This window comes from Hevea brasiliensis, chromosome 16 (assembly GCF_030052815.1).
Source record: "Hevea brasiliensis isolate MT/VB/25A 57/8 chromosome 16, ASM3005281v1, whole genome shotgun sequence".
In the NCBI taxonomy this organism is placed as follows: Eukaryota; Viridiplantae; Streptophyta; class Magnoliopsida; order Malpighiales; family Euphorbiaceae; genus Hevea; species Hevea brasiliensis.
The window spans coordinates 65103216-65243388 of record NC_079508.1 but is presented as its reverse complement, the minus strand read 5'-3'; the positions used below and the strand labels follow the sequence as shown (position 1 = coordinate 65243388).

At 34.7% G+C, this 140173-nt stretch overlaps 17 protein-coding genes, 1 long non-coding RNA gene and 1 pseudogene across 26 annotated transcripts in view; 11 read left to right on the top strand and 8 right to left on the bottom strand.

Moving 5' to 3' along the window:
• LOC110640277 (transcription factor MYB106) overlaps nucleotides 1-2050 on the top strand; it is a 2485-nt gene extending 435 nt beyond the window's left edge. Inside the window, exons 2-3 of the mRNA XM_021791516.2 lie at nucleotides 1-76; nucleotides 693-2050. The exon at nucleotides 1-76 is cut by the window's left edge and continues 54 nt beyond it. Coding sequence (XP_021647208.2) covers nucleotides 1-76; nucleotides 693-1644 — 1028 coding nt within the window. The 3' untranslated portion in view covers nucleotides 1645-2050. The remainder of the gene's footprint in view (nucleotides 77-692) is intronic.
• An 11902-nt stretch (nucleotides 2051-13952) lies between these two features.
• Nucleotides 13953-19041, top strand: LOC110640276 (cystathionine gamma-synthase 1, chloroplastic). Its single transcript, XM_021791515.2, has 11 exons — nucleotides 13953-14569; nucleotides 14844-14947; nucleotides 15096-15169; nucleotides 15260-15428; nucleotides 15982-16041; nucleotides 16130-16333; nucleotides 16470-16556; nucleotides 16985-17092; nucleotides 17882-17977; nucleotides 18073-18191; nucleotides 18674-19041. Exons 1-11 carry the CDS (start codon nucleotides 14080-14082, stop codon nucleotides 18795-18797), a joined length of 1635 nt encoding a protein of 544 aa, XP_021647207.2. The 5' UTR covers nucleotides 13953-14079; the 3' UTR covers nucleotides 18798-19041.
• Nucleotides 19042-21298: 2257 nt separating this feature from the next.
• LOC131174580 (uncharacterized) lies at nucleotides 21299-22055 on the top strand. Its single transcript, XR_009144947.1, has 2 exons — nucleotides 21299-21342; nucleotides 21914-22055. It is a non-coding gene; the product is annotated as an uncharacterized LOC131174580 (long non-coding RNA).
• An 8522-nt stretch (nucleotides 22056-30577) lies between these two features.
• LOC110640275 (SPX domain-containing protein 4) lies at nucleotides 30578-33871 on the top strand. The gene is made up of 3 exons (XM_021791514.2): nucleotides 30578-31009; nucleotides 32745-32910; nucleotides 33189-33871. Exons 1-3 carry the CDS (start codon nucleotides 30677-30679, stop codon nucleotides 33677-33679), a joined length of 990 nt encoding a protein of 329 aa, XP_021647206.2. The 5' UTR covers nucleotides 30578-30676; the 3' UTR covers nucleotides 33680-33871.
• A 1324-nt stretch (nucleotides 33872-35195) lies between these two features.
• LOC110640274 (phosphate transporter PHO1 homolog 9) lies at nucleotides 35196-39325 on the bottom strand. Its single transcript, XM_021791513.2, has 13 exons — nucleotides 38391-39325; nucleotides 37961-38297; nucleotides 37837-37885; nucleotides 37686-37757; nucleotides 37476-37605; nucleotides 37177-37297; nucleotides 36836-37094; nucleotides 36646-36750; nucleotides 36517-36561; nucleotides 36224-36373; nucleotides 35857-36135; nucleotides 35638-35777; nucleotides 35196-35349 (listed from the first exon to the last, which is right to left on the bottom strand). Exons 1-13 carry the CDS (start codon nucleotides 38977-38979, stop codon nucleotides 35250-35252), a joined length of 2376 nt encoding a protein of 791 aa, XP_021647205.2. The 5' UTR covers nucleotides 38980-39325; the 3' UTR covers nucleotides 35196-35249.
• Nucleotides 39326-40997: 1672 nt separating this feature from the next.
• Nucleotides 40998-43490, top strand: LOC110640270 (transmembrane emp24 domain-containing protein p24delta9). Its single transcript, XM_021791508.2, has 4 exons — nucleotides 40998-41444; nucleotides 41676-41885; nucleotides 42649-42725; nucleotides 43169-43490. Exons 1-4 carry the CDS (start codon nucleotides 41241-41243, stop codon nucleotides 43311-43313), a joined length of 636 nt encoding a protein of 211 aa, XP_021647200.2. The 5' UTR covers nucleotides 40998-41240; the 3' UTR covers nucleotides 43314-43490.
• A 150-nt stretch (nucleotides 43491-43640) lies between these two features.
• LOC110640269 (pentatricopeptide repeat-containing protein At5g66520-like) lies at nucleotides 43641-45624 on the top strand. Its single transcript, XM_021791507.2, has one exon. The coding sequence runs from the start codon at nucleotides 43641-43643 to the stop codon at nucleotides 45138-45140; it is 1500 nt and encodes a 499-aa protein (XP_021647199.2). The 3' UTR covers nucleotides 45141-45624.
• A 374-nt stretch (nucleotides 45625-45998) lies between these two features.
• LOC110640288 (uncharacterized protein At5g39570) lies at nucleotides 45999-48996 on the bottom strand. The gene is made up of 2 exons (XM_021791538.2): nucleotides 47545-48996; nucleotides 45999-46379 (listed from the first exon to the last, which is right to left on the bottom strand). The coding sequence occupies exons 1-2, from the start codon at nucleotides 48640-48642 to the stop codon at nucleotides 46296-46298; spliced, it is 1182 nt and encodes a 393-aa protein (XP_021647230.2). The 5' UTR covers nucleotides 48643-48996; the 3' UTR covers nucleotides 45999-46295.
• Nucleotides 48997-49563: 567 nt separating this feature from the next.
• LOC110640286 (pectinesterase 31) lies at nucleotides 49564-53210 on the top strand. The gene is made up of 6 exons (XM_021791537.2): nucleotides 49564-50048; nucleotides 50148-50252; nucleotides 50637-50714; nucleotides 50967-51154; nucleotides 52186-52359; nucleotides 52805-53210. Exons 1-6 carry the CDS (start codon nucleotides 49806-49808, stop codon nucleotides 52965-52967), a joined length of 951 nt encoding a protein of 316 aa, XP_021647229.1. The 5' UTR covers nucleotides 49564-49805; the 3' UTR covers nucleotides 52968-53210.
• A 906-nt stretch (nucleotides 53211-54116) lies between these two features.
• On the top strand, nucleotides 54117-58931 carry LOC110640285 (uncharacterized). 2 transcript variants are annotated; one of them, XM_021791536.2, is made up of 5 exons: nucleotides 54117-54483; nucleotides 54584-54670; nucleotides 58024-58173; nucleotides 58255-58366; nucleotides 58537-58931. In XM_021791536.2, exons 1-5 carry the CDS (start codon nucleotides 54271-54273, stop codon nucleotides 58569-58571), a joined length of 597 nt encoding a protein of 198 aa, XP_021647228.2. In that variant the 5' UTR covers nucleotides 54117-54270; the 3' UTR covers nucleotides 58572-58931. The 2 variants fall into 2 exon arrangements, with proteins under 2 accessions (XP_021647228.2, XP_021647227.2); XM_021791535.2 differs by having other exon boundaries at nucleotides 54121-54483; nucleotides 58255-58452.
• Nucleotides 58932-59392: 461 nt separating this feature from the next.
• LOC110640284 (pentatricopeptide repeat-containing protein At5g15340, mitochondrial) lies at nucleotides 59393-61692 on the bottom strand. Its single transcript, XM_021791534.2, has one exon. It carries the CDS (start codon nucleotides 61384-61386, stop codon nucleotides 59482-59484), a length of 1905 nt encoding a protein of 634 aa, XP_021647226.2. The 5' UTR covers nucleotides 61387-61692; the 3' UTR covers nucleotides 59393-59481.
• A 376-nt stretch (nucleotides 61693-62068) lies between these two features.
• Nucleotides 62069-65386, bottom strand: LOC110640283 (vesicle transport v-SNARE 13). Of its 2 annotated transcripts, XM_021791531.2 has the most exons (6): nucleotides 65212-65386; nucleotides 64998-65120; nucleotides 63983-64041; nucleotides 63702-63890; nucleotides 62865-63035; nucleotides 62069-62445 (listed from the first exon to the last, which is right to left on the bottom strand). In XM_021791531.2, exons 2-6 carry the CDS (start codon nucleotides 65089-65091, stop codon nucleotides 62296-62298), a joined length of 663 nt encoding a protein of 220 aa, XP_021647223.2. In that variant the 5' UTR covers nucleotides 65092-65120; nucleotides 65212-65386; the 3' UTR covers nucleotides 62069-62295. The 2 variants fall into 2 exon arrangements, with proteins under 2 accessions (XP_021647223.2, XP_021647224.2); XM_021791532.2 differs by lacking the exons at nucleotides 63983-64041; nucleotides 65212-65386 and having other exon boundaries at nucleotides 64998-65125.
• Nucleotides 65387-66279: 893 nt separating this feature from the next.
• Nucleotides 66280-71917, bottom strand: LOC110640282 (ARF guanine-nucleotide exchange factor GNOM-like; annotated as a pseudogene).
• A 2706-nt stretch (nucleotides 71918-74623) lies between these two features.
• LOC110666173 (CSC1-like protein HYP1) lies at nucleotides 74624-85334 on the top strand. 2 transcript variants are annotated; one of them, XM_021826577.2, is made up of 10 exons: nucleotides 74624-75337; nucleotides 75416-75571; nucleotides 77851-77914; nucleotides 78019-78228; nucleotides 78789-78977; nucleotides 79671-79969; nucleotides 83644-83920; nucleotides 84024-84299; nucleotides 84436-84669; nucleotides 84993-85334. In XM_021826577.2, the coding sequence occupies exons 1-10, from the start codon at nucleotides 75054-75056 to the stop codon at nucleotides 85149-85151; spliced, it is 2148 nt and encodes a 715-aa protein (XP_021682269.2). In that variant the 5' UTR covers nucleotides 74624-75053; the 3' UTR covers nucleotides 85152-85334. The 2 variants fall into 2 exon arrangements, with proteins under 2 accessions (XP_021682269.2, XP_057993573.1); XM_058137590.1 differs by having other exon boundaries at nucleotides 75111-75297.
• Nucleotides 85335-87457: 2123 nt separating this feature from the next.
• On the top strand, nucleotides 87458-89418 carry LOC110666174 (ethylene-responsive transcription factor ERN1). Its single transcript, XM_021826580.2, has one exon. It carries the CDS (start codon nucleotides 87733-87735, stop codon nucleotides 88942-88944), a length of 1212 nt encoding a protein of 403 aa, XP_021682272.2. The 5' UTR covers nucleotides 87458-87732; the 3' UTR covers nucleotides 88945-89418.
• Nucleotides 89419-91877: 2459 nt separating this feature from the next.
• Nucleotides 91878-97796, bottom strand: LOC110666175 (SNF1-related protein kinase catalytic subunit alpha KIN10). 2 transcript variants are annotated; one of them, XM_021826581.2, is made up of 11 exons: nucleotides 97553-97796; nucleotides 96438-96632; nucleotides 95829-96013; nucleotides 95552-95734; nucleotides 95275-95406; nucleotides 94416-94601; nucleotides 93984-94073; nucleotides 93798-93881; nucleotides 93210-93350; nucleotides 92603-92845; nucleotides 91878-92295 (listed from the first exon to the last, which is right to left on the bottom strand). In XM_021826581.2, exons 2-11 carry the CDS (start codon nucleotides 96625-96627, stop codon nucleotides 92182-92184), a joined length of 1548 nt encoding a protein of 515 aa, XP_021682273.1. In that variant the 5' UTR covers nucleotides 96628-96632; nucleotides 97553-97796; the 3' UTR covers nucleotides 91878-92181. The 2 variants fall into 2 exon arrangements, with proteins under 2 accessions (XP_021682273.1, XP_021682274.1); XM_021826582.2 differs by having other exon boundaries at nucleotides 96438-96652; nucleotides 97553-97775.
• Nucleotides 97797-107600: 9804 nt separating this feature from the next.
• Nucleotides 107601-112533, top strand: LOC110666176 (uncharacterized). 2 transcript variants are annotated; one of them, XM_021826584.2, is made up of 10 exons: nucleotides 107601-107904; nucleotides 109152-109457; nucleotides 109790-109873; nucleotides 110059-110487; nucleotides 110756-110891; nucleotides 111010-111172; nucleotides 111353-111481; nucleotides 111576-111770; nucleotides 111888-112010; nucleotides 112113-112533. In XM_021826584.2, exons 2-10 carry the CDS (start codon nucleotides 109175-109177, stop codon nucleotides 112224-112226), a joined length of 1656 nt encoding a protein of 551 aa, XP_021682276.2. In that variant the 5' UTR covers nucleotides 107601-107904; nucleotides 109152-109174; the 3' UTR covers nucleotides 112227-112533. The 2 variants fall into 2 exon arrangements, with proteins under 2 accessions (XP_021682276.2, XP_021682277.2); XM_021826585.2 differs by lacking the exon at nucleotides 107601-107904 and adding an exon at nucleotides 108260-108516.
• A 1870-nt stretch (nucleotides 112534-114403) lies between these two features.
• On the bottom strand, nucleotides 114404-119318 carry LOC110666177 (cyclin-dependent kinase C-2 C). 4 transcript variants are annotated; one of them, XM_021826588.2, is made up of 9 exons: nucleotides 118471-119310; nucleotides 117675-117959; nucleotides 117243-117560; nucleotides 116776-117003; nucleotides 116484-116581; nucleotides 115761-115869; nucleotides 115205-115681; nucleotides 114949-115081; nucleotides 114404-114785 (listed from the first exon to the last, which is right to left on the bottom strand). In XM_021826588.2, the coding sequence occupies exons 1-9, from the start codon at nucleotides 118918-118920 to the stop codon at nucleotides 114778-114780; spliced, it is 2106 nt and encodes a 701-aa protein (XP_021682280.2). In that variant the 5' UTR covers nucleotides 118921-119310; the 3' UTR covers nucleotides 114404-114777. The 4 variants fall into 4 exon arrangements, with proteins under 4 accessions (XP_021682280.2, XP_021682278.2, XP_057993933.1 ...); XM_021826586.2 differs by having other exon boundaries at nucleotides 115199-115681; nucleotides 118471-119309; XM_058137950.1 differs by having other exon boundaries at nucleotides 117243-117959; nucleotides 118471-119318.
• A 10466-nt stretch (nucleotides 119319-129784) lies between these two features.
• LOC110666178 (probable WRKY transcription factor 4) lies at nucleotides 129785-135087 on the bottom strand. The gene is made up of 4 exons (XM_021826589.2): nucleotides 134382-135087; nucleotides 132594-133312; nucleotides 132351-132509; nucleotides 129785-130530 (listed from the first exon to the last, which is right to left on the bottom strand). The coding sequence occupies exons 1-4, from the start codon at nucleotides 134802-134804 to the stop codon at nucleotides 130251-130253; spliced, it is 1581 nt and encodes a 526-aa protein (XP_021682281.2). The 5' UTR covers nucleotides 134805-135087; the 3' UTR covers nucleotides 129785-130250.
• Nucleotides 135088-140173: the final 5086 nt, after the last annotated feature.

The window sequence follows — 140173 nt, the reverse complement described above, 5'->3', positions numbered from 1 at the left end:
CTGATATTAAGAGAGGAAAGTTCAGTTTGCAAGAAGAACAAACCATTATTCAACTCCATGCCCTCTTAGGCAACAGGTTATATTTATATTCCTTCTTTTAGCTCTTTTTCTTCAAAAATCCTGAATTAATTCTAGCATTCAGAGATTTTGAAACAAGATTGGATTTCTGCTTTTACCTCAAGAAGATGCATTACTAGTTGGTCATGTCTCTACTTTTACTGGTTTCAAGACAAAAATAAAGTTCGTTCACTACAGGAACAAACTCCTGTTACTGTAATCTGTTTTTGATGTAATGGGCATCTCTTAATTAATTAAACTCATCTACTAACTAACCCATCACCTACATACTACATTTTGAACTATAGTTTCAGCTGTTGAGCACATATTTACGGGTTTCTGACATATCCAATCCGATTTCATTTATTGCGTATCTTTAAATGCTTAGTATATATTTGGAAATTTTCTTCAATACGACACAGAAAATGAGGGGCTTTTGTTTTCCTTTATCTTCCTATTGTCCATCCAGCAGCTGATATATTGGGATAGGTTTTATTTTTCCCTTTTTTTTTTTATTTCTGTCTTTTCAGAAGCATAGGAAAAATGCTAGGTTGGGATCGATGGTTGATCATTTCTAGGGTATTTATCATCTTAAAGATCTGTCTCCATTATGTCTTTTGTTGGCTTGTCCTCAGGTGGTCGGCTATAGCTACTCACTTGCCCAAAAGAACAGATAATGAGATCAAGAACTACTGGAACACGCATCTTAAGAAAAGGTTAGCCAAAATGGGGATTGATCCGGTGACTCACAAGCCAAAAAATGATACCTTGCTTTCCAGTGACGGTCAATCCAAGAATGCAGCAAATCTTAGCCACATGGCTCAGTGGGAGAGTGCCCGGCTCGAAGCTGAGGCTAGGTTGGTTAGAGAATCCAAGCTGCGTTCACATTCCTTTCAGGAGCAGCTCAGCCCTGCAGGGTATGTTTCTGGCTCAGGCTCAGGCTCAGTTTCAGCTTCTGCTTCTACTTTGGCCCAGCAGCAACGGTCTGTTGATGTACTAAAAGCTTGGAATGGTGGGTGGTCTAAGTCTAGTGAAGGTAATATTGGCAATGGTCTTAACACTACTGGAATTGGAGGTGATCACCTTGAGTCTCCAACATCTACCCTTACTTTCTCAGAAAATGCACCACCACCGATCATGAACTCATCAGGAATTGGAGGAGATAACTCTATTCCTATGATTGAGTTGGTTGAAACTTCAGGTTCATCAGAGACAGGAATTATCAAAGGTGAACATGATTGGAAAACCCTTGGAAATTCAAGTCATCATCATCATCATCATATGCCTGAGAATTCAGTTTCTTTTACGTCTAGTCTTCACCATCCTGACATGACAATTTCCATGGAAGGACCGTGGTCTCCAGAGTCTCTGAGGTTAAATAGCAGTCATATTCATGCAGGAAATGTCGTGGAAGAAGGTTTCACTAATCTCCTGCTTAGTGATTCTGGTGACAGGTTGTCGGACAGTGGTAAGGAGTCGGATAACAGTGGTGGCAGCGGCAGCGATTATTATGAAGATAACAAGAATTACTGGAACAGCATTCTTAATTTGGTGAATTCTTCTCCCACAGATTCGCCAATGTTCTAAGAACTGGAAGACGTTATGCACAAGAAGCTACGAGTGGTATATATAGCATTTCTCAACCCAAGTGTAGTGATTTTTTTTTTAACTACTTCCCATTGTTTTCTCATTGTCATTCAAAAGTGAAAGTGATTATACCATAGGAAAATGTTTTCCAAAAGGGTATTGATTGCTTCCACTGTGTGTGTTCTGCGGATATATATATGTTCAAGTGTGAATTCATAAATTAGATTGATGCGGAAGCAACAAATGCCGTTTTGGCTCTCTCCCTCTGCCGTTTATTTCTTCTCTCTTTCATGTGAAGTGTTAATAGCTACTCTGCTGGTTCCCCTGATCATCAGCTGTGTTCAAGTGGAATAGAGTTAAACTTGTTTGTCAAACTTAATGGCAATTAACATGTTTCTTATTGGTCCTTCTTGTCTTTTTATTTTTTTTTTTCTCCTCCATATCTATTGCTCTTATGCTCTTATGTTTAGTGGTTAATTTAAGTCATGCCACGTAATGCAGAAATAAGAAATGCAAATTTTGACAATCTCATTATTTTTGAACAATTTTAATATAATAAAAACACAATTAAAAGAAATTTACTTCACTCATATTGCAGAAGCAAGAAATTTAAATCCTGATATATAGTCATCTACTTCCTTTAACAATTTCTTTAAGTAAAAAAAAAAAAAAATTTGAAAGAAATTGATTTCAAGGTCTTTCCCGTTAATAATTCTCTCTGTCTGCATATGAGACAATATGTACACTATAGGGCTTGTATGTATTTATGAGCTTTATTGTGGTTGGTTTCATGTCACATTCCTGCTTTTGCCTAAGAGTAAATTATATATATATTTAATACTTGGTAGAGATGAAAACTTGGAGAAGGAAACTAAAGTAGCCAATTGGCTATCGCCACGGAGAGCTTTTTTTGTCCTACGTCTTTTACCAACTCCGCGTGATTTTCCAACTCAAGATGATATTTCTAATGGTTGGATCTATGTGTATATAAATCCCTTACTTTTCCCATAAGCCAACAATGTCGTTCCCGTATATGAATGATATATGATTGAAAGACATTGGAAAATTGTTAATGGGTCTCGAACTCCATTGTTTAATTAAAAATGATGAAGCTAGGATGGTTATAGATGTGGTGATAGCGATATAGAAACATTTGTTGGAAGATTAAGATGTGATTTGAATGCTCATAATGATGATCTGCGGTGCCTATCTATGATATATACATTCAATTTTTGTCAAATAAGTTTGCTGACATGACCTGAAGATTTTGATCTACACCCAGGTGTGCTAGATCGTCTCCAAGATCATTTTCTGTTGATTAATTGTCCTTGTCCAAAATCTACTTCATTTTCTTTAGCACTATACATGCATGCACGGCATATATATATATATATCAAGTGCTGATCTGATCTTGCAGTTTGGTCTTCTTATTGATCAACATATATACGTGTGCAATTGCTCCTATATATCACCTGAAATTGATGTTGCAGTCATTGTTACTCTACCACACACGCATATATATAAAAATTACGAGAGTTTTAATCTTGGCCACTCCCATGTAAATTAAATTTGAATTATGAAAAGAAAATTTTGAATTATATGCAATGAATTGGCACCTCAAATTCTTAAATTTGATATAAGAAAAATAGTATATTTTGTGACCCATCAGAAAGGTAGCTTTTATTTTTGGCTCCAGCAGAAGCACATATGATTGGAATCAGGATATGAGTATAAACCAAACCTTGCTACTGCTTCCCTACCATGCATGGCAGAATATTGATCTTGCCCTAGACAATATTAATTAATTTTCAAAGGTATCCACGCGGAACATGTAATTATTTCATTCATTTAGCATTCTTTTATATACACTTGGATTCTTGTTTTAATACTTAAATATAAAATTTATAAATTCTCATAATAAATGAGGTTATAAATCGTGGAAAATTAGTAATAGATAGTCTTGTCTTTAATTAGGTTTATGAAAGCAGACACTAATTTGCTCATCTAGAGAAAAGCAAAGAAGATACTGTAAGCTGGGTCACCGTCACCTTCTTGAATTGTCGTTTTGCTTTAAATTTTCAATAGTCATGAAAAGCCCTTTTTGATGGTGACGTTTCTTCTTCAATAATTTTGGATCTATAAAAAGAAACCCATAAATATTAAATTTTCATTCATGTCAAAGATAAAAACTTTACAGCAACTGTTATTTTTCCATTAGTTGAGAAGATGATTGATGATGAGGGAGGCCAGGCCCCAGGCTTTGTTGAAAATTGGAATGGATATGATAGAAATATTATTTTTATTACCATTTTTAAAATAGTTTTGTTTGAAATAATCCTTGTTCACAAGTACAACAACATCTATTTAGGTGTCTAGTGCACCTCACATGGGTCTTAAATTAATTAACTGCACCCCAACTGTAATTATTAAATGAGCTCCTTATTCTATTTTAATAATGTGCTGACTCCTATGTATGTATCATTAAAACCTTATGTATGTATGTATGATGAGTCTTTAGTTTTTACTGCAACTACTATTGCATCCATGCATTATTTACTCAATTGGTGCTTTTTTTTTTTTCCTCTCTTTTTCTCGTAATTCAGTCTTCTGACAAAACCCATTATCATAATAATAAGTAATCCGCTCATTAATGCCTTTTTTTTCTAATTTTAAAAATAATTTAAAAAATATTTACTTTTTTATACGATAATTAAAAAAATAATTAAAACATTAAAATTATAATAAAATTTTTTATAATTTGATCAAGTGAAATGTGAAAATGTGATAGGATGAGTTATTAAAAATTATAAAAATAATTATTATGCTAATATATATAAGGATAATGTACCTATTCTTATTAAAATTGATAAATAATTTTAAATATAATAATTTTTAAAAAGTGAAAAGAGATAATAATATATAATATATATTATGATTATGAAACTAGCATTTTATGTTTTTTCATTACATTATTAATTTTATGATTTTAATTCAATTAATTTAATCACTAAATTTATTCATAAATATACTTGTTAAATATTAAAATTATAAATTTAACAATAACTTCATCATATATATATATATATATATATATATATATATATATATATATATATATATATATATATATAATCTAGTGTGTTGGGTTAGGTGAGACTTGAAAGGCATATATATATATATGCTCTGTCTTCAACCCAGCGCCTCCCCTCCTCCTCGTCGTGAACCCAGCATCACTACCCTGTCACTATCATTCCAGATAGCGACGTGTATGGACGGGCGGGGCGGCTATAAGGTCTGATCTTCGTTTACAGGGGAAAGCCTCTATCCTGCAGTTGGATTTGGGCTTTTAAGTTTTCTTACACATTATTTGCTTTTGCAATCATTGGGCTATTGGGTAGTCCAGATAGTAGGTTTGAGCTACAGAGCGGAATTAAAATTGGTTTAATTTAAAATTAAAATCAGATTGAAGCTGAATTTATTAAAATTAAATTTGAATAAAATCAGAATTAGACTGACAATTTCTGGTCAAAATTAATTTTTCCATTTCAAAAAAATACAAACATCCACAGTTAAATTTATCAAAATTAAAAATAATCAAATTCAAAATTAAGAAAATTTTATAATTACCAAATAAAAAATAAAAATTTTATAAGAATTTAATTCATATATTTTTTCAATTTTTATATTTGAAATTTCAATATATGAAATAATTTAATTTTAAAAAATTCATTTTAAAAAAGAAAATTAAATTCATAATTGTGTGATTATTGAACTGAATTCTTTTATTGTAAATGATTTTTCCAAATGAAGCTAATCCTATTTTAATGTTCTTGAATATTAAATCAAAATCAGTTGGCCCAGCCCGTGGCCACCCCTAATCTCGCCTTGTGCATGCATTGCCTAAACCAGATTGTAACCTGGAGCCTGAAGAAAACACAACCTGCATCATGAGATAATCTGCAATCTGCAGATTCTTCCCCCCCTTATCCCGACTGCTCATTCATAATTTTACTGGACAGAGTGCATGTGGATAAATAAACCATGTAAGTTGAATATGAAACATACTTCTAAATTCAATATTATCAAAGCAACTAACCAAGCATTGCAATCAGCTTCAGCCCATGAACTAGTTCCACTTGGAAGCAAATATTCAGTTGCCATCAGCTGTTAAAAGATTGTGATTTATGTCTACGAATTGAGTTGCTTGGCTAATCCCCCACAAATAAACGAATTTGAACTGATTTTAGGAACAAACTATATAGGATTCTTGATATGCATTAGTAATCTAAAACAAGAACTCAACAGTCAAGAATAAGGGGGGAGAATGATGGGAGACAAATGCGCTCTGTACCATTTTCCATAGTAAGATAACATATGCTTGACACATATTATGAGCACATTTTCTATGATTCAATAAATAAACCGATCAACTACTGTACTGTATCCAGTGCTCCTGATAGAACAATTGGTGGTTCTGAAAAACAGCACCCAGAAATGATAAAGCTGTTGAATCAGTTTCAACAATGTCAGGGCATTACTGGCAGCAAAAAAATGGAAATATTTTTAAGCTGCAAAGCGGATCCCTTTCATTTTTGCACTTTTAAGATTAGGCCGCCGATGATTGAATAGCCATGGAGCCTCAGTACTAGTGCAGTAACAGAAGATCTGTGATAAAAAAAAAAAAAAAAAAAAAAAAAATCCAGCGTAAAAGTTCCAAGAATAATCAAGGAAAAGAGTGAAACCAATTTCAACATTCAACCCTGAATGTCGCCGCCATTAACATCAGCTATGGAGCATTGCCATGACTGGAAAATGGAGGAGAAAGAGAGAGACCCATTTCATATGAGTACGCGTCATGCGGCATAGATGTGACTATGTAAGCAAGTGACCTTAGGGCATTACACTGTTTGTTCCATGTATACCGGATCATTTGTATAAAATGATTTTTCCGCGCAAGGTTTGACGGTCATAGCGAGGTCATAGAAATCGCACGGTTAGAAATGAATCTCTTTTCTTGAGAATAAGACGCAAAATCATGATAGAGAGAATCCATGCCGCGGATTCAAAATTTTAATTCATCAACAACCACAATTGACTTTAAAATCACAGATTTTGGTTGGTTGCTCCCAATCTACGGTAAAATTTTTAATATTTTTTTTATTAAGTTGTACTCTTATAAATAAAATCAAGTAAGATCAATTGGACACTACTGATCCAATCATTTATTATTAAAATTACATGTAAATTAAATTAATAAAATATTTTAATTAACTTTATTAATTGATGATAATCTGAAAAAAAAATGTTATTATTGATCTTAATCTTAAAAATATTTATAAATCATTTATTTTAATGACAATCTTTCAAAACCATAATATCTTTTAGTCAACTTTGTTAGGCTTAATATGATTGGACCGACAGCCTCTTAGTATAGGTTGCATTTAATGTAAATTGAATTTTATAGTAAAATGTGATCAATAACAATTAGGTGAAATGTTAAATGTGGGGTCAAGTTAAGGAAAAATACATGGGAAAGCCCCCAAGTCACTCGTAAAATCAATGGGTGCGGTGACCATAGTTTTGCACTCTCAGCAGGCAATCTAATCATTTGAATTTGTGGAATTATAAAAGCAGCCTAGCCGCCCATGTTTCCGTGAATTTCATTGATTCTATTTTCCAGCAACGTATGTTAATCAGAATATACATGTTTTCTGCATTTAAATTGATAAGTTCAATTTTTTCAATTCATGCTTGGTTAAAATTTTAATTTCTGTTTATTGGAAACTTTTATAGGATCTATTCTTATCTATCAACGCAACAAGTTTTGCAGGAGGAAATAAGTTCCAACCAGGGAAAAAAAAAAAAAAAATTGGTAATGATAAGAATTTATATTTTTTTATCAAAAAATTAATTCTAATCTGCATAATTGTAGAAGTGGCAATTTGTGTTATGTTATATCACAAATTCTCAATTCAAATGTGATTTATTTATTAAATAAGTCATATGATATGACTCATGTAATTCATTTAATAAATAAGTCACTTAAATAGCTCACACGACATTACCTATATAACTTATTTAATGACTTATTTATCAAACAAAATCATATAAATAAGATATATACCTATATAATCTATTTTCATATAATCTGTTTATTTAAAAATTTTGAAAAAGTTATAAGAAAGAGGAAAGAACTCAAAACTTGATTTATATAATGCTCATATAATTATTAACTAACTGTATTATACTTTAACTTTGTATATATATATATATTTTATATGTATATGTATGAATTATATCTATTAAATTATTATATAAATTAAATTAAAATTGTATTAAAATAAATAAATAATAATGTCAATAAATTATTTTATTAGTAGAATCACTATCTAATTTTATTTCGTTAACCTCTCATATATATATATATAATTTAAATGAATCAAAATAAAACATGTTAATTTATTAATTTGATTAAGTAAATAGATTATTACATGTCATATCAAATTAAGTGGGTCAATTTGATTGTCTATAGAATACTATGCTTAAAATATAAAATATTAAAATTAAATATATTAACGATTGCTTGTAAAATTAAATTAAATTAAATATATAATTTTGTGCAACATCATCAACAACTTTCTTTTGAACAATTCAACCAGTCAAATTGAAATGATGCATGCCATTTATTATAATTGTGTCGTTATAGCAACCTTAAACAAAACCATCATATGATATGCGATAGAGAGAATGCAGCCAATAAAATAGAGATGGCGACAAGGTATTGCTAGGGTGCGTGTAGCCACAATAATGCAGTGGAGAAATTATTGTCCAGATTTGTTTTCTTGTTAATTAAAAATATAATATGTAAAATAATCATATATAATGTATATTTTTTTATTAAAAAAGTATTATATTAAAAAAATATTTTTTAAAAATATCAAAAATATGATTTTTTTTTTTTCATAATTAGGACTACATTGGTTATGAATAGCGTGTGTAGTTAGTTTATATGAGTTAATATTCCCTGATAAAATTATCATAGTTTTATTAATGGTGTATTCTATCTCTAAATCGTTTATATGTGTGCATGCCTTTGGGTAAAAAAAGCCAAAGAGCTTGAGAGAGTGAGGCCGGTGTACGCGTGGACTTAACTCCTCACACATGAGTCGCGTGTACGTGATATACTATATGAAATGTTGGTATTTTGAGATCTTACATCGGTTGTGTATAATGTGTATAGGCATTTTATATGAATTAATATGACTTAATAAAATTGTTATAATTTTATCAAATAGTGTGTCTTATTTTTAAATTATATGTGTGTGTCTATCTTTACTAAAAAAAAATGAGGGGTAAGAATCGGTTCATTCTTTTTTCACTATTCTCTCACTCTTTTTTGAATCTTTTTGGTACTCTCTCAAATATTCCATCTATGCTATAATATCACCATCTAACTTTAGCGTCACAAGATTATTATTAAGGATAACTTTAATTAGGGGTGGCAATTCGGGTTGACGGATCGTATTCGTGTCGCATTCGTGTTGTATTAACACGCAACACGAATACGATTAAGGTCGACACGAACACAATACGATTAATAAATTGTGTCAAAAATTTAAACACGAATACGACCCTTCTATTATACGAGTTACATGACATGACACCATTAATATTAAACTGTATCAGGTGTATTCAACACAACACGACCCATTTAACACGAAATAACCTATTTAACACAGTTTGATACGACTTAACTCATTTAACACGCTACATAAGTGGGTTAATGGGTCATCGTGAGTCACGGGTTAACACGTGACATGAATATTAAATTGTGTCATAAACGTATCAAATCGGGTCAGCGGGTTAACTCGTGACACGACACGATTATAATCGTGTCATAAATGGGTCGATAGGAATTCAACATGAACACAAATAAGCTTAATTTAAACTCTATATTTTCGTATCGTATTTGCGAGTCGTGTCCAAAATTGTCACTCTTAACTTTAATAAACCTCTGACATTTTTTCCTTATTTACTGGTCTCTATAATTAAGACGACAAAAATAAAACTCATATTAGTAGATAATATTTCAAACTTTGTTAATTTAATTGATAAATAAAATATATATTATTTTTATATTTATATTATGAATTTATAATTAATTAAATTGAAAATTTTAAAGTGTAGCCTTGTGTACACATTGGGATAACCACATCACGCACCGATTATAATATTGTATTCAATGCTCAATATAGTTGGCTAACACTCCTCGGCTTTTGGGTTGCAAATTTTACTCGATTTCATATGGGAATCGTGTTTATTGTTGTAATATGACAATTTTTACTCATTAAAATTGAAATCTATATTTTCCTTCATCAGTTAAAATTTTTATTACACTAAGAAAATATAAAATAAAGAAAATAAATTATTTATATTTTTTCTTAATAATTTAAATTTGTATTGCTCAAGTAATAGTGTCCTACCTTTTTCCTGAAGAACCAGCGCCAGGGGACACTTTCTTTTTTGCAAATTGGGAATGATGGGGGCTTAGGCTTTTAGCCTTAGCTTGATCCGAGGGGCCTGAGGGTGGAGATACTGTTTTCATACGAACAAGTGCTGTGTGGGGGTCCTCGTTATTGGTAAAGTAAAACAAATATTTTATTAGTTTAATGGTTTCAGTGCTGTGGACAGCTGACCACCCGCCACAATCTTGGCTTTATTCAGGTGGCTGGAATCCTAGATGCTATGCAACATGACTGAAGCTTCACAGATATTTTCTTTTGTGTTTTTATTGACCTTTTCCTTTTTTAATTGTTATTATTACTTTTTTTTTTTCTCCTTAATTAGGAATCCTTAATTAAGCATGAAGATCATTTTTATATTATTTTTTTGCTGTCTGATTCTCTAAGCTATCAATAATAAAAATAGATTGTAAAATAATAAATTGAGTAAATTTTACTGTTGTACATATTAACCCTCATATTTATTTTAACATATTTTATAAAATAATTTCTAAATTTAATTATTTATTTAAAAAATAAAGGTATTTTAGAAAAGTTAATTTCCATCCGAACTGAAAAAAATTTTATATTCATGAATGATAAATCATATGTGTTGTCCCAAAATAGTGCAGTAGGGAGGTGAATTGGACTTTAACAAATTTTCGACCCTTGCTTGTAGCTTAATAAAAAATTGTGGCTTTATTCAACTAGGTGCTTCTTAATATATAATGACAGTGATATGTATTTCAATAAAGTGTCCCTAAGTTGCAAGTTAAGCTTTAATTAATATTTATAGCCACCAGAACATGCATCACAAGACTTTCAATTAATTTCTCATCATACTCATAAATCCTCAAATATACCAATTCAATATATTCAATCAACATTCAAGGTCATGTATAAAAATTAAATTACACAAAAGTAAAGAGGTTAAAGTTAAAGAGATCAAACACAATGATTTTTATAGTGGTTCGGCTTAACTAGCCTACATCAACTCTCTCAAATAACCCTCTTTGAATATTCTCTCCACAATTTACCATTTTAAAGGCAATAGACCAAAAGCCCTTTACATTTTTTCAACACCAATCTTTTATCAAGGCAGCTTGAACCTTTAACAAGTGTTATCTCAAGCACTTACTCTCTCTCAAGCTTCAATAGGTGCTTGTACAACCTCTCTTAAATGCAACTTAATGTTTTAACACTCACTCTTATTCAATACAAATCATACTATAAAGAATAGATGAGTTGATTTGCCAATGGTAGCTCAAAGTCTTTAAAGCTCTTGAATGAAATCAATAAATGAAAAATCAAAGTTGGAGATCAAATGTAGGCTTTCATCAAGTATAAAATGAAATAAAGAAGGTGTATTTATAGTCCCAAATCATTTTAGACCATTTGAAACCTTTTTTGAACGTTATACACACTGCTCAAGACAAAATGACCGTTATTTTGTCTTTTTGTGCGAAGTTGAGCAGCTCTGATCATTTAGTAAACTAATAAAATTTTGATAACAGCAGTAAACTAGTTAGTAAACTAATGTTTTAGCAGACATATTAACAAACTAATTTTTTTAGCAAAGCAGTTAGCAAACTAAGTCAACATCTGCATGTCTCAACTTGTAATATTAAAAACAAAGATTTATACCTTAAGAAGAAAAAAAAGTTCCAATAGCAATATCCAAGGTCATGAAGATAAAGTTTCATGAAGAAAAGTAATCAGAAAATAAAATTTCATTTTTGAGCTCCATTCGACTAAACTCTCATTTATTTTTTTCACATAAGACCTAAGACTCAGTTTCTAACTCTATAATTTTCATACCTTTACCTTGAGTCTTGGCTTTCATAATCTTGTTCTTTTCTCATTTTGAATTTGTCTTGAGATGCCTTTGAGTATTCTTCCTCCTTAGATGCAATTTCAAAAATTCTTCATGAATAAGAGAAGAATCTACACATCATTTTAAAGTTGGGTTAGATAGTTTCTGTTTGAGTTTTTTTATCATCAAAATCAATGCTCATTTTGAGCTACACGGGGTCAACAATATGCCACCTTATTGAAAAGAAAAATGTTTGATTTCCCACTTTAATTTTTTTTTAAATGACAGATATTTTATTAATTAATATATATATATATGAAATTAATCTCTTATATAAAAGTCTTATTAAATTTGATAGTATTAATAAATTATATATGTGCTTTACTATTTGACCCCAATTGTTATTTTACGAGTCTTATTGAAAGAGTAAAAAAATAAAAAAATAGAGGTTGCCACCGGCACTTAGTAGCCACTCGAAAAGGAGATCAAAAGGATGAAGAGGGTGATGGGAGGAGAAAGGCAAGGAAAACTAAGGAAGGGATTGCTTGATTTCTAAAGAAAAGGCAAACCCTCTCTCTCTCTCTCTCTCTCTCTCTCTCCTCACTTCAAATTATTTGATGTGTCATTTAAGTCATTCTATATCAAAGATTCAATAAAAAAAAATTTTAAACTAATTACGTTATGCATTAGATATTTTTAATTATATTATTAATTAATAATATTTAAAGTTTAAATATAAATAATGAATAAAAAGATTTTCAAACGGCTGCACCAACGCATGTGCAGTGCTGCCATAGAATGAAAGTACAAATGATAGGTAGGTGGAAATAGAGGTACAACTACTGCCAAACATGCAATTCAGTGCAACAAGTGACTGATATTGTTATTAAATCTCAATTACAGATTATAAAAATAAACATTTATATATATATATATATATATATATATTATATACATTTGTTGATGGCACTATTAAACCAATATAGTAAATACATTAATCATTAGTAGGGGTGTGCAAACGGTCGGTTCGGTTTTGAACCGAATCGAATCGAAAAAATCGAAAATCAAAAATCAAAAATTTTAAAAATCGAATCGAACCGATTGATAAGAGAAAACGAACCGAATTGAACCGATAAATTTTGGTTCGGTTCGGTTTTAAACCGAACAAACCGAAATTTATAAAATTTCATATTTTTAACATTAAATCTAAATAATAAAAACATAAAAACAAAAAAAATTGGAAATCAAAACTCAAAAATCTTTAGGTTCGGTTCGGTTTTCTTTGATTTTGGTTCGGTTCGATTCGGTTCGATTCGATTTTTTTGATTTCATATATATATATTAATAATTTCGGTTCGGTTCGATTTTTTTGATTTTTTTTATGAAAATAACCGAATCGAACCGATTGAACCGAAATTATCAAAATTATAAACCGAACCGAACCGATTAAATTTTAAAATCGAACCGATTGAACCGAATTAATCGGTTCGGTTCGGTTTTTCGGTTAAAACCGAAAACTGCACACCCCTAATCACTAGATATTATGAATTATCTTCGCTGTAAAAGAAATAGAAAATGTATATAAAATAAACTAATGTGAAGCCAAGTCGACACAATACATACAAGGAGACAATCAAAGGGATTACGATGCGACGATGGTCAAACTCACAGGCTTCGATGCGCTTAGTGTTCCCCTAAATGATAGATTGTGCGTAAGACCAGAGTCTGGTTGGGCTTGGAAATAGTATTTTATTTTTTAAATATATTTTAATATATATATATATAATAAAATATATTAAATATAAATTAACCTTATCTTAAACATTTTAAAAAGTAGATAATGCTCCTCCTTTTTTTACACAATAAATTATATAGTGTAAAATAATATTTTATGTTATGAATAATTTGAATAAGAAAATTAAAATTTTTTATTTGAGAAGACAATGAGTATACTTTTTTTTTTTTAAGACAATAAGTTTTCCAATAACCAAAAAAGGACAAAACCAACGCGCTTAATATACCACATCAATCCTCCAAGAGCCAAACCAATCGCAAGAGAACACTCCTCCTACTCGCATTTCATTGCGGAGAGTTTCTCTAGTTGAGCGTCGCGTCTCACAAATGGCCGTGTCTTCGTGTCCGTGTCCCAAGTCCTTCGCCGCCGCCTTATCTCATTCCTTCGAGTGCCGTTCCGATCCGTCCGGCACGGGCCATCCGAGTCACGGCCGGTTTTCCCGCCGAGTCAATTCAGTTCGTCATGGAACTGCTTCATTTTTCGGCGGCGGAATGTCATCTCTGATATTGAAGTTCCCTCCCAACTTTGTGCGGCAGCTCAGCACCAAGGGCCGCCGGAATTGCAGCAACATCGGCGTCGCACAAGTCGTGGCGGCTTCGTGGTCCAACAATTCCTCCGCAGGTATTCCCTCGGCGGCGGCTAACGCAGCCGCCGCCGCAATCCCTGCTGCCGAGCCGGTCGAGCTGATTACCGGCGATGAGGTAGCGGTGGTTGATGGGCTTAAGGAGAATGAACATGTACAGTTGGACGATTTGACTAACGATTTGAAATACTCATCGTTTTTGAGCTCCGATGGGAGCCTCGCAATTCATGCTGGTAAATATTCAAATCTCATTTTCTTTCCCTATTTTTTTACGAAATATTTTTATTATTCAGTGCCTAATTAATGTTTGGTATATTACTAGATTCGTCTTATTGACTCCATAGTTTTTGTTTGTTGCCTTGATGAATTATTCTTCTTTTCTTTTTCCAGGCATGGTAGTTAGGGTTCTTTAGTGCCTTTTCTATTTGTGATTTAGGTAATAAGAACCTGATTCACAGTTAGATGTGATTAATGATTGAGTGGTATTTTGTGGTTGTCTTGATGCAGGCGAAAGATTAGGTCGCGGTATTGTTACCGATGCAATTACGACCCCAGTGGTTAATACTTCTGCATATTTCTTCAAGAAAACTGCTGAGCTTATTGATTTCAAGGTTTACATTAATTCTGTGGCAGCGTTTGCTGCACAACTTTGACATTCCTTTGCTACCTAAATTGTAACAATCATTTATCTTTGGGTTTACGGGGTTAGTTGTTGTTACTGTTGCTTTCATTTATATACATCTGTGATCCTTGTTGCAGGAGAAACGTCGAGCTAGTTTTGAATATGGTCGCTATGGAAATCCAACCACAGTGGTCGCAGAAGAGAAGATAAGGTTTGCTACATCTCCTGTGTGAACATTATCTTTTGCGCTAGTGTGATTCAACAATTAAAAAATAGCATGCTTCTTTTCTCTTTAAAACAGTGCGCTTGAGGGGGCTGAATCAACTTTGATTATGGCATCTGGGATGTGTGCTAGTACAGTCATGCTGATGGCCTTGGTTCCAGCTGGTGGGCATCTTGTGACGACCACAGACTGCTATAGAAAGACAAGGATATTCATTGAGACTATTCTTCCTAAAATGGGAATCACGGTATTGGTTCCACTCCTTTTATTCTTTTACTCGCTATTGCTTGTGTGCTCTGATTGCAGAAATGTTCTTTGTATTTTTATTTGCCTAAGGTTGAAAAGATTTTGTTTGTTGCCTTTCTTTTTTATAAGTTGTGGTGTGAATCTTGAATGTTTTGATGTAACAACTCTAGTATTTTTAATGATTTATAGACTGGTTTTGACTCATTAAGGATGAAGAGATTCTTCAAGTAGCTTATGCTTTCCTTTTCTTTTATTTTTTTGAGAAATAAGTGTATTTGTTTTTCTTATTTTCTTCCAAATAGAGTAATGATGGGTAGAAAATAAAAAGACGGAATATGCACAATGTTGAAATTTTGTTTAATGATTCTTCTAATAAATATCAAGTAAATTTCTTGGAAAAAAAAAAAGAGGGTGAATTTTTTGCCTTATTTCTTTGAAAATCTGGAATTTAAATTTACACCTCTTAGCAGAGCACCTTTCTTCTCTCAATATGTGGCATTATGGATTTATTTTTAAATTTCTGTTTATGATTTTGATCATTATTGATTATGCAGGCCACCGTGATTGACCCTGCAGATGTGGAAGCTCTTGAATCTGCACTTGAAAAGAACAATGTCAGTAGTAAAGAAAGTAGTTTTGTATGCTTTTGAAAGTTCTCTGACTATTATTTAATGACACATCATACATTATAATTCCATGCAGGTTTCACTTTTCTTTACAGAGTCACCCACCAATCCATTATTCAGATGTGTTGACATTGAGTTGGTTTCAGAGCTCTGCCATAGAAAAGGGGCATTAGTTTGCATAGATGGTACCTTTGCAACCCCTCTTAATCAGAAGGCCCTTGCTCTTGGTGCTGATCTTATTCTGCACTCTGCAACAAAGTTCATTGGTGGCCATAATGATGTAAGCTTGAGCTTGTTGATTCGTTTTTTTGGTTTTGGTTGAAAGCTTGCTTGGTTTCTCAGTTAATTAGAAGATACCAACATTTGGCTGCCATTTTGTCGCAACGTAAAGCTTTAAATACAAATACCTATTCCAGGTGCTTGCAGGATGCATAAGTGGTTCCACAAAGTTAGTTTCAGAAGTTCGTAATTTGCATCATATTTTTGGTGGTACTCTTAACCCGGTGAGTTGTCTTGATTAATTCGGCTTCTGGGCTGTACGCATTCTCCAAATTCTCTGTATCCTCGCCTTTTCAATTAGTATGTCATCAAGTTTGGAGAAATTTAAATTTATATATTGTTTTTTGGAGTTTGGACATTCAATCTTGGCTATACAATGATGTCTGTGTTGGTGTTTCCAACAAGATTTTTGCGTGATACTTTACATAAAAGTTTGAGTTTTGTACTCAACTCAACTAAACCTTTATTTCAAAAATTTATTGGAGTCGGCTATATGGATTTTCTTTCTCCACTCTAAACGATTTTGGGTTAAATCCTTGGAAATGTGTAATGCTTTTAGGTCATGTTGTACTACTCTCCTTCAAGTCTGTAGTTTTGTACTCTCACTGAAAAATACTGTGTAGTTATTCTTTCTTTTTCCCCTCAATAACAGAATGCTGCTTACCTGATCATCCGAGGCATGAAGACATTACATCTTCGTGTACAGCAACAGAATTTAACAGCATTGAGGATGGCCAAAGTTTTAGAGGCACATCCTAAGGTGTGTAATATTCTGTAAATTTTCATTTGATGAAGAATTTATTCCAGCAATATGATTATGCCTAATTGTGGCATGTGAAGCTACTCAACTTGGCATTTGTTGTTTCCAATGAGTATGAGGATTATCAATGTTAAAACTGTTAAAAATGATAGCAATGAAGTGCATATTTTCCTTAATTTTCTGCTTTTCTTAAGTAATGATCAATTTTTTAGATTATACGAGCTTGATTGCACCTTCAGAGATTGTGTAATTATACATTTGAGCATAGTGAATCATACATGTGAGTTTAAAACGGTGAAAAAGTTGTGAGAGCAGACTTAAAGATTCTTACTACAAATTCTGTCGCCTTTGTCGTGACATTGAACATTAGTACTTCTATGATGGTATTGTAATTGGTAATTTTTTAGTATTAAGAAGAACCATTAGCAACTCATAGTCACTTTATGAACAGAGCCATAGTTACCTTAATCTAAAATTTTCACCCTCAAGATTTAGAACAATGAATCTCTCTCTTTTGCGTTAAGTTTACCTTTGAATCATAAGACTTGCTCTATCAAGTTGCTAATATAAATTTTGAAGAATATTGTTCATCTTTGTATTAATGCAGACTGCTTGCTTTCTGCAACAGTGTGCTAGATTACCATTCTCATATTCCACGATTATTTGCAGCGTGGAATTTGAAAATATGCAGACCACTACTTCGTTTTGGATAAATCATATATTTGTTTTCTTTTTGTGAAATTAAGCTATTCTATCTATAAAATGAGAATTTTGTAATGATATTGGCAGGTGAAGTGTGTTTATTATCTAGGCTTGCCTAGTCATCCCGAACATCACATTGCCAAACGGCAAATGACCGGCTTTGGTGGTGTGGTTAGTTTTGAGGTGAGCATTTTCGACTTCACTGTGCTGATGGCTGATATTGCATCTTTACTTGTTTCACATAAGATTTATAAGTTCATATCTGTTTAATGGAGCAGATTGATGGAGACTTGATGACCACCATAAAATTTGTGGATGCTTTGAAAATCCCATATATTGCCCCATCTTTTGGTGGCTGTGAAAGCATTGTGGATCAGCCAGCAATAATGTCCTACTGGTATGTTATAGTTTTATCCCTACTGTTTGAATACTTCAATATTGTCTTCGATTATGATTTTACCCACTCTGGGCTTAGTGAATCTGTGTTAGATGCAACTTGGACTCCTCTTTATTAGGGTCTATTAGTTACAAAAATGAGGCATAGGTGGTTCAGATAAAAGAGTAGAGGGTAAAGTTAAAGGAGCAAATTTGTGTTCAAATTAGCTATTGTATGCATCATGTTGTTATTAATTCAAATTGTTGCATGTTGAGATAAAAGAAGTAACATAAGAGATAAAAAAATGGACTGTTGAAGAAATGTGAGGTTAGCTAAGTTATTATTTTGTGTGCATGCGGGAATTGTGACATGCATGTTCTGATGAGCTTTTGAAGGATTTGTGCCAGAAAGGGCATTGTAAGCTAGATGCAATTGTTTTGCGTTTACTTTTATAGGTACTATTTTCTTGTTAATTATTTTTAGTCTTCTGAATTGTGGTACAGGGATCTTACCCAATCAGAGAGGGAAAAGTATGGGATCAAAGATAACTTGGTTCGGTTTAGCTTTGGAGTTGAAGACTTTGATGATTTGAAGGCTGATATACTTCAAGCCCTGGAGAAAATATAGGGTGGTGCATCAGGACAACTTGGTGAGGTTCAGCTTCAAAATCGGCGCTTTGGAGATCTGTAGGATGAATAGTCTATGCTTGGAGAATATATGAAGCGCATCATCTATCTTCTTTTTGTTTTTTTGGTCAATTTCGGTTATTTGGTGGTTCAATTGACGTTTAATCACCAAATTTATGTTTCAGTTTGGTTGACAGATCGTTACTTTTATTCATGAATAAAAATAAAAACCTTATTTGTTTTCACTGTTTTATTTAGGCGTTGTGTTTTTTCCCTTGAGTTCTGAACGATTGGAGGTTGGTAGAGGAGAGGTGGCGGTGGAAATTGATAAGGACTCGTTGATGAATCGTTGGCTTGCCAGTGATTTACTTTCAATTATTTTGGCTTGGCAATGAATAGAACAGAAATAGAATAGGATAGTTTCTTTGTTTCAATCAGGTCTGTTTTAGTGTCAGCCAAAAGCTTCTCTCATAATTATTTGGATTTTGTGGTTGATTTGGATGACTCCAAAATATGGGCCAGCTTTTGCTTATGGAGTGTTTATAAGCCATTCGAAAGGCACTGCAGCTGATAGTTGTGAACTGCGATGAGAGCTCATCCTCTTTTGTTTGATATCATATTTAGAAGCTCATTGATTACGTAGCACTAGGGACAAACCAATGAAAATATTTTCTTGCTTATTTATCAGACAGCTCATTATGGCATTATGTATTTTCTTGCTGAAAAAAAAGAGAACTACAATTTAGAATAATAATAATAATAATAATAATAATAATAATAATTCAATTGCCTATATGCCGGGATAAAGAAAATAAGACTCGCATGTCCAATTTCAGAATGCCCTTGGAATGGGGAATAAGCAAAAGCTTAAGCTTGGACGACAAACTTAAAAAAAAAGAAAGAAAAAATTCCATTCTCTCACTTCATATATGTAGTGTTATGGTGCCATAATATGCATTAGAAATTACACGTTCTTTCAATCAAAATAAATTAAATGTGTAACACCCCAAAAATATTAAATTTATGAGCATTTTTTGTATTTTAATTTTATTTAAATTTTAGGAATTTTTTTGAGATTTTTCAGATTTTAAAAATCGGGTTCTATTTTCCGAAAATATAAACTTTGATGATTTTTAAAAATTAATTTAAAGACCACGTGGCAAAACTAAAAATATATTTGGAGTCTACGTATTTTTCTGAGTTTTCTGGAATTTTTTCGGAATTTTTGGACCTCATTTTCGGTCCCGAGGCAGAGTAAAAATTCAAAATTTTGCATTTCGAATTGAACCGGCCTAATCGAACCGGACCGGATCGGACCGGTCGAATCGGACCGGTCTTCTTCTCTTTTTCTTCCTCCCGCGCGCGTTCCTTCCTCCTTCTCTCTTCCTCGCATTTTCTCTCTCCTCCTCACCCCCAGCCGCCGGCCAGCCCACCAGCGCCGCGCCAGCCCTCCCACCGGTCGCGCCCAACGGAAAACGCGAAACGCCCCCCTGCGCGCGTCGATTCAGCTTCCCCGGCCAAATCCGGCCGATCCGGCCACCAATTGGACCGGGTCTTGTGTCTAAAATCATCTACTCGGCGAGAGCTTTCCATAGACACCAAGAACGCCGAAATCCATCGAGCGGTTTGTCCGATTTTTGCTCGGGAAGATTTTAGCCCATTTCGACTTTTGAGTTAGATTTCTCGAAAACCGTGAATCCCACGAGAAAACCGAGGCTACCAGCACGCTCCACTCGTCGAGAGCTTCACAACGACATAAATTTCGAATTTTTCCGACACCGTTTTTTCGGTGGGTCCCACGGAACTTCGTAGTGTTTTTCAGAGCATTAAATGAGCTTAGAAAATTCTGAAAAATTTATGCACTAACCCCCGTGTTATGGGCTTCGTGTAGGTATCCTCGATTCGCGGAAATTCGGCGATTGGCCAAGTTCGCAAATTTCGCCGAATGGACGTTCTGGAAAAGTCTCCGAATTGGATCGAGGTTTTGGCTACCCCCCCATTGTCAGACGTCCCGAGTGCGTCCCCGAAGTCGGAATCGGCAAAGGTAAACCCGAACTTTGTTTTTACGTAATTTTCTAATGCTTAAATAGGGTTAAAAATCCGTAAAATATTCGTGGTAGCTTAAAAAATTACGATTCTTTTTGCAATAGCTTAGTAATATTGCTAAGGACCGTGGGGCAAAGTTTTATAATTTTTAGAGCTTTTTTGGGCAGTTTTTGCAAAAATGATCAATAATAAGGACTAAATTGAAATTTTGCGTATTGTGATGGATGACTGATTTGATGGGCCCAAGAAGGGCTATGTGATATGATTGAACTATGGATATATGGATTGTGAATATAGAAGTGTGTTTTGAGCCATTTTGCAGGTTGGGTAGGTCCTAGGTATAGGGGAGACTCTGCCGGATTTTCAGCACGACTTAGGACGTATTGGTCTTTTTCTTTGTTTGTATTGAGTCAAATTTATTAAATGATTGTCATAAAATTGTCAGGTGAGCGATGACCTTCTTCCTCCGCCCAGCCGCCACAGTGATTGTCGTCAAGTCTGTGAGTAAAATATTAATTTTAATTGTAATTTCGATATTATTATATGTTCAACATGCCCATGCATCACTTATATGCATATATTTATGTAGTTAAACTCTAGGCACGATTTATGATGCATTGATAAATGTTAAAGTGCCATGATGTTGTTGTGGTAATTTGGAGCAGTGTGCGTGCGTTGGCGTGCGTGTGATGTGGTGTGGACTATGGATAGGACGGGTAGTCACGGCTTGAGTTCTTCGCTGGGACCCGATCCTTGAGGGTAGTCACGCGGCTTGAGTTCTTCTGGGACCCTCGATTTGGTTTATTAAGCGAAAGTCCGCTTGAGTTCTTCACGCACCAGGTTGGATTTAAGAGAGCTGTATAGGGGATCAGCTCCCATATGTTATGATTGATGCTACAGGGTGCGTGAGTGCTCCAAATTACCTTTTTGATGTTATGATGTGAAAATGTTGTTGCTGTTGCATTTCACTCCACAGGTTGCATTAGTACTAGATAGTTATAGAGATTATGGTTAAAATTGATATTTTACTCTCTGAGTCGAACGCTCACTCCTGTTCAATATTTTTTTCAGGCTACAGGAGGATTTTATTTTGGTTAACCTGCTTTTCTCCTTCGCAGGTTGTTTATCAATATTTGTGTAATTTTATTTACTCCTAGAATTTCCGCATGTGTTAGAAGTATTTATTTGATTATGGTCTGTAATATTATTATCATGTTGGACCTGTAAACGTATAATGATATGCATGTTTGATGGATTGGATGAGGGAGCTGAGCTCCCATTTATTATTATGTTGATGAGTATGTGGAGGGTGAGCTGAGCTCCCCAATTGACTATATATTGTGTTTACAGGTCGGGTGAGTCGAAAACTCCCCGTTGGTAAGTCCATTTTATGGCCGGACTCTGTCCGTTTGTTTTCTTGAAATTGGGCCCAAATGGGCCTTAGAGTTGGGTAAATGAATAGTTAAGGCTTACTACGGGCCTCGGGGGCTTTAGGGTGGCCGTGTCCTAGTCTTGGTCCGGCCCATAGGTTGGGTCGTGACAAATGTGGTATCGAGCCTAGGCTCCAGTTCTTAGGAATGTTGTCTAAAGTGTTGGGAAGAGTCTACTAGGAGTCATATGCGAAATATAGGGTCCACATTCGTCTTGCATTGTCATCTTTGCTTCTAGTTTCTCGCTCCATATGTTATGTATAAATATGAGTCTATAGAGTCTGTAATGAGCGCTTTGAATTTTTGTGGGCTAATGTCATTGAATTTCAGAAAATGCGTAGAAGCATGAGAGCTGCCATCGCACTGAACCGGATGTGCTGACGAGGTGTCGCACAGATGAGGCGCCGCCAGGAGGCGGGGTAGGAGGCCTAGAGTCGCTCAAGTAGAGGAGCAGCCACCCCAAGATCAGATCGGTCCTTTATGGCACAGGTCCCATAGACCCCATGGCGCCTACTCTAGCCGGGTTTGCAGAGGACCATTGATATGATGGCGCGATATGGTCCACCCTCCACAAACAGCGATCCACCGCACCAAGAGAGGAATCTTACAAACAGATCATAAATTTCAAGAAGTTGGTGCACGGTACTTATGATGTGTCGACGATGCATATCGGTTTTGGATTCTGACAGCGAGAGCAGTCTGATTGACTGATAGAATATTGATAGAGTGTGTGCAGCATGTCATGGGGCCTATGCCTAGACAATGGATGAAAGACTACGTGTTACCCCGGATGGATGTTTTGACATGGGCTCGATTTATGGAACTTTTATCAATCGGTTTGTGCGTAAAGCTTCAGAGATCGAAGTGGGCCTTTGAGGCCTTAAGACGTAATGGCAGTGCAGTAGATGAATATGCTACATAATTTTGAATTGAGCAGATATGCCCCCGCAGTAGCTGCGAAACTATGAAGGTGAAGAGATTCTTAAAGGGGCTTGACAGAGGTATGCGAACACGGCCATGATGTCTAATCGCTTTTGATGTGGTGGTTGATCGAGCCAGCAGATTGAGATTAGCTATGTCATGGATGACAGCGTAAGAGCAAAGAAAAACAGAGCAGAGGGTTCCTCAGGTGTCCCTTCCATGGGTACTCCGGACAGTGGTGGCCAGAGTAATTACAGAGGAAAAAGCAGGAACAAGAAGAGTGGGTTTAGACACAAACCTCGAGGATTCAGACCTGGATACGGATCCAGCAGTGGTCACAGTTCGGGGTACAGCAGTTCTGGGTCTGGTTCAGGATCCTCTTTGGCACCTTGTGCATAGTGTGGAAGAGGACATTCAGGACCTTGTTTGATGGGATCAGGAGTATGCTTCAGGTGTGGCCAACCCGGTCACTTTGCTAGAGAATTCCCCGTTTTCAGTGAGCCACAGATGGGGTCACAGGGTTCTGTTGCAAATGTTCCTCGCCAGTTGTATCCGGGTACTTCCAACATGGCAGTGGCTGGCCACAGGCCGAGGACAAGGGGGACGTGGATTTGGAGGCGGTCGGGAGGTAGAAGTCGATCGTGGTTACGCCACTCAGGGTAGGGGTCAAGCTCGGGTTTTCACCCTGACCCACCAGGATGCTCAGGCTTCCAATGCAGTTGTGGCAGGTATTCTTCTGGTCTGTCCTTATGAGGCTCGTGTTTTGATAGATCCGGGTGCTACGCACTCATTTGTCTCTCCTGTATTTGCCATGAGGTTGGGTAGAAACCCTACAACTTTAGAGTACCCTTTGTCAGTAGCTACCCCACTTAGTGACAACATAGATGTAGATATGGTTTTTCCGGGTAGCCCAGTAGTAGTGGATGGAAAGATCCTCCTAGCAGACTTGGTTCCTCTACCAGTAATGGATTTCGATGTAATCCTGGGGATGGATTGGTTGTCAACTCATTATGCCACTTTAGACTGCAGGAACAAAAAGGTGTATTTCCACATACCCGGTGTGGAAGAGTTTAGCTTTGATGGGGACAGGAGCGTGGCTCCATATAACTTGGTGTCAGCAATTAGTGCTAGAAAAATGTTGAGGCGTGGATGCCAAGGGTATTTGGCATTGGTGAGAGATACATCTGTAGAAGGTGTCAGCATGGAAAATGTTCCTGTTGTCAGAGAATTCATGGATGTCTTCCCTGAAGAGCTTCCAGGGTTGCCACCAGAGAGGGAAATAGAGTTCTGCATTGATGTTGTTCCGGGTACAAACCCCATATCCATGCCACCTTACAGGATGGCACCAACAGAATTGAAAGAGCTGAAGGAGCAACTACAGGAGCTTTTGGACAAGGGTTTCATACGTCCGAGCACTTCACCCTGGGGTGCTCCTGTTCTATTTGTGAGAAAGAAGGATGGGTCATTGAGGTTGTGTATTGACTATAGACAGCTGAACAAGGTGACTGTGAAGAACAAGTATCCACTTCCTCGGATCGATGACCTGTTTGATCAGCTCCAAGGAGCTAGATTCTTTTCCAAGATAGACCTGCAATCAGGCTACCATCAGTTGAGAATCAGGGATGAGGACGTGTCCAAAACGGCTTTCAGGACAAGATATGGTCATTATGAGTTCTTGGTGATGTCTTTTGGACTCATTAATGCACCAGCAGCCTTCATGGACTTGATGAACAGGGTGTTCAAGTCATTTTTGAACCGTTTTGTCATCGTATTCATAGATGACATTCTGGTATACTCTTGGAACGAGGAAGAACACGTGTGGCACTTGAGGATGGTGTTGCAGACGTTGAGGGAGCACCAGCTATATGCCAAATTTTCAAAATGTGAATTTTGGCTAGAAAGCATCTCATTCTTGGGACACGTGGTTTCTAGTGACGGCATTCAAGTGGATCCCAAGAAAATTGAAGCTGTAACTGATTGGCTTAGGCCTACAACAGTCACTGAGGTGCGAAGTTTTCTGGGTTTAGCTGGCTACTATAGGCGTTTTGTACAAGATTTCTCCAGGATAGCGGCTCCCCTAACTAAGTTGACCAGGAAGAATGTTCCATTCATTTGGACAGATGACTGTGAGGTGAGTTTCCAGAAGCTTAAGGAGTGTCTAACCACTGCCCCTGTGTTGACACTACCTGTGAGTGGTGAAGGATACACCGTGTATTGTGACGCCTCCAGAGTTGGCCTAGGGTGTGTTTTGATGCAGAATGGAAAGGTAGTGGCTTATGCTTCAAGGCAGCTGAAGAGGCATGAGCAGAACTACCCCACCCATGATTTGGAAATGGCGGTTGTAATCTTTGCACTAAAGATCTGGAGACACTATCTGTATGGTGAAGTGTGCGAGATATACACCGACCACAAGAGCTTAAAGTACATCTTCCAACAGAGGGATTTAAACTTGAGACAGAGGAGATGGATGGAGCTTCTGAAAGACTATGATTGCACCATCCAGTACCACCCTGGAAAGGCTAATGTTGTGGCAAATGCCTTGAGCAGAAAATCTTCTGGCAGTTTGGCGCACATTTCAGTAGAGAAGAGACCATTGATTCAGGAGGTACATGAGTTGATGGATCAAGGTTTAATCCTAGATCTTTCAGATGAGGGGGTATTGTTGGCTCACTTTTCAGTGAGGCCAGACTTGAGGGACAGAGTTAGAGTTTCCCAGCACAGAGACCAACAATTGATGAAGATCATAGAAAGAGTACAGCAAGGTGAAGGTGGTGAGTTTGGATTTGCCAATGATGGCGCCTTAGTGCAAGGTTCTAGGATATGTGTGCCCGATGTGGACAACCTCAGGAATGAAATCATGCGAGAGGCACATCAGACAGCATGGCCCACCTGTGTTCTACCAAAATGTACCATGATGTGAAAGATAGCTACTGGTGGAATGGCATGAAGAGAGACATAGCAGACTTTGTGTCCAAGTGCTTGACTTGTCAGAAGGTGAAGTTTGAACACCAGAGACCGTCAGGGAAGCTGCAAGAGCTCCCTATCCCAGAATGGAAGTGGAAAATGATCACTATGGATTTTGTGACTGGGTTGCCTCGTACCACGCGAGGATATGACTCGATATGGGTAATTGTAGACCGTCTAACCAAATCAGCTCACTTCTTGCCTGTGAAGACTACATATTCTGTGGCACAGTATGCCCGGCTCTACATTCGAGAAATAGTTAGATTGCATGGAGTTCCGGCTTCCATAATATCTGACAGAGGGCCCCAGTTCACTTCTTGGTTTTGGAGAAAGTTGCAGGAGGCACTTGGCACACAGTTGAACTTCAGTACGGCTTTCCACCCTCAGACAGACGGACAGTCCGAAAGGACAATCCAAACACTGGAAGACATGCTTCGCATGAGTGTCTTGGATTTTGGAGGTCAATGGGATGAGCAGCTAGCTTTGGTGGAGTTTGCCTACAACAACAGTTACCATTCCAGCATAGGGATGGCACCCTATGAGGCACTATATGGAAGAAAGTATAGGTCTCCTCTGTGTTGGACAGAAATGGGGGAAGCGAAGGTGCATGATGTAGACCTAGTGCAGTACACTTCAGAGGTAGTTCCTTTAATCAGGGAACGACTGAGGACAACTTTCAGTAGACAGAAGAGTTATGCAGACCCCAGACGGAGGGATGTGGAGTTTGCAGTGGGCGACTATGTATTCCTGAAGGTTTCTCCAATGAAGGGAGTCATGAGATTTGGAAAGAAGGGCAAGTTGGCACCTCGGTATATCGGACCTTTTGAGGTTACTGATAGAATTGGAGCAGTTGCCTACCGGTTGGAGCTACCACCCAACCTCTCTCACGTTCATCCCGTGTTTCACATCTCCATGCTCAGGAAATACATTCCCGATCCTTCTCATGTACTGCAGCCGGATGTGATAGAGCTAAAAGAGAACTTGACATTTGAGGAGCAGCCTGTAGCCATAGTGGACTACCAAGTGAGACAGCTGAGATCAAAACAGATCCCTATGGTTAAGGTTTTGTGGAGGAGTCAGTCAGTGGAAGAGTGCACCTGGGAGTCAGAACGGGACATGCGTAGCAAGTACCCTTATTTGTTCAATGTATAATCATGTGCTTTATTCTGCCTTGTGTAAAATTCGAGGACGAATTTTCTGTAAGGGGGGAAGAATGTAACACCCCAAAAATATTAAATTTATGAGCATTTTTGGTATTTTAATTTTATTTAAATTTTAGGAATTTTTTTGAGATTTTTCGGATTTTAAAAATCGGGTTCGATTTTCCGAAAATATAAACTTTGATGATTTTTAAAAATTAATTTAAAGACCACGTGGCAAAACTAAAAATATATTTGGAGTCTACGTATTTTTCTGAGTTTTCTGGAATTTTTTCGAAATTTTTGGACCTCGTTTTCGGTCCCGAGGCAGAGTAAAAATTCAAAATTTTGTATTTCGAATCGAACCGGCCGAATCGAACCGGACCGGATCGGACCGGTCGAATCGGACCGGTCTTCTTCTCTTTTTCTTCCTCCCGCGCGCGTTCCTTCCTCCTTCTCTCTTCCTCGCGTTTTCTCTCTCCTCCCCACCCCCAGCCGCCGGCCAGCCACCTGCCCAGCCCCCCAGCCGACCGGCGCCGCCGCCCAGCCCTCCCAGCCAGCCGGCCGCCGCCCAAACGGCCGGAAAAACGCGCGCGAAACGCCCCCCCTGCGCGCGCGTCGATTCAGCTTCCCCGGCCAAATCCGGCCGATCCGGCCACCAATTGGACCGGGTCTTGTGTCTAAAATCATCTACTCGGCGAGAGCTTTCCATAGACACCAAGAACGCCGAAATCCATCGAGCGGTTTGTCCGATTTTTGCTCGGGAAGATTTTAGCCCATTTCGACTTTTGGGCTAGATTTCTCGAAAACCGTGAATCCCACGAGAAAACCGAGGCTACCAGCACGCTCCACTCGTCGAGAGCTTCGCAACGACATAAATTTCGAATTTTTCCGACACCGTTTTTCGGTGGGTCCCACGGAACTTCGCAGTGTTTTTCCGAGCATTAAATGAGCTTACAAAATTCTGAAAAATTTATGTACTAACCCCCGTGTTATGGGCTTCGTGTAGGTATCCTCGATTCGCGGAAATTCGGCGATTGGCCGCAAATTTCGGGCGAACCGGACCGTTCTGGAAAAGTCTCCGAATTGGACCGAGGTTTTGGCTACCCCCCCATTGTCAAACGTCCCGAGTGCGTCCCCGAAGTCGGAATCGGCAAAGGTAAACCCGAACCTTGTTTTTACGTAATTTTCTAGTGCTTAAATAGGGTTAAAAATCCGTAAAATATTCGTGGTAGCTTAGAAAATTACGATTCTTTTTGCAATAGCTTAGTAATATTGCTAAGGACCGCGGGGCAAAGTTTTATAATTTTTAGAGCTTGTTTGGGCAATTTTTGCAAAAATGATCAATAATAAGGACTAAATTGAAATTTTGCGTATTGTGATGGATGACTGATTTGATGGGCCCAAGAGGGGCTGTGTGATATGATTGAACTATGGATATATGGATTGTGAATATAGAAGTGTGTTTTGAGCCATTTTGCAGGTTGGGTAGGTCCTAGGTATAGGGGAGACTCTGCATGATTTTCGGCACGACTTAGGACGTATTGGTCTTTTTCTTTGTTTGTATTGAGTCAAATTTATTAAATGATTGTCATAAAATTGTCAGGTGAGCCGGGACAGCCTTCTTCCTCCGCCCAGGCGCCACAGTGATTGTCGTCAAGTCTGTGAGTAAAATATTAATTTTAATTGTAATTTCGATATTATTATATGTTCAACATGCCAATGCATCACTTATATGCATATATTTATGTAGTTAAACTCTAGGCACGATTTATGATGCATTGATAAATGTTAAAGTGCCATGATGTTGTTGTGGTAATTTGGAGCAGTGTGCGTGCGTTGGCGTGCGTGTGATGTGGTGTGGACTATGGATAGGACGGGTAGTCACGGCTTGAGTTCTTGGGACCCGATCCTTCGAGGTAGTCACGGCTTGAGTTCTTCATGGGACCCTCGATTTGGTTTATTAAGCGAAAGTCCGCTTGAGTTCTTCGGGCACTTTGGTTGGATTTAAGAGAGTGTATAGGATCGGCTCCCATATGTTATGATTGATGCTACAGTGCGTCGGTGCTCCAAATTACCTTTTGATGTTATGATGTGAAAATGTTGTTCTTTGTTGCATTTCACTCCACAGTTGCATTAGTACTAGATAGTTATAGAGATTATGGTTAAAATTGATATTTTACTCTGAGTCGACGCTCACTCTGTTCAATATTTTTTCAAAGCACAGGAGGATTTTATTTTGGTTAACTGCTTTTCTCCTTCGCAGGTTGTTTATCAATATTTGTGTAATTTTATTTACTCCTAGAATTTTCGCATGTGTTAGAAGTATTTATTTGATTATGGTCTGTAATATTATTATCATGTTGGACCTGTAAACGTATAATGATATGCGTGTTTGACGGATTGGATGAGGGAGCTGAGCTCCCATTTATTATTATGTTGATGAGTATGTGGAGGGTGAGCTGAGCTCCCCAATTGACTATATATTGTGTTTACAGGTCGGGTGAGTCGAAAACTCTCCGTTGGTAAGTCCATTTTATGGCCGGACTCTGTCCGTTTGTTTTCTTGAAATTAGGCCCAAATGGGCCTTAGAGTTGGGTAAATGAATAGTTAAGGCTTACTACGGGCCTCGGGGGCTTTAGGCTGGCCTAGGTCCTAGTGCCGGTCCGACCCATAGGTTGGGTCGTGATAAAATGTTCTTAACTTATCATCAACACAAAAATTTAAGTCATTAAACTAAATTATTTAAAATACCTATTTATCTAAATAAAAAAACTCTCATTATTTATTTCGATATCCTTTAACCTTCATGAATTTTTTAATATAAAAAATAAAAAAGTGAATTTAAATATAATATTATTAAATAATATATATATTTTTAAATAAAGTGGGTAATATATTTTTAATTATTAAAAATTTTTATTATTTAAAAAAAAAATAAAGAAAAGATAGTAACATTGCTTTTGAATTGACTTCCGCTGAATGAAATTTGTAAGTGCTCCTTTATATATATATATATTTGAAATAACTTAATCATGAAAATATTAAAAAAATGACGATAAAGATGAAAGGGTGATGCCAATCCAATCCAATCCAATCCCACCCAACAATGACACTGACATATGCGCAAACAGCATGCCCTAGCCGGCATCTGAATTCTGAGCGTATATTGTTAAATTAATGCCTATCCATTCCGACATCCATAGGTTCCAATAAAAAAGAAAAAGTCCTTCTTACCCTTTTCCTTTTGGACTTTAAAAAAAAAAAAAAAGAAGAATTGTTTTTACATAAATATATATGCAAGTAAAATATTCAAAGAAAAACACCATAACAACTGCGGCCCATCGAGATAATCAAGACAGAAAAATCAAACATAAGCTATGAAGTTTGGGAAGGAGTTCAAGACCCACCTTGAGGAAACCCTGCCGGACTGGAGGGACAAGTTTCTGTGCTACAAGCCCCTCAAGAAACTCCTCAAGCAGTTCCCTGCAACTTCTGATGGCTCTTCCACCTTTCACCCTATTTTTCTTCTCCATCAACGGCTTCCGTCTCCCCCTGCCCCTGCTTCTGCTGATTATCCTCATCCTGAGAGTGGTACAAACAGGTCCTTGGTGCTCCTCCAAGAATGGTTTATTAGAATTTTAAATGAAGAGCTCGACAAGTTCAATGATTTCTTCGTTGATAAGGAGGAAGAGTTCATTATCCGTTTTCAGGTTCTTTTTTCAATCACTACTTTATTGTTGGTGACATGCCTACATATTTGAATATACATATCTTTCCACTTCCTGTATGTGGGTTTCTGACTTCCATATATTATTTACTGGATAATTCAAGTTATTCCAATTTGATGTGAGATGTTGAAGGGCTGTAGGCTTGTCGTGATATTCTCTTGCGACGTAAGTGAAGACGGATACCTTATACATGAACACGAGTCTAGAAAAATCCCAGCTATTTGATAAGCTTTTGGGTTTTTGTGTCTTTATAGAATCTTTAACTTCGTTGGATAATAGAGATAAAATCTTGGATACGAATGCGAATTTATTGTGAGTTTGGAACTAAAATAAGAAGTGAAGGAATAAACAGTTGTAAGGCAAGCGGTATGCAAAGGAAGCATTGTATCTAGTTATAAATTCAGTAATTGTCATATATGCTCAATGGTCATTTTGTTGGAAAATCACTTAAGAATTTGATAAGGCTGGATTGCGAATGTTATTAGAAATGCCTGGCTAGTTTATGTTATAAAAATTGCTTTTATGAGAACTGCAGTTAAAAAATATTATAGCAATTAGACTAGATGATTTTCCCATGTGAATTTGGGGAAATTACTACGCCAGCATGAGAGATGTGTTGTAACTTGAATTTGCTATGAGGCTGAGCAAATCATAAATGAGAAAGTGTGAAAAGGCAGCGATGAAAGACATGGTATCCTATATACACCAATAGTTGGGAAATATGGCTTTTTCCTACTTGTTATTCTCAAATGGAGTTTCTGAAATGAAATTTTCATCTGTGTCAGTATGTCTTTAAGAAAACCTTCCTTTCAACATGTATCCAACCTGGTCAAGCCTTGGTAATGTTGCTTTAAACTTATGTTAAGATGCAAACTTTATGATACTTATGTAGCTTAATATGATGGTCAAGTGATTTTATTAAGCCATAAAATTTCCATTTCCTGGTGCCTCAATTTGCAATGCCTCCATGGCCTTTTTTCAAGTTAGCAATTTCCTAGTGTTACAATAACATATGTTCTCAAAGTTTGCCTTAGATTTTGTTTGTGCCAATGGGTCTCCAGGCAAGGGAATATATCCTTTACCAAAATGTCCTGGACATCTGGCAAAGCTAGTTGAAGTTTAGTTTTTATCACTCAAATGATATGTGGGTTTTAAAATAGGAGGCTATTGTCTTGCCATTGATGATTTTGAAGGGCGTGATTTATTCCTTCAAGAATTTTTTATATTGAGGACCAAGTGTTTGATGTTTGGTACATGAATATATATGCACCTCTCACTAATCTTCTTTATACGCTCGTTGAATGCTTCTTTCTTTTAGTCAAAGTTGGAATGTTTGCTGTACTCTAACTAATTGTTTGGCCAGAAAATTTTTGTGCCTTAAATGGCCACTGAGCAATTCTCTGGATTTTTCTCTACCTATTACATTCATATTCAGTACAGCAAGTTGCTATTCTAATATTCTATTAAGGATATCTTGAATCTTAGAAGTATGGTACAGTTTTGTTATATTGGTTGTTCTAACTCTAGTACAAATTGTATTCTCTAATTTTTCACATTGAACTATTTCATAACCTCTGTCCAAATGTCTCTTGATCAAACCACTCATTCTCTTGTTTTGCTTTTGTTACTTGCTTTTTTTTTTTTAAACTCCTAATTGTAAGTTGTAACACTAATTATGTCAACTTGTTTTATTTATTCATTTTTGCAATTATATCAGGAATTGAAGGAAAGAATTGAGCGTCTAAAGGAACAGAGCAGCAAGAATGGAGTTTTTACATCAGACAGTGAATTCAGTGAAGAAATGATGGACATTCGTAAAGATTTGGTCACTATTCATGGGGAGATGGTGCTTCTAAAAAATTATAGCTCCCTAAATTTTGCAGGTATCTAGCTAATTATTATTATTATTATTATTATTATTATTATTATTATTATTATTATTATTATTATTATTATTATCCCTTCTACACCTAAGTTGGGTGGTTAAGGGCTTTCTCACTTTTCATGGAGAGATGGTGCTTCTCAAAAATTTTAGCTACTAGCTGAAACATAAGGTAAAGTAGATATATAAGTAATCTAATGCTCTTCCATTTAATAAGAGTCAGTGAAATATGGTTTCTTACCTGTTACTGAAATCATATTCATTTTTCTGCTTTGATAGGGTTAGTTAAGATTTTGAAGAAGTATGATAAACGAACTGGAGGATTATTGCGCCTACCTTTTACCCAACTCGCCCTTCATCAGCCTTTTTTTACCACAGAATCTCTAACAAGGCTAGTCCATGAATGTGAGGCAAATCTTGAGCTCCTATTTCCATTGCATGCAGAAGTCATTGAATCTGCTGCTGCTACACAAGGGCAGCCAAATCCACCTCTGAATAAGTGTAACCCAGCAAATATCTCATTCGAATCATCACGAACTCTTGGGGATGACACCATGGATATATATCGCAGTACCCTTGCTGCAATGAAAGCCGTAAGAGGCCTTCAAAAAGCGAGCTCAACCTACAATCCACTGTCTTTTTCATCTTTCTTCAAGAACCAGGATGATGAAAGCAATGGTGCTGTCACGACTGATAACTCGGCTTCAAACTCTTCAGCCACACTACATAATGGAGAGGAGTCTGATCAAGAAGATGTGCATTCTGTCTAACAGCTTTCATATTTTTGGTGCAGTATTCTATCCTGACTCTTATTTATCTTGTTTTTATGAAACAAAGATTTATCAAACGGTAATTAAGAAACTGAATAATGGCTCCTGCAGCAGTTTGTATTATCATTAGTTGCCAATGATGTAAACTGTGATGAGTTATAAAATTGTAGTTGCTTTTCTTGGCTTGGATAATTTTGTGGAAGCATATTGGTAGCCATTTTAGTGTATACTTCAATTCTGAAATGAAGCCATTTTTATTTGTCTCAAGAGCTGTCGCTATGTGACATAGCTGCAGTTGCAAGTGTCACAAACACCAGAAGTGGATGATTTTGTAGTGATGAAGCGTGAAACCGTTGCTTCGCTAATATACAGCCCACTTTTGTCATCTCAGCTAAGGACAAAGAATAATAAAGGGGTTCGAGGTCCACCAGGGATACCCTCGGTGCAGACCCTTGGACGCTCAAGTTGAATATCTTAGTTTGAATAGGGGGAGAGATAAAAGAGGTATTGAGAAAAGACAGGTAGAATAATGAGAGGGAGAATGTAGAGGGGAGAGAAGCAGGGTAGAGGAAGAGGAGAGAGAGAAGGAATCCTTTTCCATCCTTGCCTAGCTTTATTTATAGAGAAATATGATCGGAGTATATTTTTTAGTATATTCTAAGGAATATAATGTATGATGTAGTGTTCTGCTTTTGCTACAATAGCAATCTGCTATCCTCTTGCAAAAGAAGTTTCTTTTCCTTACGTGTCGAAGATAAACCTCCTCCTGAAGCCCTAAGTTTGTAATTTCAGTTGTACCCTTTTATAGCTACATGCTCTTCACCCTCTCTGGCCTTGGTTTTAGTGTGCTCATCACCTAGGCCCCTTCCTGATTCAGTTTTGCCATTATTGTCTATGCCATTTTTCAGTTGATCAGCCTTTGCTTATTGAAAGGAATTGGCCAGAGGGTAGGACTTGCTCATCTATCTGGAGAGTTGATTCATTTTATGTTTCTTCTATAAATTACCAGAAATGCTGTACCACATAATGGTTCAAATTCATTCCTTGAGGTAAAGGAGGGAAAAGGAAAGAATATTTATGGGCGAAGTCAAATAGTGATCCAGGAGAAGAAGGGTATAAAATCATGTTCTTTGTTCGCTTTGTACGGGTGAATTAGGTCCAATGTGGCCTTCACCATTTATAAAGTAAGTGTGGTTTCAAGCCGAGAACTTGGTCACTTCCTGCTAAGCTCAGGTACAACTCTGCAGGTTTCCGGGCAAGATAACAGCAGTAGAAGGATTTGAACCCTCTGACTTAGGCTTTGCTTCCAAGGCAAGATACATTTACTTATGGTACAAAAAAATTGGGCCTTACAAGGCCGCGTACTCTTCTCATGTCACTTTTTAACAAATATAAAACAAATGTATCCTTCTTGTGATCACATTATTTTCCTCTCCCCTCTTCCCCTCCTTTTCTTTGCATTTCTCTTGCACTCAGAAAAATTAAATAGAATAAGTATTACAAAAAAAATGGAGGAAAAAAAAAAAAAATCGTGGGTGTCAATTCAATGCTTTTCAATCTTATACAATGTTTATACACTCTTGTCTTCATCATCATCATAGTAGAAAGGTAATGGTACTGACTTAAATGCCCTAAACTTGCCAACGTTATTCAAGTGTTCATTCTCCAACCTGATCAATAAAATTCAAGATTTTTGTCAGTTATCTTAACTTTAAATTATTTTCATTAATACTGTTATAAAACTCCTGCTTTTTATTTATTTATTTATTTTCAATGATGGAGTGCAGAAGCCACTCCAACCTGCCCACCTAGATTAAGGAAATTAGACTACCCACCATTGAATTTTGAGTTACTTCAATATAAGTTCTTCCTTTTATAACCAGTCAGTATTCTAGTTGGTGGTAGCAGTTAAATTTTAAGAAAATGAAGGGAAAAGACTTGGAGTAGTTATATTCTACCTGAAGAAATTCCAGATGCCACGCCGAATTATCTCCAAGCAGGCAACAATTGCAGTTAATGCTGTTCTATGTAGGAAAGGAACTTGTCTAAAGCCCAACACTGTCTGCATCCAAGCAAGTCTTAACAAAACATTCAGCCCCTGACATTTATCGGAAGTTATTGTTACTTCAGTTAGGAAAGGAATAAACTTTCAGAGACAAATTCACATATTTCCTTACCATTGCTACAAAGTAAACACTTTTCTTTGGTATAACAAGCTTATCTCTAAGCCATGGATTTCTTGAATTTGGTCTTAGAAGACCCCAGTCTATTACAATGTCCCAGTATGTACTAATAATGGTTGCAAAACCTGAGGTGGCCGCAGCCAAGATCTTCCAAGTCATTCCCCTTTTCAGATCATAAAATGTCCTCAAGGCAACCGCAATAATTGTTGACAGGTATTTTACTGAGTTATACACTTGCATTGAGTCTCTTTCTTCAAAAAATCGGCGAAGACACTAAAACATTATGGAATAGTGTGAGCATCAATCCATTGTTGAAAAGGAAAAAGGGAAAGATCATAAAAAGAAATGCAGTCAGATATACCTGAAGGAAACGGATCCAATATGGAATCATTGCTACAACAAAATAAAAACTTTCAAAAACTTTGCTTTCGTAGCATCTATTTGACCTCTTTTTGAAGTCTCCCCAGCCATAGTAGCAAACATAGAATTCCAAATTTCTGAATGCTTGCACCTGAAATTCAGTAGTGGTGAACAGAGCTACAGATATTGGCAAATTAAGGAAGCTAATGTGCATTTTACTTTATTACACTTAGAACCAAAAGAAGTAAGTGTTTGAAATTTTATCTATATTTTGAAGTAAGAACTATTTCAAACCTGGCTAGTAAGTTGATCTGCCAAGAAGAAATCTGGGAGGATAACCTACAGAGACATAAATGGAACAAAGATGAGACCACTCTCACAGAAATCTATTGTTGCGTTTTTGGAACTCTTAAATCTTATTACCTTATAAAGAGGAGCAAGTAGACAATGAAGAGCACATTGGATCAGGAAGAAGCGACTTGACCGGTATATTATATTGAAAGGGCAGAATGTTATCAGAAGCACAAGCTGCATTAAAACCACAGTTTGGGCTCAACAGGCTAATATGTGATCAATTGAAGTGATGATTCAAGCATCTAGTATAGAATATTACAGTGAGTAGGCCCAAAGGGATTAATTCAGTAATTGCTGTGAAGCTTTTTGTTCTTGGATCCATTTCCATATCCAAATTTGAAAGGACACCAACCAGTGTAAGCACTGCCAGACCTGAACCAAGAAGCAAGACTTCTCTATAATCCAATTCTGTTCCTTGCTTGAAGCCAAATATGAATGCATAATTGACCCTGTATCGTTTCCAGAAGTATATATTTGCAGCATACATGATCATGTGCAGGACTATAAATCCAAACAATCTGCAACAGAAAGAAGCAAAATTATCAAACCAAACAGGAAAGTAGCACTCAAGAATCTCATTCGTACTTTCTAACTACTTACGAGTACAATGGAAATATGTTTTCCATATACTTTGGACCTCCTGAACTGTTGAGGACATCTCTAGCATGTATTAGCACAATAACTGCAATCATAAGTGCAAAAGAGCAGCCAGAGAAGAAACCTGCAGGTATAGAACTGTTAAATGAATTTATCTGATTTAAATGTTGAGAAAACTCTTAATTGAAGCAGAAAATTGATGATGCTAAAGAGCACTGAGAATTCTTTGACCACTCATTGCTTTTACTCTCTATCCTTGCCAGCAAGTCATGTTTGAATCTTTAGTTACAAACTGATCTTACCCAGTGAAAATGTAGTTCTGTGTTTTTCCCTCTTAGCTTTTGGTCTTAAAGTGTTCATTCCTTTTCTATGATTCCCATTCGCAAAGTGCTTAACGAATGTAGCCTCCACCCTTTCCATGAGCTTAGTAACCTGCATAGGAGCGTTGTGAGACAAAAGCAAAGACAGTGCCTAAAGTAAAACTCACTCCAGCCAATATAATGAATTCTAACCTCTTCAGAGCTTCCCAGATACGAACTGTCCACCATATCTAGGTAAGCTTTTGATGCATTCTGTGAAGTGATCTGCAGCTAACGCAAATTAGTACAATCGAATAGAAACTTGCAGCTGAGTGTTTATTCTTAAAACTAAAAGCTCTAGTACCTTGTCATATTTTTTCATGATCTTGGAGAATGCTAATTGGTTCAAGAAGCTGTAAAACCATTCAGTAACAAGGTCAGTTATAGGAACAGAACTCGATCAAAACTCCAAGAGGACATTGCATTACCAGTAGCTTTTCAGAAGTCGAAGCTTTTGGTGGAATGCCATAAAAGCGCGAGCCATCAGTTCCTCTGCTTTCCTTAGTTCTTCCTTGCTATAGGACAAGTCTGATTTCGAACTTGCAATGATATTTTTCATTGTAGATACAGGTGTTTCAGGTTCAACATTGATCTTTACATGATCTAAAACTTCTAACGAAGCCGGTCTAAATCCCTCAATGTTATGAGTGGCTTTCCCCTGGCTACAAGAGGCAGAGTTCTCATCATCACTGCCTCTCTTATCATCTTCTGAATTTGTTTCGTTGCTCATCTCAACTTCTTGAATCACTTCCATATGTGACCATTCTTCAAATAGAAAAATAATGTAAATTCACATGTCTAACCAAAAGATAAGTTGAAAAAAAATACTAATTATCGACAACTGGTATTTTCCCTAACCTGGGTTTCTAGTTCTGTCATTGATGGGATGAGCAACTGATGCCGAATTCAAGGAAACTCCATTGGTGGCAAGATTCCCTATATTTGCTCCTTCAAGCTCTGGATTCTCCACCTTAATCCTTAGCGCTATCAAAGCATCCATTTGTCTACTCAAATCATCTGCCTCTGCCATAACTTCTTTAACTTTTTTCTTGTAAAACTTGACCACCTTATTGAACTCATCATCAAGCCTCTTAAAGAACATAAGTTCAAGCTCGCCTCCTTCCCCTGATGCATTCATAAACATGGTCTGGTAACGGCCTTCTCCTCCCTCTTCTTTCACTGCGCTTATTAATATCACTTCTTCTTCACTGACATTCTTTCTTGGAGAGCCCCTATATCGGTTTGTTAGGCCACTGAAGGCTCTATAGAGGGATGCCCTTCTCTTCAAAGAACCTTTTGAGGTTGCTGCTGCCGCCATGGGAGATGGAGTGTTTCTTTGTTTGGAATGCAAGACTTCTTTTAAGATTTTCTTCAGATAGTTGTAGTCCATGTATGCTTCTTGCCATTCCTGTACCATCTGTGCAACGAATTCTTTCCCAAACTTCATCTTCTTCAGGAAACAAATGTTTCTGCTGATTATTACAAATCTTTATGAACATAAACATAAAGATCTTCCTAGTACTCTCAATGTTTAATCCAAACACCAATCTTGATGATTATATAAAGAACTTGCAGGAACCGCCTTCTTCTCTCCTCCTTTCCAATCTTGACGAGAAGTAAATAAAAAGCAATTCCATTATACATAATATATTTTTTTTTCCTCTCTGTTACTAATTCTATGTGGTGGAGAAGAAAATTATGAAACTTTAGCCATTGATTGCGGTTGTCCTTAATTGATTGAAAGTAAAAGACTGCTTGAAATGTAAAATATGTGGGAAGCTTACAGCTTTTGTGCACTCTGTTTCACTCGGCTAATTCTAAGCCGGTAAAAGTAAAGAGAGAAGAACTAAAGCTAGTGGCCTTGTTTCCATCAATGCGCCAAAGGACAATAAATACAACACACTATCCAGCTAGATTTCCAAAAAACAGAGGATTATCCAGTTAGAATTTGGAGATATTGAAAATCTATAGATTATTTTTAACTATTTTCAAACATGGAAAAAAAATTTTATTTTATTGCTTAAATGAATTTATTTTTAATCAAATGATTTGTTGTCAAATACTATTACATAAAATTGATTTGACAGAATTTGCTACTCATTAAATTGTAAATTTTGAAGTAATATAGTTATAACCTTTTAATAAATTTTATGGTCAATACATGAGATGCTAAAAATGAGATTCATTTATATAATACTAATAACAATAATCTCTTAAAAAATACCATATGTGATATAAGTCCTTTAAATAACAACACCTATAGCCAAAATTCATAAAGCTAAAAAAAAAATTTAAAAATAAAAATAATGATTCATAAAATGTTACCCTCCTAGCTTTTGAAAATCAAAAAACATTTTAATTAAAATTAAAAAGATAATATTAATATTTTCATATTTAATAATTAATTAAATAATTATTTTTATTAAATATTTATATTTTAAATTATTATATAAATGATTAATTACTGATAAACAATACTAAACTGTTAGCAAAACAGCTTATAAAATAACAAGCCTGGAAGTAGCTAATATGGCTGAACACACCTGATGTCTAGCAGAAATTGTCGTGGTTTGATCTTTGGAATTTCCTAGTGGTCCACCAATACACTGTGGACAAAATTTGGTCCAGCTAGTGACAGATGTTTGCACGGATAAAGGATTTAAAATTTCATAATTTTAAAAATAATTTTAATATCATTAAAATAAAAATCATTCAATTTAAAATTATTTTTTTTAATTATTTTAAATGCTTAAAATCTTAAATGGTATTGGCTCTTTTAAGTTAAATTTTAATTAATAGTTATTATTGAAAAAACATGAAAAACCGTTAAATAAGATAAATTACAAAAACCATACAAATTATTATAATAATAATAATTTATTACTAACACCAGCAACTAATGAATACAACAATTGATATAGCTAAGCTAACCAAAACTGTTGGTTCAAATTTCAATAATAAATGGCAGCAAACACCTAACAAGTAGATGAAAATGACTTGTTAGGTCAAGGACAAGGTGTAATTTAATGATTTTCCTGTAGGGATTGATTCTGTAGATTTAGATTTGAATTAAATATATTATTTAAATATTTTAAAAATAATTTTAGATATTTCACATATATTTTTAATTTATTTATATCAAATTAACTCACTAAAAAATAAAATATTATCACTATAATTAAATGCTTAAACTCTATATAATATTAAGATTTCTAAACACTTTTATAAAAAAATTTTATTAATTTAATAAAAAAATTTTAAATTTATAAACTTTAAATAAAATATTTAAAATTTAAAATTTAGAATCCCAACGAAACCTAACCTAAGGGTTTTAGAATATTACTAAATATTCTCATGTATGTATGTATGTATGTATCATCTACAAGCATTTGGGATTTGGGAATGGGATGCTGGAAGGAAGAGCTCTCTTATTTTTCTTATATACAACTTGAGTGTATCTTTCATAAATAAGTTGGAAAAGGTCTCCTACTTGTGAAAATATATTTAGAATGTTATGCATCAGAAGGAGAAAATGCCACGTTCCATAGCAAAATGTTAGTGTAGCATCGTTAGGCTCCGTTAACAAAAAGCCAGGCATTTCGTTTCGCCTTCTCGGACATGACACGAACAATATATAGAAACAGATCTCACTCCTTATAATCTCCAATACTTTGAATCTATAAAATCTCAGTTCTCCAGAATTCATAAATGGCAAAATTAAATTTTTTAATGATGATTGCTATAGGATTTATTTTCACAATTGCGGAATCAATGCGGTTTGATATGAATTCAGGCCAAACCAAATGCATATCGGAGGATATAAAGAGCAATTCAATGACTGTTGGAAAGTATAGCGTTGTTAATCTCAACGAAGGTAATCCTGTTCCTGATTCCCATAAGCTCATCGTTAAGGTAAAACCCCAATTCTATTTTATTTTTAAATACATAATTTTTCATGTATTTTTATCTGGGTTTGTACATTTTATGTATTTTTTTATATCTGGGTTTGCGCTTATATATTTCTAGGAAAATCGATCGCTTAAAGATTTTTTTACTTGGTTAATGGAAACAGTTTGCATGTTGGGGAAGGAATGCCATTTGTTATGGTTCTAATTTGTTGGGGATTATAATGGTTTGATATAGGTGACATCGCCATATGGGAGCATTTATCATTATGGGGATCATGTCGATTCGGGTAATTTTGCATTTACTGCCGCTGAGGCTGGTGACTACAGTACTTGTTTTTGGGCCAATGAACACCGGCAAGAAATCACAGTGACGGTTGATTTTGAGTGGAAAACTGGCGTTTCTGCTAAGGATTGGTCTAAAGTTGCTAAGAAAGGACAAATTGAAGTGAGTAATGCTTGGCCTTTGCTTTGTTTATTTCAGATGTTTATTTGTTTTGTTGGAGGTTGGATATGTTTTACAGCAGTAATTGAAGGAGCTGCTTTCATCCATTCCTTCTAACAAATTTTGCTTTATGTGGTCTGAGTACTAGTGTGTGTGTGTTCTTTTAATGGTTTAAGAGATGAAGTTTCTTTTTCTTGTAAATTTCAATGATATCATTATTCTTATGAGTTATTTAAACAATGATATGCATGCTTCTTATTGGAATGTAGGAAACTTCTTGTGTGCACACATCCAATGAATAATTTACGTATCATTGGTGGATGCCTCTACAAAACATGATTTATTAATTTCTGGTTGATTGGGTATGTAAAATAGTTTCTATACCTTGGTGCAACCAAGAATTTTCCTGGAGGTAATACTGTAGATAGATGGTGAACCAATAATAATTATATTTGAGTTATTGAATTGTATTTAAGCCATTGATCTTCCATCAAATTTTAGCAACAAGATGTTGAAGGCTAATGATCTTTTTTGCCCCTTTTTAAATTGGCTTTGCTGGCAATTTTTTTTTTTTCTTGGAATGTTGGATGCTAGTTATGAGTGAGCTCTGCTCTTTGTAATGAGATGGCTCATCTGTTGGATGGAAATAATCTAATCTTCCAATGAATGCTAGGAACCATGTGCTTTTGACATCTTATTGGACTACTCTATGAGATTTGAATTTTAAGAGGTTTAGTTAATGTATGATTTTCATCTCTTGTGCTAGATTATGGAACTTGAGTTGAAGAAATTGTATGACACAGTTACATCTATTCATGATGAGATATTTTATCTTCGTGAGAGGTATGAATGCAATAACTTATACTTAGCTCACTCCTTTTATTATTGTGTGCAAATTCATGCCATGGTTACTACAAGCAACATGTATTACTTTTGGATAGGTGGGCCTTGTATGACATGCACTTTGATTCTGTCAATATATTACAGTTGATATTTTATAGTGTCATTATTATGTTTTCCGCATAAAGAGGAGCAGGAATCATTTGGAGTCAAAAGAAAGTTTCAACCATTGAAAGCATAAAGTGCTTTATTTTGATACAAATCATTAAATGTGGATGCTAGTCTGGGTAGACTAATTTCCCTTTTACTTGATTTGTTAGCTGCTTGCATGTTGCAGAACAAGGGTTAAAGTTAAACCATACAGGCCTAGCTTTTGTTTGAAAAATCTTATCCAATATTCCTTTTTTTTCAATTTTTAGTTTTCACTTTGTGTTTTGATGTTTCAGGGAGGAAGAAATGCAACAACTAAATAGATCAACAAACTCCCAAATGGCTGGCCTTAGTTTCCTTTCACTTGTGGTTTGTTTATCAGTGGCTGGTTTACAATTGTGGCACCTGAAGACATATTTCGAGAGGAAGAAGCTCCTCTAATTTTGCTTTGACAGTATCCAATGTTCTTCAAACTCTTAATTGCGCAGTATTTAAATGTTTACTATTCGTATCCTCAATTTTACATTTTCGAGGGCTGTATGTTACAGACCAATTTATCAATTGGCTATTATTGATAGTGCAGAGCAATTAATATAAGAGAAAATTTTCCCATTTTAATCGTTCTTGGTCTGTAATTTGAATGTTAATTATATCCTTGAGCTCTCCTCTCACTAAAATCAAACTCCATACGACAACCTTGACAGCTTCAGCCTCAAAGAACGGTCGCTCCCTTCCAAATACAAAAATAAGTTACTATCAGCTACCTAAATGTACCCCCAAGGCCAGCAACATGGCAAGCCAATACTCACCCTCGCGGCCACTCTAGCTTCCATGGCAGAGACCTGCCAGTCCATGAACAGCCTTAAGCAAATTCATGCTCGCGCCATCCTTACTAACCTCCACAGCCACTCCGTTATCCTTGGTAAAATGCTCCGCTTTATTGCAGTCTCACCCTCGGGTGATTTACCCTACGCTCACCGCTTGTTTGATCAAATGCCCCAACCAAACACTTTCTTCTATAATACCATCATTCGTGGCTACACTAAAAGCTCGTCTCCTTCTTATTCAGTCCATTTGTTTAATCAAATGAGGAAAAACTGTGTTGATCCGGATGAATTTACGTTCAATTTCTTGATAAAAGCGCGATCTAAATTGCATAAAATTCATAACTTGCCTTTAGGCATGGAGTATGATGAGATACATGGGACAGTGTTGAAGCATGGGTTTTGCTCCCATTTGTTTGTTCAAAATGCATTGATTCATTTGTATGCGGTGAAGGGGAGTCCAGCAGCAGCTTGGAGGGTTTTTAATGAGACAGTGGGGGTAGATGTCATATCATGGTCTGGTTTGCTTCTGGCGCACTTGAGGGCTACAGAACTGGAGCTTGCTAGGCAGGTTTTGGATGACATGCCAGAGAAGGATGTGGTTTCTTGGACTGCTATGGTTTCTGGGTATTCACATGCTAAGCGTTCAAGGGAGGCATTAGACTTGTTTTGGAAGATGAGAGATGCTGGAGTGAGACCAGATGAGGTCACTATAGTTAGTGTGATTTCAGCATGTACAAATTTGGGTGATGTGGAAACAGGAATTAATGTGCATTCGTATATTGATGAGAATGGGTTTGGGTGGATGGTTTCACTTTGCAATGCTTTGATTGATATGCATGCAAAGTGTGGTAGTATAAATAGAGCATGGCATGTTTTCAATAATATGAACAGGAAGAGCTTGATTACATGGAATTCAATGATTTCTGCATGTGCAAACCATGGTTATGTTGAAGATGCGTTTGGATTGTTTAGCTGTATGTTGAATTCGGGGGTTGCACCCGATAGAGTGACATTCTTAGCTCTTTTAACAGCATACGCACACAAGGGATTGGTTGACGAAGGGTACAGGCTATTTCAAAGCATGCAGAGAGACTTCGGAATTGAGGCAAGTGTTGAGCATTATGGTTGCGTAGTAGACATGTTAGGCAGGGCAGGCCGGATAGAAGAGGCTTATGAATTAATAGTCAGCATGCCAATACCCAGTAATGATGTTGTTTGGGGAGCTTTGCTTGCAGCTTGCAGAATCTATGCCGATGTCGATATGGCAGAGAGGGTTGTGAAGAAGCTGTTGGAGTTGAAACCACATGTAGGAGGATACTATATTCTCCTTCGTGATATATATGTTGCTTCAGGTCGTACAGCCGAAGCAAATGATATACGGCAAGCAATGCAGGAAAGTGGAGCAATTAAAAATCCAGGGTGCAGTTGGGTGGGAGCATAAAACTCTACGTGTTTTATTTAAAGATACGAGGGAGACAAGATCCTGTGTCCTCTCTATCTTCAATGTGTTTTCGGCTGATTTTAGTTGTGGATCCAACAAATATCAGAACCAAATAGGGCTGTTAGTCATGTGAAATTTATACATCAAACGGTTGCTGAGAACTGACACTTCAGGATATGTATCATCAAACAGTTGCTGATGAGTTCTACAATCACATTCATATTTAATAGTTGCTGGTAGATGAACCGAATGATGGCAAGTAGGAGCAATACTGTACAGCGTGGTGGACAGGCGCCTTTTGGATTTCCATATTTATTTTCTCCTTATCAAGGAGGAAGAAAATGAGGACTTCTGAAGAGATGGAATATTATATTTCTTTTTTCCTGTCTCTCTACTTCTAATTAAATTTGAAATTAGATTGTTATCATTTTTCCTTGTAGAAACAAAGATCATAATTTCAATACAACTATTATTTTAAAATTTATTTCTTTTAGTTTTTTTTAAAGGAATCACCAATCTTTTTGGTTACTTTCTTAAGTAAAATTATTATAATAACTTTGTATAGTGGAAGACGAAATAAATGTTCTAGTGGCTTAGCCATGCAAATGGATCATTAACTTATGGTAAGGCAAAGGGCCAAGCTGGAAGGCTTGAGTCGGATAATCGTATATATCATCGCAATTTGCAATGGCTAGTCAACGCTGATGGCGGACAGAAACATGGGTATTTCCCACTACCAGCGCATAGCACCGGAGACATCAGTTGAGAGATGTTATCCCCATTCCACTTTTTACGCTAGCATATTTAATGAAATTCCAGCCATTTCATTGTCAACAATTCATCAGCAACGGCCCAATCTAAGAAACATTCCAAACTCACAGGTTCAGGATTTTATTTAGGAGAACATACCAAATAACACAGTAGATATTTCACATGGATTGCACAGCGGAAGCACCATTAAAAACGAAACACGCCGTAGCAGCTAATAGGGGCATGAATACCAACAGATGATGCATCACGCTAGGGGAAACACACAAGTTGACAAAGAACTCTTACACAAAACAAAACGACCATTAAACAGGAAACATGCCTTGATCCTTTATTTAGTAGCCAATAATGGGCATGAGTCCCAATAACAAGTTAACAACGGCTCCATCACTCGTCTTCATGGTGCTTCTTGTGGTGGTGGTGCTTGTAGCGATGATGCTTCTTCTCTTCATCATCAGAGTCATCATCTCCCTGCCAATTTCATGCATGGTCAGCCAAACAAGACAGTAATGGCAATTTCACATATAGCATAAGAGCAATTCTCTTTAGACAGGAAACTGAAAATATATTCTTCAATTCTTTCATTGACAACATGTGGTACCAGACAAAATCAAATCCAAGAACTTTCATTTTCCCCTTTTGATGAGCCTTTTTTTTTTTTGGTATAGGAGACCATCTGTGGCACTTGAATTGTTGATGCCGAATTAGGTCTACGCCCACATAGTACTGACATTCATGCTGCACTTTTGTTGCATACAAACATAAACTGTAAGCACACAATTTCTCTGGCATATCTCCTGGGTTTGTACTTAGAATGAGTAGTACACAGAGAGTGAAGAACAAAGAATCATCAAGAAAATTAAAATTTGTTTGATAATAAAATCATTATGCGCTATGGAACTGTTCAGAAAATGTTACTTCATAGATAACTGAAAGCCCGGAACCTATAGTGTTTCACTAGCAAACAAAAATAAAAATAAAGAAGCATCCTCCATGAATCATCCAGGACCAGTTTTAAAATGAATATTGACTAAGCACCTCTTATTTCAAGATGAATTGCACCTAAAAGATTGGATTCCAGAACCCAGCTCACTTTCATATCACATTGATCGAATTGGTAACTAACTGGTTTTAGCCCCAAGCAAAACTTTTCAACTTGTTCCCAAGCTAATCTCAATTTGAGCAACTATGTTTTATTAACCGACAAATCTACAACCAAGCACACTATTTACTGGAAAAAGAAAAAATAGAAAAGAAGAATTAGTACACTATGTCTGTGATTACGTACAAGACTTTTTCTCCTAATTAATCTTCAAAGCCTTCAGTCCGATAATCAATCCATAATTGAACTACGTTGCAACAAAAAATAAGTTGCAATTTTAATATTTGGAAACAAAAACACAGCAAGCATACAAAGAATAATGCATATAAGACAATTGCTTTAGAAGAAATTATAAAATGCACCTGGTAATTGTTTAGACAAACGGAAATCAACAAATCAAATGTGAGAATAGACATTTTTGGACAAAATAAGGAAAAATGATTTCCTGTTGTGTCACAACGCATAGAAATTAATAAACTTGCAACTAACTTATACACAGAAAACATTAGTGAGTCCAAAGTTTGGAATGCTTACATATTTCTTGCGGCTATAACCCTCTTCGCCACCATAGCCATACTTGTTGCGAGACTCACCATCATCATCATCGCGCCTCTCATAAGTTGGCCTCTCGTACTCCTCTTCTTGCCTCCCATAATTAGGCCTCCTCGGTGGTTCATCTCCATAACTTGGCCTCCCATACTCAGTCCTCTCTCCATATCCTCCTTCCTCCCCGTAGCTTGGCTTGCGCCCATACCCATCTCCGTACTCAGATCCTCCACCTTCATATTCAGACTGCTTCCTCCCTCCATACCCAGATCCATACTCAGACTCCTTCCTGCCCCCATATCCGTATCCATATTCCGCACTGGGAATCTCATGTTCAGTACTCTCTCCATACCCAGATTCAGGTCTCCTACCATATTCGGATCCATACTCTTCACCAGGTGGCCTCTCATAATTGGTTCTCCCACCGTACCCAGTTCCATACTCTGATTCTGGTCTCCGGCCAAAGCCGGATCCGTATTCCTCGCTGGTTGGTCTTCCATACTGGGTCTTTCCGCCGTACCCACCAGATCCATATTCCGATTCTGGCCTCCTGCCATAGCCCGATCCATATTCTTCGCTGGCTGGCTTCTCATACTCGGTCCTCCCGCCGTATCCACCAGATCCGTATTCTGAATCTGGCCTCCGGCCGTACCCAGAACCATATTCCTGGCTAGGTGGCTTCTCATAATCGGGCGTTCCGCCATAGCCACCAGATCCATAATCGGACCCAGGCCTTGTCACTCCAGGTGGGAACCCATAAGCAGGCTCAGGCTTAGCATCAACAAATACTTCCCCACCAGGGGTGAAGCCATGAGCAGGACCAGGTCTGTGCTTGGGACGGGCATAGCTAGTGTACTCCTCCTGGAGATGCTCATCGGCGTAGGCGGAGGGCTCCGCGTAGGAGGTGAAATTGGGGCGATCGTAGTCGATCTCATCGGCGGATGAGCTGTGTCGGTAGCAAGTTTCATCAGACGGTGGGATGGGACGTCCGTACGTCAAGGCCATGTCGTATCCACCTCCATATGGTGTCGGATCATACTCGTCGAAATCATGGACGTCGTCTTCGTTCCTCGAATAGTACGGCATTGTTTCAAGTCAAGATGGCTCCCCCAGAAAACAGAGAAAGAAAAGGGGGTAGGTGTGGAGAGGATGGCCATTTTATAGGGTTTGCACTTGAAACGGCGGCGTTTTGGGTTTCCTTTTGTCGGACAAATTCGGTGGCGTTTTATGTGGTCTTGATTAGGTGGGCCAGGTCGCATTTAAAAGTGGATTCCTATAAGTGACACGAATCGGACATGGTCCACGTTTAATTGGTTTTTCCTTTTATGCGCTCATGGACCACTGCTCTGTGTGGTCTTTTTCTGTTGCCATAATTTAGATTTTTCTTTGTTATGGAGAATTAAATTTTACCATTATTTATAAATGATTTTTTATTTTAAATACTTGCAAAATTTTTTTTATTTTAAATAATATATAAATTAGCTTATGAAATTTAATTTAACTTTCCCACCTCATGATTTGAGGCTACAGCACTTTTTTTTTTAAAATACCCATTTTTGTTGCACTAGATGTACTTATAATCCGTTTTTAACCTTTTAAATTTGTGATTAAATGATTATGTATTTAAAAATTATGTGGAGAAATCAAAACGAATTAAATAATTAAAAAATATCAATTTTAGTTCAGCATATGTTTTATTAATTAGTCAGAATAATCATATATTTTCTATTTCAAGTGGTGTTTAATCAAACAAATTTTCATTTTATTTATTTTTTTAAGAAATTAAGAAAATATTAATTATTTTTTAATTTTATTCTTATTTATTATTATTATTTTTTATTTTAATTAAATATAAAAAATATTTTAATTAAATATAAAAATATTTTAATTAATTATTAATATTTTTTATAAAAATAAAATTATTTAATAAATTTTTAATTTTTTATAAAAATTTTAAAAGAGGAGTCCTAAAAATAAATTCAGTTAGTACTTAAATATAATAAAATAGAACAAATTAAAATGAATTATGGAAACTAAATGTCATGAAATTAATTTAAAGAGCTAAAGAGGTTAAATTAGCGACGAAAAACGCAGACAATAAACAACAAATAAATAAATTCAATTTAATTCATTTATCAGCCTTTTCCTATTATCATGCGTTGTATGTCCGCAATCGATCCCATCGCCGTTTCAAATACATACACTCTCTATAAAGCTGTGTTTTGGATACCGACAGGCCTCATTAATCAATGGCGGATAGAGTGCTCACCGTCGCGCAGGACGGATCCGGTGACCACACCACTGTGCAGGAAGCAATAGATGCCGTGCCTCTCTGCAATACTTGCCGGACGGTTATCCGTGTGGCGCCTGGGGTGTACAGGCAGCCTGTTTATGTGCCTAAGACTAAGAACTTCATTACCGTCGCGGGTTTAAGTCCCGAGGATACTGTCCTCACCTGGAACAATACCGCTACCAAAATCGAACACCACCAGGTGCACCCAGTACCTTTCCTACTCACTTAGGTAGTTGACTTGACACGTTTTCGCGGGCAATGTTGCTGATGTTAGGTTTTGGTTTTCTCTGTTTTGCAGGCGTCTAGGGTGATTGGGACGGGGACGTTTGGGTGTGGGAGTGTGATAGTGGAAGGGGAAGATTTTATTGCTGAGAACATCACTTTTGAGAACTCTTCTCCTGAGGTAAAGTTTTGTTCTAGTTGTTCTATCGCTTTTTCGCCCCCTTCATTTCTAAGCTCTAATGTTGTCAATTTAGTGATCAATGCTTGGAATTTGCGTTTTTGTTCAGTATCAATCATTGGATTCGCTAAACCTTTAGATTTGTTTTATGAGTATTTTACAACTGGGAATTTGATTATATGGACACTGAGCATTTTATGGCCATTTCTTTAATCAGTTTTTAGGTCTATTTCATAGCTTATAGGCTGTGAATTTTATAGTTCGAGGTGTTCTATATATCGTCAAAAAAAAAGTGCATGTGTTCAAATAGCTCAAATCAATCGTTTCAATTTGTTTGATAACTCTCCTGTTTTTTGTTTCTGTTTTTGATCTTTACCCTTTTTCCAGGGTTCAGGTCAAGCAGTGGCAATCCGGGTGACAGCTGATCGGTGTGCCTTCTATAATTGTAGGTTTCTAGGGTGGCAGGTAGGGATATTTACCTGTCTCATTTGCATTTTTTTTTTTTTAGGAACTTCTTGGATAATACTCTCAAATTTTGGGGCTTCTGGTCAAGGATATGTTGTATCCAAGAGTCTTAAATCGTAATATCTAATGAATTTTTCAGATTAATATCGCTACACACTTTTGTGTCCGTAAATTGAGGCAATGAATACTTACAGTTAATAAACTGCATAGGCATTGTGGCCCGACATACCGTCTTATAGAATTGTTATGCAGGATACTCTGTATCTTCACTATGGAAAACAGTATCTGAAAGATTGCTATATTGAAGGAAGTGTGGACTTCATTTTTGGGAACAGCACCGCCCTCTTGGAGCATTGTCATATCCACTGCAAGTCTGCAGGTTTCATAACTGCACAAAGCAGAAAATCTTCTCAGGAGTCAACTGGTTATGTGTTCTTGAGGTGTGCGATTGATTGACTTTCACTCACTCTCTTTCCTTTCCCTTTCCTTATATTTTTGCCTCCCTATAAGCTTCTGATCTTGGCTTTGCAATAGGAGTTAAATAATATTTTGCTTTTTAAATAGCATTCATGTTCTTAATGGTAATTATATCAACCAACATTGAATTAAGATGAACTGGCTTTAACACTTTAACTAATACTGGGTAAAGTACTTGACATAAGTTGTATATAGGTCTTTGTCTGTGCATCTATATCCTTCATTTGGTTATCATGAATTCAACTGAATGATATATGAGGTAGTGCTTGTGTAGAACTGAGTATTAAATCGAAATTTATACAATTGTCTCCAGAGTCCAAATGGTTATAATTTGTTGATTTAAGTTGGCATTTTGAATTATCTCTATGTGTTTATATCGTTGCATTAACATTCTCTGGAGGGGGTAAAAGAATGTCCAATTTGAACTTAAAAGTTAATCACGCCATTTTTTGGGTTTTATTACCCGAGCTGGAGTTGTGAAGAGTTACATTTTTTATATAGCTTTTTACTTTGGAAATAAACTTATAAATCACACTTTTTGTTAATTAATTATTGTTTTCCTCTCACTTTGTCTGGACAACAAGCATATGCTTAGTTGCTAAGCAGGATATTTACCTAGTTTTATTGTATTATGAAGTTAAATTTATACTGTTCTTTGTTGCCCAAAAATATGATTTTACTTCCAAAAACCTATTTAAGATGGACAGTTTGCTCGAATCCTGTGAGGGTATGTGTCCAAGATTCAGACACTGATATTTCGAGGTTAAGTTTGAAGGGTATGGGCATCATAGAATGTAGATTCTGCCCAAATGAAGTACAATGGTTTTATAACACACATCATAACAATTTTTTTTCCCTTGTTAAATCTAGCAGTTTTTTTCACCCCACACAGATTTTTCACCCCACAGTCCCACACAGAGTACTGCATTTTCTGTTTATATCATGTTTGGTATACCTTATTTTCTGTTTTTTAATAAGTTCAGCATTTCTGCAGATGTGTGATCACAGGTAATGGAGGGACTTCATATGCATATCTTGGACGGCCATGGGGACCCTTTGGAAGGGTGGTCTTTGCATATACATATATGGATCAATGTGTCAGACATGTAGGCTGGAATAACTGGGGCAAAGCTGAGAATGAGAGAAGTGCTTGCTTTTATGAGTACAGGTATATTTAGTTAAATAATATATATATATATATATATATTTTTTTTGCAGTTCTGTCACTTTGGATTTTTGGAGAGCAATTGTTAATATGAAACTTTTTAAAATGAATTAATACATTTTCTTCCAATGAAATATGTGATCTGACTTTAGCAGGCCTAGGTCTAGGGTATTTTGGATGATTCCTGAAAGTACTATTTTGAGAGATGATTTCTTTTCTGTTTTGTACCCAATGAAGAAAAATTGAAGAAGCGGGGATGGATACCCAACACTGATTCAGTCTTTCCCTGATTTCTTCCACCACTGGTTTGGTTTACCTTGTGTTAACTAATCACAAAAGTCCTTGTCTGTAGAGGCTCCTGAAAAGCCACTAATTAGTTTCTTTTCTTCCTGTAGCACTAGTTAATAGATGTTTTTATGTAATTTGATTGCATTAATTGGAAATGCAGGTGTTATGGACCAGGTAGTTGCCCGTCAAAGCGAGTGACATGGGCCAGAGAACTGATGGAAGAAGAAGCAGGACAGTTTCTCATTCATCTTTTCATTGACCCTGATCCAGAAAGGCCATGGCTTGCTGAAAGAATGGCCCAGAGGATACCATATTCTGCGTAGAAGCTATAACTTTAGCTGATAAATTAGCCAACAATCTCAGACAGAAGCTTCCTGCAAATAAATTGAGAGTAGCTTTCTTTTTTGTACTGAAGCATTCCAAGCTCTAAATATCTTATTATGCATCTTAAGATCGACTAGTTTTATTCCAAGGTATTTCTTTGTTCAAGTGTTTGATGTCTCGACAATGTTATCATTTTAGCAATTTATGAGTGATAAATAATAAATAAATTTTCATTTGCTGAAGTATTAGGATTATGTTAAAATAGAATTCAATTGTTATATGCACACTTATCACTTTAATTACTGTATTTCTATTCACAGCATTCGATGGGAGGTGATGTACACATCAAACGGTCTATTTCTCTGCTCTCTAACAGCACAATGATTTGTCAAATTTGCAATAATTAAGGGTTTTTCCAAACAACTAAATTAGGTTCTTACTTCTATTATATTTTATTATTTTTTTTATCCAATAAATTTATTATTATTAAAGTCATATTATGTGATTAAAGTGTAATAAAAATAAACTTTTTAAATAAGTTGCGATTCTCTTGATTAATTATGTGCATAAAAAAATTTTATTTTTCCTTTTTCTTTGGTTTAAGAGTAATTGAAAAATTTTTCATTCCTCAATTTTTAGGTTAAATTACAATATAGTGCTCAAGATTTAATAAAACTCAAATTAATTTTAGTGTAAGTTCGGTAAAAATTTTATTCTGTTTAACAATTTTATCTTTACATTTTATTTTTATTAATAAATTAATTTTTATGAACAGTAAATTTTAATGACTAATTTATTAATATAAATAAAATATAAGAACTAAAATATTAAAAAAATAAAATTTAAAGATCAAATCGTTATTAAGCTTACATAAATTACTAATTTATGAATTTTGTTAAATCTTAAAGATTTAATTGTAAGTTTTTTTTTTTTTGTTTGTTTTAATATTTAAACATGAACAACAAATATAGTTTTTTTTTCCTATGCTATATTCATTTCTCTCCATCCTCAAAACAAACAAAGCTATAGAAAAGGTAAAGACACTGTGAAATGAATTGGGCCCTGTCAAGTGTCAACGTTGCTAATCACCAGAAAATTGCCAAGTGGACTAAGACATAAAGCCAAATAGAATCTGATATTCTTATCTGTTTATCAACTTCCAAATCTCCAAATCCCTATCCCTCTCATCTATCAGCCATTTTTAGCCTCATTGATTTGCACCTTTGTTTTCTTTTTCTTTACCAAATACCAACCATTCATGGAGAAATTAAAATGAAAATGAAATACAAGGGTTGATGGAAAATGGGTGAAATTGCGGCAAGTTTTTTTACTCCGTGCCAGCCGCAGGTGCTGCTTGGGCATTATAGTAGTGGGAAATGGAAGGGAAAGCTCAAGAAGAAAGATTGGCAATGCCATGCATTGGCTGAACCATTTATCAAGAATCAGATGGCAACCAAACCTGCCACCTACTCTTCAAGAATCTCTACTGATATCCCACTCTACGAGTCTCCTGGAGTAGAATACCCGTTCTCTTATCTTCCTCTCTCTCTCTCTCTCTCTCTCTCTCCTCCCCCCTCCAAACTATAATGCCTTTAACTGTGGCTGGATTTTGCAGGCTTCCTTTGATAGATATTTGGAGGATAAGCCCAGAGTTTTCAAAGCAATGTTTCCTGACAAACGTAGGAGTCAACTACTTAATGAGGTTATTGTTAAATATATTTATTCATTTCCTTTACTTTTTCTGTAGAAAAAGTGAGTTCGTTGTGTAGGCAATATGTATGATTCTCTCAATGATTCAGAAGCTGTTAGATTTTCCCTCAGTTCCCCCAAATAAATAAAAGCTCAATTTACTGATGAGATGAAGTGAATAAAGAGATAGAATTTTATCAGCTTTGTTTATCAATTAACATCCATAAGAGCAAATCTATGCCCGTTGGTGTTACTTTTCTTTTGGTTCTTGGGGTAAGGTTTCCAGCGTTGAACCTATGACACTCCCTATGTTCTTTTCCTTTTGTTTTTTTTTTTTTTATATTAATTGGATGAGCTACATAGGGAGGTCGCTTTTCTCCTGTCCACCACCGTTCCCCACCCCAACAGGTTTTATATCTAATAGATGTCTCAACTCTCAAGCCGATATGTTGGGCTGTTCCCTTGGGGATTATCCCCACTTTCAAGTCAGTCAACTAAGCCAACCCCAGTTAGTATAGTTGGTGTGGTTACTAGTAGTATCTAGGGCTTTTTTTCCAACAGGTGGCAACATAAAAAAAAAAAAATTTACTAAAAGGGGGTGACTTGAAATGTATTTACGGGGGGTGTTTTGGTTGGCGTGGAGTGTCTTAGATTTACTTTTAGTAAATATGTCACGACCTAATCTATGGCTAAAGTAAGCCTAAATATTCACTTAACCCAACTCTAAGGCCCATTTGGGCCCAATTTCAAGAAATCAACCGGACATAGTCCGGCCATAAAATGGATCTTTCAACGGGGAGTTTTTGACTCACCCGACCTGTAAACACAATAAATACTCAATTGGGGAGCTCAGCTCACCCTCCACATACTCATCCGCATAAAAATAAATGGGAGCTCAGCTCCCTCATCCAATCCATCAAACATGCGTAGAATATTAAGATTACAGGTCCAAAATAATAATTTAGTTTACAGACTCATATCAAATAAACATTTCTAACACATGCGAAAATTCTAAGATTTAACAAGTTTATACAAACATTAATAATCAACCTGCGAGGAAGAAAGCAGGTTAACCTCAAAAATATCCTCAAAATATTGAGAGTAAAATATCAATTTTAACAATAATTTCTATAAATATCTAAAACTAATGCACCATGTAGAGTGAAATGCAACACTAGCAATAATATCACATCAAAACATCAAAAAGATAATTTGGAGCACTCACACACCCAGTAGTATCAATCATAATATATGGGAGCTGATCCCCTATACACTCTAAAATCCAACTGGTGAGAACTCACTTTCGCTTAATAAACCAAATCGGGTAAGAACTCAAGCCGTGTCTAAATATCTCAAGCCGTGTCTACCCGTCCTATCCATAGTCCACACCACATCACACGCACGCCAATGCACGCACACTGCTCCAAATTACCACAACAACATACATGGCACTTTCACAGTTATGAATGCAACATAAATCGTGCCTAAAATTTATCTACATAGATATATGCATATAAGTGATGCATGGGCATGCTTGAACATATAATAATAGTGAAATTACAATTAAAATTAATATTTTACTCACAGACTTGACAACGGTCATTAGAGAAGGACAAGAACATTACAAATATTTAATAAAAATGACTCAATACAAAACAAGAAAAGATAAAATAGTCTCCCTATACCTAGGACCTACCCAACCTGCAAAAGGGCTCAAAACACACTTCTATATTCACAACCCATATATCCACAACTCAATCACATCACACAGCCCCTCCTGGGCCCATCAAATCAGTCATCCATCACAATGTGTAAAATTTCAATTTAGTCCTTATAATTGATCATTTTTGCAAAAACTACCCATACAAGCCCTAAAAATTCTAAAACTTTGCCCCGCGGTCCTTAGCAATATTACTAGGCTATTGCAATAAGAATCATAATTTTATATTTTATGAATTTTTAATCCTATTTAAGCACTAGAAAATTACGAAAAAGCAAGGTTCAGTTTACCTTTGCCGATTGACAATGGGGTAGCCAAAACCTCGGTCCAATTCGGAGACTTTTCCGATAATTTGACAACACAAATTTCCATTGAGGATACCTACACAAGCCCACAACATGGGGTTAGTACATAAATTTTTCAGAATTTTCTAAGCTCATTTAATGCTCGGAAAAATCGGGACCCACCAAAACGGAAAATTTTGAAATTTATATTCTCCGAAGCTCTCGACGAGTGGAGTGCTCGTACTCAAATCTAGCACGAAAGTCAAAATGGGCTAAAACTTCCCGCAAAAATTGGACAAACCGCTCGATGTATTTCGGTGTTCTTGATGTCTATGGAAAGCTCTCGATAGATGAGTTTAGACACAAGACCTTTTGGCGAAGTCGAAAAGTCTCACGCGCAAGGGGCGTTGAGGAGGGAGGCGAGAGAAAAAGAGAGAGACAGGGAGGAAGGGGAAAGAAGAAAAAGAAAAGGCCGGTCCGATTCGATCAGTCTGATCCGGTTCGGTTCGATTCGGCCGGTTCGATTCAGGATATAAAATTTTGAATTTTTACTCTGTCTCGGGACCAAAAACGAGGTCCAAAAATTCCGAAAAAAATTTCAGAAAACTCAAAAAAGTTCGTAGACTCCAAATATATTTTTAATTTTGCCACGTGGTCTTTGAATTAATTTTTAAAAATCATCTAAATTTATATTTTCGAAAAATCGAACCCGATTTTTAAAATCCAAAAAATCTCAAATAATTTCTTAAAATTTAAATAAAATTAAAATATCAATAATACTCATAAAATAATAAAATTTAAAATTTTTGGGGTGTTACAAAATACTTTTCAAGCCGCCCATTTTGATAATTTTTTTTTTTAGTTGCCACCTTTTGGAAAAAAGCCCTTGTATCTAGGTAACAGGCACAGCTACTTGTTGAAAGAGAGTAATTTAGCAATGCTCAACCTAATGTAAAGTCCTGTCAAGAAGGAAAAGAAATAGGATCTGTTAAATGGTTAGTAGATAGAATATATATTTCACTAAATTTGCTTTCCAATTGCAATCTTCAAGGAATCTTACAAGAGTCAAGGCTTCAGTTACAGGTTTATCCAATACTGCAAGTATCAAGCTTGGTCTGGCAATACCAAATTAAACTGCCCGCAAATTTACTTGCAATCTGAAAACCTGTCTGGCTTTTGCAAGAGCAAATATTTTCTAAACTTATATATAAATGGTCATTTGAATATTTCAATTAATTCATTTCTAATTTTATACAATGCTGTCTCAAATAGCATAACTTCAATGCAATTTGTGATGGAAAATGTTGTAAGGTACACTGTACAGTCTTACAAAATAAGAGTCCTCTCTCTTAATTTTTGCAGGATGAGTGGAGAATTCAGATGTTGCCCATTAATTTCTTTTTCCTTGCTGTCTTGCCGACTGTAGACATGAGGTTGAGATCTAAATCAGGAGGAAGAGATTACCCTCCAGGAGTTCCCAAAAATATCACAAAAGTTCTAGAGCTCGATATTGTATTGCTCTCATCAATGAAGATTGCGTAGTTAGTTATCATGTAAATTTATTCTTGTGACCTATCCCGTGTTCTTGTGCAGACAAGATGGCAACTTGAAGGGCTTGACAATGTTCTTGAGCCATCTCATTTTTCCCTTGGAGTAAAAGGAGCATTATATGCTGATAGATTAGGAACAAGAACCCGGCTTAAAGGTCAATTAGAGATGAATATAACCTTTGTTCTTCCTCCTGTGCTTGCTTTGATTCCTGAAGATATTCGCAGGAACGTTGCAGAGTTGGTTAGGCAACAAAACCCTTGAAATTGTCTAACTGAATATATATATATATATATATATATAACAACATTTGTGTTTTGTGAACAGGTGCTGAGAAGATTGGTGCAGGACATGAAGCGTAAAGTTAATGGTAGCTTGCTTGCAGATTATAGTGAATTCATAAGGGAGAGACCTAAGAATTAGGTCTAACTGTTTGAGCTGTTGACTGGATCTTATGGTTTATTAGAGAAGTGAAAGCTGGTGGCACATAATGCAGCCTAGTGAAGCACAGCAGGGAACCTAGAAGAAAGAGAGGATGTTAGAGGGAGAGGTCTAGAACCCCTTGACTGTAGTTAAGCATTCATTATTTTAACATCCTTAATTGAAGCAACTTGAATATAGCAGATGTATTGAAATTCAAGAATGATAATTGAAAATTTCATGAGCAAGAATATGTACTTGAAAATTTTAAGATGGGCATTTGCATTCATTTTATTGTGCTAGTCTGGCATCAAATGTATGAACTCATTTTTCTTACAAATATTGCTATCGTCATTGAAGCTAGAAGAGCTTTAAAAAATGCTCATTTTCGTTTGTAAGAGACCAGCAGAAGAAAATTGAGCCCTTTTCAAGGAAAAAGGGACATTATTCTGCAGTTGAAATACTTAAAAAAGCAACAAAAAAAAGTGGAGATGCAGTGGATCCTTTCGCATGAAAAGCTAGCGCTCTAGCATTTGAGCTACGTCCCCTGATAGCAGCGAAGTTCAGCTTGAGCTTTATATACGCAGATATCAGTGACTCTTGTTAAGAGGACTAAAAAAGAATTTCTTAATGACTACAAAAGTTATATATATAAATTCAGTAGCATGGATCAGAACTCACGCCTTACATTCATGAAGACAAACTAGACCTTTGCCCCGGTTGATTGTTCCCTTGCTGTGTTAATGCAGAGCTAAAAGCGAGGGGACAAAAATTGACCAAGATCTTATTATCTGGTGCAAGAACGTTAACACGAATTTTAACTGTTTAATTATGTAGATATTACAGCTGTGCTCACCAATAATCAGAACAAGAACACGAACCCTGCTTGAAACAATGAAAACGATTGCGATCCCTCACAACTATTTCTCTGTTGTATATCTCAGAAGCAATTTTAATAGCAGAATGACAATCCTGGCACATGCGTAGATTCTTGAATATATAAAGAGGCGACCCAGGTCTCGTGCTTATGAGCCCAAAACAGACGGCCAGCTTCTCACTGTGGGAGAATAATGCCTGTTCCTTCTCCTCCATCTCCTCTGTGTTACCCTCTCTCCCATCACAACCAGAGAAAACTTGTGAGGTAGTATTAGGGACATAACCAGCCAATCTCAATCTTCGAATCATATCATCCAGGGTCAGGTAAATCTCCAGCATTTGAGGATGTAATTTGTCCCCAGAGATGAACTGGTGAACTTGACCATCAACATGAATGGAACTCCTTCCTGGCACCTTTTTGAACCCCTTGCTTTTAAGGACCTGTCGAAGGGAAATAGCCTTGTCTTGCTTTCCTGCAAGAGCATACATATTTGAAAGCAATATGTGATATCCAGTATTGTGTGGATCCAACTGAGACAGCTCCTGCAGAATTTGCTCACCAAGTTGTAGCTTTCCGTGGACATTGCAAGAACCCAAAAGGGATCCCAGAACAACCTCATTCAGAGGCATTGGCATCTTCTTGATCAAAATCTCTGCTTCTTCTAAACAACCAGCCCGACCCAGAAGATCCACCATACAAGCATAGTGTTCGATTTTAGGTGTTACATCATACTCGGATTCAAGGTTATGAAAGTAATGACGACCTTCATCAACTAAACCGGAGTGACTGCAAGCACTTAGCACAGCCATAAAGGTTAAATCATCTGGCTTAGCTTCTCGAACCATGTTGGGAAATACATCCAATACAATTTTACCTTTTCCATGCATTGCCAAACCACAAAGAATTGCATTCCACGCCACCACATTCCTTTCTGGTAGGTACTTGAAAACTTCATATGCCATGTTTATCCGACCACACTTTGCATACATGTCCACCAAAGCCGTGCCCACCATGATATCCATCTCCCTTCCCATTGTCTTCAAAGCATAAACATGAACCCACCTCCCCATTACCACGTCCCCCGACTGTGCACAAGCAGATAAAATTGAACAAAGAGTGACATAATTCAACTCTAACCTAAACCCCAAAACCATTTCAGATAGAAGAAAAAACCCCTCTTTACAAAACCCACTTCCCACATACCCCGCAATCATTACGGTCCAACCAACCTCATTTCTCACAGGCATCTGATCAAACACCACCCTGCCATTCTTCACCCCCTCACAATTCACCACTCCCTCCAATAATACACTCCATGAAACTACATTTCGCTCATCCATCTCACTAAAAACTCTTCTTGCCTCACCCATTAATCCACATTTCACGTACATATTTATCAGTGCATTAGATGTCTTAACACTAAATCCTAAGCCCGTTTTCACCAGACATCCATGCGCTTGCCTCCCCATCTCTAAATCCCCCAAACGAGCACACAAACTAGACATGCAAACCAATGCTACATCATCAAGGACAAGGCCTTCTCTGCGCATTTCTTTAAACAAAGAAAACCCATCTGCAGGGGTGGCGCCGTGTTTTGTAAGACAGGTTAAGAGGGAGGTCCAATCGGCGATGTCTTTGTGTGATTGGGGAATTTGGCTGAACAGGTGACATGCATTACGCGGAATGCCGCAACGCGCATACACGTGCAGGAGGGCATTGAGGAGAAAGGTGTTGGGGTAGGTGGCGATGCCGGTGGTGAGAATAATGGCGTGGAGTTTCTTGGCTGTGGAGAGAGAGGACTGGCGAGCGCATAAGCGGAGAAGTGAGCGGAAATAGCGAGGGAGTAATGAGGGATTGAGGAGGTGGGTCGGACATTTCATTCATGAAAGGGCAGATCATTCGATGTCGAATCTGATTGTGCCAACCTATTCAACGCGATTTACCATCCTCGTAAGGTTGTTCATTGGGAGATTGATGCTGTCGTAAAGGCTAATTCAGGCCCTCTTGTCTTCCTTTGTATGTGTTGAGTTTTCTTTGGTTGAGTTAGAATGATGTTTCGAGATATCTCTTCCCCTAGACTGGGTAGGAAATACTCCAGTTGAGATTCGGATACGCTGTATCTTGATGCCTCTTTGCCCTTGTAATACAAAGATCTCGCAGTTCAAAAACCACCAACCCCCCCCTCCCCCCCCACAATCCATCCAATGTCCATCAATCTATAAGCTAGCCCATACAATTCTGCAAGGCCAGGCAGACTGCAAGTGGGTCGCTATTAACCGTTGAAAGCACTACTTCTTTCCCAAGGCCAAGCGCCCTATCCCACAGTTCCCGGCTGTGAACATTTTTCTTTCTACAGGGCATCGGCAAATGGACCAAAAACGATAATGCAAATCACCAATCATTCTGGTGGTACAATCTCGGAAAGAACAATAAGTATACTTTCGCTAGGTCACCAGATATTATGCACTGAATCTTTTCTCAATAACTCAGAAAATAATTTTCCACTCTCAATCATCTTTCAATTTGTTCCAGGACAATGATCATGACCAAAAAGACATCAAATGGAGATTAAAGACCATATATATTTAATGTTTATCCCAAAAACCATTCCATAGGATAACAATGGATGAAAAGTACATTGTCAGTAGATAAAAGCAAATATCTTTATGTCAGAACTCGATGGCAAACTCACACAATTAACCACGGGAAACAGAAATAATAATAAGAATAAGAATAAGAAGTCATGTTCCCGTAAAACACTTAGCACGTACAAGAAGAAGGTTCTTGGCTTATTTGAGTTTGAAATACAAGATCAAGACGATAGCAACAATAAGGACTGCAATAACAGCACCAATAATCCATTTGTTCCTGTTCATCCTCCTTGTCATGGCAATCAATACTTTCTTGCTCTTCCCAATGTTGTCATCCACTCCATGAAGCTGCAAGGAAGGGAAAACCATCAAATAAATTCAGTTGGGCTTGGTATTACTAGCTCCATTACACCTCGAGGCACAAATGGAGAAAAATACAATTAATAATAATCAACAACTTAATTAGGCTGTAATGTTCAGAAATATAATTAAAAAGATGTGGCTGGCTTATTGGGCTTGGTATTACTAGCTCCATTACACAACAAGGCACAAATGGAAAAAAAAAATACAATTAATAGTAATCTACAACTTAATTAGGCTGTAATGTTCAGAAATATAATTAAAAAGATGTGGTTGGCACCCAAAGGTGCTATGCTAATGCTTCAGTGTCAGTAAAACCACACAATAGACTGTAAAAATAAAAAGAATGATTTCATTATTGGGATCAATTGTAAATAAGCAGAAAAATCTAGAAAGTGAAAGAATACCGTGTTATGGGCATGCAATAAAGACTGTCGCTGTTGATGCAAATCTTGAAGAATTGAAACACCAAGCTCTTCAGTTTCCAGCATGGTTCTTCTACTTTCCTTAATTCTGTCACTGGACTGATTTAATCTGTCTGTAGACATCATTAATCTTGATCTTTGATCAGCTGATGCCTGTTACAGTTTTATGAATCATAAGTTTCAAGCATTCTCAACTGAATCAACACAATCATGGAAAAAGGATGAGTTTCAGTACTGTATGGCAGAATTAAAGAGATCAATAACAAGTAGCATAAAAGTTTAGCTCAGTGGTTCTCTATTACAAAGATAGACAACTAAAATTGCCATTTGTAAGAGGAAGAAGCAACAAGGAGTTGAGATTTTACATTGGCACCCTTAACAGAACAATTGCATGAATAAATTTAACACACTCGACCAGAAGAGATGGAAAGAGGGAAAGGGTGTTCAAGGAAAAGGGAAACAGCGTGCAATATAATACTTAAGCAACTGAAATAAGATGATAAGAATGCACACAACAGTCTATTTGGATAACCAAAACCTTTTTCTGAGTGTAGGTCAAACCTAGCACACCTTTATTTTCTACAGAAATGTAAATAAACAGTTATAACTATGAAGAGCATCAGCGAATTATATACAATGAAGAATATGTGAATCTGCCGATAACCTGTAAAGTGAAAGCAACTGATAAAAAACAAAGCTTTACTAATGAATAAGAGCATTATTACAAGCTGTGAAGCTCATTACCAACAAATGAATCACCATGGCACTTGGAACTAGGAATATCTTAAAAAATATATATATATACAGAACTAGTCATACCATCAATGCATCTGCCATTCCTGATTCCAACAGCTGATCTCGGGCAGCTGGATTTAAGTTACCAGATGCGATTCTTTTAACTTCACTTTTCAAATTGTTCAGATCTGACTTATATTCCCTCAACTTAGCCAGAAGGACAGCCTTAACATTTGGCTGTAAACTTCTTGCTTCAAGGTCCATTTTACGAATCTGGAAAGATATAAACAGAATGCATTAACTATCCAGGATAAAGGGGGAGTAAAACATAAATCAATTCTCTGATGAAATTGTCATATAGATACCAAAGATTCCGCATCCTCCAGCCCAGTTTTAACTTCAGAAAGCTTTTGCTTCTTTTGCTCTACAGGATGACCAGTGTTTTACAAAAATAAGCATGCAATGGTCTTTGTTATAATGGAAACAATATCAAAATTCGAAATTTAAATTAAGGAAAATAATAAGATGCACATGAAACAATGTGCATTGGATAAACACATGCTCAGAACTTATAGCAGCTTGAAATACAACAAACAGTTCTTAAGTTGCACATTGAGAAGTTTAAATATGCACTAAATTGAAGCAATGAAATTCTGCCATGGAATCAAATGTTGAACATTTTCCTATGAGATATGCCCCCCAATGTCCTAGAATAACTTCAAAGTCCCTCTCACTTTTATAAAACTTATTTAGTGAGCACTGATGCTTATTAAGTTTAACTTATGAGGTGTTTGATTTGATGTTAACAAGGGGTAATTACCCTAATAACTTTTAACCTTATTAATATTGTTTGGATAATTTAAAGAGACTACGTTAACTTTTCACCTCATTAATATTTATGCTTTATTGATTGGTAAAATGTTAACCTTGCGAGGCCTAGGTTACCTCTTTAAAACTTACGAGAATAACATTTAACCCTTAATTTTTTAGCCAAATACACTCTTAATAATAAAAGGATCCTATAGAAATCCTAAGCACAGAACAATAATGAATTTTCCAAGATAATGTTAAGCTCAATAAGCTTGAAAATTTCAAGTACACACAAATTGCAGTGCTAAAGCTCAATACTTGCACAACCCTATCATAGGATTGCTAAAAATTGTTCATACAGATAAAAATCACGGAAACCAATTAGAATGGTGCAATTTGATCGGTTCAGAAACACAGTAAAATTGGTCCTTAATTTAATAACGTAAAAGTTTCCTTAGATAAAAACGCAAAATCAGCTTTTAAAAAGATTCCATCATGGTGAATCAATCAGCGATCAAGTAAGAGCAACAAGTAAGACGTTTCTTTTTTGCTTTTATGGACAAAATTTACCTCCATCAAGAGCACCGGCTGCGGTACACTTCCTGGAAAGATTTGCGGAGAGCTCGCAGTATTGACGCTCGTATCCTTCAAATACTTCACTCATGCTTGCAATTTCTCAACAGAAAGGTCGATCTAGAAAATTTTAGTATCAATAACCGTCAATCTAAAATTAAGATCCTACGATAAACTAAATGAATTAAAAATTAAAGGTACAGAAGAGAACCTGGTATGATCGCCGGCGAAGATAGCCGGAGTCAGGAGTGGGACCCCTCAAGGAGGTGGTGATTTGCAAACTTCAGAATTGAGGAAACGATAGTACCGGGAGGAAGCGAATCGAATGGTGTACAATGGGAGAAAGAAAAGGTAAAATGATTAATTTCGAGGCGAATTTTGCCGTTGGGTTTGGATTATAAGCAGTCAAACTTTAAATTAGAATTTAGTTTGGGTTATAAAATATTTATCTTACTTATTTGAAAACCAAGGTTTTTACTTTAATCATGTAAAAATTATATTAGTCTAATAATTTTTTAAATATTATTATTATTATTTTTTAATAATTAAAATATTTTATTATATATTTTTTAATAATTTTAATTAATTAAATTACTTTTCAATATTTTTTAATTAAATATTAAATTATTTAAAAATATTTTAAATAATTACTTATTTTTAAAAAAATATCAAATCAAATATAATCTAATTATTTTTCAATAATTATTTATTTTTTTCAAATAACAAAACCAAACACCGTGAAATGAAAGCAGTTCTTTCAAGTGCACCAGACTTGCTCTGTGGAAGCGGGAATTATCCAGTATTTTTTTTTTCCTAGTATATTATAGGGACTTTTTTTTTAATTGGAAAAATTAAGAGGAAAACAAAAACTGCTACTTAACATAGAAGGCATAGGCTGAGGGGTGGAAAAGGCAGAATTTGTTTGAAAATAGCTTCTCAAATTCCATATAACAGTGCATAAAATTTCCAAAATTCCCAGGAAAAAAAAAAAAAAAACATTGTATTGTGATAGAATGTTATATGACACCAAGAATACAGAGATTCATAATGGTATAATTTGGAAAATTTTGGTACAGTGGTTAATAAGCAAGTACAAAACTACAAAATTATGCAGGGATCTATTTTGTTCCTCTGGTAGAATGCACTCTACAACAGAACCAGTACTGTAATGTGAGTCCACGGAGAGCAAAATTCAATTAGCAATTCCGCCAAAAAACATTGTTGAATTAAGATCTGATATGTGCTTCCAATTTAACCTTGTATCCTTCTGAAGCTTCTCAACCGTATATATGGATAGCCAACTCCAGAAAAATTGTTAAACAACTGGAGCACCTGATTCCAGGCAGGCACGTTATTGGGGCACTATATTTCAAAAATACCACAGTATGATCTGAAACTCTATCCTAAAATTAGCTTCAAACTGTTGTCTCACTAGGTGGAAGTTGGAACAAGCAGAGCCTCATCGGGTGAAGGAACTCCCACTGATTTTATGTGTTTTGCCTGTATTTGCTCTAATTCAGGGTCTGGGAATGCCTCTGATTGCAAAGGTGAACATATATTCTACACATGCAACCATGTCAATCGCCAAAAGCTATCCCCACCAATATCATCACTCGGCATAAGAACTCCTGTTGTCTTAATCAGCAGCAATATGTTCTTGAGAAGCTCAGGAACTAATTCATGTATCTTCTCACTGTGCTTTCCTCGGAATTTTACTTTCATGTATCTCTCCATATGATTAAGAACTCCTAACCATAGTCTACAAAAGGATGGCTTAGTCTGCAAAAGGATGGCTGCTGTGACAGATCCTGCAGTTGTTTCAAGAATGCTCTCAGCATTAGTTTCATGGCTAGGACAAGTGTTTCCTCCATTTTCCGATAATTCTTTGGGGAGCTCTGCAGTGAAATGTCCAACAAATCATCAAGCAACGTAAGGATCACCAGATCAAAACATTGGAACCACAGAGCAATAGGAATGCACATCACATCCGCTCCAGCCATACACCTCTGCAACATTAAAATAGCATGGTTCCTCACCTCTTCCCTATGGTCCAGACACACTTTCCTTAGTCCTTGCACCAGCCTAAGCCACATCTCCCCAATATCCTGACTCACTTTCATAGCAGCCTCCTGCCCCACTGCAATTTCAGCCTCAGAACGCCATCTTGCCAGACAAACAACAGAACCTGCCATCATATCTAGGGCAGAAACACACCAGTCAACATCCCCCAATCGAGACTCAGCAAACTGTCTAGCAGCATCAACACAAAGAACATAGTTAGATGGCAAAAGGTGTCCCCCATCAGACATGATAAATGCTAGTGCGTCAAATCCGGTTCGTGGTGCTTCTGGATGCTGAGCCGTGATGGATAGGAGGGAAATGATTGCGCGCCAACCCTCATGGGATTTGATATGAGTGGCATTTGCTTTTACAAGATGAATAAGTTCTTGTGTGATCTGTTCACAATAAGCATCAGCAACCCGAGTATTGAGTTTCAATATCAGTTGAAGTGACTTGAGGAGCTCATCTGTCAAATTTTCCTTATAGGGAAGTAATCGCTGGCATATCCTAAGGAGCCCAAACACAGCCTTTTCCAAAAGAGTACATGGCATTATGGTTGACTGAACAACATTGGATATATGCTCATAAACTTCTTGCCAAATAAGCATAATCCTATCCCGATTATTCAGTGTAATTGCAATCAGCAAATCCAAGCAGAACACTGCAGCACCTTTATCCTCCACAGGGCTAGTTCCGTTATGGAGATGGCTTGCAGCCAGGATAAGCGACCTTATAAGCTGCAATAAAGACTCAGATTGTAGGAATTTACTCTCAGTAAATATGCTATCAATATAGCAACTTTGTATGGTTTCACGAATAAGCTGATGCTCTGCAAGCTGTTCCTCAGTTGGCAGTAACCTTGGCTCTTCAATATCAAAAGATAAGAGCTGGCTGAACCGGCCCATCAAACCAGACGACTTCCGAGTAGTGGTCCCTGAAGGTGAGGTGTGCGATGTTAAGGAAGAACTTGGACTTGGAGCAGGCTTTGCTCTCTCTATGTCAGAAGAGAGCTCCATGTCATCAGCTGCATCGCTAACAAGCCGAGCAGGTAGAAGGCCAAGCTTATGGAAGCTCAAGACACAATTCAGTATATTTTTCCAGCCACAGCGGATGTAATCACCATACCTGTTTGCCATGGTGAAAACAGTTGTGGCTGCCATCCTTGCTTTAGTGTCTTCTCCAAAGGCTAAAATAGCATCATCAACAGATAATGGAGTCAAGTGGGATGTGAATTTGCAGAGAGAGACAACCAAATCATCCAATACATCATCATAATTATAAGAGGAAGAAATTTTGGCAATCTCCAGGAATCCATCGTCACATGTTTTCAAACCTCTTCGTGTTCTGCGTGGTAAAAAACCGCTGACATAGCAGCAATTGTGGGACCTGACAATATTATTAACATGTCATAGTCAAGGAGCGCTCTAGAATCACAGATGATGAAAGGATCAGTAATTTTGGAATTGTGCAGTACATTAATCCAACAGCCAGTTGTCATCAATGGAAAACCAGCACCTTGTTCAGGAATCATCTGGATTTCATTCTCACAAATTGAGCAGTAAAGTTCTGACAGGTATTCTCGGGGAAAATCTTTCCCTCCATTAGTGCACCGATTGTTGCGGATGAAATCTTCTTCAGTCATCTTTTCCTTAACATGTACATTATGTTGATCTGTATTCAGCAATATAAGTGAATAAGATAACAAGAGAGCAGCATCCTTGTTAGCCAATATCAGGGGTGACTGTTCATAATATCTCTCAGCAAATGCTTCGAGCACCTCTGTATTTTCTGTGATTCTTCAGGCAACCTAAAGGTTCCTAAGAAAAGACGCAATGCAGTATCCAAATTCAAGCCTTGAAAATCAAAAGTTCGAGCAAATTCCTGAAGCACCTGAACACAAAATTCATCATGATTTCCAAGAAAGTCGCCAATAAGATTCTTATCTAACCCAGCTGTGTACCGGAATAAAGATGCTACACACAGAGGGTCAAGCTTCTCAGGCAATAGATGCATTCCTTGGAGAAATTGTAGACCCGTCTTAGGATCCCGGTTAAAATGATCCACTCCAACCATCAATTTTCTCTTAATGTGTCTCATCTCAAGGACATGTGGAATCCAAACATTTGGGTCACTATAGGTTTCACATTTCGTAGTCCAGGATGCTTTACATCCCTCTAGATCTACTGAGGCGTCTTTTGAAAGTGACAATTCATTGCCTATCCTATCAGCCATACCCTTAATCATGGATACCAGACCATCCAGTGCAACGATATGCATCGCGGACAAAGGTCCGTTCACTGGAAATGCACTTTTTGATAACAGGTTAGCAAGGTCTTCAAATACATTAGGTTATGTCACAATCAAAATTAGCATACATTTCAGCAATGAAAGTCTGCTGTCTGCAGAGGTCAACCAGAGCCTCCATGGCAACCTCCTGCAGTTGATATGAAGATCCATGCGTGCCTTATGCTATCCTCAAAAGCACACAGGAGAAGAAAGCTTCAAACTGTAATTTCAGCTCAGTACGCAAATGATGATACAGATTAAGAACAATGCTACATACTGTTGAAAGAATTAATGGAATCATTGACAAACCAAACTGCATTAAATTACGGAACAACTCGCCTTGAATTAAAGACAGCAATGCTGGGTGTTGGCTGAATGAAGGACCACCCAATTCAATAGCTGAATTAATTAAACCCAAAGCAAATAGTGGAACATCTTCATCATATGCTATAGGATTTGATCTAGAGCCAACTTCAATGTGCCCGATAACATTCAAAAGAGAACAGAGAAAGTGAAATATTTCCACCATGCAAGGGACTCCAAAAGGCTCCATCGCAAGTTTTCACCAATGTCAGCAGCCTCCATCCCATTGCCAACTTCTACCTTGTTATCATCCTTCCCACTCTCCAACATACCCATGAGATTACTTGGAGTATCCACAATTGATGGTTGACCATTGCTTTCAACCCCAGAATTTCTATTTTCTAGATGTTTCCTTCCAAAAGCATTATCCTTGTCCAGTGCATCAACCTGCATTAAAAAGATATACAATATTCCACAAATCAAGAAGCAAGGCATTCATTTTTCTAGTCTTGGCAGTCAATGAATTAAAAAGGCTGTGTACAAGTCTGGGTATTCTACTCAACTTGGAACTTAAATTGCTTGATTGTTCAAAGTTCAAACACAGTTTCTACAATGAACTATTGGCACTACTGATTGATCAATTATAAACATCCAATAAATGAAATCTATGTAGATCAATAATCTTTACTTTATGTAGCACATATTAAGTTACTAAAATTACAGATGTGAAACATGAATAAACATATTATACCCTGCCTGGCTTGAAGTTCAGAACACTAAACTCAAAGTCCAATTTAGAAGCCTTTGAAATCATAGAGCTTTCTTGCCAAAATCTCTTATTTAATTTGCAGTCACTTTGGATCAACTGAAATGACTCCAAATAAGCAACCAAGTTCCATATAATCAATTATTCATACAGAGCATATATTCATCTTGTTTGCGTTTGTTTCTCCCAGTATCCATTGGGGTATGGATTTTGCAGGAATTTTCATTTAATTCCAGCTTGATTTTAAAGAGAAAAAGAAAAAGGTGTGACCTGTATCCTTACCTCTCTGCCAACAATGGAGCTTCCATTAGCCAATGTGTCTTCATTCTTGTCCATATCAGGTAAGTGAGAAAAAATACATCTAACTAATTCATGCATTGTGTGGTGTGCAATCATCTGCAACAATTCTCCTTTTAAGCTTGCTTGATGAACAACACGAAAACATGTATTTACTATGTTGCATACATGTTGATTGCTCAACTTGACTGATACTTTACTTTTCATGCATGCCAGAAGAACCTGAAGAATTTTCATCAGCACCACTTCTTCAGAGGCCGGATCAATCACCTCAAAACGACAGGTTGTCACAGCATCAACGATCAAATGCATAGCCTCTGCCACATTCACTGTATAGACATCTAGCACATCAAGGGTTAATATTTTGTACACAGAAGACAAAGCAACTCCTGTGATTGGTGCACCAGTTTCATCAGATTGAATTACATCCAAAAATGGCTGAAGATAGATGGCCGGGTCAATATTGTGCCACTTATGTTGCCATGAAAAAATCTGTTTCCGTAATTCTTTCAAGGAATGAATGAGAGAGTGCTCTAGTTGGTCATCATCTGCCACATATCGAATGCGCCACCTTACATTTCTCCTCATCACAGCCAAAACTGCTCCTATTTCGGAATTAACCATGCATGCTAAAGCACCTTTGGTATCTTTAACAGGACAGTCACTGAATTCTCCGTAAAATGAATTAGTTCCAGACTCCAAATTCAGATGCCCCATTTTTGCTTCAGTCTGTTTTATATTTAAACTGTAAACATGCAGCCACAAAAGCAAGATGCCAAAACCTGGCCAAATTGTACCATTCACTGTTACTGAAAAAGGTAATCAATACATAAGAATATAATAATCAGCCAAAAAGTATCAAGAAACTTGAAAAAAAAGAAAAGGGAAAAATTGTTGTATGCAAGGCCATCTAAAAACTCGGCATTGGAGAGTGAAATGATACGGAATTGAAGATTACACCACGCAAGCTTTAAATTTTTAAGGTCATATATGGGGATCATCAGGAAACCCTTTGCCCATTTGCTGAAGAATAACAGTTTTATCATGCCATGCAATACAAGTTAGTCTTCATCACATGCAAAATATCGCTATGAATTCTAAGTTTTCGATATAAAACTATCATTATAATTGATAAAATCCCTGTCTTACCTCTCAATTGAACATTTTACTGATGCAACTTATCAGGTGACTACTAAAGTTATAAAATAAAATAAATCAATAACTGTGTTGATTCCACCACTGCTTAAATGAGTACCCTTCTGATAGGTAATGCTAGAAATAACAATCAAAAACAACAAAGAAGCAGCAAAACAAGTCTTTAACAGTTACCCAGTGAAGTATTATGGTTGACCCGTGACCGTGAAGCTAAAAACGAGAACATCTTAGACAGTTTACACTCTGAACCAAAAATGGAAACAAAAGTTCAATCCGCCATCAATGTACAAACAAATGACAAAGAAATTGAAATATCACCCAAATTCAAACCCGCAGAACAAGGTTTGATTACAAGACGTATAAAATTTAAACGGTCAAACTTATTATTCAATATAAATTGAATGATGAAATAGTAAAAGAAAATAAATGGAAGGTCATATAATTTCTGAGTTTGAAGGGATAATAAATAATTTTGAATATTAAAAGTACAATAATTATATTTGAAAAATAATTTAATATTAAATGAAAAATAACTTCTTATTTAAAATAATAAAGTGAAATTTAAAAGAGTAACTTATGTCCTATTATTTTTTCCTTCTCCATTTTATAAAACTCCTGAATAAAAGATATTTATTATAGCTCAATTACACCCCTATAAGTTTAATTTAGCTCATTTTTAATTTTTTTAATTTAATTTAGCTCAAAATTTTTAATTTAAGCTTAATTTAATCAAAAAATAAAAAAAAATCAAAAAATCAAACTTATTAATTTTTGAATTATATCAAGAAATTTAGTCTTAGAATTAAGAATTTAAACTTCTTGATGTTTTATTTAAATAAAAAAATTAAAAAATTTAGTTCATAAATTTTAATTTTTAATTTAATTAAACTTAAATTAAAATTTCTAAACTAATTCAGACAAAAAAATTAATAATAAGCTAAATTAAACTTTCTTAATGAATACATGAGCTAAATTAAACATTTTACTTTTATTATTTTTATCTTATTATTTCATATTCCTTTCTATTCTCCATCCAAACTAAGTTACAGTTAATCTTTAATATTTTTAATAAATTACATGTTAACACTTAAAATTAACATTTACTTTCTCAAAAAAAATTAATCCTCAAAATGTTATACTACAAATTTGCTAATAATATATTATTGATAATATACAAGTATGGAATTCTCACATTGGAAAAAAATTTGAATAAGTGAGAGACATGTAAGTGATAATGATTTATAAACCCATTGCCTTAAGATTTTGGGCTAAATATGGTATAGAGCCTATAAATGTGTTCTTTTATAAGGCCTATTTATAAAGATTCTCTCTAGGTATTTTGGATTTCCTAGATCTCTAATAATTGGTATTAGAGCCGATGGTTCGGTAAGGACGAATATAAAAATGGTGATCGGTGATTCCTTCGATAGTTTGACATATGGATGGAAGAGTCGAGAGACTTCTGGTAGACCCAAAAGAGCAGGAAGATACTCTTTTAGAGAAGAGTATAGCGATGAAGTGAGAACTCTCAATACATGTGATGGCTCTAGTGTGGCTCTAAGAGGTGCAAACTCAAGTGGGTTTGATGGAGTAATTTAAATTCTTGGTGACATCGTAATGCTTGAGTTAAGAAAAAAAGCTTCTGTTTAAGGAGGAGTAGGCCTAGTAAGTTCAATGTATAAAAAATTCACACTTGAGAGTAAGATTATTGAGAATATACAAGTGTGAAATTTCAATATTGAAAAAAAAGGAGCTGAATGAAAGAGATATAAATGGAAATGACCTATAGACTATTTGCCTTAAGATTTTAGGTTAAATGTAATATTGAACCCATAAATGTGTTCTTTTATGAGGTTCATCTAAAAAATTATCTCTAAGTATTTTGGGCTCTCAAGATCTCCAACATATATTTTCCATTAATGCTAATATAAAGATTAGAAATTAAATATTAAAATAATTTGAGATTTAACTACATAATTTAAATTACATTAAAATCTTAGTAAATATTCACCTGAAATAATAAATAAAACTAATAATTTACCACATTAACATGCCATCAAAGGTCACCCACTTAAATTTAATTTTATAATTAAATAATATTTTTTATGAAAATTAAAATTCATAATTTAAGTTAAAATCTAAAAATATGCACTTAACTCTATTAAATTAAAATTTATTTATATAAAAATAAAAATTACAAATTAATTTATTTACAAAATTAATTTTGGATGATTTATAATTTATGGGAAATTACTACCTAATGTATTTTATTTATGACATAAATAAATGATAAATTTTATAAATATTTAACATTAAGGTATCAGTAATTATTAAAAAATTGTTCGTACCAAGGCAGTGATTATTAATAATTTTAATTTATTTTTTTAATTTTAATATATAAAAATTAAATAATATATTTTTTATTAATTATTTTATATTTTATATTTTATTAATTAAATATTATTTTATATTTTTATTATTTTTTATTTCTAAAAATTTTTAAAATATATTTTATAATAAAAATATAATAATATAATAAAATATTATTTAAAATTATAATATTATTTAAAATTGATTAAATAATATAATTATTTTTATTATTTTAAACGTTAAAATTTTATTAATTTAAAATAAAATTTTAAAAAATTATCTTAAAAACACTACATGACAATACCATAAACAATACCATATAACAACATTATAAAAAACAATGCCATCATTTTAAATTGTCTTCCTGTTATATATATATATATATATATAATATAAATATAGATTTATTAAATTAATGCATTATTGTAGCAAAGTATTTTCCATTAGTATTATGAAGCTCTGCGGCTGCGATCCGTGGCAGAAATGGGTCCCACCTGGATGATAAAGCTCGAAACGACATGATTGGCATCAAAGTTAATGAACACTAGTCAGTAGTTATCAAAGTTACAAGGGTCCACGTTGGCAAATCTTTGAATGCTTAAGGGCTAATATTGTCAATTTTCTTAGTGTTTCAGTTAAGGACTGAACCAGCAGGAGCAATTTCGTTTCCTCTTTCAGTACAGAGCACCAACAAGAAACAAGCAAGAATCTGTAAATTTTCCTCGTTCATCCATTACTCTACCTACAGCCTAGAGCTTAAGGATTTTCCAATTATTATTACTTTCTCTTGGAGCTGTTTTTAAGGTTTTGAAGAAATGATACTTTCGGCTCTGTTAACATCGGTTGGCATCAATCTTGGACTCTGTTTCTTGTTCTTCACTCTCTATTCTATACTCAGGAAGCAAGCCGGAAATGTTTTTGTCTATGTTCCCCGTTTGGTCGATAAGCAGAAATCGGAGGAGCAAAGTGATGGGTTAAATTTGGGAAGGCTTTTGCCTTCTGATGGTTGGGTGAGAAGCGCATGGCAGCTTTCCGAGGAAGACCTCTTGTCAATTTCTGGTTTGGATGCTCTAGTTTTCATGCGCGTTTTCATTTTCAGGTCTTTTAAATTCTTTTAGTACGTCAATTTATTGTGTGCTGTAGTTTTAGTTGTTTATTTGTTTATTTCTGAATGCAGCCTCAAAGTGTTTACATTTGCTGGGATTATTGGGATCTTCGTTCTCATTCCTGTTAATTATCTTGGGAATCAGCTCAGTATTGATGATTTTTATGATCTACCAAACAAGTCGTTGGACTCTTTCAGTATTTCGAATGTTAACGACGGTTCAAACTGGTAAGTGCTAGCTACCGTAATTAACAGAAATTTCATTGTTCATTTGAACACCCCCCATCCTTTTTTTTTTTTCTTTAGCTGGTGGACTGGTTCAGATTCTTTCTGCTTTTGGGCATTTGGATTTTGTGGCTAGGTCATAGGAGAGTCTCATCACACGGGAATCAGCGAATGAGAGATGTTTTGCGTTAACTTCTGATAAGTGATCATGGCAATTGAGCCGAGAGTTGTCTTGGCTTTTGTTTGCATATGCAAGTGTAGGTAACAAAGTGAAATTCTGTGCAAGTTTAGGTTGAGGTTTCAAAGTAGGTGTGCCTTACAATCATCAGCGGTCACCTTTCACTGTGCAAACCTCACGGTCATCTAACAATTATATTATATTTTGGTTGTTAGATTAACCTGTAAATTGTGAAGTTTGGTTAAAAATTTTGGAAACCCATCACAGGCTGCTCCTTATTTTTTGAAACTTAAGCTTGTCTATGCTTTCCTTTTATTGTGAAAGTTTTGGTATGCACTATTTTAGCTGCAGATAATTCCAAGAGGTTCAGGCATAAGCAGCTCTGCTCCCTTTGTGTGATGGATGGTATGTGCAAGGCCTTTACTGGTTTCCCTTAGTGATAATTGTGTTGTTGGGTCTAGGCCACAAGTGCTTTGAGCGCTTGATTAGTACATGTTCTTGATTTTCTGAAGCTCTCATTTGCTGGTGCTCATTTTAATTCTTGCAAGTATAGTTAAGAAATCTTGGTTTTGAAAAATGCTAATAGCTATAGATTCAAGTGTATCAGTGATAATATTAAATATGCTGCTTCTTCTTCTTGCCTAATAACTAACGATGTTGAAGCCACACTTCTTTCATTGTTTACCCTGCATAACTCATAAAGGGCAACATATTATCAATTTTGCCTCTTGCCCCCTCCCCCACCGCCCCTCACCCCCCCAATATCATAGATCTTTTAAACCTGCATTGTACCAGCAGATTTTGGAACTGGCAATTGGGCTTTGAGATGTAGAGATATTTGGTTGCTCTGGCTCTCTACAGTGTTTAAGGGGAAGAAAGATGATGAAATTTTGAAGTTGTGTTACTCTTACATTTATTCTAGATGATAAATGTTAGTTGGATTTTCATTAAGTTTTAAGTCAACGCCAATGCATTTCTGTAAGGCATTCTTATGCATTTTTGAATATTGGTTACATCGGATACAGTGGTGTTTGATGGATAGATTTACGAGAATTGGTTTTTGCTTTCTAGTTTTATTGATTTATTGAGCTGACTTGTTTTAGAATTCCATATCTTGGACAACACTAGTTGAACTACTTGTTGGCATCCATGAATTTCTTTGAAGAGGTTGTCTCATGCCCATGGTTGCTGTCATCTCTCTGTCTCTCTCACCATCTTTTTTATTTTTGTTTTTTTAGTCCTTTTTCTTTCTTTCTTTCTTTTTTTAATTTTTAATTTTTAATTTTGCTTATAACATACTTTGAGCTGAGAAAATAAAGTTTGTGAGGGTGAGTGGAAGCCACATAATCTGACTTCTTTTGGAGTTATTACATTTTGTTTCCATCTCTCTCTCTAATCATTCTCATCTATTGATTTCTGTTCTATTACATGCCTACTGCCCTTTTTACAAAGTTAACTTTGGACTTTGCTAACAAATTTTCTCTGAGATGGATTCTATTTCACTTTAATTTCATTATTTTAGTGTTGTTGACAAGGTCCTTTTAATATATACACACACACACACAAACATGTTTTTGTTTGCAAGATTTACCTGCATTCCCTCCCTCTTTCAATACCAATTTTTATATCAATCTTCCTCCTTTTATTTTTAATTAAAATATTTTTGCGATAAGTTGAGAGAAGGGAGATTGAGGTGGTTTGGTCATGTGAAGCGTAGACATACGGAGGCTTCAGTTAGACAAGTAGAGCACATTAGGCTAGAGGATAGAAAGAAAAAAAGGGGTAGACCTAAATTGACTTGGAGGAGAGTAGTACAGCATGACTTAGAAGCATTACACATTTCTGAGGATTTAACCCAAAATCGTTCAGAGTGGAAAAAGCGAATCCATATAGCCGACCCCAAATTTTTGGGATAAAGGCTTAGTTGAGTTGAGTTGAGTTGTATTTTTGCGCTAAGTAGAGCTCATAATTTTTTGTTTTCTTGTATTGACTTCACTGTGACTATTCATTTGCATATTTCACTTTATCAAGAGACCTCAAATTCATGATTGCTTTTGAGTGTATGTTAAGGAAACCCTGATCACTAGTCTTGGCCTTTCTCAAGGTTATGGATTCACTTTTCTGCTGCATATATTTTTACGGGAGTTGTCTGCTATCTTCTTTATTGTGTAAGTAATATTGTAATTTTCTGCAACAAATGCTAGTATACCTTTCTGGTTCACAAAATACAAGCATTCAGAAATTCTAATTTGGTGGTTATGTAAATCTGCAGGAGTATAGCTATATTTCATCAAAAAGAATTGCTTGCTTCTATTCATCCAAGCCTCAGCCTCACCAATTTACCATATTAGTCCGTGATATCCCTTCCTCATCTGGGAGAAGCTTTAGTGAAAAAGTTGAGAGCTTTTTCACAGAGTATCATCCTTCTACTTACCTTTCACATTCAGTGATTCATCAAACAAGCAAAATTCGAGGTCTCATTGTAAGCATTGAGGATGTCCTACTTGTTAATTTGTTTATTTGAGCTCACAGTCTATTAGATGTTCTTTCTGAAACTTAATTATTAGCTTTCATGTCCAATGGGGATTATGTCTATGCTGGTATATGTGTGCTACATAAATGTCTCCTAAATTTAATTATTAGGTGAGTATGTTCATTAGCTTTAAAGTCAATGTGTTTAAAACAAAAATTAAGAAGTTGACCTTACATTAATGCATCAAGGTAACACTCCTTGACATCTGAAATCAACTGTTAGGAGTTTCTTTTATCTCATGATAATTGTTAAACACAAAAAATCTGTTGGAATGTCCTAAAAAACTTTGAAATATATATTGGCTGTGATTTTTTCAGGTCCGTGAAACAATGAGAGGACAGACCTCTGAAGAATGACTATTTGCAAACTTTGTACATTTCATTCTTTAGGGACTGAGAGATTCATAATTGATGTACTATTGAGTTTTTGTTTTTAGTTCTGACATCCAGTGGTCTTCATTATTATATCCTTCTCTTTGCTTTTCTTGACAACTGTGTTATGCCATGCAGAATGATGCAGATAAGTTGTATAGAAAGCTTGCACGCATTAAATCAGAAAATCATTCCAAGCAAAAATTTAAACGTGATGGCTTTTTGGGACTCTTTGGACGGAAAGTTAATATTTTAGACCACTACGAAAAGAAGTTGGAAGATTTGGAAGAAAACGTGAGAATGGAGCAATACTCATTGGCATCAGAGGTGCGTCATATCTGTTCAAAACAGAAGTAACAATATCTTGGAAGGGATTTCGTCCCTTTAATGTAAATAAAGTTGCATTGTTCATTAACTCAATTCTCGATACAAAAGGAAAGAACTTTAGCGATTTTTAGTGCCATTTAGCTTTTAACTCCTAAAAACTTTAGTAAATGTCATTCTCAAAACCAATCTTGCCAAAGGAGGTTCTAACAGGTTGATCTATGTATGATTCTAACATCCAGAAGTTTTGGATGATTGGCTGCTGTCAGGACTAATGCACAAAACCATTATGAATTTGATGCTTGCCCTCTGTATCAGTGCATGGGACAGTTAACTGGTGATCTAATTTGCTTTAGAAGATAAAACACAAATATGCATCATTTATATCTTTTCAATTTGTCAAAATTTTAGATTACTTATTTATTTGTACTTGTCATGGGAGCATGCCAATGAAATGCATGTTTCTAGAAGACTTCTGCTTTTGTGAATTGTTGTTCATTGTGGTTGCAAATGAATTGCCACCACAGTGATGTGAATGTTCTTGTTTGTGATTACTCTGTCCCAGCTCATTTTGCTGCCTCTGGCTTGTTCAAATTCTATGCACTATGGAATTTTTTTTTCAAATATTCTTTGTTTTGACATTGAAGTTGAGAGCTGATGCAACCTATTGTTTATTATGCCTTCTAATTTTCTCAGGAAGTCCCAGCTGCTTTCGTGTCATTCAAGTCGCGTTTTGGTACTGCAGTAGTTCTTCACATCCAACAGGGGGTCAATCCCACAGAGTGGGTCACTGAGCAAGCTCCTGAAACTCAGGATGTACACTGGCCTTTCTTTTCTGCATCATTCATAAGAAGATGGATCTATAAGCTGGTTGCGGTTGTTGCCGTTATTGCTCTTACAATTATGTTCCTTATTCCAGTTGTGATAGTGCAAGGTCTTGCTAACCTGAATCAGTTGGAGATCTGGTTTCCATTTCTGAAAGGCATTCTTAGTCTGTAAGTGAAATTGAACTCTTTATTCTTTATTTATTTCTTCCTAAAGTCAAAGCATGCCGGGTTCACTTGGGGTCGATTGAGCTTATATATGTCTAAACAACTACTGTTAACATTGTTAATGTTGTAGCCTACTGCCACAGTTTCAAACTAGTGGAGGAATTAATTGAGGGTTCAATTTCTCATTTGAAATTCATGAATTCATCTGTACAGTAGAATTCTGGTGAACTAAAATATGGCCAAACAAAGTTTAAATCCAAAAATGTATTATATGAAGCATTAGGATTTAAGCTTATGCATCCACATTTGATAAATGATGTATAGCATTCAGTGTTGAACTTGGTGTTTGAATTTCTAAAGACATAAGTTAGAGTGTTAGACATTGCCATATCAAATTCTTTCTCGTTTTTGAGGTGAATCCTGATTTTTCAATCAGAACTGAATCAACCCTTTCTTTTTTTTCTTGATTAACTTAGAATAAATAAAAATTTTGTTTCAATAATAATGATATATAAAAATGAGATGTAGCCCTCCACAAAGTGAAATGGAGGAGAAGGATCTATGTGGATGATCCCAACTAGTTTAAGACTAAGGCTTACTTAATTTGTATTTGGAAATATAGAAATAATGGGGCTAAATGTATAATTACTACTATGGGAAAGTATTATCAACGAATGGTGTTTCACTTACAGGAAAATTAATGGAGCTTGTGGATACCTTGGAAAGGAGAAGGGTGAATATTGCTTGTATTCAGAAGACTAAATGGGTAGGAGAGAAAAGCAAGGAAGTGGGTAATTCAGGGTACAAACTGTGGTTTACCGGAAAGGAGTGAAACAAGAACAGAGTGGGTATAATCATAGACAGGACATTGAAAGACGCTGTAATAGCTGTGAAAAGAGTAGGAGATAGAATTATACTAGTAAAGCTAGTACTAAAAAGAGAAACAATAAATGTAGTTAGTGCCTATACTCCACAAATAGGACTAGATAGTGAGAGTAAACAAAGGTTTTGGGAAGATATGGATGATTTTATGCAAAGCATACTGAATGAAGAGAATGTTTTAATTGGTGGAGATTTGAATGGACATGTAGGAAGTGATAGGCAAGGTTATAAGAATGTTCATGGAGGTTTTAGTTTTGGCAGTCGAAATGAGGAGGGAAACAGCATCATGGATTTTGCTATGGCATGCGACCTAATACTAGCAAATACCTACTTTATAAAAAGAGAGTCACATTTAGTGACTTTCAAAAGTGAGCAACATACAAGCCAAATCGATTTCCTCTTAACCAGGAAGACAAATAGAGCTCTATAAAAGGATTGCAAGGTCATTTCAGGAGAAGCTTTAACAAGTCAACATCGGTTAGTTGTTTTAGATGTCAAGATTAGGAACAATTTAAGTAAGGTCAGAAGAAATAGTGTAGCTCTAACAAAGTAGTGGGAGTTCACAGGAGTAAAGCAAGTGAAGTTCAAAAATGAGCTTCTCGAGTTCGAAGCATGGAAGCTGGATATGAAGGTCAATGATATGTGAATAACAATGGCATCAAAGATTAGAGAAGCAGCTAGAAAAGTACTTGGAGAGTCTAAAGGACATGGACTACTCTCAAAAGAGAGATGGTGGTGGAATGAGGAAGTACAAAAGGCAGTGAAGAGAAAAAGGGAATGGTATAAGAAATTACCTAAATTTGATAATAATGAGGCATATAAACAGTACAAGATAGCAAAGAAAGACGCAAAAAAGACAGTTAGTCAAGTAAGAGCACAGGCCTTTGAAAAGTTATATGAGAAACTTAAAACTAAAGAAGGGGAGAAAGATATTTATAGATTAGCAAGGAGGAGAGAAAGGAAATATCAAGATTTGAATCAAGTCAGGTGCATTAAGGATAAAGAAGGAAAAGTGTTGGTGAAAAATGAGGACGTTAAAGAAAGATGGAAAAATTATTTTAATGATCTCTTTAATAATAGTCAAAATGGTAATAGCGTGAATATAGACTATAGAACAATAGAAAAGAATGTGAATTATACTAGAAGGATTAGATCTTTAGAAGTAAAGGAAGTACTTAAGACAATGAAAGTGGATAAAGCCTGTGGACCCGATGGAATACCAATTGAAGTGTGGAAGTGTTTGGGAGATATGGGAGTGGCATAGTTAACTAAATTATTTAATAAGATTCTAAACTCAAAGAAAATGTCTGATGAATGGAGGGGGAGTATTTTAGTACCTATTTTTAAAAATAAGGGAGACATACAGAGTTGCTCAAACTATAGGGGAATTAAATTCATGAGACATACTACGAAGTTGTGGGAGAGAGTTGTGGAGTATCGACTACGTCATGATACTTCGATCTCTCTCAATCAATTTGGCTTCATGTCTGGTCATTCAACTATGGAAGCGATCTTTCTCATTAGAAGCTTGATGGAAAAATATAGAGATGTGAAGAAAAATCTACATATGGTTTCTATTGATTTGTAGAAGGCTTATGATAGTGTTCCAAGAGATATCTTATGGAATGTGTTAGAACAAAAGAGGGTATCTATTAGGTACATACAAGTGGTGAAAGATATGTATGAAGGAGTAACTACTATTTTGTGCACAGTGGGAGGGGACACAAGAGATTTTCCGATCTCAATTGGATTACACCAAGGATTAGCTATAAGCTCTTATATTTTTACATTAGTTTTAGATGAATTGACGAAACATATACAAGAGAGTATTCCTTAGTGCATGATGTTTGCGGATGATATTGTTCTGATAGATGAGACGCGAGAATGAGTAAATAGAAAGTTACAGTTTTGGAGAAGTAATCTAGAGTCAAAGGGCTTTAAGTTAAGTAGAACGAAGACAGAATACATGCATTACAAGTTCGGTGAAGGCCAAACTGGTGAAGGGAAGAAGTTAGTTTGGATGGAGTGGTACTGTCCCAAAGTAATCGCTTTAAATATCTCGGCTCAGTCCTTCAAGTAGATGGGGGATGTGAGGAGGATGTTAGTCATAGGATTAAACCCGGATGGTTAAAGTGGAGACGTGCCACTAGAGTTTTATGTGATCGCAAGATTTCCAATAAGTTGAAAGGAAAATTTTACTGTACAGCCATACGACCGGCTATGTTATATGGTAGTGAGTATTGGGCACTGAAGGAGTCGTATGCGTCTAAGATAAGAATTGCAAAGATGAGAATGTTAAGGTGGATGAGTAGCCATACTAGACTAGATAAAGTCCTTAATGAGAGTATTAGAGAAAAGGTAGGAGTGGTGCCAATTGATGATAAATTGAGAGGAGGGAGATTGAGTTGGTTTAGTCATGTGAAGCGTAGACATACGGAGGCTCCAATTAGACAAGTAGAGCACATTAGGTTAGAGGATAGAAAGAAAAAAAAGGGTAGACCTAAATTGACTTGGAGGAGAGTAGAACAACATGATCTAGAAGCATTACACATTTCTGAGGATTTAACCCAAAATCGTTTAGAGTAGAGAAAACGAATCCATATAGCCGATCCCAAATTTTTGGGATAAAGCTTAGTTGAGTTTGAGTTTGAGTTCATGTATAAGCCAGGAGAAGTTTTCAGTATTGACCGATCATTAAAACAATAATGGCTTTATTTGTGGAAATTTTATTGTTTTACAGTGATTTTGTCTAATTTGAAATAAAATACTAATATGTAGTCTTTTTTGAATTGCAGAACTGTTGTCAGTCAACTGATTACAGGATATCTACCTAGTCTAATTCTTCAGTTTTTTCTATTTTTTGTGCCACCCATGATGATATTGTTTTCCTCCATGCAAGGATACGTTTCTCATAGTCAAATAGAAAAAAGTGCTTGTACCAAGGTGTTATACTTTACCATATGGAACATTTTTTTTGCAAATGTACTATCAGGATCAGTTTTCTATCAGGTCAACGTTTTCCTTGAGCCCAAAAATATTCCCAAGGTACTAGCTCAAGCTGTTCCATCTCAGGTGAGAATGCATCTGCATTACTTTGCTTTAAATGCCAGCTGTCATTAAAAACCATTTTTTATGTTATGGAAAAAATAAGATAGGTTCTTCATTCTGGGTGTAGGCGTCATTCTTCATTTCATATGTCGTGACATCTGGATGGACAAGTCTATCATCAGAGCTATTTCGGTTGATTCCTCTGCTTTGCCGTTTTATAAGAAAACTATGTGCCAGAAGAAATGGTAACAAATTTGAGGTCCCAGCAATTCCATACTACAGTGAAATTCCCACTGTCCTCTTCTTTGGACTTCTTGGTGTAACATATTTTTTCCTTGCTCCACTAATTCTGCCATTTCTTCTGATTTATTTTTGCCTGGGATACATCATCTTTCGCAACCAGGTAAGTGAAGTTCTTTATCAGCCTGATAGTCAAATACTCACTTATATATTGGATATTTATAAATTAGGTGTTATCGTTGTGTTTCCAATAAAATTACCTATTTTTGACAGTATCCTTTGAATTTCTTTTTTTACAGTTTTTGAATGTATATGCACCCAAGTATGAAACTAGTGGAAAGTTTTGGCCTATGGTGCACAATTCCACAATTTTTTCCTTGATACTGATGCATGTTATTGCAATTGGGATATTTGGACTTAAGAAGCTGCCTCTGGGTTCCAGTTTAACTATTCCTCTTCCAGTTCTCACACTTCTTTTCAACCAGTACTGCAGGAAAAGGTTCCTACCTATGTTTAAAGCTTATCCTACTGAGGTATGTTGTCCTATCAATAATATATAACCATATATTATTTTCACAATATTCCTTTGGCGCACTTCCATCTGAATGGCATAGAGATTTTATATATATGATGATTATATCGTATTCAACATTTTGATTGTAACATCAAGCTTGATGATCCGTAGCAACATTGAGTTGCTTTATACCAAAAGTTGTTCTGACCATTCTACATATACATGATATATTGGAAATTCTTGAAAGGAAGAAAGAGCTTTCATGATTTGAATCCCTGACAGCCTGCACCATAATTGCGGATACTTGAATAGCTTCTACCTGAATTTTATGTGGTTCTGCAGTGTTTGATAAAGAAAGATAAGGAAGACCAAAACGAGCCAAGTATGGCTGAATTCTATGATAAATTGGTTACTGCTTACCGTGACCCAGCTTTGATGCCAGTCCAGTATGCCAGAAATGTTGACCGGCACAACTCCCCGCTTCTTCATTCAGAAGTTTGAAATCTTTTGGTTATTGTTTTTTCAACTCGCTGTGTAATTCTTGTGAAATGTGCATGTTTATGAAATGACAAAGTGAACACTGTAGGTCATAATTACTGAACTTTTGTTTTATAAATATAATTATTGAACTTATAATTGATTTTATGTGATCATTAATTTCAAGTTTATAGTAATATTAATAAATTTAATTATAATTTTTATTTAAATAAAATTATATAATAAAGGTAATTACCAATAATAATAAATTTGTCTGAGAAGGAGACCATTAATTAACAGTGAAACCTCCCCGTGGAGGAGCAAGATTAGATGCTTCCACTTGTCTTAATCAATAGCTTATTAAGTAATTAAAAAGAAGAGCAATAACCATAACATCCCATGTGGCAATAGAAATGCAATTTGGTCATCAATCATCATCAACCGTTGATGATGATATCTCCATTACCAGTAGTAGTTGATGCCTCTCATAGAGGTGGGTTAAGTACAAATAATTAAGGTCTAATATATATTCTTGAGAACCTTTCTTTAATTTATTGAAAATTGGTTAACTTCAATGATATAAAACACCAACATAACAAACACAAAAGGGGAATTTTGTCTCCATATATGCTATTGTTTGTCTTTTCTTTTATCAACCTGTTAAATTTGAAAAAAAGTATTGGACAAATTCGGAAAAAGTATTGGATAAATTATGCACTAATTATTTTTAATTTGAATTTCTATAAATGACTAATTTATTTTATAAATCAAAATGACTAATCAACTTAATATTATAATTTATCTATTTATATTCACCCTCTAATTTTTCTATTTTTTCGATGTGAGATATCTAATTCCAACACACCCATAATATCTCTCTTTATACTTCATTCTCTCACAAATTAAATTTTACCTCTATATATCAAGAAATAATTGAATTTATTTATCATCTTATTAACTAGAATTTTAATTAATTTTAGAATCAAATCATTAGCTCATAGTTCTAAATCTTCAATCAGATAGAAAATTCATTTAGGGGTAATTAAAAATAAAAATCATGAGATTTCAATATAAATCTCATAGGAAAATCTAAGTATAATGTATACACAACTTAACATACTATAACACTAAAAATATTAAGACATAGATTAAAAACCAAGTAAAAAAGAAATTCATTTTTCTTTTATAAAAATTACCCATTAATTAAATATCATATATAATAAAAATTAATATAAAATTCAATAATCATTAAGATAATTTAACCCATCCCATTAGGTCCAGGGATGCCATTATCTTAGCTTGATAATGGACGTAAAACCCATCAAAGATTTAAAGGTTACTCTTCAATTGTTTAATATAAATGAATTTAATATTACAAAAGATTAAGGTTAAAATAATACTAATTTGCTATAATTAAATAGGAATTAATGTGAGGTTTAGTGCCTTGGACATGCTCATTGTGGTGGGGCTTTGGGAAAATCGTTATTCTTGACTTTTAACACCAATGACAATAGCAAACTGATTGGTGCTCCATTGAATGACTAGCCATCCAATGCAATTGTCTTGGCCTTTTTCAAGCTTGAAAGCGACTTCTTTTAGTCTTTTTTCCCCTTTCATATAATAGAAAAACGTATCTTGCTTGCACTCCAGGGCTTTCTTTTCTTAGGGTGTGTTTTGGCCTTTGGTAATTACAAGAAAATTGATTTTCTTTTTTAATTATATAGTAACATGAAATCAAGTTATCTCTGCACTAATACATAGAATTCACGATGAACCTTAATTTAATGTTTTTTCCATGATCAAGAGGAGTTGAATTTCACTTTTCTAGATTATATTTAATATGGGGCTAGAATGTGTTGGAAAATACTCAAAATTGCAGCATTACTACCTGCAAATGATGTCAATATGGCTATGGTTAATCTACTCATTAAATTTTGTCTCATGATTTTAGCAATTATTGTTTTCACTCAGACTTGAGGGGTCATTTTGGCTAGTTCAATAATCCATTGATTTTTCTATGTTATAAAATAGAAAAAAAAATAAAATAAAATTAGTCTCTTTCATGACAGTGATGACTTCAATGTTTGCCTTTTCAATTGCAAGTCAGTTTGCTATTTAATTATAGGGTCCATAATCCAAATTCAACTGTGTAAATTAGTACAAACTACAAGGATTGAAGGAAAAGGTAGAATGAGCTATTCAGAGAAAGATTCCCATATTTAAAAATAGAAATTAGTCTGTTAATTAAAATAATGACATAAGAAATAGAAACATCTAGAAACCCTTTTGGGGGTTTGGCTGGGTCAAAAGCAAAATTCAGAAAATTTCTTCACAGAAGAATATTTCCATTTGGTACTCTCTCAGTGCCATCCCCAACAAACTTACATATGGTTTTATAAGAGGCTGAAATTAGCAAACAACAAAGAGATGTGTACAAGCAATAAGACTCTTTCACCTCTCCTTTCTCGTTTGACAGGATCTCTATTCCCTTCATATAAATATACCAGAGTCCAGGCCAACCATAGCAACTAAACCACCAACTACTATTATTTCCTTTCCAATCTTGTAACCCAAAAGACAATACTAAATAACTTGAAAGGAAGATATGGGTAGGAAGAGAAAGGTTAGTGAAATTGTGGAAGACAAAAACTCTAGTGAAGTAACCATGGCTTGGGATGAAATGGTCAAGGAAGCTGCTGAGGCTGCTGCACTAGGAGGAGTCAGGAGAGCTAGGAAGCGATTTGTTGGTGTCAGGCAAAGACCTTCAGGCAGGTGGGTTGCTGAGATTAAGGACACCATACAAAAAATAAGGGTGTGGTTAGGTACCTTTGATACTGCTGAAGAAGCAGCAAGAGCTTATGATGAAGCTGCTTGCTTGCTTCGCGGTGCCAATACAAGAACAAATTTCTGGCCCTGTTCTCCATCTTCTTCAACGACTCCAGCTCTTCCTTCAAAGATCACAAACCTTCTTCTCCAGAGGATCAAAGCAAGAAACAACTCTTGCCCTTCTGTATCCCCTTCCCCTCTGCCTATCAACCAGCAAGAAGTGGAGGAATATAGAGCAGAAACAACAGATTTCCCAGACACCCAATTCACAGATTTCCTCAATGATCCTGAAGATTACACCACTTGCAACGATAACATTGATAGTTCTAGTTCAAGCGCTCTTGATTACATGACAACCAGCCTTGAGTCATGTTTAACTGAGAAAGAAGATAGTGGAGGAAGAGAAATGGATTTTGATTACAGCTGGAGTAATATATCAGAGTCTTGTAATGGTGATGTTAACAACTTAGAAGCTGAAGGTGAAGATGGGGGAGAAGATGAAGGAGAAGAGGCTGTTATAGGGGCCATGGATTTCCAATTTGTTGATGATGTTGGATCAGCTTGTTACTACTCTCCTTTCGAAATTGCTGAAGAGATCGAGGAGCCGGTGGAGCCAGAGACCTTTGGAGATGAACCTTCAATGCTTAGAGCAGCCATGAAGAGGATGAAATATGAAAGGAAGTTCTCTGCTTCTCTTTATGCCTTCAATGGAATTCCTGAGTGCTTAAGGTTGAAGCTTGGATCAGGAAATGAGAAGGGGAGAGAAAGGTCTGCTCAATTAACCAATCTTCGAATCGCATGTAACAAGAACAAAGAGAAGGAGAGGAAAGCAAAAGAAGAGAATATGGAAGTGATGGGGAAGAAACAGGAAGAGAACTCACAAAGCTCAGTTGAAATGGGGTCCTCTGCTTCATCTTCTTCTTTGAGCAATGATGGTGAATTGTCACTTTGGAGCTCCCTTGATCTTCCACCAATCTGTTTTGTTAGCTAAATCCATTTATATGATCTTCATTTCGTAAGCATTTCATTTCTGAGATTCACAAGTCAACAAATAATAGTTCAATCAATTTCAGACAACTCTTATGATTAGATATACGCAGAGTAACGTCTAAGATTTACCACCACCGATCTTGGCAATACCATAGGGTACTTTTTGATCTTTTTCTCATGTTCAATATAATAAGTTGTAAAACAAAATTCAGGACATACGGAGGTATGAAGCATTTGAAGCTTGGTCGTAGCATTCCAAAACTATATGAATAGTGGCAATTTCTTTGAGAAGCTTAGTGGGTTAATTTCCTTGGAGTCCTGTTGCCCTGTTGGTATGGTCTAGTAAGAGAATTGAAAGTCAAGAAAGGAAAAATGCATTCTGTTGGTTTCAGAAAGCTGGATTTATTCAGCCTGGAATATGTAATTTTATACATAGATTTCATTTTTCGCATCAAATAGACAAATTTGAAGCTAATTAAGATTTTTGATAAATAAGATTAACCGACTTGGACTGGATAAGACCCTTTTCAGTCAAGTTTAAAGATCTTCGTTCTCTCTGCTTTTGTCCACACAATCACATCTCATTTCAGTAACAGGTTTTTCAAAATCTCTAATAATTAATGGATGTCATTGTATTTATATAATGATCCATTGATAACTTGAGAAGAATTGGCCAAAAAAAAAAAACAAAAACAAAATTTATATTCACATTAAAACAAGGAAAAATGTCCATTTCAGCCCGTAAGAAAAACTCAATATTCATTTAAATTTTGATCATAATGGCATGTTAAAATAACAGAGAATTACTCTTCAACATAAATAATAATAATAATAATAATAATAATAATAATAATAATAATAATAATAATAATAATAAAATGCATATTTAAAAATAGACTGAGCGTAGATTGATTTGAAATTAAAATTGTATTGAAATTAAATCAATTTAAATTAGAATTAAAATTGGATTAAAATTAATTAAAATTAATATTAAATTAAATTGAAATCAGATAAAAATTAACTAAATTTTTTCTTTTAAAAAAATAAAAGAAAATTTAGAAAAAATTAACAGTTAAATTTAATAAATTAGAATTAAATTAAAACTAGAATAGAATCAAAACCAAAGATGAATGAAAACCAAAATTAATTCTTAAAAGCTTATTTCGACCTCTAAAACCTTAGACTGAAATTACTAATTCGAACAAAAAATCAATTAAAACTGACCTTTAGCCACAACCGACTAAATATATTTAAAAAAACTTTATTTCCTTTCCTTTGTCTTCGATTTAAACTAGAAGAAGAAAAGAATGGCCTATTTGATATATATATATATATATACATATATATTACTCTTCCTTCCCATGAAATCATGCCGAAATATTAAAACCTAGCAATCCCTTGTAAGATTTTACCTGTAATTTTAATGATTAAATAGGCTAAAATTAATTTTTTTTTAATGTTGCTATATTAATTAATATTTATTTTAATTGAGATAATTATAATTTCAATTATATAATAATTACTTGATGGACATACTAAATTAAGTCTTCGATATATATATATATATATATATATGAGTTAGTTCTCTCTTATTTCATTATTAAAATTTTATGTGTGAATTAAGAAGAAAATGAGTAAAAAGGAAAAAAACAGTTTATTAAATCAATGGGTCTTTTAATTATTACTATAGCTAAATCAAATTTCACATCATATACGCTTTTCAGATCTGTAAAATTTATTTATTTAAAGTCTATTATCAAGGTGATAAAGGAATCTTATATTTATTATTCACATTATTTTTATGATTTATTATGATATATTAATAATGTTTTACATCCCTTTGATGCAAATTTATATTAAGCTTGGCGGTAATTTTAAGTGCAAATAAATTGTGTAAAATTAAACTGAAAATTTCCCTTGTAAAAAATAACGAACAACACACTTCTTTTGTCTAAGCATGATCTTAAGTAAGTAAATACACATTCATGTGAGTTCTGATAGCATGCAGAGGAAATAAATCGTGTTTAATTTCACTTAAAAATTAATTTAAAAAAAAGAATTTGTCTAAATCTTATATTTAGCACAAAATTCTTATTCCAAATCAATACTAGACAAAAAGCAATAATTGTTGTTGTGATATTTACCATGAATTGAATGCAAATCCCTATCAATTCTATTTTTAGTAATTGGGTTATTGCTCCAAGCTGCTATTCTTTGAATATAAGCTTCATAGGACATTGAAGTTGTGCCTACAAGAAGGCTTTGAACATTTGAAGGTGTATGACTGGCTTGTGTTTGCCGTAATTACCCATGAATTAGAGACCTTGATTTTTCAAAGAATACAGGGATAGCCCAAGATCATCAATACTGTGGCTTTTCATCCTTACCATATTTGTGTTTTATAATTGACTTGATTGGTACTTGAATTTGAAATTTTATAATTTTAAAATTGATTTTAATATTATTACTCATTAATTTTCAATTTTTTTTTTGTTAATGTTGACATGTAATTTTCTCTCTTACTTTTAACAGTGAGTATCAATGATTACATTTAATTATATAAAAAAAAAGAAAAAATAAATAAAAAGATTAAGTTGAAAATGAAGAAACCGATACAATAATTTGACTGCTAAATATGACTTCAAAATTATAATGGATATTAGTATGTGATTTGCATGGATTCTTTATATTAAGACGTCAACGAAACATCAAGTGCTTATTTGTTCAATAGAAAATTGTTCCATAACTGAGAGATTGCAATAAATCCCTATGTTCCTATGTTTACAAAAAAGCCAAGCCAATACAGGCGGGAGCAAATTTATATTTTGGCAATTAAAAGCAGTACAGCGGAAACAATTTGGAATCTATAATTGCAAACACAGCTATAAGCAAAAATATGAGAAGAATAATTACATTTGTGCTGAAAAGCAACAATGAAAGGAAGAAGAGGTTAATCCTTTCTTAGAAATTATGAAATTCCCCATAAGGTTAATAGTATTAAGGAAAATCCTAGCGAGAGATAACAGACTATCAAAACAGATCAATAGTAAGTTAGCCAACTTGTGCTTTTGGATGTTGGCTTTTACACAACAATCACCCATATAAAATTGAGGGAGAAATTAAAAGCAGTAAACATGAGACTAAGACTGAAAGACAGTTATTTACACCGTGATTCCTTATTCACAGGCATAAGAAGAGGTCTGTGGACAGAGATCTCGAAAGTCTACCCTTTCTCCTGCTAAAGGACTCGGAGTTGTGCAAGAAAAGCTGCACAAAGATCTAAGAAGAGAAATTGGGGTCCTTGAACCCTTTGTAAGTCGAGCAGGTATTTCTCCTCGCGAGTTTTGTAAAGCTGTCAACACATATATACGTCAGCTTCATGTCTTAGGATTCATGCTCGCAAAATCAATAAAATTCAATGATTTACAAGAAGCTATTGGCATGAAAATTGATCCCGTATGAGCTGTGCACATTTTAGAGGCTTCTAAATTCATCTTTTACAGATCACATCAATCCAAAGGAGGCCAAAAATATAAAATTTACACATCCACCCACCAATCCCCAAATGTGATAACATTTTTCATTTAAATTCTTTCTAAGAAGTCCCACAGAACAGCAACAACAGCACAACAACAGTAAAATAAGGATATGCACATTACCTGCACTTCAAACTTCACCACATTTGGTGACTTAGTGACTCCATCATTCTCGATAATGGTGGATTCATCCCCAAAGAAATGATTATTATGCAGAGGGTCATTAATCATGCCTTCATGAAGACCAGGAATGCCTGGGATCCACCTGCACTTCATATTGTAGTGACCAATTTTCTTCCAACACACATTTAGTTCTTGCAGGGCTTTGAGGACTTCTGTCATTATTTCACGAGGGTGGGCTCGTGACTGTAAAAGTGAGCACAACAAATATGATTAACAATAATTGTAAACAAACATGAGTAGTTCAACATACAAGCCTTAGCTAAATTTTAGTAGTCAAAATAAAGCCATTCACTCCACCACTACAAATGCTCCATGAACAAAGAGACTTGGAACAACAGCCTAGAACTCCAAAGTAGTGGACTGAACAACTTCATCCAAATTTATGAAACATATCATATTTTCCCAGCCAAGCATCACTTAAGATAGAAAACCTGACCTCTCATGCTCACCAAGCAATCACAACCTATTTATTTGTATAACCATATATCGCATGGTGAAATTTGGCTCACAGCAACCTTCCCTAATCTTAAAAGCACAGAAACTTAACCTGAAGTCCAAGCGCCCATTTCCTATCAACCGGGAACTGTGCTTTTAAACCCGCTCCTTGATAATCCATGTATCCTGGAAGGCGATGCCCAACTGCTGGAGAAGTAGGTTCATTTGGATGCATACGGTTGAAACCACAATCCTGGAGAAAATAAGATAAAAGTCAGGCTGAATCCTATATTAACAGAAATAATATGTTTAAGAAAATATAGTTACTAACATCAAATGATATAGATGGCATGATACTGTTACACCCATCCCATCCCACGTCTTTGGGAAAAGAAAAAGTAGAGCAGTTTAAATAGCCCAAGAGTTACATCTAGTGGCTGGGCTTGGGCTATTTAAACTGCTCTAAGTTTAAATAGCCCAAGCCCAGCCACTAGATGTAACTTGGGCTAGCCATTTTTGGGCAAATGGGATTGGACTGTCACAGTTACAAACTTAGAAGTTCTGAAAAAGTTAATTTCAAAATCCATTATCCAGTTAAATAACCTTCTGCTAACAAAAGTGCAAAGTTGACAAATTTTTTTCACCAAAGTAAACTTTTTGTTTTGTGTGTGTGGGGGGCTGGTGGGGGGGAAGAACACACCATTGTTTCTTGAAACTCAGCTCCAAGATAGCCATTGGAAACACGAAATCGATTGTCCAATAACAAATAGTATGCAACAGTAGCCTGGATTCCATGGTAGATAGTAAGACGACATTTAATTATCATAAATAAAAAGAGAGATTAAAAATTTAAAAATCTAATTACAGAGCTATAATGAGAACGCACATCATTTTGTATTCTGCTGCGAAGAGATTCAATAAGTTGGTTTCTGTCAAATCCCATCTTGACCACTTCCTGAAGAATTTCTTCATCAATCTGAAGAAAGGACAGTTGTAATTGAATGAGTAGTTTGCATAGTCCTTGGTAACGCAACTCCTTCAATTTATAATGTAATAAAACATGGACAACCATGCATCACCAAATACCTAGCAAATACTTCAAATATCATCAAACATAAAAGCAAGCAAATGTAGCATGAATCAAATATCAAATTCCACAAGCAAAAAAAAGTATAAAGAATAGATTCAAATGGCTTTCTGATGCTAGGGTTCCCTTTTACATCAACAAAATGCAACTAATACTTATTTTAAAAGAAACAAAACCCATTATTAATCCTTGACTAGAATTTCATTATGCAATAAAAAAAAGTTACTGAACCTTTTTAGCCTGTTGCATTGTATCTGGTGGAGGGACAGCCAAATAACGGGGAAGGCGAGCTTGAAACCATGGGTGCTGACGGATTTCAGGGATGGTCATTCGCTTCATTGGATCAACCACAAGCATCCTTGGAATCAAATCTCTAGCACCAGGTGATAAATGGCTAGGAAGAGTATATATCCCACCCTAAAGGATTTGTCATGTGGGATAAGATAAGTTCAATCTATAGCAAGTGTCATATTACAGAAAACTCAGGTTTGGAATCAGAAATTACAGAACTAATATACAAGGGACAATAAAGAGAAAGAACAGAAGAGTACATAGAACAGAAGAGCACATATAATACCAACCATTAAATGCAAATAATCCCTATGATTGTACAAAATCTTTGCATGGGAAAAGAAAACATGGAATCTTATCCTCTATGAAAAGATCAAATAAGATGATAATTTGAATCATCTCATTCCTGCTTGCAACTTTGTTCGATCAGATAAAACAGTGCAAACTGGCAATAAAGTTGTGTGCCAACTGCCAAGTGATGGATGGCTCACATCTTGGTTAAATTTTCACTCTCCTATACTCCTGTAAAACCACTAGGGATATAATATAAATGCAAATAATGTAACGTCAATCCTGCACTGACTTTCCAAAATTGAGACTGCAGAACTAATGTTCACAAAACAATAAATATTAGTTAGGCACTCAAACAAAATGGTCAATTGAAAAGATACAAAGGCAAAAGAACTCCACAAAATGAATAAACTCCAGTGAATCCATAATAGCAGTTAGAATATCCACCAATGTGTAAGCTTGGTAAGATAAACATCAGTACATTCAGATCAAAATGAATCCCCAATACCTTGATTTTCTTAAAGAGGTTGGGAATGTTTTCATCATCAAAAGGAAGGGTACCACAGAGAAGAGCATATAAAATAACCCCACAGCTCCATACATCCACTTCAGGCCCAGCATACAATTTCCCAGAGATGACCTACAGAAAGAATGACAAAACCTTTGAATTAAGATAATTGAATAAGAACCATACAGTTTACTTGAATACAAGAGGATAGGGGAATTATCCTGTTCCCACTTTAAAGTTCAGAATTGCATCTTAAATTAATGCCATAACTCCACACCTCTGGGGCAGCATAATTTGGGCTTCCACAACTTGTCTTTAGAAAATGTCCATCTCGCATTATATTGCTTAATCCAAAATCTGCTATCTTCACATTGCATTTAGAATCCAAAAGCAAATTCTCAGGCTTAAGATCTCTATGAACAACCATATTCCTGTGGCAGTATTCCACACCAGAAATTATCTGCATCCGCACAGAATTTTGCCCCAGGAAATCTACTTAGAAATGAAGAAAAACTATGGAATAAATTCCATGAATATTTAGTAGCCAATCATACCTGCTGGAAGAAATTACGTGCCTCATCTTCCTGTAGCCTACCCTTCTCCACAATATAATCAAAAAGCTCTCCAGACTTCACATACTCCATCACGACATATATATCAGTTGGTGTTTCTATAACCTCATATAGTCTTATAATATGCGGATGCATAAACAATCTCAGGATTTTGATTTCTCTTCTTACTGAGAGAGAGAGAGAGAGAGAGAGAGAGAGGGGAGAGAACATATCAACTTCTCGTTAACAAACATAAAAAACTGCATAAAGTGAAATTTCAACAAACTACGAACTATAAAAGTGCCAAAAAAGAATGAGTTCTTAACAAAGCCCCTAAAGAAAAGGTTTGACAACAAAAACATTCAGATATATATCCATATTGTTTAACCACAGGACTTTGTATTTCAAGTGTCAATTACCTTTTTTCAATAGTATAAATGTTTTGTTATAATTAATACAGGAAAGGTTGCATTACACATAAAAAATATTCGAAGCATCCATCACTCAAGCAAAACAGAAAATAAATCACATATATTCATCATGATATTATAGCACTTGATCTAATTGTTCATAGTGATAAAGATGATGTGTAAATTCAAGAACAACCCATACCTTTTTCTTCCATCTCCATGTTCTTTATCTTGCGACGGTTAAGTATCTTGATGGCAACTTTATGGCCAGTCAATGCATGCTCTGCAATTTTCACCTTACCAAAGGAACCAATTCCAAGAGTTTTACCAAGTTTGTAATTTGGTAAAAACACATCAACACTACTGCTAATTCGGTGAGTTGACCCATCCATTTTTCCTAACAAAAAAGCATGAAAACTATAAAACAAAATAAAACTCTGATAAACGACAAGCAATTATGTAAACATGACAATGATACCTACAATTAAACAAATATTATGTAATGATTACAGAAGCAGAATATTGACAGAAAGGTCACTGCAAGCCATTCAAGATATGCAATGTCCAAATCAATTTTTGATACCAAAATATGAAATTGGAATCAAGAATAACATATTCTTCAGGGATAAATTTCAATGCAATAGCTGGTAGAAATTTCCAAGACTATTGTATGTACATCAATCAACAAGAGAATGCATTGTCCAAACAAAATTATGAAAGCAGATTTGGAAAATTTTAGCATGGTGACTAAAGAACCGCATGATCAAATGATTTCAGAAACCAAAATCCAATTTTTCATGAAGCAGTAAATTTGACAATTTATCAACTCACTCAGCTAAGTTTTAAACCCAATCTAGTTAGGGTTGGCTATTATACAGATCCATTCCTTTCATTCCAATGAGATTAGGAAATAATTTGTCTGTAAATAAAAAAAAAATTCCTCGCTTTCATTGACTGCCTCAGATTCACATATTTAAGCAAAACAGGTTATCTATAACACTCACATAATCAATCTCTCAAAAATGCATATTTTCAGCTCTAGTTTAAATCATTCTTAGCTTCAAAAACTTAACGTGAAAAGTAAATAATTAAAAAAAAAAAGAAGCAAACACAACTAAGGAGATTGCACATCATAAGTAATTCAAAATTTAACGTAATAGAATCAGATTAGTCTTTGATTACGAAAAAAAGAAAAAACTAAATCCAAAATCTAGACTATCTAAAGCCTAGCTTCCACAGATCTCAACACACGCAGAATAAAACTTCAAATTCATTAACCTACTGAAGCATGCAGCCTATAAACAAATACGGGCTTACCGAGAAATGGAGAATCAGAAGGCCAAAGAGACAAAAACCGAGCTCGGAAAGAAGGGAACGGTAGAGAGAGATCGAAAATTATAGAAAAACTCTTCGATTATGTTAAAACCCAAGGAGTTTAAGACAGATTCTCTCTCAATTTTTTTTTCCCGTGGTTTAATTCATCTCTCTCCAGGGTGAGGAGTTGCAGATTCTCAAAGGACGACAACTTTTTCAATTTGTTTAATTTTTTCACATTTTAAGCGCAATGGCTTAGATTACCCTTGTAGTGTACATTAATGACAATGATGTCCTCATGCCAAATTTTGCTTTCGGGGTTCTCATCGCTCGTTGAGCGGGGAGTCCGTTGAAATCATAGGGATAAATTGGGTACTATATATATATTTTAAAAAGAAAAAAATGCCTCCGAATACGACGGTCATAGTCCCATCTAAAGCCTGAAGTATGAGATTACTTATCCATATTATTGATTTAATTCAATCCCATAAAAATAGAGGCTTAACATAAAATTTAAAGTAACATTCAATCAGATAAATTATTAAATAAATTATTATTATTTTTTATTATATTTTTAAATATATATAATATTTAATTATTATATTAATATAATAAATTAAATTAAATTAAAATTATACTATTTCACTATATTAACCACTAGGTTATTATAAAAGAGAAAGCAAAAGGATGAGAAATGTTGGAAAAATTATTGGGTGCTGCACATTCAGCTTCATTCACAATTACATGCAAATACAATTAATTTTTTTTATCAGTGAAAGAACTACTAATTTTTAGTATTTCTTACAAATTAATTTTTTTTATAAATGATAATTAAATATTTTATTTTTAAATGTTGGAATTTAAGGATTTAATTGAGTAATTAATTTTTTATTTTTTAATAAAAAAGCAAGAGACCAAATTGCAGTTGTAGTCTTGTAAATGTGGCGTGAAATATACATGGAGTGGGAATCAAATCAATTAATGGTTTCGGAAAAAAAAAATTAATGGGAATATGTATAAAAAGGGTATCCAAGATATTTTTTTAGAATAATTTTTTAAAAAATAAAAAACATATTAAACGTGGAAAGGGAATCAGTCCAATGGAAAAGTGTTTAAAATTATTTATGAATGAGATTTTCTCTTTGGTAATAATAATAATAGAAGGAAGTTATTCAAAGTAGGTTTTAGATGAGTTTGCTGAGTCATGGAGGTGTTGGCATCCATTTTGTGATTAAATTTGAATGGCAGATGGAATTAAGAATTTGAGAAGTTGGTGTCTTTTCTTTTCAACTACACGAATCGCATAGGAATAACCCACATGCCAAAAATTTTTATTACAAATATTTTATTTTCCCTGTAAATAATTATATGAGAATTGAATTAAATTTTTTTATTACAAATATTTTCTTTTCAAATGAAGCTAGTATGAAATTTTAATATACTAAACTAAATAGTAATTTTTTTTTTCTCTTTCCTCCAGTATTATTTATGCAAAATACCAAGATATACTTGAGGCAATGGATCTTTATCCAGCCTTCAGCAGATAAATATTCATTTCAATGAGTTCTACAAAGCTTAAAGCCAACTTGAATGATGATGAATCCTATTTTATACATTACATTAGTAAAATTTGAAAAGAATGTAGAGAAAAAACAGTTAGAACTGATTAGGTACAGAAGGATGAATTCTCAAGCAAAATGAGTATGAGTATTTTAAATATCTATTCATCATTCACACAAAATAATCAATCTCAAGTAATGAAAATCTAGATAAATTAGTACATGTGTTATAACTTTAAACTTGAAGTAATAGAGGCTTGAAACTAAAATTGCAAAACCATGTGATTCTACACAGCTGAGTATATTATAGTGTCAAAGTATCACAACATATAACTTAAAAATGGCAAGCGCAGCAAAAGTTTTTAAGGCTCACATCTTAATAGTTTGGAATAGAAGCAAAGTGATATGCTAACCTACTTGCTGGCATCTTAGTGTAAGAAAAGGACCACTATGTTTTTGGTTTCTAAGCTGTCTAGGTTATAAACTTTGCTATGTCTTTTTTGGTTCTCCAGCATCTCCATGGTCCCTTGCTTATCTCTTTGACAGAAATTTGTTTCCCTAGTTTCAATCTGTGATGGGGTTAACAGTGGTTATTTGGAGCTAACTAACTTGGGTTTGGTTGTATGCCTTGCCCGTCCATGGAGTAGAAAAAGTTCCCTTTTTTTATTAAAGTTGGTAATCTCCCCTTCAAAGACAATGGATTTGTGGCTGGTGGTGACACTGCTTGCCTGTTTAGCTGGGTTGCTAGTTTCAGGAAACCACTGGCTTTCTAGTCTATCTTTTATAAGTTTTTAGGGCCCTTTTCATTCATAGACTTGGGTGGAAAAGATGTAGTCAGGGATGCTTTCTGTCATAGGCCTTGGTCCATGTTGCATTGTTAATGAAATCTTTCAATCTCGATAAAAAAAGGCAATGCAAAAAAAGTTTTGAGACAGTTAAAAACTCAACATCTACATAAAAGGACACCACAAATTTAAATGATTAAAAAACTATGAACAAGTTGAACTCATATGTTTCAATATCCTTATATACCAAGTACCCAAACCAGTTACATATTACAATACATGAAATGTGATCAATTATAAATCTCCAAATTCACAATCATTACAAAACATAAATGTTTTGGTTAGAAGTGTCCATTTTTCGTGACTAAACAAGTCTTTCTTCCATAACAGGTACTGGGCAACAATGAATTAAATCATATAATTTTAGGGAGAAAAAAAAAATTAATTGGGTAAAAATACAGTTTATGTCTTAGTGCCTAAGTATGTGACTCAGAATCATAAGTGAACTCCACTCTCTATCCACACTACACTAAAGGCATGGTACAAAATGAATAAGTAATGGTATAAAATAATTTATTGGCATTCACATTTAGGAGAAAAAAAAAAAAAAACACAAGATGGACGACCACGATCATATAGCAACGGACGCAACATTCAACTTAGGGCAGCCAATGATGTAAGTTTCTTGTATACTTTAATTTTTCAATTTAATTGGGTTAATGAAAAAGAATTTAAACTATTAGAATATTAATCTATTAAAATTTTATTTAATTAAACTAATAAAAAATTAATAAATCATGCATGCAACATTTTGACATAGAGAGTTAATTATGGATGTTACATTTAAACTAAAATTTGTGTATCTCACTCACAATTTTATCATTTTAAAAAAAATTTTATGTGAATAATTTTTCAATTAATTAGATTAATAAAAAATAACCTTTTAAATTATTAAAACATAGGTTTTTTAATTTTTCAATTGGTCTAATAAAAAATAACATTTTAAAATTTTATTATCAATTTTTTAGGACTAAATATGAGAGTCTATTAATGATTACTCATAATTTGAATCTTTTTGAAATTATTTTTTATTATTTAAAAAAATTATAAAAATACAGAAAACTAATTTTTTAATTTAACTGGATCAATAAAAAATAATGTTTTAAATTATGGGAATATGGACTTATCAATTATTTTATGTAATTGGCCAATAAAATAAAAAATTTAACATTTTAAACTTTGTTAGAAACTTTTTAAAGTTAAATGTGAGAGTTAATTAAATGCATGTCCATATTTAAACTATTTCAAATTAAAAATTAAATTAAAAACAAAACTTTTAAGGATAGTATCACCTATAAACTCCCTCAAATCCATCATTGGCTATATAGTGCAGAATCCGTCATTGACTACGTAGTGCAGAATTGTTAAAAAAATAAAAACTATTTGACCAATCTGAAAAGAAAAATATTTGCAGTTGGACAATTAGACGTAAGAAAGAAGTTGGAACAGTGCACTGGCTACAAAGTTATCCGCAGGGCTTGTTTGTTAAAGCAGAGCGCGAGTTCAATGTCTTATTTTTTGTTTTTCCCATCAATTTGGGACTTGCTGCCATTGAATCATTGTTTCAATATCGGGTTGCGAGAGCTTATCATCTCAGCGGAAGGCCTAATGTGTCTACAGTTGCAGAGGGATTATTGATTTCTAATGTGTTTTCTCTTCTTATAGTACTTGACACAATTGTTTGCTGCTTGATTATCAAGAGTTATGAATCCGATCATTTTTGGTGAGAACAATAAGGAAGATGCTATATTCAAATTGAACTTGTTAAGGAGGACAGCAGAATTTCTGCTAGTTTACAGAGTTTAGAAGAGCTTCCTTCAAATGGGTTTTGAAGATGAAGATCATACTGCAATTTTACATAGAAAGGGTAAAAAATTTAGGCCAGTGAAACCAGTCATGTTAAACTCTCCTTTTTCATCATGATTTCTAGTGCCAGTTTTGCCAAATTGAAATTTTATGGACCATATCAACTGTCAGAGATGTATAGTCAACCAAGATAAGATATTAGATTTTATACTTGTTGTCTTTTAAATGTTCATTTGGTAGAACCTATCATTAGACAGAGAAATTGCGAAAGGAACTTTTTGGTTTTTCCATTGTTTTGAGTCAAAAACAGTCATAGCATTGTTGAAGATAGAAAGATTGATATAATGCTTTCAACCTCGTTGGATAACTGATTGAGCTGCATCTAGCTTGCCATATACTATAACTTGTGAACTTAATAATTCAGGCATCCTGGAGATTCATCAATTTGACCCGTCCAATCTTGGTGTTCTCAACTTTATTATGGTTTGGTTATGTTCCATCATTGTTTGGTTATTTTCCATGTTCATTAATAGTATTGGAAAAAGGAGAGTTGCAAGAGAGACCGGCCACCAAGGAAGGAATATTCTACGTTAACGCGCTGCCATGGTTAGGTTGTTGCATGTTTTGGGCGCTCTAACAAATCTTTAGTTCACGGAGATGATAAATAAAACACGCAAAGTTGCATTTGGAATCCAATAACGAAGGAGGAGAGATGAAGATATCCCCAAGAAAAGTTGAATTTAGCAACCAATTACGAAGGAGGGGTGATGAAGACATCCCCAAGAGCTATCAGCCATATACCTTCAAAGTCATCTCTAAATTTGACCAGATCTATCCATGGTGGATCAAGACACAAAAAGAAAACAGTCGAAGTCCAAAGGAGAACGAATAGCCGAGGCTAAGCCCAACTCCCGCACATGGGGCAAGATCTGAAACATGTTGTTCCCCATTTTGAAGACCTCCAAATAAAAAAAAAAAGTGAGCTAGGTTTGCATTTCTTAATAGTAATAGGGTAAAAAAAATAATTGGAATTTCCTCTGATTTTAGATCTGCAAAATGTTCAATTTCGCCTTTATATTTATTGAAAAGTTTAATTTAACTCCCTTTTTAAATTTTTATACAAGTTATTCTAAATATTTCAATTTAAGTTAATTTAGCTAAAAAATTAAAATTTATACAATAATTTTTTAATTTTTTTGATTTAAATAAAAAATTAAGAAATTCAATTTCTTAATTTTGAAGTTAAATTTTTTATTTAAACTCAAAAAATAAGAAATTTAATTCCTTAATCTATATACCAAATTGAACTTAACTTAAAATTTATGAATTAATTTAAATAAAAATTAAAAATATACTAAATATTTAAACTTCTTAATAAATTGACGGGTGAAATCCAACTTCTAGTAATTTTAGATCTGACAGCGGGCGAGGCTAAACGGGCTCAATTATGCCCAATGAGCTTGGTCCGGTATTGGTTAGCTCCAATTGCATCCATTTGCTCTCGTAATGGAATGAAAAAAAAAAAAAAGTTATTTAATTATAATATGAAAGTTATTTTTTTAGGAAATTAAAGAAATAAGCTTAATATACTGTTCATTATTTAAGGGAAGCTCAACTGGCGGAATAATTATAATTATCAGTGTGTGTTATACAATAAAAAGGTTGTTTTTCCTCCCTTATCTTGATTATAAAAATGATTAATTTCTAAATAGAAACTTAAAATGGTCACTTTTTACTCTTTAAATATAGAAAAGGTCTAATTAGATAATCTTTAATTAGACCAGTAATTCAAGTTATTGACAGATATTACACTAGACATATTAAAAAAATAATATATTAAAAAACAAATAATAAGATATGCATAAATAAAGAATAATGAGGATTTGTTATTTATGGGAAAAATAATTGAATTTGAATGTATATAACTATACACGTTGAATTGATTTGATGGAGAATTAGGGTATGTTTTCGTTTTCTGATTTTGATTTTGATTTTCTTAAATAGGGCCATCAACAACCCATATTACAGAGCTACCATGTTCCTTGTGTAAGAAACTCAGATTGATTTGAGCTTTTCTCCTTTTATTTGGTGAAGTGTATGTAGTCATGGTCTTAATTGGATGCTTCTTCCTTGTATCTCACAAATATATTGTTTTAATTAGGTACAAAACGATGTCACATCCATCTTTATCAATTTGGCATATTTAAAAATTTCAAACTTTAAAGTTCTAAACACATTCCGAATCTCAAAAAGAGTGACTACGATGACACGAAACATAAAACTTAGATTTAAGTTTCATCAATCGTTAATTTGATATATAAAAATAAATTTGTCAATTATTAAATTAAAAATTCACACATAAATTTTTATATTTTATATATGCACTTTAATTAATTTCACATATATCTCGATATAATTTAAAAAAATATTAGGTACGATAATTTTTAATTGTATAACTTTTAATTTTTATTAATATTATTTACATATTTAAAATAAAATAAAAAGTTAATTTAAAAAAAATTAACTTTTTACTTCATTAATAATTATATATTTTTAAGAAGTTAAATATTAATCTTAAAGGACGTAAGTTAATAATTACCCTCCTTATCAAGATAATATTTAATTATTAATTTTTCAAATTTTTTATTAAATACACTCTAAAAATTATTAAATTCGTTCTTGTATAACTACAATTTATATTAGATATATTTTATATATAATATTATTTTTTGTAGCTCCAAAGTGGGAAATTAATTAACAATTAATAGGTTAACTGTGCCTCCACTAATTCTGATACAATAATTAGCATTCATGTTTGTATCTCCCTTTATCATTTTGTTTTTAAATTAGATCCACTGCCAAGCATGTATAGACTCTTAATATTTTAATTTTCTAATAAATAATGCATTAATGATACATAATTAAATACTAAATTTTAATTTAATAATAATAAATCTTTTATAATAACTTAAATCAGTATTAAAGTGAAAATAAAAAAAAATAAAAAAAATTAAAATTTTAGATTATATAACCTTGAGAGATTAGACCATACACGAGTACTATATGTTATAGGCTCCGTTCGTTTCACAAAAATAATATATATATATAAAATATCTTTAATGAAAATATTTTTTATTGTTTGGTTATAATATTAAATTAATTATATTTATTTATTTTATGTAAATATTAGTGTATTTACATTTTAATAAATTTCTTAAAATATAAAAAACGAAAAATGACTCTCTCTTTTAAAAATATGAAAGTCATTTTATTTAAAAATGATTTAATTTTTCTTTAATTAGAAAAATATTTTTTATTAATTAATTTTTCTGAATGTCTCCAAATATCAAAAAATATAAAAATATTTTTCAAAAATATATTTTCCACAAAACAAACGTAGCCTAAGAAAATTTATATTCTTTCATTTTATAATTAATTTTTAAAATCTCAAACAAAAAAAAAGTCTATTATTTTTAATATTTTATTTCTTTATATTTCATCGTCGTTATGATAACTCTCACACAATAATTAACAAAATTGCATAATGATGGTGATTTCAAGTTGATGTTTCTATCTGTCGTGTGGTTCCTGAAATTTCATGTTTTACTATAATGTGCAAAAAGGGGAGATGGAGAGGAAAAAACAAGAAAAAGAAAAAAAAAAGTGAAGTGAAAGAACAAAGAAGAAAGGGAACGTACGCAAAGAGCAAAAGCAGCTGGATTCAGCTGTAAATAATCATATATGGATCGATGAGGACGCGAGTATTGTCTTCGTGTGTGGCCATGCATGCCTCTTTGTTGTTTCTTTTTCTTTTCTTTTCTTTGGAGCTCATCATCTTTCAATGGAAAAATTATTATATACGTTTAATGTATATATATGTATATATATTTTTTAATTATGTAAAATTTATTTTTTATATTATAAAAAAAATTTAATTCTTTATAAAAAAATATTATTTTTTAATATTTTCAATATATATGTATATATATATAATAATTAACCCTTCTAATCGTCATTTTTCTAAAATGCAAAACACCATAGATCCATTTGCAAAAGTAAAATAATATTGTAAAACTTAAAATTAAAATTTTATAATTTTAAAATAATTATAATTATTATTAAACTAAATCCCATTAATATAAAAAAATTGTAATATCAAATAAATAATTTTGCTGTGATGTGAATAGGCTCTACAATATTCAATTTTATATTATGGTTTTGCTTTTCAGCTAATTTGATGTGAACTCATTGGCGTCTACCCTCAGTATCCATCACGATAAACATCGTTGAATCATTACAAAACAAAATATTAATGGAATTTAATTAATCAGTAATTAAAGAGAGAAAAAAAAAAAGAAGAAGAGTATTTTGACTTTGTAATTTGACAATAAACTAATTCTATTTATAAGAATAAATCAACATTAAACAATAAATTACAATCATCGATTTTTGTGAAAATAGGATCACAAAATTCAAATCTGCAGATCCAAGGAACAACTTCGTTGACTTTGTAAAATTCGAGGTCAACAATATTAATTAACAAATTAAATTCAATAATATAAAAGCGGATCATGATATAAAATATATTTAATATTATTATTAAAATTATTATTTAAAAAATTATTTTTTTTAAATATATTAATTAGAGAGTATTAAAAAAAATTAAAAATTAAATTTAATTAATTTAAATTATAAAAATATTAAAATAATAAAATAATTTTTTTAATTATTTTTTAATAATATTTAAAATGATACTTTTATTCAGAAAAATAATTTTAATTTTAAAATTCAATGTTAAATAAGACTATAAACGTCATAGGATAGGTAGACTACGAGCATTCATAAGAGTAACTTTAGGCTAGCCTATGTGAAATGAGTTTCTTTTTATTCATAATATTTAAATTAATAAATTAACTATGCCCAAATAGAGAAATTATTGTTGATTTCATAAAATATATAATTATTACAGTATAATTAGGCAGCCATATGACCATGAATTTATTAATTTAATTATATTTATATCGAAAATAATGTTTTAATTTTTAATATTCTTTTAATTTTTAAAAATTAACAATTTACTATCATATGGTTTAACATATATTTTTTTATATAAGGTATTGAAATTAAATTTGTGATAAGAATATACATTGCACTCTAAAAATTATGATAAATTATAATTTAATTTATAAAGGTTAGTGAAATCTATAAAATAGTCTTCTATTTTTAAAATCTATCTATTTAGCCCTTAACATTTAAATAATTTATAAATTACTCCCTTCATTTAATTTTTTTATCAAATTTATCATTAATTATATATAAAAAAAAGGATTTTAAAAATAAATGAATTAATATATAAATTTTATTAAATCTTAAAAATTAAATTATAATTTATTTTAATAACAACTAAGTAATTTTCTCTTAATGGACGCATAATCTCAAAATATTTTTTTGTCAAAAAATTAATCTTATAATCCTATTTTTTTTATTATATATGCAAAAAGGAGGAACTTTTTAACTGCACTTATATATATATATATATATATATATATATATATATATATATATATATATATATCCAAGTAATCATTAATTAATATTATAATTGAAATTATGATGATTCCATATCATAACATATGTATGCAATTTTTTTAATGGAATGTTTGGTAAATTTTTATTTTTTGAAAGAAAAAATAATGCCTCGCGTATCTGATAAGGACAAAAGAGGAATCCAAACCCAAAATCCGTTAAGACAGAAACAGAGAATCACTCTTTTCTGTGTCTTAGGCGCCAAATAAATTTTGGACAATAAGAAACCTAAACTCGAGGGGTCAAAATCGAAGGAGAAGCAGATGCTTGTGCTCTTTAAATTAAAAAAAAAGAAAAAAAGAAAAAATGATTTCTTTTAATGCATATTGTTAAGAAAACGAGTAAACGACTTATAAAAGCTCAAAATTTATACGTAAACCAGGAAAAAGAAACAGAGACTGTTGCTTTTCTTTTGCTATGTACCCGGATCCGACATCGTTGGACCCACTCATTCACCCATTCTCTCAACACGAACCCTTCTTCTGATCTCTCTCCCCGTCTGTTTCTTTTGGGTGTCTGTTTATTTGCATATAGAGGGAGATCCCTTCATCTTGTTCAGGTCGGTTGCTCTTTAATTTTCATCCTATGTATGTCGTTTTCTTAATCTGGGTTTTTGTTATAACGTTCAATTATGCAAGATTATTATTATTATTTCATTGTCTTCAATTACAACAATGGCTTTTTTAAATTTTACCCTTTTCCAGAATTTTGTGTTTGATACTTTCTTTTTGGATCACATTTTTTTATCCATTGAATTTTAAATTCTTTTCACTTTTCTATCTTGTTTTTCTGTAAAGTTATGTCTGTTCAGTTTCATATGTGTTCTTGTTATTCACATTATTGTCTACTGTTTCTTTCTTTCGTTTTCGTCCATATGCATCTCCTTTTTTCACATTATACCATGTCAACGTTTCCATGCTTTCTATTGATATGACAAGTTTTTCCATTTGTGATCCATTCTTCTTGTTTCTGTCTTGTTTGCCTTATTGGATATGGACCCTTTACCGCACTTTTGCCATTGATACTCTTCATCTTTCTCACCGCTGTTTCTAATTTAACACTGGAACGGGTATTTCTTTTGGCACTGAGCAGAGGCTCTCTCTCTCACTCTCTCTCTAACTCTCTCTCTCTCTCTCTCTCCTTTATTGGTTTTGAACTTTTTTGGAAAAGGGTATGCTATTTTTCCGAAGATTTTATTTTATTTTTACCTTCTGTTCTTGTGTTTTCAAGTTCTTTAGATTTCATAGATCATTGTAAAGCTGTTGACGACGATATGAAATTGCTTGCCAACTGCTGTTGGTGGGTTCAATTTCTGAAATAATTAGTACCGCTATTGCATAGTAAAGTTGAGTTCTGCTCGATTTTCTATAACCTTGGTTCGAAATTTGATGGTTGCATAAATTGTGATTTGACCCATTTTCAGATAATTAATCTTCTATCGTTCTGTCATGATCATTACAAGTAGTCTTCCATTAATAGGATTCCTCTGTTTCACTTCTTACCTGAGAAGTGAAATTTATTCTTTTCCCTTAGGAGGCAAATACGGCTGGAGAAGCCAAGCTAAATGGCACCAAAGCATTTCTGTAACCATTTAGTTGAATTTTTGAGGGACTCTTGCCAATAGATACAACTGGCTATATGTTTGCTTCTTACTTCTGCTTGTCACATATATCATTTTAGCTAAACAATCACTGAGAGTATTTTAAGGACTGGCAGTATTAGTTGTGTTATCACAATTCACTTTGCATCTTGCAAATTTTTCTATGGATGGTACCTTTTATAAAGATGATGTTCTCATGTTGACAGGTTTACGTAATCAATTAATCATAATGGGTGGCTGTGTGTCCACTCCACCAAAAAGAGTTAAAACAGTAGCACGCAAGAAACACCTTCGTCGATTTGGCAAACGCCATGTGAAGATATCCAGTTCTCATGATGAAAATAAGATAGTAAGTGGCGATACAGGATGTGTGACGGACTTTGCTGTGAGTCAATTTGTCCATGTGGATTTTGAGAATGGTAAAACTGCTAGTTTCCGAAGATCTGGGGCCTCCAATTCAACATACCATCTCAAGCAGATGCAGTGGCACCTCAGTCAAGTTGATTTTGATGGTATGTCTTTCATTTTATCTATAGTCAAAGCATATGCATAAAGACATTATTTTGGCCCCATGGAATTTATGGGTTGCTTCATGTTTTAAGGGTAGCCAACTGAGAATTTTTCATGGGCTTATCAACCAAATATGGACTTCCTATAACCTTCAATTACATGTAAAATTTGGGCAATGGCACACACTATGCTTGTGCTCCCTAGCTACCTCACCTTTTTTTTTTTTCCAAAGCACAAATGGGAAATTGAAGTTGATTGTTTTACCCAATGGAACAACTGATTCAAACCATTGGGTATAGTCTTTACTAGGCTGATTTTAAAAGTGTGTTTGCAGGAGTTTGCCAAGAGGAAGCTTGGTTTGATTCAGTCAGTATTCTGGAATCTGAATCTGATGATGAATTCAGCAGTGTGCTTGGAGGTAGAGCGCATCAAATTCTACTTGACTATATTCATAAGATATGACGCTGCACCATCAGTGGCAGTTAAACTTGTAGATTGTGTAGTTTGCATCTTTTTTTTTTTTTTGTAAAAGAAAAAAGAATTATAATGAGGTATTTTTTCATCTCTGTGCTCTCTTTCACTGGGGTAATTATTTATCCGCAGACTGCTTTTCATCAGTGAGCTCTGCAGTTGGGAATATTTCAAGTGGACAGGTGCTCCAGTATGAAAGTTCTTCATGTTTTGTGGATGGCCGGGGTAAATATCAAGAATGCCACAAGAGTTATATGAAAATAGATGGACATAGGATAAGCAGAGATGAAAGCATGGAATCAAAGGGTTTCGCAGTCTTGGGGAAGGCTGAGGAAAACAGAAGGAAGAAATTGTTGGATAATTATGGAAGCTTCAAAGGTTCAATAGAGGATAGACGTGACTCTCAAGAGATTACATTAAAATCTGGGTTACCTCTTTTGGTTCCTTCTGTAAGTTTCAATGACAAGGTTCTAAATGCATCAGCTCCAAAAAAGAAATTAGCAGTTTTCAGGCTTTCTTTTAAGAGGAAATCGTGTGATGGAGATGAAATCAGTGAACATTGTAAGTATTCAAGTTATAAGTTTCTTTTGAGTGAAATGAAATTCAACTTATCTTTATTAATTTACATTTCAACAATTTCCTGCTTAATACATCTCTCATTACACGATCTTGTTCATGCTATTGTTGTTGTTCCTTGTTAGATATTTAAAGTGACATTAATTTTCTCAGTCAGTAGTCAGTGCCGTCCTTGAGTACAATATTGAAACTTGATCTTTGATTATGATCATATGGTTGTGTAACAAAGGTTGTCAATCATATATACTTGCAGGTGCTTCAAAAAGATTCTTATATCGTCCCAAAGCAGGATTCATTATTCCACGTTGCATGGGAGAGAAGTCAACTACAGGATGTTGGTGTGAGATTCCTCCCTCAAATTTCAAACTCCGTGGTGATACCTATTTCAAGTATGCTATTGAATCATCTTCCGATTGGACGTTTTGGCAATATCCATAAAAGTAGTTATTCTGTTGTTCGTCTCTGTGTTTAGGTAAAAATATAATTGTATAATGATCTACAATGCAGAGATAAAAGGAAGTGCCCCGCTCCAAATTACAGTCTATATACACCAATTGGTGTTGATTTGTTTATCTGCACTAGAAAGGTTAATCACATTGCACAACACCTTGAGCTTCCTAATGCAAAAGCCGAAGGGAAAATCCCTCCTCTTCTAATTGTAAATATCCAGGTATATATCTCCACTCCAATAAATGTATGATATGTTGTTTCTCAGCAAGTTACTTTTTCATGTTGCTGTTGTGTTCCTCCTGGAATTTTTATGTCCAATTTTGTTAATTTAAAATGGCAATAGTGGCTGCTAGCAGCTTCTTACATGCATTGTGTTATCTTTTTGTTTGCCTTGTGGCAGTTGCCAACTTATCCTGCTGCAATGTTCCTTGGTGATAGTGACGGGGAAGGAATGAGTCTTGTACTGTATTTTAAGGTTTCTGAAAATTGGGAGAAAGAAATTTCTTCTCAATGTCAGGATAATATCAAGGTAAATTAACTATTCCTTTTTGAATTTGCCCTGGCAGCATCTATTTTGCTTGATATCATATACTGGTTTGTTCACAATATCTTCCAATCAACAGAGACTGGTCGAAGATGAGATGGAAAAAGTTAAAGGATTTGCAAAAGAATCAAGCGTTCCATTCAGAGAAAGACTAAAGATAATGACCAGTTTGGTGAATCCTGAGGATCTCAATTTAAGTTCTACTGAAAAGAAACTTGTAAACGCTTATAACGAAAAACCAGTCCTTTCTCGACCTCAGCATGAATTTTATAAGGTGAGCAAAATTTTGCCTTCAACTTGAGTTCTGCTAATGGTTAAGCTGACCATACACTACACCTTTTTACTGTTATGCTTAATAAGCCGTGCTTCATTGACGATATCTCTGATGCAGGGCCCTAATTATTTTGAGATTGATCTAGATATTCATCGCTTCAGCTACATATCAAGGAAGGGACTTGAATCATTTCGAGATCGTCTTAAAAATGGAATCATTGACCTTGGTTTAACCATCCAGGTAATGTATCAATCTCATCACGTTCATCATTTGTGTTGCGATATTGAAGTAATCTCAACCTTTCAAACTCATTCTTGGACTAACATAACAAGTCTCTAACAGGCACAAAAACAAGAGGAACTTCCAGAGCAAGTGTTATGTTGTCTGAGACTGAGCAAGATTGATTTCGAGGACCATGGACAGATACCAACACTTATGACCCTGGAAGATAATTAAGAATATATCAGTGTTGAAGATGGTATAGGACACCTGAACATATAGACAAGCCTCGAACATGGAGAGGATGATCAAGATGAGCCTCGTATGTGCACATTTAAATCCATGAAATTTCAGCAATTTGTGAGAGGAAACATACACTCTGTGTATCCCAATTTTCAAATTCAAATGTGAAATGTTATTCATTTCTGTTTAAATCATATATAAGGCAAAATGTTTTGCCAATGCAAGTGTACGACACTAGGTGAAAAATTCAAATGAGTCAATGACAGACGATTCCATTCAATCTATTTACAATTTTAGACAATTTACTTTCTAGAAAATATTATATAACTGTGTTTGCAGAAAGTAATTTACTTTTAAATAAAAAAAATAAAAATACTCATAATACAACTAAAATATATCAAATTAAATAATAAATTAATAAATTATATTGTATTTAATTAGGGAAGTTCGATTTATAAACAAGAGATTTTTTAATTCTAAAAACTTCCACTTCCTTACTATATTTATCCCAATTAAATAAGTTCTAAATATCAGATATTATTCTAATTCTAAATGAATAAGATTTCATGCTATTATATTCTCAATTTTAATTTTTAAAATATCTTATATATTTAAATAAAAAATTGGGATAAAAGGGTAAATAAGGGAAAGAGCAGCGGCAAACTGGCAATTGGCTAAAGAGGAAAGTAAGCTAGGGTTAATATGCTATAAAAGGACGAGAGAAAATAGGGAACGCAAAGGCGCCTGAGGCCGAGCGCTTCCCTCGTGAGTAAAGGGGTGGCGTGGTATTCCACGGAGAGAGGTTCTTTTGAAAATCGTGGCGCTTGATGGTGCGACGGGCGCACAATAAGCAAACTTGGGGCTGCCATGGCCGCTTGGCTGCTTTAGTCTTTGCAGCCAAAGCGAGGGGATTGCCCTACATATTATTCTTCCATTTCTCTCTCTCTCTCTCTCTCTCTCTCTCTTTAAAGAAGATATTTATAAATTATGATTCTTTCCCTTTTCTTCTTCAATATTTGTTTTTAAATTCTGTTTTTGGTTTTTATGGAATCAGTCAATTTTCTTTATTATTGAGAAATTTTTGGAAAGAAAATGGGAAACGAAATCTGATGTTTCAATACTGGTTCTCATAATAGCATTTTTAGTATTGACACTATCATGAAAATTATAAACATAATCCGTTACCACAGGCGGTTATGCACATGATGGGTTTGATGTGAGTTTATTGATGAATGGTGATAGATAATTTTCTTGGAGGCATTAGTCTTGTGTATTGGTTCGTTTTCTTACGGCTTATGATTATGCTTCCGTGATGATTTACTGAATGGTTTAATTACAGCTGTGAATGTTATCTCCGACTCACCTAGCAAAACCAGGCACCCAGTTTTACACTCTCCGGAATGTTTACTTTATTCTGAGATGAAGGCTTTGATGTAAATCGGTAAAACTATCGATTTTGAAATAATAAAAATCAAAGTATCTTTTAATTTACATTTATTAAATTTTTTTATAATTAACTCAAATGAAATCACTGGTGGGACATGTTAGTGCGTCTGCTGGTTCAGTTTCTCACCCAGCGAGAAGTGAGAGTTGGACTTCACCAGCCTTGGTTGCTTAAAATGAATTGTGATCTGATGCTTGTCTGCGTTTTGAAGGAATGGTGGGTTTTGGGGTCTTATTTCGTGATGATATGGGTGCCGTTCTAGCATGTGCAGCGAAGTGTGCTGCTGCTACCTGGTCTGTAGAGGTTGCTGAGGCTAGGGCTATTCGTTTTGGACTAAAGTTAGCTGCTGAGCTGAGTTTTTTCCATGTGGTGGCTGAAACTGATTGTAAGCCTGTTTTTGATAAGCTGAGTTTGGAGTCCCTGCTGCATGATGATGTTGGTCTTGCGTATGGGTCCTCTCTTCAACGCTGTTTATGGTCTTCTGTCCCTAGAGTTTGTCGCTCACAATTTAGCTCAATATTGTTGGGGTGTTGTTTTAGAGTTTGTATGGATTGAGGAGGCTCCTGATTCTGTTGCTCCTCTAATCCATACTGATGTTTTAACCCTTCAGATTTGTGAAAGTTTATCTTGTTGTGGGTCAAAAAAAAATCACTGTTGGGACATACAATTAACTATTTGCCACCATCACTGCTAGAATGTGCATAAGAGGAGAAAGGCCAGCTACAAGTAAAGAATTAGACAGTGAGTATCATATCAAGCATCATTTGTTGTAGTTCTTTTGTTTTTCCCCCTTGGATTTTGTTGGGTTTGAAAATTTGTGTCACTCTCTCCTATACCTGATCTTGATTTTTGTTTTCCTATGTGATCTGTCCATTATACAATACAAATTTAAAAACTTTTGTTCCTAATCCTAAATACAATAGATATGAACACATAACTCAAACCTAAAGGCAGGTACCACCAGTATGTCAGCTAGAGGCTGTTTAATTTCTCCAATAAGTTGAAAGCACCATGAGACCCAAGCACAGGCCAAGTCCACCTGCCGACTACGTCCCAAGTTAGTAATTTGCATGAGCACTGCCTTCTTGGAGAATTCATGCCTCACATTTCTGCAAAAACAACAAGACATTGGATTTCATTTTATCTGCAAATAAATTTTGTAAAACAAACGTATAGGAGTTCTTTTCAATATCAACAATAGAAAATTTCATTTTAAAACTGTAGCTTTTTTAATTTATAATTCAGTTACAAATTCTATTAATTGCCCTGTACCTCTATCCAACCTTGATCTGCGAGCTGCTTGGCGTATCTGACTTTCATTCCTTTGCAAGAGTTCATCAATTTTATATGACTGAGACAATAACGGTCCAGAAAATTCAACCTTCTCCCTTTGTTTGAAAGCAGCCTAACAATTTATGAAATCGAAGTGAGTCTTAATAGTGGAACTTCTAAGATAGTGTGAAACTTGAAATGAATTAGTTCTGATAATTGTTGAAAAGTGATATTTTGTGTTAAGAATTACCCTTACAGGATTACTTGCTAGAGCATCTGCTTCATCAGTTGCCTTTGAATCACAAAAATGGTATATATTGGATATATCAAAAGAATCTGATGAATCAAAACGGTGTCGCTGCTTCAGCATCACATGCTTGGCCGTTGCCTCTTGAGAGTCGTGTCTTTCATCATCTTCTTTTGCCAAGTTAAAGGAACTGTTTGCAAAGTTGAAACTTGAATCTAATGCATTAATTTGACTCATTGAGATAGATTGATCGCAAGACAATGTGGATGTAGCATGCTCTTTCCGCCTTTTTGCCCATGCAAAGCCACCTGATGCTATGACTGGTGCCGGTCCTGAGAAAACGTAGTCCCCTTTTGTTCCTTCGGAAGTCTCCGGGTTTGTGTCAAATGAAGAACTTAGTTCTCTGCTCACACCTCCTCTGCTCTTGTTCATTTGAGCATTACCTTCATTGCTCTTTGGAACAATTGGAGTATTCTCTTTCACTTCCTGCATAAATAAAGAAATTAACAAACTCCATTTTATGGTTGGAAGAGTGAGCGCAAGCGAGCAAGGGAGAAAGACTGACCTCTTTTGGTCCAAGTTTATTGTTAGTGTTGCGATTTTGCAATTTTCTATTGGCTTTTCTTGGTTTTCTTGGTTCTCTTGGATCCCTTGTTCTACAGCCAGCCATTTTCCTGGAGGTTGTTATTCAGTTACAAACATTTTAAAAGCATAATTGGATTGAGTGAAAGTCTTGTCCAAACCCAGTTCATCATGGACTAAGACATAACATGTATGTCTTGAATTTATGATGTACGAGATCTAGTTAAGTTTGTCTAGAGACGGGACCAAATGGGACAAATATCTCAATCTCTAAACAGCAGGGTTCTTAATTAGGAAATAATTTACCCTAGAGATTTACAATTCCCTGCTTGAATATAATTACACAATACTACTTCTCTTAGACTGCAGGATGTCCATATCATTTCAGCTGCCCATTTAAGAAGCAGATATTCAACAGATATACCAGAAAAATAACAATCATCACCACAGACGTCCATAGCCTATATTGTAATGCTGTCTTATGCATGTTAACAGATAACAAACAACAAGAATCCCCAGCAAACTTGAAAATCATACTGGCAGTGATATTTATTATTGAACTCAAACCAATGGATTGAGGAATTTTACTCGGCAATGAAACCAACTTACCCTTATATATCAGGAAGGACTGGGAAAGGCACAAGAGCTACATTCGTTTTTATTTTATTTTATTTTTAATTTCCTTGTAAAGAATTAATAGTTTTACCTCCGTGCTTCTTCTCGATATTTAGCATCCATTTCTTTGTTAGGTGTATACTTTGGCAAGCTTGACGGGTCACAAGCATATGGCATTGTGTTGAAGTACTGAAGGCAAAACAAAAGAAAAATTATATAAAAATTCTCATTATACAAGGAAAAACTACACCATTTTAAAAAAGAAAAAATTATCATGGATTAACTGCATCACTCTAAAATGCAATATATTTGCAGTTTGATCTTTATTAGTTTGAAAGTATAGAATCATTGGTGGATCAAACTTTCAGTGGGCGTAACCTTACCTGAGACAAAAGGGCAGCAGAGGCAGTCCCACGCTTTTCCGGTTCTATGGAAAGAAAAGTTTCTATCAAGTCCACAGCAGTTGTTGGAAAATCTTTAAATCTCTCTCGAAGCGAACTTTCATAATGATGATGGGGCTTAAACATGGCAGCATTAGGAAGCTTAGACTGTTTCCAGTACTCGTCAGAAGGAGAACCACAAAGCTTGAAGATTTTGTGTAATTGTTCAACCTATTTAAACAATAATAGTTATTAAATTGAACTGCCAAATATAAGAATTCTTTAATTTGCAAATTGCAAAGCTATAATTTGTTTAGCCATAACTTAAAATTAGTTCCGAAACTCTACTCTCTACCATGTGCAAAGGACAAAGAGATGCTAGATAGGAAAAGATGCAGAAAGCCCTATTGTTTCTTTTATAAATGCACAATGGAGACATCCTTGAAACTGCATTATGATACCATGATTACCTCAGTTCTCCCCTTGAGGAGAGGCTTTCCAATGAGAAGTTCTGCAAATACACAGCCCACACTCCAGAGATCCACTGACACACCATAACTGGTTGAGCCCATCAAGAGTTCAGGAGGGCGGTACCATAAAGTCACCACACGACTGGTTAGCTGATTCTGGTTCTTCAAGTTAAGAACATTTGCCAATCCGAAATCTGCCAATTTTAGAATTCCTTCATTGTTGACCAAAATGTTGGACACCTTAATATCCCGATGCATTATACCTCGCAAATGGCAGTGCTCGATCCCTTCTAATAGTTGCTTCATGTAGCACTTCACCTGTACAGAAATCAAATCAGATGATAAAGATGAAATGAATCTGAAGTTATTTTGGAACATTGACCATAGTGTATTGAAAAATAGAAAATTGTTTAATAAGGGAGATGAGCAGACCTGTGACTCACTGAACTTGATGTCTGGAGAAGATGATAGTCCAGCAAGATCATGTTCCATGTATTCAAATACAAGGTATATGCTACTTGACAATCGAGAAGTAATTATTCCCTCCAACTTTATGACGTTTGGATGGTCAAGCCTTCGGAGAATCAGTATTTCGCGTGCCATAAACCTAATGCTCTCTTGCTGAAAATTGTCAAAGCGCACCTTCTTCAGTGCAAACATCTTTCCAGTCTCAACCTCACGTGCTCGGAACACGCTGCTATATGTGCCTTGTCCAATCTAGATGTATACCAGAAATTGCAAACCAACACTTAGACATACATGAGTTACGAGAATGACCAAAGCATGAGCACTGGACTGGACAATACAACCCATTGTAACACATTCCAGCTACATTGTAAATTAGATTAGAATGCTCCACCAGGGGTTCTGAGATAAAAATTTGTAAAACTCAAAACTTCTAAAATATTCAGAAACAATATCTATCCTTTCCCCTGAACTTTTTCTCATTTCCCCACAATAATTATAATTGGGAAGCAATCTTATTCTTAACCAACACTAACACTAGCTAGGATCTCCAGACATGTAGAGTGTAATTTGCATTTCATTTCCCAAACAAAATCTTATGCGAACAAAAGAGATGATAAGTGGATGAATGACTAAAAAAAATGTACAAATGTAATTATAATGAATTTCCATTATCCTCAACAATGTAGCTGCATTGAATCAAATACAATAATAAAGTAATAAATGTTTAAGGAGAACAAAAGAAAATCATGAACCCTATTACCTTCTCTAATTTCTCAAAAGCATCAGCTCGTAGAGGGACCCAACCATGAATCGCTTCTGCAGCTGCAGAACTAAGCCAGTTGGGCCACCCGGCAGCGATCTGCTCAGCTCCAACGTGCCTCTGGGAGAATCCCATTTTGAGATTAATGGGTCCACTATTTCCGCTAGAGCTCCTTCTCTTGATTTTTTTGCCTTGCTGACTACCATCTTGATCTTCCTTTGCCTCCTCCTGATTACTGTTATCAATGTCATAACTACTCTTTTTGCGTCTGCTTCCATCTTTCTTATCCTTTATGTGTTTCTGATCAAAATTTAAATACCCAGATGGATATCTTGAAGACCTCACCGAGCCATGGTCGTTAACAGGCAACGAAGTTGGTGCATAGGAATAGTCTAAAACTGGGGAGGCAGCGGCCACCGACAATGTCCGTTTGGAGCTAACGCAACCCATTAACCCGAATCTAGGATCCTACCCAGATTGGGAGAATGGGTCTACTTTTGGTTTATCACTATCACATTACATCAAATTTGGCGTTGCGTTAGACTCAGAAGAGATGAAGAAAACAAGGGAAACAAAAAAAAAAAAAAAGAGTTTTTTCTTGCTCCTTTTTCGGGCAAAGGGTTGTGAGTGTTTGCCGTAAGTTGCCTGCGAGATTTGCGCAGGATGTCTGGTGCTAAGATGGTCTAAGATTAAAGGGAGAGAGATGGGTCCAATTTGGTTCATGTTTTTTTGAGGAGGGAGTGGTGCGCCTGTAGCTTTTTTGAGTCTCTGTTTTCTTGTGCTTGCCAAAAGCAGAGAGAGAGAGAGAGAGAGAGAGGTGAAAATTAGCCGTTAGGGAGGTTCTGTTATTATTCTCCGTTAGTTGATTTGGTTGGAGAGAGAGAAGGGATCTGTGTTGGTTGCAGACCAACTGCCAACAACAGCTACTGTGCACCCTATTAAAAGCAGAGCTTAATTAGAAGAACAACAAAAGTCTTTAATGTCTTAAGAATGTTAGGCGGCAAATTTAGATGAATGAATTAGTTCATACCCATCTGAAAAATAATTGAATTTTCCATATAAATTACATCTAAAAAGTTGAATTTTGTTTTTCATTTTTGTTCTCTCTTAATTAATAAAATACAGTACTGCTGTAAAGATTTCAACTTTCATTGTCATAATCATCGATGATTATTACGATTTATGAATAACTTGCATTTTGTGCAATAGGCTTCATGAAGAATTTGAAACCATTAAAAAAAATTTTCCTTTTTCTCATATATTTTAATAATTTATTTAAATAATATGAAATAAATTAAATTTTTATTTTTTTTCTCTTTATTTTTATTATTTAATTTCTCTTCATTTCCTCTAAGTAATTAAGCATCCATATAAAGGGTTAGTAACTCTCCCAAATTATTTTCTATAGGACAAAAGCAATTAGCAGCCATAATCGTCAAACTAAAGCATAATTGGGAGAGTTTACTGCTATAAGTTTGTAACTTCTATAAATGTCATTGGACTTTACACGACATGATAATTTTGACAAAGTAATATAGCTTCTGAACTTAGCAATCATCGTAATCTTTATTAAAAGCATAAAAAAGCAGTATGCTTAAATTGATACCCCTTGGGGTCTCTTTAGCATTATTATTAAAGTTGTCATAGAGGAAAATATCTCATTATATATATTAATTAAAATTAAAATGACTAAACATATTTTTTTTAATGATATTTGTTATAGAAGTCTTATTCAATTGGGAGGCTGACTCCGACAGGATATCTTCGTAAAAGAGTTTTAATTTATGTAGAAGTAGAATTTTAATCCATTTAGAATAGGAGACGATTATATATATATATATATTAACACCTTTGAATGTATGAAAGTTCGGTGATCGGACTTGGAGAGAGTGGCCTCCACGTGCCACTTTTTTTATTCTGGTTCCTGTTCCACGCGCTGGCGCGTGTCCGCGCTTGTGGTATTTTTTGGCAACGTCAGACAGCCGAACCTCCTTCCTCGGCGTGTAACAGCCTTGCCCACTAGCTAGTATTGTCTGCTTTGGCCCTGCCCATACTAAGCCTCACGGATTTGTCTCTTGGGCTTTTATACTCAAAAGCGAGCTAACTAGTATTCCAAGACCACTTAATTTAAGTCCAGGATCTCTCCTGCGCTTTGCTGATGTGGGATTTACCTAAAGAGTCTAGCACTAACCAGGGAGTCTCTTAGGCAAATCCCACATCGGCAAAGTACGGGAGAGATCCTGGACTTAAATTGGGTGGTCTTGGAATACTGGTTAGCTCGCTTTTGGGTGTAAAAGCTCAAGGGACAAATCCGTGAGGCCTAGTATAGGCTGGGCCAAAGCGGACAATACTAACTAGTGGGCCGAGCCGTTACATTTGGTATCAGAGCACTCTGCGTGGCCTCTTAGGAGATGGTGGGGCAAACTTTAGCGAGGACGCTGAGTCCCAAAAGGGGGAGAGAAAGGTCCCTTAGGCAAATCCGACATCGGCAAAGCAAGGGAGAGATCTTGGACTTAAATTGGGTGGCCTTGGAACTGGTTAGGGCTCTTTTGGGTGTAAAAGCCCAAGGGACAAATCCGTGAGACCTAGTATGGGCTAGGCCAAAGCGGACAATACTAGCCAATGGGCTGGGTCATTACACGGCGTCGCCTCGAAGTGGTGATTCCATCCCCCCAGGCCGTGTTTGGTTTTGAAGCTTCGTTCTCGGTAGTGTTTGAAGATTCTTTCTCTTGGGTCACTGGATTTGTTAATATTTAGGATATTTGTGGACTGTGGACAGTTAAGGTGCAATGGCTGAGGGTGATACTAAGTCTATAATTACTGATGTAGTCCCGGTGATGACTAAAATCACTGAAAACAAACTGTGGACAGTTAAGGTGTAATGGCTGAGGGTGATACTAAGTCTATAATTACTGATGTAGTCCCGATAATGACTAAAATCACTGAAAACAAACTTAATAGCTTAAATTACCTAGAGTGAAGTAAAACTGTTCAGATTTATTTGAGGAGCATTGATAAAGATAATCATTTCACAAAGGATCAACCGGATGATGATACTAGGCAAACTTGGTTAAGGGAAAATGCCCGTTTGTTCTTACAGCTTTGGAATTCAATTCACAATGAGGTAATGAGCCTTATTAATCACTGTGAGTATGTTAAAGAATTGATGGAGTATTTAGAATTTTTACACTTTGGCAAAGGCAATATTTCTCACATATATGGTGTTTACAAAGCATTTTATCAACCTGAAAAATAAGACAAGACTCTTACAGCATTTTTATGGAATTTGAACTTATTTATGAATAACTTAATGTTCTATTACCATTCAGTCCTGACGCAAAGGTGCAACAAGCTCAACGTAAGCAAATGGCTATTATAAGTTTCCTTACTGGTTTACCCTCAGAATATAAAATTGTTAAATCTTAGATTCTCTCTGGTTCAAGGATTTCCTCTTTTCATGATACTTTTACATGTGTTCTTCATACAGAAAGCACTTATTTTTCACAACCTACTAATGGTGCTCTTATCAATCGAAATATAAGTGCACAACAGGGAAATAGAGGAGGATATAGAGGAAGGGTTACTAACAATAGAAACAATCAGCGTAATGTGGAGGCTAGTTCTAATCAGGACTCGGGAGGAGTCATTTGTTACTATTGCCATGAGACTGGACACACAAAATGTAACTGTTTGAAACTTTAGAGGAAAAATCAGCGATCCCAAGTGGCAAATATGATAACAGAAAATTCTATAGTGTCTTCTTCTTCTGAGAAAACTATCTCAGTTTTTGCAGAAGAATTTGCACAGTTCTCCTAGTATCAAGCATCTCTAAAGCCTACTAATTCCTCAATAACTGCTATCGCTAAGTTAGATAAATTCACTACATATCTTGTGTCCTCCTCGTTCAAATGGGTCATTGATTTTGATATTACAAATCATATGACACGTAATTATGGTCTTTTATCTGATTTTCAGTCTTTTACTACTCCTTTCACAATTACTTTAGCTAATGGATCTACTTTGCGTGTTATTGGTTCTAGAACTATGAATCCAACCATATCCATATCTTTGTCATCTGTCTTATGTCTACCTAACTTCTCTTTTAATTTACTCTCTATGAGTAAACTTACTCGAAACTTAAAATTATTCTATTGTCTTTTTTCTTGAGCATTTTTTGTTTTCGGATCTTACGACGAAGAAGATTATTGGTAAAGGGCATGAGTCAGGTGGTCTCTACATCCTTGATAAATATGAGCCGTGATCTATTACTTGCTCCAATACCTCAACTTCTCTTAAAGTTCATTGTAGATTGGGCCATCCTTCCTTATCTATCTTGAAGAAATTATGTCCTCAGTTTTAGTCTTTGTCAGTACTAGAATGTGAGTCATGTCAGTTTGCTAAGCATCATCGTTTACCTTCTATTTCTAGAGTCAATAAATGAGCTTCGTCCCATTTTGAATTAGTTCATTTTGATATTTGGGGTCCGTGTTCCATCACTTCTAAACTTGGATTTAGATAGTTTATTACTTTTATGAATAATTACTCTCGTGTTACATGGTTATATTTAATGAAGAATCATTCTGAGTTATTTTCTATCTTTAATGCTTTTTGTGTTGAAATTAAAACTAGGTTTAATACTTATGTACGTATGCTAAAGAGCGATAATACTAAAGAATATTTTTCTGAGCACTTTCAGACCTATATGACTCAAAATAGTATTCTTCATCAATCTTCCTGTGTTGATACACCATCTCAAAATGGTGTTGCCGAAAAAAAAATCGGCATCTTTTTGAGGTAGCTAGGGCACTTCTTTTCCAAATGAAGGTACCTATATATTTTTTTGCTGATGCAGTTTCTGTAGTATGTTTTTTTATCAATCGCATACCATCTTCTGTCCTTGATGGGGACATTCCTTATACTATTTTATTTCCATCTAAATCATTATTTCCTACTGAACTCTGGATTTTTGGTTGCACTTGTTTTGTGCGAGATGTTCGTCCACAGGTTTCTAAATTGGATCCAAAGTCTCTTAAATGTATTTTCCTTGGATACTCGCAGCTCTAAAAATGATACAGGTGTTTTTCTCCAACTCTTAATTATTACATTGTTTCTGCTGATGTTACATTTTTTTAGTTTACTCCATTATTTCCTCAAACATCTATGTATGAGAATCAGGGGGAGGATGATGACCTTTTAGTTTACACTGTTAAACAAAAACTTCCTCCTCCTCCTCCTCTTACTCCTTCTGTCCCTGTCCCAGCCTCAATCAAACCTCCTATTATTCATGTTTATTCAAGGAGATTGCAGACTCCAGACTTAGATCCTCCACCATCTTCATCGTCGAAAGATCCAATTATTACCACTGACCATGATCCTACTTTAGATCTTCCCACTGCTCTTCACAAAGGTAAAGGTGCGTGTACTTACCATATTTCTTCTTTTATTTCTTATAATCATTTGTCTTCTCCTAATCGATGTTTTGTTACCTCTTTAGATTCTATAAAAATCCCTAAAATAGTTATTGAGGCATTATCTCATCCTGATTGGTGTGCTGCTATAAAAGAGGAAATGGAGGCCTTAGAAACTAATGATACATGGGAATATTGGTGCCTTTGCCCACTGATAAGAAAGCTATTGGATACAAATGGGTTTTTTCGATAAAGATGAATCCTGATGGTTCTATAGCCAAATTAAAAGTACGTTTTGTAGTCAAAAGATATGCTCAAACATATGGAGAGGATTACTCTGATACTTTTTCTCCTGTAGCTAAACTAACTTCAGTTCAATTATTCATCTCCCTAGCAGCTACATATGATTGGCCTTTTCACTAATTAGATATAAAGAATACCTTCTTTCATGGTGATCTTCAGGAGGAGTTATATATGGAGCAAACACCAAGGTTTGTTGCTCAGGAAGAGTTGGGTAAAGTTTGTAGACTTTGAAAGTCTCTTTATGGCTTAAAACAAAGTCTTCGGGCTTAGTTTGGGAGATTCAGTGAAGTGGTATAGGATTTTGGTATGCAAAAGAGTGAATGTGACACCCCTTACCCGACTACAGTGTAGCCGAGCAAGTTATGCCACTCAGTGTGCCGGAGCACTCTATTTTATCTTTATTCATTTTTATCATAGTTTTGAAAATAACTTGTGAAATATAATTCATTTATTGAAATTGTAATTTATTTGAGGTTCTGAAAATTTTATAGAAAATCCGGCGGAGTACCGGCTAAAAATGGAGAAAACAGTTCTTCGGAACCTGTGAAAAACACTTCCTATGATCATATTCAATCAATCCCAACTCCAATTATCAACAAAGTCTCAGAATAATTTCATCAATTTCATTTATTTCTCAATCATTCATCTCATGGTACTCATATACAATTCACATTTTGTATCACATCAATTCTGACAATTTCTTAACGATTCCTCTATTTGTCATTTCATATCATCATTAGACTCAAATCATAAATAAATTCTCACATGTGATTTATAATCACAAATTACAAGTACTTACATTAATACAAAATTATATTACATTTGTTCAAATACATATGATAAAATAAGAGTTTAATTACCAAATTTACAAAAATCTCAAAATATAAAATGGGACCTAGTGTCCTACCAATGCACTGTAGTCTGTAAGGTGACATGGACGCTATGCAGAACTGTGAATGGCCTTACCCAATCTGTGGTCTACCGGGCTCTCTGTCCAAATCTTCAATACCTACGCGTTGCAAAAGCGACGCGCTAAGCATAAAGCTTAGTGGTGCCAATAATACAAGAAAATATAATATGCAAATAAAAATAATAATTTCCTTGCTATTGTATTCATAAGAATTGACTAATTACTAACTTATTGTTTAGTCGAGGCTAATCATGTTTTATGATATTAACTTCTTCATGCATTTCATTAATTATTTTCTTCATGATCTTGAGCTTCTTTGTATTTTTGTAATCATTCCTAATACTTAATTTTCGTATTTTCTTTAATAATCAGTGCAATCACAGTTATACTTTTCCATGCCCAAGTAACCTATCTTTGGGCGATGGATGGATAACGGTCGTTGGCATGGACACCATGATGCCTCGGGCCGTCATACCATGGGACGCAGAACGTCAACCACGTATGCAGTCAGTATGGCTAAAAAGCCATGATATCACATAATCGGCATAAAAGCCATGAATACAGGCATAAAAGCCATGAATACGGGCATAAAAGCCATGAATACGGGCATAAAGCCATGAATATAGGCATAAAGCCTTTCGCAGTACTGCTAAAACAATACCCTATTGGCATGCCAAACTATCCAATCTGGCACCCATGTCTAGGCAATACAAGGGCACATAATATCATTAAATGTTCATAAGTTTTATTATTTCATTTCATGTTCCAATTATCGTTCATAGTATTTTAATTTTATTTATAGTAGAAGCATAAATCTTCAAATCTCATTTTTATATAATTTATGCCTTCATCATACCATTCACGTTAATTGCAATTTACATCAATCGATTTTCATGTACCATTTGTACATCGAAATATTTCCATTTCTCTCATGATGAGAGCAATTAATCCATTTACACATCCATGTGATTCATCTAATCGTTACAATATTTATATGAATTAGTATTCACATTATTACCTCTCATGTACCAATTTTTGTACAAGGTATTATAATCCTATTTGAAACAAAGACGTAAATCCTAATGATAACTTTATCTCATTTATACTCTAAGCAATCCATTTGTGTTAATTACATTTTATATTTCAAGTTGTATTACTTATGTATTATGTGTCATTTTATTTACTATTCACCTCATTGGTCAACAAAAATGTTGACTTTTGGATAGAAAATAGGTGTATTGGTTTTAACACCCCAAACATACCACATTTTGTATTTAAAACTTGTTGGAATTGATTGCCATTACCATTTCTAAGCTTAAAACCAAAAGGGCAGAATTTTCAGTTTGTGAAGCCTAACTTTACTGTTCCATTAGACACTGTTGCAGTGGGAATTTGAGGAAATGGTAAACATGAAAGTTGTTCCTTATTTTGTCTAGTTGAATTTCCTTTTTTGAATCACTCCATTTGGAGTTTTTTAGCTCTAGTTATGGTCCAAAAACCACAGCTGGCCGGATTTCAATTCTGCAGAATTTACCAAATCTACAGTACCATGAACAGTGACTGTGACTGCCATTTTGATTAAGTTCTGGTCATAATTTGGGGTAGGTTTCTTCATGAAAGTTGTTTGTCTATGTCTTAACTTATTGCTGTAAAACTTTCAGGTCAATTGACCATATCTACAGTGAGTTATGGCCAAATGAACAGTTACTGTTCATTTGGTCATTTCTGCTGGTGCTGTTGCAGGGTATCTGGATTGGGGCCAAGTTTTGGTCCTCTTGCTTTGGTCTTTTGGGCATGGTTTCTTCAGCAAAAATGTGCCATTATAAGTCTAGTTTCATGTCCAATTGGCCAAACACCAATTGGACCTACACAGCCAAAGATATGGCAGTCCAAGTGGACTGAAATTTCAGTCACCCTGCTGCACTCACAAGGCAGCATACTCATTCACTTGCCATGCTATATTTCTGTCCAAATTATGGTCAAATTTTCTCAAATGGTCACTAATTGACCATTAGGATGTTCTTTAACAATTTCATAAGCCAAGTTCACATTTTGCTCTCAAAACCCTAATTCAAATTCATGATTTATACAATTTACCTTAGTTAGCTACTAATTCATTATTCTTATGTTTATAAACTTCAAACATGATTTCTAGTTCACTTCAAGCTCATAAAAAACACTCATTCCTATTCCTTCACTAGGGCAGCCAAAATTCATGTACACATACCCATGAGTTTTTGTTCATTTAAATTACAATTCTTACTAAGTTCAAGTCCCTAATCATGAGATTAAAGAGTTTTAGGTATATAGTTGCACTAACCTCTTGTAGGGCAGAATTTTCCCAAGTTAATCTTCACTTTCTTTCCCTTTCTAGGCTGCCAAACACTTCCCAAGAGGTAGAGACAAGTTTTTAGTGAAGGGACTTAGGGTTTTGGGGTGAGGAAAGCATGGAAATTGAAGCTTTAGAAAGTTTGTTAATGGAGGAGTGAGGGAGGAGGTGAAAAACGTTTTTGAAGGAGAAGAAGGGCTGCTGTTTGCTTTTTAATTCTTTGGTCTCTTTTGACTCTTTTTATTAGTTAATTTGATGGTTACTTAATTGTGATTGGTGGATAATTTTAAATGACCTCATAATATGTCATATTTGGCATTTTATTACATTTTCTTTTCTTTTCTTTTCTACTAACTTTCAATTAATTTTTCATCAATATTAATTCATATTTTATGTCATTATAATTATTTACTCAACTGGACAAGTCGGCCAAAAATCGTCTCTGAAGGCGAAATGACCAAAATGCCCTCCGTTTGGCTTAACGGGTTAAAATTGTCTGTACCGATTGAAAAATTTTTCTAAATATTTTCTTGGCATTCTAATGCCATAGGAACCTCAATGACCCTTCTCTGGAGTCCCAAAAATTATTTTATAAATTTTTCTCCCGGTCTAGGGCTCCTCGTTGCGAGAACCGCAACTTACCTCTGGTTACCCATCGCTTGGGCACCGGCTCATTTGACTTAGTTGCATTTTATTTCTAAAATTTTTACTAAATTTTTCTTATTAATATTTGAGTTAATTATGGTCCCTCACTTTAGTTTAAATATTTTTTTTCAGAAGTTCTAGCTGTCCGGACCGACACCGGTCACCGGAACAGTAGACTGTGCGGAATTGCTACCAGGAGGATGTTACAGTGAATGTGATCATTTGGTATTTTATAGGCAATCTAAGGCTGGCCTAATTTTATTAGTAGTGTATGTTGATGATATTGTTATCACTAGGAGTGACTTTGCAGATATTTCATCCCTTAAACACTTTCTTCATACCTAGTTTCAAACAAAAAACTTAGGCCCACCCAAGTATTTCTTGGGTATTGAATTTATGAGAAGTAAGAAATGTATCTTCTTGTCTCAGCAAAAGCATGCTCTTGATCTGCTGAAAGAAACTGGGAAATTAGGTGCTAAGCCTTACAATGCACTAATAACCCCAAATTTACAACTTGGAGCAGAGGATGGTAAGCTATTTGAATATTCGAAAAAATATAGGAGGTTGGTAGGTAAATTGAACTATATTATAATAACGCGTCCTGATATTACATACTCAGTCTGTGTGGTTAGTCAATTTATGTCTTTCTCAACTGTTACTTATTGGGAAATTTTAGAATAAATTTTGTGTTATTTGAAGGGAGCTCCAGGACGAGGCTTATTATATAGTAATTATGGGCATTTGAATATTGAATGTTTTTCAGATGCAGACTGACTGAGTTCTAAGACTGATAGAAGATCAACTACATGATACTGTGTCTTTGTTGGAGATAATTTGGTGTCATGGAGAAGTAAGAAACAAAGTGTAGTCTCTCGATCTAGTACTGAATCAGAATACAAAGCTATGGCACAATCAATGTGTGAAATAATGTGGATACTTCAAGTATTAGATGAGATTGGTCTTAAGACCTCTTTGCTTGCGCAATTTGGTGTGATAATCAAGTTGTTCTCCACATTGCTTCTAATCCTGTGTTCCATGAACGGACCAAGCATATTGAAATTGATTGTCATTTTGTCCGGGAAAAGCATCAACAAGGGATCATCTCAACACAACACATTAAAACTAGAGAGCAATTAGGAGTTTACAAAAGCTCTAAATAGAGCTCGGATTGACTACATTTGTAACAAGTTGAGCAAGATTAACATTTATACTCCAACTTGAGGGGGAGTGTTATAGAAGTTTTATTCAATTAGGAGACCGACTCCTATAGGATATCCTCATAAAGGAGTCCTAATTTATGCAGAAGTATAATTTTAATCCATTTAGAATAAGAGATGATTGTACACATGTATATATCTGTGTATTAGCAAATTTGAATATACGAAAATACCTCAAATTACAATATTTAAAATAATTTTTTTGTCAAAAAATAATTTTTAGTTTCCTTTTTGAGGCCAAACTGGACTTGTGCCACCAGGGGCCAAAAGATGGATTCCGGTAAAGCCGAATGAATCGAGGATATGGTATGTAAATGATAATATTGATCTAAATCATTAGAGAAGCAACGTCTTGCATTATAAAACACTCAATCTGTATGGTCTGAGGACCCCTTCCTTCATAGATAATTAAAGGATTCACTAGAGTGCTGCTAGTCAGCGATAGAGAAGACAATCACATCCATTAATAAATCATCTAGTGAACTGAAAAGGAATAAAAAGATATAAAATAAGACAGTGGATCGACTCTTAGAGCAAGGTTTCACCAGTTCAAAATACAACAGGATCTCAATTTTGTAAATTGATTACATATTTGCCTCTATATGGGTCCTTCACACCTTCAGCATAAACAGAACATCAGGAGACAGCCTCAATTAGCAGAAACTAAACAGAAGTTGAATTACATTCAAACCTTGGTTATTGTCATCTCCACTCCAGTGTGAACGGTCATATACAGTGCCACTTTGTCAAATTTAATTGTACAGAACATGTAGCGAATACAGCATTCTCTTATAAACGGTCTTTTCATCCAAAAAGGTAAAAAATTAAAGGGTTAAAAATAACCATCACTGCTAAATTCTCACACTTACAAATAACATTCCTTTCTTCTCATGTTTCTTCATTGTAACATGTTAGCAGGCAAGAATCATCCTCATGATTTGTCTAGAAGCTATCAGCAGAGAGAGCATTTATACAGTGATTTCCTCTTCTTTTAGTTGTAGAAGTATTGGCCTTTGCTCATTGTTTCCAAAGTCCATCCCTTCAAGCAACGGATGCTGCTCGGTCACCACCTTTTGAGGTTTCAACTGAGCATTGTTGTTGGCCGAGTTATGGCTGCTGTTTCTAGCTGCAGGAACATCATGATTATGTTTTCCCTCATATGTAGTTATGACAGCTTTGGGGTCTGCTGCAGCTCTCTCAACATGCTTACGAACATTGCATCCTGCACTAGTACATTTGTAATAACTCCTGTCCATGTAATCAGTGCATCAGAAATGATCCTTGCAGAAAGTAAGCTACATTTTTTATTGAAACCCAAATAGTTGAAAGCAGAAAGTGAGACTTAAATTTGATGGGAGCAGAATATGCAGAACACAATAATCTTGATAAAGCATGCTCAGCTTTGATCATAATTAACATTCCAGGCAAAAAGTTAGAGAATTTATCCTATAAAACAATCTTGACACATCAAAACAATACAACTACAAGATTAGGCAGATTAAACTCTTGCTCAGAAGGAACCTTAAGAGAAGACTACCAACGCCACCTCCTCCCCCCCAACCCCCCCCCAAAAAAAAAGGAGAGAGAGAGAGAGAGAAAAGCACAAGCCCTTGTACTACATTCAGAGTGTATGACATAAATGTAACATCCAAATAAAAAGGCAACTGAAACATAAGTTCATATTTCTAAGCGAGTATGACACCAACCTAGACATGAAGGATGGGAAATAGGATTGACAATGCCTTGAAAACCCATAAGTAGAGAAAGCATGGACCATATGTAAAGATGGCATGAAGCTATCAGATATGCCTTGCTAAGTCATCAGCAAATGGTAGAGATTATATTAGTGATTGAATGTGAGAAAAACCATGCAAACAAATTGGTAGTTATCTTCTCCAAACTCAAAGATTGCAGAAAAGAAGGAGCAAGTGAGCAACAGCAAATTCTTTAAGTTAAACAAGAGGAAAGATGAAAAGAGGCCTGTGGGCCAAGAATATGAGAAGACTGACAAGAGCCTTGATTTAATAGCAGGCTAGGCCCTAGATAGGACAGAATGAAGACGAGAAACTCTGCTAAAACCCTATGGTTGAGATAAAGTCCTATTACAATTTTGAGTACTTTTAATAGTAAAAAATAAGGAGAATAAACACTGAAACCAAAATCTCATGATGCCAAGAAGGCACAAAACTCACAGATCAAACAAGTGATACTGTTCTGAACATTCTATGCTTAAGCTAATAATTTAATTACTAAAATTTTAAAAAAAAAAAAAAGAAAAGAGGACAAGAATCATGTTATCATGGAGATATCTTTTAGAAAAGGTGTTGTTAATTGCAGAAAGATGGCCTGACAAATATAATTAAGAAGTTTCACACAGAATAAATTTCTAAAAGGTGAAATTTTCATGAACAATCAAAAAAGTATTTTGCAAGTTAAGATGCATGTCAAAGGGAGCAGATGGACAACAAGACATAGTGTCACAGCTATGGGTACAGCGTTGAGATTATGGCTTATAATTCAAAAAAAGTAGTGTAGGCAAAGGGAGGAAATCACATGGAGGATTTCATAGTTACATTATTTTTTTCCTTCATAGTGAAAAATGCAGGTTTTTTTGGCCCAGGCATATTGCTGAACCATATAAAATCTGTCTTTTTTTAACTCCATTTTTTTCTGTTTATCCTTGATTTTGTGTGCACCTGTGCACATATATTCTTCTAGCAAATAGTGCCTCTAAAAGAGAACTTCTGAATGGTTTTGAAAAAGAAGTTTCTCTTACTGATTCAAACATCAAATAGTTATAAATAAAAGGCTTACAGGACGTCAATAAGCCTGAGTTCATTCCAGACCTTGAACTTCACCTTTGGCACAACTCTTTTTTTCTCCAGTCCTAAAGTCACCACTTTCAATCTTTAAAAAAAAAAATCCAACCTAGAAAAATGAAGAAACTATCCAAACTTTTATTTTGGTGCTTTAAGGAGGGCAACAAAGATGGATTGGTGTGATTTGAATTATAATTGCAACTATGATATTTGGGGTTGCGGGATGAATATATGCAAAGCAATAATTACCTTGGATGGGGATTTCCTTTCACTACCTTCTGGCCATACTTGCGCCACCTGTAGCCATCATCCAAAAGATCAACCTCACTTCTTGTTTGAACAATGATTTTAGGTTCTGTGACTGTCTTGTGTGGTAAAGCAGCCTCAGATATCCCAACATCTGTGTGCCTGCGTTCCACAGCAAGAGTTCTTCAGAAATTATGGGGAAAAAATCTAGTAATGATTACATACAATAAAAGGTTTTCAACTTGCCTTCTTTTTGGATTCGGCTCATCATCATCTTGTTCTGCTCTTGTTGCTCCATCACCGGCTTCCTCACTGTCGCTTGATCCAGGTAGTTCTATGAGATCTACCTGAGTAGATTCCTGCTCCCTCCCATGCGCTGAATGAGTTGATATTGTTTCACTCTTGTTCATATTACCAGCTTGAGCTTGGGAGCTAAGTTCAGGCTTAGCCTGAGAATTTATACCTCCATTTAGGTCACTATTTTCTTTTGCACGCTTATTGGGTTGAGGCTGTTCATGATTGTGCAGGCCTTTATAGATGATCTCAGTTATTTGGCCATCACTGGAACGCTCAACCTTCTTTTTGACAGGGCAATTCAGATGTGTACACTTATAATAGCTTCGCGGATATTCACTACCCTTAATTGGCTTCTGCCCATATTTGCGCCAGTTGTAGCCATCATCACTTGGTTTATCAACAGCAAGAGGAGGCTGCTGTTTCCTATCAGAATGAGAGGGATCTGATGATTCCACCATGGAACTTGGAGGCTCTGAAGTTGAAGGCAGCATCTGCTGCTGTGAAGCTTCACCAGTAGTAAAGGATGAATGGTGTGTCAATAACTCCGTGGAAGCTGCTACTGGAGCAGGTTGATATTGAGCTTGCATGTGCATATGAGATTGAGCAGCTAGAGCAGCTTGAGCTGTAACCTGTGCCAAGGCTTGCTGGTGGGACATTCCAAAGGGACTCTGCATGGATATAGAAAAACAAATATATAACTACCTGATTCAAATCATTGCTTAACATTATGGTGCCAAGCACCACCATAGTACATCCTGCAATGACAGAATGTTTCCTCACATGTATCTGTTCAGTTTAATTAGGTGGGAAGGCCATCTCTTTATCAGGTCTAGATATGGTATTCAAAAAAAATCAAGTTTGTCAGATCTAGTTTGAGGAAAAAAAAAAAATCTAGTAATCACACTAACTTATCTACATGCATTATATGATTAAAAAATACTTGGTAAACAATTTATCATCAAACTGATACTCTAAATTGTAGAAATCATGAGCATCCCAAGGCTTTTAATCAAATTATTAGAATAAAACATTATCTTTCTGACAGACTGACCAGATCCCACCCATTTCCAACTCTTCATAATCTTACACTAAGTCTAAATCAAAGTTCCTTGATCTTGCAGGAAAAATAGAAACCATCCTCACCCCCAATTTAGAATCTAGAATTGTACAAGAATTAATTCAATTGATTTCTTATTGGTCAATTCTCATGTTTAAAATAAAAGAATTCAATTCTTTTTAACATAAAAAAAAAAATCATTTTTAAAAAAATAGCAATCAAAGATGATTGTGTGAAAATTCATTTTAACTCTTTTCTTGCAAATAATAATGCTACACTGTCCAAATCAGGCCTACGGAACTGACACATTACCTTGCTTGTGGACTAGGCATGAAAAAATAATCATACTTGGTTGTAGAGTGCCTCACTTCCTCTACTTCCAAATAAGACTTCATTTTTTTCACAAATTTGGATAAAAATGTTCACAAAGTAAGAATGATACACAGAAACCACATTGCAATCGAGCCAAAATTTAATCTCTTAAGTGTTACCATATTACATGATCAACAATCACCAAAATCATATTCTCACTCTCAAACCCAAAACTATTATTTCATCCTGAAAGAAGCATCCAAATATCACAGTGTAACACAGCCCAATTGTTCAAAATCACCTAATACGATACCAAACATTAAATATAAAGCAAACCCATAATTCTTCAGATCCAGTTAGACAATTACCTGAGGAGGAGAAAAGAACCCAGGCGAGTTTAGCAAACCAGAAGGGCTCAACCCAGGAGGGACAGTAAACAGTGGAGAAGGAGCCAACAACAAATTCATAGGCCTACTCTGCTTAAACCCCAAATTAGTATTATTCTCCGCCCCATCCTGCTTCACAGAAGAAGAATAATCATTGGGCACAGAAGTGTCAGTGAAAAAGGCCGGCCTGGCAATTGGAGAAGCCATGGCGCCAGCAAGTAGCTGAGAGAAGGAGCGGCAATCGGAGTCGGGGTAGTTGTCAGAGAAGAAAGAGGAGACAAGAGTCATGGGACCAGGACTGAGTCCACCAGTGAAAAAGGCATCCATAGAAGGCCTCGGCGGCAGCAATATGGTGGGGCGTGGTGGTGTGGTTGAAATTGTAGTGGAGTCTTGTTTCTCTGCCATTGGAGAAAAAGTTAAAAAGCAATCAGTTTTCTTCTTCTCTTGTGTCAGTGTGAAATAGCTTGTCTATCTCTATACATGGAATCCTTTGATGGTGTGGCTCCAGCCTCCGCGCGAATAGTGTATAGGCAGAAACTGCGTATCTCTGTCAATGGAGGGTTTTACTTTCTCTTCTCCCTCTGCGTTTCATGTATCTGGTTTTGCGGTAGTTTTGAGCTTCTTGAATTTCAGTGGAAATCCCCGGATGGAGTAGAAATGAACGATCACAACTTTTTTTCCGGAAAATAAAAATATATTATTTACTTTTATACTTCATTCATTAAAATGATAATTTTATGGGAGATTTTATTTTTTTATAAAATAAAATTTATTTTATCAATTAAATATTATTAAATAAATTAATAAAATCTAATTTAATAATATTTATTTTAATTATTAAATATATTAAAAATATTAAAAAATAATACTTCGAAACTCTCATAAAAAAATAGTTATCTTTATAATATAAATAATAAATTTTATTGTGAAAGGTAATACAAATATACTGAATATAATTAATAACTTCTTTATTTCAAATATAAAAATAATTCATGCCTGAAAACTTATTAGGGCACAATTCTTCTGCAACACCAAACAAAATTAGATCAGTTGCCCAGAAAATCCATTAGTTATTGATGGCATCACTTATTTTGCTTAATCAATTTTTACGATAATACTTCTTCTATTTTTATTTGTCATTTTTACTAACTTTTTTCTAAAATTATCTATCATTTTATTAATTAATTTTTTTAATTTTTTTCTTATATTTATTAAATATAATAATTATTTTTATAAATTTTAAATTTTTTTATTTTTCTCTATCTTTCTCTTTTAATTAGGTGATATAAATATTAAGAAATATTTTATTATAATTTATTAACTTTCATATATTTTTATCTATATAATTAAAAAAATAATAAAAAAAACTTATTTTTATAATAATATATTAATAATTGATTAAATTACGCTTTATCTTACCTAATCACTCACTATAAAAATATTTATTATATTTAATAAAAATAAAAAAAATTAAATTAAAAGAAATAGCTAACATTCATTTATTTTGTAAATATAATAAATAATAATTTTAAAAAATAAATACAATAAATAAAAATAATTATTTTTTATTTATTATAAAAAAAAACTTTAAATCTTAAATCATAAGCAAGAATGAATGGAGGGTGTAATTAATAATCAATGATAAAGATATCAATCTAAAACTATCAAGCTTTAATGATGCAAACATTTAAGACATCATCTTAAGATAATAATAATAATAATAATAATAATAATAATAATAAATTTATTCACTATATGTGATTCCAACTCTACTCTATTAATCACATTTTTTAAGAAAATAAATATGTCATGTATATAGAAAAATTATAATTCAAATCGTGGGTTTTATGTCAAATTGTATTAAAAAAAAAAAATAGAGGTAGATATATAACCAAAAAAATAAATAAATAAAAAGAGAACGAAGTGAAATTGACAAATGGACTCAAAAGGAAGGGGATTTTTCCAAATCCAATTGACTTGGTTGCCCGTCCCGTTGCCCTCAGCGACCGGCACGTCGACCCTGCAACCACTCTCACGCTGGTCCACAAGTGGCAATATTACTTCTTTCTATAATTTTTCTTTTCATATTTATTACGTTTTATTCTGAAAAAAAAAATTCTCAATTGTATTACTAAATTTCGAAAATTTATAGTTTACCTTTAGCAAATTTAATTTTTGATATTTGAATATTATTATTATTATTAAAATATTAAAATTTGGTGTACTTTAATAAATTTAATGGAGCCCACTTAAGAACAGCTGAGCTGCGTATGATTATGATGATGTGGTTCGATACAAACTAGACTTGTTAATTGTTATGGGGCTCTACTGCTGTTAAGAACTGTGGACTTATCCACTTCTGATTGGCTGGTTCACCCAAGTGGGATCTCTGATTTCTTTCTTTTTTTTTTTTTTCAATTTTTTTCCTTTTTATCCTCTTATAATTTTCATTCTAATTTATTTTTGAAATCTATTTATACAATATATAAATGTAGAAAGGAACAAAAAAAATTTATTTTTATTTAAATTATTATTTATTATTTATAATTATATTTTTTTATTATTTAATTTAATTTTAAAATTTATATAAATTTAAAATTTTTATTATTTAAAATTTAATTATTTATATAATTTTAGAATTTCTATAAATTTAAAATTTTTAATTTTACTTGTATTTAAAATTTATTTAATTAATTTTTATTATAATATAATTTAAAATAAAATTTTATAAAAATACTTTTATGATTTACATTATTTATAAGAATAGAAAATATTTTATATATATGAATTGTCACGACCCAACCTATGGGCCGGACCGGCACTAGGACCTGGGCCAGCCTAAAGCCCCCGAGGCCCGTAGTAAGCCTTAACTATTCATTAACCCAACTCTAAGGCCCATTTGGGCCCAATATCAAGAAAACAAACGGACAGAGTCCGGCCATAAAATGGACTTTCCAACGGGGAGTTTTCGACTCACCTGACCTGTAAACACAATAAACAATCCATTGGGGAGCTCAGCTCACCCTCCACATACTCATCAACATAATAATAAATGGGAGCTCAGCTCCCTCATCCAATCCATCAAACAGACTTAAAATATTAAGTTTACAGGTCCAACATGAATATAATATTACAGACCAATTTCAAATAATTACTGCTAACACATGCAGAAATTCTAGGAGTAATTAAAATTACACAATATTGATAAACAACCTGCGAGGTAAAAAGGCAGGTTAACCCAGAACAAAATATACTCCTGTGGCCTGTAAAAATTTTTGAACAGGAGTGAGCGTTCGACTCAGAGAGTAAAATATCAATCTTAACTATAATCTCTATAACTATCTGAAACTAATGCAACCTGTAGAGTGAAATGCAACATACACAACATTTTCACATCATAACATCAAAAAGGTAATTTGGAGCACTCACACACCCTGTAGTATCAATCATAACATATGGGAGCCGATCCTATCTGACTCTCTTAAATCCAACCCGTGCCGAATTACTCAAGCTCGGACTTCCACTTAATAACCAAATCGAGGGTCCCAGCGAATTACTCAAGCCGTGACTACCCCTCGAAGGAACGGGTCCCAGCGAATTACTCAAGCCGTGACTACCCCTCGAAGGAATGGGTCCCAGCGAATTACTCAAGCCGTGACTACCCCGTCCTTTCCATAGTCCACACCACATCACACGCACGCCAACGCACGCACACTGCTCCAAATTACCACAACAACATCCATGGTACATCAACAGTTATGAATGCAACATAAATCGTGCCTAGAGTTTAACTACATAAATATATGCATATAAGTGATGCATGGGCATGCTGAACATATAATAATATCGAAATTATAATTAAAATTAATATTTTACTCACAGACTTGACGACAAATTACTGTGTTGTGGCGGAGGAAGAAGGTCATCGGCTCACCTGACAATTATATTACGATTATTTAATACAATCTGACTCAATACAAACAAAGAAAAAGACCAATTACGTCATAAGTCGTGCCGAAAATCCGGCAGAGTCTCCCCTATACCTAGGACCTACCCAACCTGTAAAAGGGTTCAAAACACACTTCTATACTCACAATCCATATATCAACAGTTCAATCATATCACACAGCCTCTCCTGGGCCCATCAAATCAATCATCCATCACAATACGAAAAATTTCAATTTAGTCCTTATTATTGATCATTTTTGCAAAAACTGCCCAAACAAGCTCTAAAAATTATAAAACTTTGCCCCGCGGTCCTTAGCAATATTACTAAGCTATTGCAAAAAGAATCGTAATTTTCTAAGCTACCACGAATATTTTATGGATTTTTAATCCTATTTAAGCACTAGAAAATTACGTAAAAACTAGGTTCGGGTTTACCTTTGCCGATTCCGACTTCGGGGACGCGCTCGGGACGTCTGACAATGGGGGGCTAGCCAAAACCTCGGCCCAATTTGGAGACTTTTCCGGTCACGGGTCTGTCTGGCCCGAAATTTGCAGACTCGATCAACTGTCGAATTTCCGCGAATCGAGGATACCTACAAGAAGCCCATAACACGGGGGTTAGTACATAAAATTTTCAGAATTTTCTAAGCTCATTAAATGCTCGAAATTACACTGCGAAGTTCCGTGGGACCCACCGAAAAACGGTGTCGGAAAAATTCGAAATTTATGTCGTTGCGAAGCTCTCGACGAATAGAGCGTGCTGGTGGCCTCGGTTTCCTCGTGGGATTCACGGTTTTCGAGAAATCTAGCCCAAAAGTCGAAATGGGCTAAAATCTTCCCGAGCAAAAATCGGACAAACCGCTCGATGGATTTCGGCGTTCTTGGTGTCTATGGAAAGCTCTCGCCGAGTAGATGATTTTAGACACAAGACCAGGTCCAATCGGTGGCCGGATCGGCGGTTGGGGCCGAATCGAGCGACGCGCAGGGAGGAGGAGAGAGAAAAGAAAGAGAAAAGAGAAGGACGACGCGCGCGGGAGAAGAAAAAGGAAAGGGAGCCGGTTCGATTCGACCGGTCCGATCAGGTCCGGTTCGATTCGGCCGGTTCGATTCGAAATACAAAATTTTGAATTTTTATTCTGCCTCGGGACCGAAAACGAGGTCCAAAAATTCCGAAAAAATTCCGTAAAACTCAAAAAAATACGTAGACTCCAAATATATTTTTAGTTTTACCACGTGGTCTTTAAATTAATTTTTAAAAATCATCAAAGTTTATATTTTCGGAAAATCGAACCCGATTTTTAAAATCCGAAAAATCTCAAAAAAATTCCTAAAATTTAAATAAAATTAAAATACCAAAATGCTCATAAAGATTAAAATTTCGGGGTGTTACATGAATAATTTTTTAATGAATCTTAATAGATTTTTTATCTATATCTTAATTATATTTTTTATGAAAAAATATTTCAATATAATAATATTTAAATTTATGTAAAAAATAAAAAAAAATAATTTTTATCTGTCAAATATATGAATTCTTTTATTGATTTTTTGAAATTTTCTTTTAATTTAACATATATATATATATATATATATATATATATATATATATATATATATATATACACACGCAACAACAACAAAAAAAAATATTATAAAAAATTAATATTTATTGATTTAAAAAAACATAATTATAATATGTAATGTATAATGAAACTATATGAATTTAAAATTTTTAAATAATATATAATTATGCATATAAAATAAATTATATATAAGAAAAAAATTTAAATAGGTAAATATGTATCATTTAATAAATTGAGTTTAAA

Bases quoted from the DNA above. Each gene is read 5' to 3' on its own strand.
- LOC110640276 (XM_021791515.2), top strand. From the start codon at position 14,080: ATGGCCGTGTCTTCGTGTCCGTGTCCCAAGTCCTTCGCCGCCGCCTTA. The intron at 15,429-15,981 runs GTATTGGTTCCA...TTGATTATGCAG, and splicing joins TTCCTAAAATGGGAATCACG to GCCACCGTGATTGACCCTGC. The intron at 18,192-18,673 runs GTATGTTATAGT...ATTGTGGTACAG, and splicing joins CCAGCAATAATGTCCTACTG to GGATCTTACCCAATCAGAGA.
- LOC110640275 (XM_021791514.2), top strand. From the start codon at position 30,677: ATGAAGTTTGGGAAGGAGTTCAAGACCCACCTTGAGGAAACCCTGCCG. The intron at 31,010-32,744 runs GTTCTTTTTTCA...CAATTATATCAG, and splicing joins AGTTCATTATCCGTTTTCAG to GAATTGAAGGAAAGAATTGA. The intron at 32,911-33,188 runs GTATCTAGCTAA...CTGCTTTGATAG, and splicing joins TAGCTCCCTAAATTTTGCAG to GGTTAGTTAAGATTTTGAAG.
- LOC110640274 (XM_021791513.2), bottom strand. From the start codon at position 38,979: ATGAAGTTTGGGAAAGAATTCGTTGCACAGATGGTACAGGAATGGCAA. The intron at 36,562-36,645 runs GTAATAAGATTT...ATGTCTCTGTAG, and splicing joins TACTTGCTCCTCTTTATAAG to GTTATCCTCCCAGATTTCTT. The intron at 35,350-35,637 runs GTAGAATATAAC...TTTATTGATCAG, and splicing joins GGCATCTGGAATTTCTTCAG to GTTGGAGAATGAACACTTGA.
- LOC110640270 (XM_021791508.2), top strand. From the start codon at position 41,241: ATGGCAAAATTAAATTTTTTAATGATGATTGCTATAGGATTTATTTTC. The intron at 41,886-42,648 runs GTGAGTAATGCT...CTCTTGTGCTAG, and splicing joins CTAAGAAAGGACAAATTGAA to ATTATGGAACTTGAGTTGAA. The intron at 42,726-43,168 runs GTATGAATGCAA...TTGATGTTTCAG, and splicing joins ATATTTTATCTTCGTGAGAG to GGAGGAAGAAATGCAACAAC.
- LOC110640269 (XM_021791507.2), top strand. From the start codon at position 43,641: ATGTACCCCCAAGGCCAGCAACATGGCAAGCCAATACTCACCCTCGCG.
- LOC110640288 (XM_021791538.2), bottom strand. From the start codon at position 48,642: ATGCCGTACTATTCGAGGAACGAAGACGACGTCCATGATTTCGACGAG. The intron at 46,380-47,544 runs GTAAGCATTCCA...TGAAATTGGCAG, and splicing joins GTTATAGCCGCAAGAAATAT to GGAGATGATGACTCTGATGA.
- LOC110640286 (XM_021791537.2), top strand. From the start codon at position 49,806: ATGGCGGATAGAGTGCTCACCGTCGCGCAGGACGGATCCGGTGACCAC. The intron at 50,253-50,636 runs GTAAAGTTTTGT...CCCTTTTTCCAG, and splicing joins TTGAGAACTCTTCTCCTGAG to GGTTCAGGTCAAGCAGTGGC. The intron at 52,360-52,804 runs GTATATTTAGTT...TTGGAAATGCAG, and splicing joins GCTTGCTTTTATGAGTACAG to GTGTTATGGACCAGGTAGTT.
- LOC110640285 (XM_021791535.2), top strand. From the start codon at position 54,271: ATGGGTGAAATTGCGGCAAGTTTTTTTACTCCGTGCCAGCCGCAGGTG. The intron at 58,174-58,254 runs GTATTGCTCTCA...GTTCTTGTGCAG, and splicing joins AAGTTCTAGAGCTCGATATT to ACAAGATGGCAACTTGAAGG. The intron at 58,453-58,536 runs GTTAGGCAACAA...TTTTGTGAACAG, and splicing joins GCAGGAACGTTGCAGAGTTG to GTGCTGAGAAGATTGGTGCA.
- LOC110640284 (XM_021791534.2), bottom strand. From the start codon at position 61,386: ATGAAATGTCCGACCCACCTCCTCAATCCCTCATTACTCCCTCGCTAT.
- LOC110640283 (XM_021791531.2), bottom strand. From the start codon at position 65,091: ATGAGTGAAGTATTTGAAGGATACGAGCGTCAATACTGCGAGCTCTCC. The intron at 64,042-64,997 runs GTAAATTTTGTC...GTCATCCTGTAG, and splicing joins AGCCGGTGCTCTTGATGGAG to AGCAAAAGAAGCAAAAGCTT. The intron at 63,036-63,701 runs GTATGACTAGTT...AAACTGTAACAG, and splicing joins GAATGGCAGATGCATTGATG to GCATCAGCTGATCAAAGATC.
- LOC110666173 (XM_021826577.2), top strand. From the start codon at position 75,054: ATGATACTTTCGGCTCTGTTAACATCGGTTGGCATCAATCTTGGACTC. The intron at 75,572-77,850 runs GTAAGTGCTAGC...GCCTTTCTCAAG, and splicing joins GTTAACGACGGTTCAAACTG to GTTATGGATTCACTTTTCTG. The intron at 79,970-83,643 runs GTAAGTGAAATT...TTTGAATTGCAG, and splicing joins CTGAAAGGCATTCTTAGTCT to AACTGTTGTCAGTCAACTGA.
- LOC110666174 (XM_021826580.2), top strand. From the start codon at position 87,733: ATGGGTAGGAAGAGAAAGGTTAGTGAAATTGTGGAAGACAAAAACTCT.
- LOC110666175 (XM_021826581.2), bottom strand. From the start codon at position 96,627: ATGGATGGGTCAACTCACCGAATTAGCAGTAGTGTTGATGTGTTTTTA. The intron at 93,351-93,797 runs GTGTGTTCTTCC...TATTTTCTCCAG, and splicing joins CTGAGTTTCAAGAAACAATG to GATTGTGGTTTCAACCGTAT. The intron at 92,296-92,602 runs GTAATGTGCATA...ATGTGTTGACAG, and splicing joins TGGTGAAGTTTGAAGTGCAG to CTTTACAAAACTCGCGAGGA.
- LOC110666176 (XM_021826584.2), top strand. From the start codon at position 109,175: ATGGGTGGCTGTGTGTCCACTCCACCAAAAAGAGTTAAAACAGTAGCA. The intron at 109,874-110,058 runs GTAGAGCGCATC...ATTTATCCGCAG, and splicing joins ATTCAGCAGTGTGCTTGGAG to ACTGCTTTTCATCAGTGAGC. The intron at 111,173-111,352 runs GTATATATCTCC...GCCTTGTGGCAG, and splicing joins TTCTAATTGTAAATATCCAG to TTGCCAACTTATCCTGCTGC.
- LOC110666177 (XM_058137949.1), bottom strand. From the start codon at position 118,920: ATGGGTTGCGTTAGCTCCAAACGGACATTGTCGGTGGCCGCTGCCTCC. The intron at 117,004-117,242 runs GTAATCATGGTA...TTGTTTAAATAG, and splicing joins TCCTCAAGGGGAGAACTGAG to GTTGAACAATTACACAAAAT. The intron at 115,870-116,483 runs GTAAAACTATTA...AACAACCTCCAG, and splicing joins TATCGAGAAGAAGCACGGAG to GAAAATGGCTGGCTGTAGAA.
- LOC110666178 (XM_021826589.2), bottom strand. From the start codon at position 134,804: ATGGCAGAGAAACAAGACTCCACTACAATTTCAACCACACCACCACGC. The intron at 133,313-134,381 runs GTAATTGTCTAA...ATATCCATGCAG, and splicing joins GGTTCTTTTCTCCTCCTCAG to AGTCCCTTTGGAATGTCCCA. The intron at 130,531-132,350 runs GTAATTATTGCT...TTACATGGACAG, and splicing joins AAAGGAAATCCCCATCCAAG to GAGTTATTACAAATGTACTA.